This window comes from Phaethon aethereus (assembly GCF_964289735.1).
Source record: "Phaethon aethereus genome assembly, chromosome: 6".
Classification (NCBI taxonomy): Eukaryota; Metazoa; Chordata; class Aves; order Phaethontiformes; family Phaethontidae; genus Phaethon; species Phaethon aethereus.
The window spans coordinates 24,646,877-24,773,442 of NC_138580.1; the positions used below are offsets into that span (position 1 = coordinate 24,646,877).

Below are 126,566 nucleotides of genomic sequence, written 5' to 3' on the forward strand. Positions count from 1 at the left end.
CGATGGGTACACCACCGTATGAATACTAATCTACAAAATTAGTATTTTAATAGTTTGGACAATCCTATTTACATTACTGACACAGTTAGTAATAAGGCATGGAAAAAAAGAGGCAAAGAGAAAAAGCCTAGCATCCAAACTCCGGGTTTGAGAGCAGGAAACAGAAATTACAGGCAACATAGTGCTCAAAAACAAATCCTGGTTGGCTGCCAAGTGTATTTTTCGAAACAATGCCTAATTGCCTCAGGAAATACATTAACCAAAGGGTCCCAGAGGCCTAAGATCCATTTGCTCCCATCCGCCGAGGCAGAGTAGCGATAAAGACCTGAGTAATATGCACATCCTTGAGACAAAATACTCGCAGGAGAAATAGGAAAGGATACTTAACGAAAGCCTCTTGAACAAATTCCTTGAGCAGCTTATTGACACCACTCGTGGGAGAGATCAAAGCAGAAAAAATGGTACTCTGCCCATGAAACGAGCAATGGGCATTAGAGAAGGTCATGAATTGATATACAGAAGGTGGCATCAAGAAGAGTTTCTCTGCGGTGTGGCCCAGGTCATGTAGAGAGTGAATCAGGCCGGCATGGAGACACAGTAAGTCTATGCAGGGGCTCTGGAGAACAGTATGACCCAAAATGCCCGCAACCAGAGGCAGGGGAAGAGCGTGCCGAAGAACCGAAGAAGAGCTGGATCGCTTGATGCGTACGCAAGGCTTCCTCCTCTCGGCACATCAGCCCCCGGCGTCCCCGGGAGGCAGAGCCGGCCCAGCGCTCGCCAGCCCGCTGCTGCCGTGGGACACCCTGGGGAGGGTCGCTGGAGGTGCGACAAGAAGCCCGGCGCCCGGCTCCTCCTCACAGCCCGCTCTCCGGCACGCGGCCTCCGCCGGCGGCCTCCGCCCCTGCCCGCGCACGCGGGGGCCGGATGCGCCCTCCTGCCCTACGTGCTCCGCGCAGCCAAGGCCGCCGTCCACCGCGCGCCGCCCGGGCCTGCCCCGGCGTTACACAACGAGCTTTCTGGGGCTGGTGAGCGCTCGCTAGGCCGTCATTTTACCCGCCTAGGAAAGAAATCCCCGATTGCTGCATTCACTAAACGTCCGTGCAAGTTCCTTGACAGCTACCGACTCGTGCTTCTTGCCAGTGCCCCTCATTTCTTCCTTACAAGTTCGAGGAAGAGGTTTTTTGTGGTTTAATCCCTTCTTTTCCATCTTTTTGGCTGTGGCCAACTGCCTTTTGAGAAGATGTTGATCGGGCTCCATGGAGCGTCTGCCCAGCCCCACGTCGTGCTCCAGGCACGTACCCTGCGGCACTGGAGACAATACCGTCAACCCCTGAACGAGAGATAACCTCCATTTGTCAGGGAAATCGATTCCTTCGGAGAACAAATCAACTTAGTGATAACCTTTACTTCTTACAGACCCAGTTTTTTTTATTGTATTGTCATTTAACTAATACAAATACTAAAAATAGCAATTAAATGCAGAAACCTAAAAATTGGAATAAATGACACTTAGATAATGCGATTGCTTATATGCCCATGCGAAGTATCTTCCTGGTTGGTGAAAAGAAGTATCAAATTCACTGCAAAGACAACATTTGTTTCTGTACTACCTGCTCTACTGGCTACCGCTCAGGGAAGATCGGAGTTTCATTAGGATGGTAACAAAACCAAGATTAAAACAGAGGCTTTGCCTACACGCCTAATGTAAAACCACAGCTGAATTGACGGGATTAAAAAAAACCAAAACAAAACCCAAAAACCAGCCACTGGGTACAGATTCCGAGGGTTCAAAGTCAAGCAAGTGCTTCCCTGACTGCTGTGGTCCTGTCCCCAACGCAGCACACGACCTGTGCGCTTGAACCCGCGAGACGCGGGCTCTGGGGGGGCAGCTTTGGCCCGTACCGGGTGAGCAGGGTGGTTAGCGGACGCTGCCAGCCTTAATTATTTGAATATTGAGATTAGTTGGCACTAAACATACTCTGAAGTTTTATCGTCACTTGGCATGCGGTTTCCTTCGTATCTCATCAGAATTTGAGATTCGGGGAAAACAAAGCGTGCTTATTACAGCAGCCTGACCGCCAAGCTCCCGTGCCTCCCGAGCTTTCCGGGGAGGGGGTGCACAGGCGTTATGGAAAAGTTACGTTTCTCAAGCTGGGGTTTTTTGGGAGTCTGTTTGGGGGTGGTTGTTTGGGTGGTTTGGTTTTGGTAGTGTTTCGGGTTTTTTTTTTTGAGTCGGTGAGCAAACGGACTGCTCTTCTCTCGGCAGTGGGTCGCCATTTCTCCTTTCCTGCAGGAACTTCCATGATCACAAGTCACTTGTTAAACTTTGCCGGAAAAAAAGATTATCTCCAGCAGGAGACCAGCGCTTGGCAGCGGCTAACAAACCTTGCGTGCCCCACATGCGTTGGGGAGCTCGCTCATCCCCAGAGCGACTCGCGGCTCGTTATTTTGGGTGCCTTTTCTCTGCCTCCGATCCAGCTTTGCACCTCAGTGGCCACCGTTGCTTCTAAAGGCAGTCAACAGCGTCTGCAGAGTTGGGGGAGCAGACCTTGCGGCCAGCAGCACCCAACCGCTGCTGCACCGGGCCAGAGAAACCGGGCGCTTCACACAGGAAGGAAACGTCATTTTCCCAATTACTCCTCTTTGCTACACGCTTCCAGCTATACGTTTTAGAAGCGGGACATCAGCTACCTGCCTGAGGCGCGCCTGCTCAGCCGGAGCTGCCGAGGAACAGCCGTGCCCTCCGCCGGCCGTGCCCCGCGTCAGCTGCCGAGCGCTGCCGCCGGGCGCTTTGAGGGAAGGGCGCTTCCGCCACGGCCGGCCGCGGGCGTCCGGGACGAGCACGCAGTGAGTAACGCCACTGCTGCGGCGGGACGGGTGGGTCGAACGCGCCCGCGCGAAGCCTCGCCAGCCTTAATTTAGGAAGAAATCCCGTCTCCTGGTGGCGGAGCTGGCGACGCGGGCCAGCCAGAGCCGCCGAGCCCCTGCGAGGTGCCTTGGAAGGGAAGGCAGAAGCGATGGCTGGTCCGCAGTCTGGGATGCCCCGGGCCTTTAGGCACCCCAGGAGCGAGGAAGCGGATCGCATGCTGCCGGGGCAGCGGGGGGAGCGCAGCGTGGAACGTTCCGGAGAAACGAGGTACCGCTGAAATGCGCGGCGGCTGGAGAGCACGAGGCAGCCGCGGCTGCTGGGGAGCTGTGGTCTCGGGGGGGGGCAAGGCTGAGGTCCGAGATATACAGTTTTCCAGCTCTATCAGTCCACGGGGATACATGAATTGATAAGGTACGCTCATTATTACATGAGTTACGGCAGCAGGCAGCTTTTAGTACTACAGAGATTGAAAAATAAATAAAATCATACTTTAGATTCCGCCCTCTCCAGCGTCCCCAGGTGCTTACCAGCACGCACCCCCAACTTCACCTTTTCCTTCCTGGAGTCCTTCACTCCCCACTTCCAGAGGGCCTGAAGGAACGCGGCCCACTCGTCCCTCTCCTCTCCTGGCTGGGGACGCACGGGGAGGGCTGGGATAGAGGGAGGCACCTCACAGCTCACAGGAAGGGAGCACAGCTGGCTGCAATTGCAATTCCTCCTCCTCCGGATGGTGTTGGCTGCCCGAGGGGAGGGAACGGGTGACACCTCCAAGCTGCCCAAGCAGCCTCACCTGGCTGCTCCCCTTCGGGGCTGCCCTTCGGGGAGGTGCCCCACCACAGCATCTCCCTAATCCCAGCACCTGGTTGTCTGTCTTCCCTGCCGGTCCCAGACTCACTCGCTCCTTCCTCCCTTCTTTCATTGCCAGCCCTTCAAACTGGGCCTTTGGCCAGCCCTTGCCTCCCCAAGGGCAGCCACGCCACTTTTCCAGGACCTGCTGTTTCATTCTCCCATCTCTTTTCTACCCCGGTTTGCCCCAGTTCTTCCACTCTGTCTCGTGCCACACGGTTCTGCTTTCCTTGGTAGTATTTCCACTGTTCACCAAAAAAACTAGGCTCCAAAACATTTCTTGTAAGTTTTGAATTGAATCAGTGTGCCATTTGCCATTGATCTTCTCCCATGTTAGTATTTTCCCATGCACAAGGCAGCGAAGAAGAGGAGCCAGGTGGGTGACACGGAGACACTCGTCGGTCACAGGCAATGCCGCTGCCTTGTCTGCCACTCCTGGCTGCAGCAGCGCCGCCAGAAACCCCAGCTGGAGAGTCCTTTTAGAGTTAGGAGGATTACAGCACAGAAAATTCTAATAATGCCACACCCAACTGGCTGGCAAAACTATTTTTTGGGGGGCCAGAAATCGTAGAAATGGAGAAATTAACACTTGTAAGGACCGCGTACCACCCCAGCGTGAAAGTCCACGTGCCTCGGCCCAGGAATAGCTACCCACCGGGGCAGACGTTTTGGCCACGCTGGGCCGCGCTCCTGGGGACGGACCGTCCACGGATGGAGCGTCTCCCGGAGCGTCTCGACGGAGGGGCGGCTGCAAGGCCGATGACAAGTGACGTGTTTATGCATTGCTTGATCAGAGGGAACAGCGAAATCATTTACAAGTTTGGGTCATTTTCCTTTCACGTGGAAGCGACATGTTGGCAGGGCAGGCCAAAGCGCTTGCAATCGGCGCTGGACAATTTTAGCACCAAGCAAACGTTCTGTGACCTACCTTGCGTTCGAATTTCAGTGGTGCATCCGTCTACTCCAGGCAGCTCCAACTGTCGAACGGTAAACTGCAACTCCAGTTCATACGTAGCTAATTACAACTATATATATACACGAAATACGTGTAGTAGATGGCTGGGCAATACTGTTTTGGTTTAAGAGTTCTGAAGCATTCTTGAGAAGCATCTTGGACAATGAAGAAAGAAATTTTCAAACTGAAGAGGAATTTGTGGGAACCTCAGCGAAGTGTCGGGCTCCAAAGTATTTGGATCCGAATGGTCTTGTCAAAACCGGTGAAACTCTGACTCGCTGCTTTTAAATCAGAGGTCGTTCAGGGTTAAAGTGCCAACATATAAAAATGAAACTAACAGTATTTTTGAAATACGTGCGTTAAGTAAAAATAAATAGCTTAATGCTGAGTTCTAAAAGCAAAATTTAATAAATTAATATATGCATGCCAGATAAAAATACAAAATTACAATTGAAATAGCAATAATAATAAAGGAACACTGCTCAGCATTGCAGATTTCACTGCAACCACCATAAACATCATGGAGAATTACTTAAAGTAACATTTAAAGTACACATTTTGTTTCTGTTAAAAACAAATTCCTATATGATGAAAAAACTGAAAGAAACCCAAGAAGAAATCAGCCCCAAAAGTGGCAGAGAATGACATGAAATGTCAATAAACTGCCAGAGGCTCCATTTCACCTATGTTGGCCTTCTTTTTAGTATCAGAAACCAATTACATAGAACATAAAAGCAAATTCACAACAGGTTTACACGGAGAAACATGCTGAATTACAATCACAAACTATCCAGAACAAAGATGCTGCACCAGTTCAGTTGTTTTCTTCATGGAATGAGTCTCACCAGAGCAGGGAGAACAGGGAGCAAATCATGCAATAGCTTTAGGCTTTTTGTTTTTTTATTTTAACATGATAAACACCCAGGATTACTAGTACTGGAAAGTATGTGTTAACCTTTTTCAACATCAGCTGAATGGCACTACAGAAATGACAAAGAGTTCCTTCATTTTTATCCTGAACACATCGAAAGCTCTAGCAAATACGGAATTCAGCGACAAGAGCCATTAAATTACTTTAAAATATTCCTTCATCCATAGAACACTGTTGCTTCCTTTTTTATTACAAAACCCCCAAAATATTCAAAATAAAATGTCTTCATTTTTTATAAGCATCTCCACCACAAGTCTCTGATAACGGATGTCATTCAATGCAGCCATCGCATCCAGTTCCGGCGCTCTCATAAGAGTTGGTCCAAAAACTATGCCCAGATTCTCCGCACTCATCAGATTCTCCTTTTCATGGAGCGTTACTCTGCAAAAGAAGGACAGTGTTTTTCACATTCCTGCGGCGCCAAACCATGCCCGCGTACGCTTGAAAACCAGGGAAACTGGACAGCGATGTCTGCCTCTTGCGCGTTCAAAAACAGATCTCGTTCAGGCGCAGGAGGGGTTGATGCTCTGCGGGGAGGGAGGGGGCCGAGGGGCGAGTTCAGAGGAACCGGGAGCAGTTTTGCTTTCGGTCTTTATGGCGGCACCGCTTGGAGGCCGCTCCTCTGGGAGCGGGCTGCGCCTGCTGCTACGTTAGCAGTTTTACGGTCACGACAGATGTGCCCGCTGGGATTCTGCCCGGGCCCCTCCGGTGCCGCGGCTCCACGCGGCCACACCGCTCCCCTCTCACGCGCACGTCGGGTGCGAGTTCCCGGCCCTTAGGCACTGCAGGCTAACCGCGCCAAGCTGGATGCCTGGCTCCTCTTCGGGACAAATTACGCCCTGCGGCGAGCACTAAAAAAACCCCCAATTGTCGCTGTGGGGCAGCCAGGGTCTCGCCGTAACTTCACGCGCACGGCGGTCAGCGCCGGCCGTGGAACCTGTGCCCGCTTCCACCCTTCCCTCTCCTGGGGTACCTGCAGCAGCTGCCGAACCGCCGAGCCCCCCGCCCGGGGAAGCCCCCCGCCAGCGAGCTCCCGCCTGCAGGAGAGGCTACGGTGAGACGTTCTGCTCACCCAAAGGAGTCCGACCCGTGCCGAGCCGCGGGCGGAGGCCGGGCTGCGGGGCAGGTTTGCAGCTCGCCTCCAGAAACGCCATTTGCCCCAGAACTACACCCACAGGGGCGGCCATCCTTGGCCGGGGCTACTGCAGAAACACGTCGGCTCAGCAAACGCCAGAAGTGCCACCGCTGCCCAGCCACGATGGTCTCCAGGGTCACGGGATGGCATTTCTTGGCGTGGGCTCAGAGGCAGCCTGTGCTCTGCTCAGCTGCCTCAGCAGGGAGAACGTAGGGTCCTGCCCGGGGCGGGAGGAGGACAGCCTGCCCGGGGCATCCTGACACCAAGCGCGCCCGGCGCTGCCGCACGCCGCAGCGAACGCAATAGCCACGAGCGTGTCTCGAAGCCTGCGCTCTGCCTTGACTCATCCTGGTGAATTGCCTCGCTCAAGGAAACAAGTCTAGATTACGCAAATGTTTTAGTACGCATCATGGTTTAAAGAATCCAGAAGGACTCTCAGAAACAACTAAGAATCCAAGGACAGCAACTGAAAAGAGTCTGGCTAAATTATTTCTCTTTTCACCACTGTGGTATCTTGCATTACATGAACAAATCCTTTGGTATACAAAAAAAATAATTTCAAGGGTTTTCTTTCTTTTTTTCCCTTCTGCCTTAATTTTTATTTTAAAACAGGTGAGACTGATGTTTCCAAGCTGCTGTACTTTCAGTCTCTATTCCAGATGAAGGAGCTGTGTCTGGCTACCTGAATTCAGCAGCAAGACGACAGCCTGTCGAGCACCACAGCTCTTTTCAAAAAATGCATTAAAAGGAACTTTAAAAACAAGTGAATTTTGTCACCCTTCTACCTTATCATTCACTATACCAGAAATACGATGTGCAAAAGCAACTTGCTAACTAGAGCAGCAACAGCTACTCTTGAACAGCGTAAGGAAAAATTAACTTCACACTTCAAAAGCAGCAAAGTGGTGTTTTTTTTTTGTTCCTGAGTCTCTTCATCTCTGTGTCTGTTCTAAAACATCCATTAGAAATGTCACGGAAATAAATGGACAAATCAGGCAGAAACCCTGTAGCTGAATTTTGCCTGTGGCACTCAGCAGAGTCAACATATTCCTACTTGTAGAAAAACTACAAAAGGAAAAAAATCAAGAGAGAGCTTAAAAGAAAGTGGAAAGGGAATGGTTCTTATATATTGACAGTAAGTTCATGTTACTTGAGAAACTAAAACGGATATCCTAACATGCCACATTGATTTTTTTTCCCCTGCTTTCCTGAAAGAAATAGAACCTGTGCTGTTGTACTGGATAGTCATCCATCAGTCTCTCTCCAACGATTTTTCAGCCTACTGACCAATTTCAATCACATCCCAGGGAGAAGGAGAAACCTCGGACAGAATTTATGCTCCTACGGTTTTGAGAAGGTGGCAGGTGGAACGAGGGGCTCCACGCTGGGGAGGAACGGCTGGCGGACCTCACCAGATGTGTGGCTGGGGGCCAATTAACACTGTGCCTGACGGGCGTCAGCTCAAGCCTAGTGTGTGCTGTTCTTTTTTAGGGCATCAGGGATGACCAGGGTCGACAAGACGTAGCAGAACAAGACACCAGTCTATGGCCATTAAGCTGTATTAGTTCCTTGCCCAGGGAGTGACTTATTACTCCCGGAGGTACTAAGGGCTTTTTTTTTTTTTTTTACCGTAAATGTTCACTGTAACCTTAGATATAGAGAAAATTTGCTAGGCAGGTGACTTCTGTGCTTCAGAACTGTGGGTTTTTTTTACTTACTTCCTTTAAGTACTTTGCAAGTGCTTTAAGTGTAATAAAAACAGTGTTTGGGTATTCACTGCTGTGCAGGCTACCGTTCCCCACTGCAGTCCGTCTCCAGGATTTGGTGGGCCTTGCTCAGATTTTTCTGGAGGTCCTAACATGGATTTTCCTAAACATGAATGTGGCTTAGAGTTCTTCCCAGCTAGTCCACCTACCTCTTCAGATGTGCCATGAGATACCGTAATGTTTCACAGTGTGCAGGCGGCAGCAGTTTCAGCGCCTCATGGAGAATTTCCAGCTGTTCATCCGGATCGGTGGTTTCTGAAACACAGATGTTCAACTGTCACCACATGTACAGTCAGAATTCACACGCAGAAAGACAACAACGGTGGCCTGCAGAGGAGACGGGGACTCACAGTTCTGCTGGATGTACTTATTTCCAGAACCGATCCAAACCTCATAGTGGAGGATCTGCCTGTCCAGAGGTGCTCAGAGCACAGCCAGAATGTGAATGGTTTTGGACAACGACGCAAACTGTACTCCAGCAAAAGATTCCCTGCAGCCTACTAAAAAAAAAACCCCTCCCCTGGCAATCCTTGCTGATCGGACTAGTCTTGCACAAATAATCTACAGGTGCAGGCCTGGGACAGCAGAAGGCACTGGGAACGTTGCCATCAGCGTCTTCAGCTGCGTCCATGCTACTGGGAAAGAGCCTTCTCCAGAGGAGGGGCAAGGCCAGCATCCGGCCTCCGTCTTCTACCCACGGCTCCCTCGCGTTTCCAGGTGTGGCTGGCGTGACCGCTACCTTGCAGAGATGCTTCAGGCAGCCAGGATGCTTGGCAGAGAGACGTTCTGGCTGGGTCTACTGTCGTGCTTGCAGACTCACTGTCTGCAAGGCCAGCCTTGAAGGTAGCCTTAGAATGAGTGCTTGTCAGCTTGTAAAAACACTCAAAATGGACAGCTCTAGAAACAAATGACTTCTTATCTTATTTCTAAACATTTTCATAAATCACCTTCTTTCTGGCAACACAAAACCGACCGCCTTTAAATGTCACTGTCAAGTACCGGGGATTCACGCAAAACGTACGAAGCGATGTAATCCATAATGTGTGACGAAAAGGAAGCATTCCTGGTGACAAAGGCCAAGAAAAATGTAACCATGACCGCGTAGCACCACGCGGTCACATTGTAATGCGCGCTGCATGTTCACTCCTGCAGTCTTTACTAAATAGGGCATGCAGGGTAAGGGCTGACGGGAGAGCTATTAGATGAATAGGCAAGTACTGCACAGAAAGGAGAAGAAAAGGCTGAGAATGGAAACCAGGAGGAAAATGCGTTCTACTTACTTGCAGACTCTATAAACTTTGGGTAGGCATCGTACGTGATGAGTGGAATTGGCAAATCCCTGAAGTACAGTTTAAGTGCACCAGTGATAATATTGATATCTTCATACATATTCACAGAAATATCAGCTTTTTCCCCATCTGTGTGGAGAAGGCACTGACATTAAAGCCTCAGAAATGTAAACAGATGCATAACAGCATTCAAAAGAAAAATACTTATTTGCTTAAGCAAACAATATTGAAAGGGACACAACTACAGATTTTGGCTTTTATAAGCAAAACAGAGTTACAGGGCTGTGAAGTTCATTGTTTCAGGATGAAAACCTCAAGCCTTTTTACAGAGAAACCTATGCTTTTTTCATTTCAAAGGATTACCAAAAATGCAGGTTTTTTTTTTAAATTTTAAAAACCTGTTTGCCTGATCTCGCAGTATCTACGTTGTAGAAACGTGTGGAAGTTTAGCTATTTCTGAACACACTGCATTGCCAAACACCACATTTGTCAGCACTGAATGAGAAATTAGGGGAGTCTGGGAAAAAAAGAAAGGAAACCAAGTTAGTCCGCAGCGTCCACATTTTATAGGAAAAACATGTGTTCACCATTCAGCTACAGCGTACCAGCTACTCCCGACCGCAGCGGACACAGCTCCAGACCTTGGCTTCCCCAGTGCATCCCCGCCCTGCTAACACCGCAGAGGCAGATGTTGTCTGAGCAGGTCCAGTCCTCCGGAGGAACCGGAGAGAGCGTTTCCAGCATGGATTTTGGCCTTGGCTTCTACTGGGACAGGGGGACTGCCTTTAGTTTTCCCACTGCCTCTTCTCAGAGAGAAGAGTTTGTTCTCGTTGACCTTCTTTTAGACTGTAATGATTCAAACTTTCTTTGCACTACTGTACTCATCTTATTATTTTGGAGCTTTCATCCAGAAAGATGGATTTAAGTTGCACAGTCCTCTTAAGGCACTTTACCACTGGCCCTCTATCCCTCCCCCACCCCCCTGAGCACAGTTTTACTTGCAAACTAGGGCAGTAGTTCAGAAAGCTCCGTCCTTTCCTATGCGCATCGTTACCGAAGCACAGATGCTGATGGAGGGAGAAAAGTGGATTTTGGCAATAAAGGCCAAAGTGAAGCTGATAATGCTTTTCTGACGGGGAGACTCCCCTTCTGCTAGCACAGCCGCCGGACTCCTCCCGCCCACTGACGCAGTGGAGCGTGAGACAGACGGGGCCGCACAGAAAAATCGTGTCTATTTAATACGTCGGCACAAAGTTCCAGCATGCAGGGAAGACTGTACCTCTGTCAAATGCCATTTTGACGTCTTCGATAAGATCACTAAATCCTGAGACTCTGTACAGTCCTTCAGAATTGAGACCTGCAATGAGCATTTTAACAAGATTAAAATTAGTCTTAATTTTACAGCTTCCTGCCACCCAGGTCTTCCTTTGCCAGGTTCTTCATTTAAGGGAGAAAAAAGCAGACACGTTTTAGAAGTCTTTTCTGTCAGAATGAAATCTTATCCTGGGTTTTTAACCCTGAGCCTTGCATTGGCTGCCCTATCAGCGCTAAATTATGTTTATGCAACGATTTCAGAGATGAAGAAACATATTAAAACAATTACAACCCATTTAAAAATAGCTGATATTAGCATGCTTGATGTTCAGTCATTATTTCAGAATGAAAACAAATACTCTAATTCTAGAAAAGGATCCTCACCGTGGGCTAGGGGATCTAGTAAAAGGAAACTCACCAGTAGTAACTGCCTTTGTTTTAGCACAGTCACTTAATTTTTAAAATAAAAACATTATTGGAAAGATAGGTGCCAATATGTAACTATAAAGCAGTAATTGTCCATTAAGCAATTTCTAGCAGAATCCATAAAAATTATAAATGAAGTAGAAAGCATGAAATAATGCAAAGTGTAATACTGGCTGTGCAGGGTAATTGGCAGTCATAAATGTCTTGTGCAAATCGGTTTTGAGCAGTCATACATTCAGGAGAAACCCAGATGACCCAGATCAATCCAAGCGGATTATCAGTAAAGCAACAAAAGCCCATTAACTATGCCTTACCTCTAGATTCAATTTCCCTAATGCACATATCTACTACCATTGGTCTCTTAGTGAAGTGTGCTTTTACTAGCGTTGTAAGGTCACAGCTGTACACTTTTTTGACGTGCTTCAGGTCTGGCTTGCAGTCATTTGGGACCATCTTGGAACACTGCTTGTGCACATTTAAACCACAATCTGAGAGAAAAATGAAGACAATTAGGCTGGTGTTTGGTGAAAACAAGTCCTGAGGTCAGCACTGCGGAGGACGTACGGCTCCTGCAGGATCTGACCTGATCTCGCAACTACTACTTCTGCTGAGACCTCTTTACCAACAAATGCATGAGGTAGGGACAGACCTGAGCTACACAGATTTTCGACCCAAGACATTTCTTCTACCCCTAGAAGACCTAACACAAAGCGACGATCTCTCCGTATGATTTTGTTGAATCGGGATCTAAGGGCCAGTTATGTTCCCCACCGCTATTACTTACGTTGCTGTCGTGATCTAAACTTTCTTCCCAAGTTGCTGCAGGTTTCCTAACACTCACAGTTTTAATGTCGTGCTGGACTGTGGCAGTTCGACACCTCCTCGAGCAGCCTGGGCGAGACGAAGGTAAGGCTGAGTCTCGGAAGGCTACAACCCCTCTGCAGCGCGCGCTGGCAAGGCAGCGCCAAGATCCGAACCGCTTCAGGGACCCCTGTGCTCTTGCCGGGCGCGGCACCCCACGCATCGCGTTGCTAAGACAGGGCCCGCTCCCCAGCTCGGGGGGGAGCCGAAACGCAGACGCAGGGCTCACCACGCGGGTCGCGGTGCCTTGCTACCCAGCAGTTTGCAAAGGACTTTGCTAAGTCACGGCGGCTGCAATTCTGATGCCCTTTCACAAGGTGGTTCTGAAACAAAGTGTCGGCAGGCACCGAAACGGTTCTGTTTACTTTAAAAAATGACTTAGGGAAGATTCATTGTGTTTTTTAAAAAAACATAAACAAACAACTCCACAGTTTTATTGTAAACACACTGAGAATGAGATTTAGTTTGAGTGAAACTTAATTGAAATCAGGTTACAGAAAAATGTTTGTTCTGCCCAAAACCACTCAAAAATATAACACCCAGGGTTTGGGGAAAAAAAACCCAACTTGGAACAGACCACCAGTTATGCAGCGAAGATGGGAAGAGCAATACAGTCCCCTTTAAGCTACGCACGGACTGCAATCAACGCCGTCAGGCAGCCTCCCATGCCGGCTGGGGCGCGGGACAGCCCCCCGCGACTCCATTTTCAGCGCCGCCCCTCCTGGTTTGCAACGGAGACTCACAGGCGTTTGCAAGGAAACGGCGACCAGCGAGGCCGGCGGCGCTTTGCAGTCAGGGCGTTTGCCACGCTCCGACGCGCACTTGGTATACGCCGAGACTCCCGGTCTGCGAGTTTTTCCTCTACCTCGCGGCATCGCCGTAAGGAGTCCCTGGATTTCTGCAGAATTAAGGGAGGCAGGAGCTTGAGGGATCAACACCTTGATGGAAACCTGTACTTTCCTCTCCCACTGCAGCACTGAGAATCTGTCTGTATAGATTCCCTTTGCATTACATGCCTGCTGATTTTGTCGATACTTGTATTTTCATTAATGATCCATAGATTATTTGACTTTTCTCTTTCCAGAGCAGTAAACCCCAGAATTCATCGCTAAGTTAAATTTCCACCAAGTCAGCTGCAGCCTGCTGCTAAAAGCACTCTGTTTACTTAACAGGCTTGTAAAGCACCCTGCTTTGTCACTTAGGGATCCTCTGTAAAACGTCCAAACTCCGGTTGCAATTAAAGTTCAGCATGTCACCTTCAATCGGTCAAGACTCACACAGATCCCAATCCAGATGAAATGGCTGATTAAAATTCTCTTGAGCTATTTCTACGCAGGAGCGACTTCCCTCCCTCGTGAGGAGCGGTTAACGCGCAAGACAGGGAGGTGCGAACGCCGAACTTCCCACCTGGTCGTGATTTTGCATTGCAAACTTTAAATATCTATCACCAGTGCTACATTTTGGCTGAACTTTGAGAAATCAGGTCCCTCTGTGCTTTAAATAAGGAACCCAAATTCATTGGGAACAGGTGACCTGAATCCCTTCGTGTCGCAGTGCTTCAGCTGTAACATGGGAAGGAGAAGCTGTTCTTGCCTCCTCTGGGGCTTGTAGAAACAAATTTATTAAACGGTTGTGGAAATACAGAGGAGAAATTACTCATCTTTGGCATAAGGTTTGAGTACTGTACCATTAATAAGACTGATGGCTACACTTCTAACAAGACGACGACAAAATACTGAATAGGTGCCGTTAAGCAAGTGCCATCCCGTTCTGCTTTCAGAATAAGGATGAAGTTGTGGAGTAAAAACAATAAGTAGCCAAATAATTAGAGGCAACATCTTAATGCACACACAGAAGGGAAGCGAATTAAGACCACATAGGAAATCTTAATTCTTGAGTTCCTTTATTTCAAAAACCTAACTTTGCAATAATAGTATTTACAAATGCAAATATAATTATTATACGTAGAATTCCTACAACTGCTGCAAGAAGCACCTATTCCAACGTGTGTGAAATGGTCTAGTACGTCTGTCAAAAATGACATCTACAAGACTGGAATGGCAGCATCTCGCTCACGAGGACTCACGTGCGATTTTGAGAGTGAGAATTAGCTTCTTCACACAGACAGCAATATAGCTTAGAGCTATGTTTCCGGGAAAGAAAAACATGCTTCCAAGTATCTTGTACTTGACTTAAAACAATTATCGCATTCACTGAGATCATCCTAATTATATTTATATACAAGAAAATTTCATTTCATCAAAATATCTAACTTACAAAGATCTTTTCAATGTGAAAACCTTGCTTCTGAAAATAATTGCGTTATTGCTAATCCCACAGATTCAAATGGGCTTTGGATCTGACCTCATTAATACCAGAATAATAATTACAAACGCAAAAGCCAATTTTCCTCCTCTCTCATTTGTTCTTCCTTTGCATTTGATCAAGAATTTATGCACCAGCTTGCTGCTTAAGGGCTTACAAACGCCCCTGAGAAACATCTGAAACCTAGAAATATTTCAGATACTTACTGCTTAGAAAACGCATGAGCACTAGGCTGAGTATTATTGGGCTGCGTGGTGTCCTCCTAACAGTCAAGGCACCTTTACCCAGGTGGGCCCCTCTCCCCAGCTGACAACACTTCGTGAAAGGCAGCACAGCCGTGTCTCAGTCGCTAGTCTCTGGTTCAGTTGATAACCAGAGCCCCACATGGATGAAGGATGACTTGCTAGTCAAGATGATCTGTCTTGCTAACTCCAACAAGGTAAAAGGCACATGGGCAGGAGGTCAGCTCTCCTCTCCACTGAGCACTGGGGACGTGCCAACCTTCTACTCCGTACTCAGCTTACTTGTTAGTACTAAAGGACAGGAATTACACTGCAAATTGCATATTATTAAATAAAAATGCCCTCTGGTCTCATTGCAGATGCTTCATGAAAGCTTTGAAACCCATTATCTTAGAATCAACTAGGAAGGAACAAGACAGTAGAGTCCTGAATCTCTCCGCGTGCTGCCACATGATGAAGCTTTAGGCCTGCTTGCCTTGTTCACACATGAGCTTCATGATTTGGCTGGGTTCATTAAGACCAAGAGGATTTCGTATTCAGGGTCTATTTACTTTTGGTTATATCAAAACAAATCCAGAATACCTAAGTTGGCGCTAGCCAACTTTACTCCAGATCTAAAGTAACCAGGAGCTTTATCCATTTCTTACAGTTCATCAGAGTTTATCTGCTGGCTGGCTATACAAATTTGTGAGGAGCTCAGGAAAAATCCCCCTAAAGCATCTTATCTGTTGATAAATCCTGTAATAATACAGGACAGATTTAAAAGACGCAGTCATGAACCCTTGCAGGTCAATAGGAAAACTTCTGCTGACTTCAGTTAATGAGAATTTCACCTTATAGAGAAAAGATTTCTCAGGACTAGAACTGTGAATCACGCACACTATTCCTTTTTACAGTGTTATCAAACTGTGGCCACCTTTCAAATATACCAAATGCGACCAAACAAAAATGCAGTCATAAATTCAAGAGTTTATAGGGAGTTTGGAAATTTAGGAAAAAGAACCAAAAAAGAGTAATTTTAGATGACAGGTTTAAAAGTCTGCGATAAGCTGCCCTGACCTCAGTAGCATACTGATCTAGGAGTTCAGGTGGGCTGTGACATTACTTCTGTGAGAGGTATTAAATTTAAAACCAACCTGACAACACTCTCCTATGATGCCTAGAAAAAGGTTTAGGTAATGTTTTAGAAACAGCTAACGTTAGTCCACTGGCCTGAAAGAACAAATACCATGTTCATATTAATGCGTGAGCAGAGCCGAAGGATACATGGACCTTAATACCACCCCATGAGCACACATTATAAATATTTGCAGAGACTAAAATATACTTAGCTGTCACTTTCTGTTTTACTGCTGATTTGACTTTAGTCAGTTTTAGATCTCCATCAGTTTATGATTTGCTGGCTAATGTGGCTGCTGGTCACGCCGCACTGGAATGACACTGTATGCTACGCACATCACGGTAATTGTATTTTTTAATTATCCCAAAGAAAACTTAGGCATTTTGTCACTCCGAGGAGCAGCTTTAAGAGATGAAAGGTAGATTTACGTCATCTGCAAAAAGTTCTCCTCAGAGGTTCACGGTGAGCGTGGGAGGCGCAGAGCTGGGGCGCTGGCACCGCGCATTGCCTCGGGCAGGTCCACTGCGGCGCTCGCCACGCAGGGCAGCACCAGCGCCTTCGGTAAGCCGACGCGCGAGGATGACGGGTTCTACGCAAGCACAAAGCGCTGGCATCGTTGCTTCTGCAAGGGTGGAAAGGCTATAAAGGCATCTGCTCCCATAAATCAGTCATGAGCTGGTAGCTGTCCTTTCATAATTTAGCGCTCTTTCCTGTAGCCGAGGAAGCAATGTTTTGTCCCCTCGCTGCAGTGTGTGCGAAGGAGCACGGGAACGCAGCAAGCCCGCTGGCCCCGCACGCTGTGCTTCCAGGCACAGGGCAGGGGGGTGCTATGAAGGTCTGTGCTCTTCCTCCTCCTCGGCAGAGCCGTTCCAGCCTGGCTGGCAACACCGGAGCTGCTACGCTGCCTTACATACGTGCCATGTGTTAATGTGCAATGCACATCTGGAAGCAACCGTGGTCCCGCCACAGTCTTAAGCCACTTCATTAAGCAGTGCCGGGGCAAAAATTGCTTCCAAACATATGTGTATGTTCCCCCAAACCCTCTACCATCCATACTGCTGTATCATGCACTATCGAGTACATTGTTCTTTAGGAACAGAGGGCAGCTAGTTACTTGGCAACAAAATTACCTAATACTGCAGAAAAACCAGGGCTTATGAAATAAAAAGAAAAAAAGCCCAAACAAGCCAACCTCCCCTTAGCCCAAATCCGAATACATACGTCTGTGCCTCCAAAAGGCAGACACGTTTGGTGATGATGGTTTGATTTTTATGAAGTCTTGAAAGATCAGTCAGTTCGTTCAAAAACTTCCCTGGCTTCCTGCCGTGACACCTGCCCACCTCCTCGGCAGCTCCCCTGGTGGGCCGCTGGCTTGCTCAAGGCTTCCAGGTCTGTGTGGGCTTGGAGATAAAGCCGCTTTCAGGACTCACAGTTTCAAGAATATGTAGCTCCAGAATAGCTTCCCCATGGGAACGGCTCTGAAGCAAGGCTCTGCTGCCTGATTAGCATTTCAAAATGTGGGAGCTCATTCCTTGCAGGACCACCACCAGATCCCGAGCTGGTGGAACAGCCTGTTGGGCAGCACGCATCTCCTCCAACACCATCACCGCTGCCTGAGGTGGCAGCCCTGACCTCTGTGGCTTTGCTCTGCTCTTGTTCCCTTTTTGGGCTGACTGTCCGTGCCCTACTCGGTCAGGGAAACTGGCAGCATCCGGGTGCGCATCTCAGAAGCAGCTTGGACGTGTTTTTAAGGTACAAGTACGAGCCGAGTGAGAGCTTATCACGACCAAGGCATGCAAAATACCTTAAAAGTGGGCAACACAGTGAGCACACCTCAGGCTGAGCACACACGGCTGAGTTACCGTCACGAGAGCATCAGCCGTCCTCCCAGGCACGAGCAGTGTGAGCTCTGTGTCTACACAACTGAAGCCGGAGGATGGGCAGGCTCCTTTGTGGTCTCCTTCACCCTCTCACGCCAGCGGAGCAACACAGGGCTGTCCAACACAAGGGATTTCATAGCAAGGCAAAGCAAAATGGCAAAGGAAATGGGGCAGCTGTATGTTTTTCAGTTGCTGGAGAAGGAAATGGATTAAATGGGGAAATTAAACGCTTCAGCAGTAATTCACAAAACAATCCTGCTTCGAGACTGTGCTTCAACTTTTCTGAAAATGGACTCCTGGGGCTTGCTGCGGTCAGGGCTGGCAGCAATATTGCTTGGGCTCGGCCAGTGGCAGCTGGTTGCCCCCACACTGATAGTTTGGCTGCAAGTTTATTTCTATCAGTTCTTCAGAGAAAAGTTACGTACTCCAAGGAAAGGAAAAGATAGGCAACTACTACACGGGTGGCAGGCTGAGAAAATCTATCCAGGCAGCAGAAATGACGCTTCACGTACAGCCTCAGAGGGTGGTGCTGCCTGGTGTTAAAAGGAGCAGCCCAAAGCACTATCAAAAGCATCCAAATACAGTTAAAAAAAAAAAAAAAAAATCTTTATTGTAAGATAAGCTAATTAATGCTCTTAAACCAGCCCGTTCCAAAAAATATTCTGATTAAATCACTTGTTCATTAAGAACAACAAGCAAAATGATACAGAAGAAGGAGCAGATTATACAGTAATTTAAACAGTTCTGATGGGCTGGGAAAGAGGACAGGACACACGTGCAGCAGCTTGACAAGTCTACTAGTCTGCTTGGGTAGTACACCAACACCTTCATTAATGCCATGAACTAATCTCTGAGAGCACACACAATTCTCTGTTAATGCCACTGGGTGTTACGTGTTTGTATCATTCATAAAATGAACGCCCTGGTGCACATCTACAAATTTTCTTTGGATATTGTTATAGTTTCTCTCCCGACCACATTCTGGGCAATGAGACAAACCCTGTGAGCACAGGGGAGCCTTACATAGGAGGAATGTAATTAAGAACACTTTTTTTTCTTTTTTTTTTAAGTTCATGTACTGGATTTTGAGCTGGGGTAAACTCTTACGTCCTCATTAGCTTCTGCTGAGCTTCAATGTTTACACAAGCTGGTGGCATTATAATTTCAAACACTTCTTCAGTCATTTCTACTTAAGGCAAAAGCCTGCATGAAAGCACTGTGGAGATGGAGCATGCCATCAGAAAAGGCAGATTCCTTGCATACAGATGAGTCTTCATCTCACAAAAATTCTAAGGGCCTGTGGCTACGATGCAAAAATTGGAAGCACGACCCGCTGAAGCAGTAGGGCAGATGCCTACCATAAGAATTCACTCTAAGGAAGCAAATGTGTCTTTGAAGAAGTTGATGAAATAGAGATCAAATCTGAGAGAATAACATTTAAGGAAAAAGAAATTATTTCTGTTCGGCTGGATATACCTCCATCAGAAATCAGACTGAGTCCACCAATTCATTTCCTACAGGATCCAAATCCTGGCCATCATCCTGAGTCTTAATTTTGGAAGACGACAGTCTTTCCATGTTTGGTGCCTTGCATTAATCCCAAAACCTTTGTAGTCAAGATGACACCCAACATCTTACTTCAACCAATAACCACCCACGGTGCCTACATTTACCTCTTGTCTTTATGGAAGGAAGAGATGTAGTCCTCCTCCTTTGTCTGCCATAAAACCCGAACAAGGAGAAGCTAGGGAGAACCCATCTTCCAGGGGTTAATCATACAAGACTGTATCTGACAAGATACTGAATGCACTCAAGGCTGTACTTTGGTGGACAGGGACACATTCAGCCACGCCGGACTGCAACAAAGCATGAGTTAATGCAGTTCAAGTTGCTAAGGCATCCTTGCTGGTTGCTATGGCACGTGTACCATTATGAATGTTTGGTTCTGGTTTATTATTTTTCGAAGTATTGGCTTCGTTTGTGTAACAAACTAATCTATCAACCATTAGAAATAAGCTCCCCTTTTTCCTCTGGCTCCTTCCTCCTCTCTTCTGAAATGGGTGACATTTATCTTCGTTACCCAGCCTTGGGCTGTCCCACACTCCTCTTCTTGCATGTTTTTGTGCTTCTGCAGAGAAGAGGATTTAAAATGGCTGACAGTAGCCCAGGCAGTAACCCATTTGTATTTGTTAAACTTATCACTTCTGTACAGCAAATAGAGTCCTCCTGAGATGTGCAACTGGTTGCTACAAAAAGTATAAAATTACACATGATCAGTGCAGTTTTGCTCCCAGGTGTTTTCAATGAAGTGATTATGCAGACCACCAGGCAGATTTGGTGCATTTCCCTGGAGTGGCATTGAACCCCATTTGAATGCAAGTGGGCTGCCTCCTGCTAAAAGCTGTATTTTTTCTGAAGTATGAACCCACTCTGAAAAGCAACGGCCTCATGTGGCTCGTTGTGTGCTGTGCCTCATTGTTTCCATATTAAAATAGGCCAGAAGCAAAATGATTACTTTAAAAAAAACCAAAAACCAACCACAACCAACCCTAAGACCCATCTAAACTCAGCCAAACTCAAGCCTGAGCTCTTCCACACTCGTATGTTAACACTGGTTACACAGGTCCTCGCGATATACGTGCGCACCTCCAACTCTTCTCCGAAACACCCAGCCCTGTACAGCTCCCGGCTCCGATGGCTTGTACAGCCTCACACTGCTGAGGGTGAGGCACGGACAAGGCGGACCAGGGAACTGCTGAACCTGTCCTGTTGTCTCCACCTCGGTGGGGCTCTGCCTGGAGTCCCTTCTCCTCCTCCCAGATGCCGATTATCTATGAAATTGGTGAGAATAAAGTCATCTGGGAAGCCCCTAGTTTTCTGTCAGCCGTTGCTGAGGTCGGCCGGTGGCTAAAAGCTAGCCTCGCGGCACGGGGAGGACGAGCTTCGCCACCACGCAGCTCCTCGCCTGCTCCTCCGTCCAGCCCCGCTGACGACGTGGCACGTCCGCAGCTCGCCTGGTTGTGCCCAATGACCTTGAGCACGGCCCAAAAAACCTCAGCCTCCCCTTGCCCCAGTGCCTCGCTGACGCTTCAGCAAGCGAGCGTGGTCGTCCAATATGGGATTTTAAAATATAAATAAGATCACAGAAATTGCTGGAAGCTACCAACAGCAATATGAAACCTTACACAAGACAGAAAGCCCTAATTATAGTTTCTGAACCTATGAAGTCATCTAATACACATATGTTCCTCTACACTGCAAGGAGGAAAAAGGAGACATGCAGTACTTATTACCATCCTCATAAGGAGGAAAGAAAACCAGACTTTGGAAGCTTTTGGAAATTTATAATTTAGAAAAATCTGCATAAAACCAGAAAATCAGCTCTACTTTAGTTTTTTTAAAAAAAAAAAGTTTAGGTTTAATTATAAAAGCAGTATTATTTGCTCATTCCACAGTGCCATGCAGCATTGCAAGCCTTCATACTGTTAGTTTTTATTGATCTTCTGGATCAAAGTCACTTAACATAAATCTGAAAAAAACTTGGTATTTCACCTCAATGCTAAAACTGACGGATTTACTTCAGGCGAGGAAGGAAGATGGCACGCTCACTGGCTCATGTATCATCAAAAAATGACTACTTTAATCAGACTACGATTCAAGAACAAAATTAGGCTTCCCCTTCTAGCACTGTACACCCTGTGCAAAATCAACAGCAGTAAAAAGTACCATCAATCTTCATTCATAACTGAAGGATGTGGCTGCAACCCTAAATACATAGTAGGGGGGAAACTACTGAGAAAGGAAATGCCATTTTTACATAATCATTTCTTAAAACAGAGCTGCATTCTCTAATACACCCTGGAGAGTGCAGTCTATCGATAACAACAGAATATTGCATTCAATAATTGTGAGGGAAGGATTTTAAAATATTTCAATCCTATCTGGCTATGCATTTTTAAAAATTTTACAGTATTTTGCAGTTCTGTGATAAAAAGCCCTCTTATTTGCTCGAGACAAGACTTCAGAAAGCTTTAGACAGAGCAGATTTTCTTAAATTATCTTGAAAATTCAGTTTCCAGGGCAACATATGCAGGTCTTCGTACATCAACATTTCTTTGCATCTTTTTTATAAATGTGGTTGCTTGCTAGAATGTCCTAAAGTACTTCTTAAATACAGTAAACTATTTTGATCACTTTGATCCTTTTTTTTTTCCTTTGAAAAAAGCTGACTGTCCTTGCTTTTCAGAAGAATCACATCAATAAAACCGTCAAATTGTTTTACTTCAGAGAGGCTTTATCCCAGAAACGCCTGCAGTGACTCCCATGCGCGTAATACGTTTCTACCAGCACCTCAGTACGCATCCCTTATTCACCACGCCTTTCCTTACCTTCTTTTCAGTTTGCAAGCAGGAGACACGACGTAGGATCTACGCTGGGCGTCTGCTGGCTTACACACCGAATTAACCCGAACGCCCGTTTCGCAGCAGCAGCGTGGAATTTGCTGATGCCCACCTTGCACGTCGAGATGCTCAGCGAGTCTCATACAAGCGGTATAACAGAAATAAAGCTAACAACACATCTACCTATTTCTTCCTCCCTTCTGAAGGGGTGGGGGGATAAATCCCTTAGTGACGATTATCATTTCCCCTCCATGTGTGCTTGAGACACGCTCCGCATCACTGCCGCGACGCTACCGAAACAGATACCCGAAACCAGCCACAGCAGGATGGGTACGTTTCCTTCTTTGATTTTAACAGGGGTCAGATCAGGCCCGTGCCACACGGCGCGACGGTGGAGCGGGCAGCACGTTGAACAGCTACAACATTAGGACTGTCGTAGGAAAAGAAGAGTGAATGACTGTTACCTGCACATTTTACTCCCTGAGCAATGAGGCCCCACATAAAGTTGGCGCAGTATTCACACCAGTGCGGACCCCTGAACGTGTGCACCTGGAAGACAGCAGCAGAAAGGAAAATTACAGAATGTGACCCAAGTATTTCACAGACATCAATATCAATGTGTCTAAGCAAGGCAGAATTCCTCTTCTTCAAGGGCACCGCGTGCAGTCGCTGGAAGCTTCCCTTTACCACCGCAGGAAAGGAAGAAAGAAACGTAACAAAGATTTAACTGCCAAGGCTCTCGCAGAGCTATGGGAAACAGGGGCTCTCCATCCCGAGCCACCCGCAGCAGCAGCACCGGCTCTGCGGGGGTCCGCTCCCAGGCCATGTGGGGTGGAGGAGCAACGGCGGGTCGCAGCCCTTCTCCCACCGCCCGGCATCCCTCCAGCTGGATTTTAGCCACGGGGCAAGGCTTTTGCAGCAACCATGCAAGAGTTCAGCACTCAATTCCAGCCGTCTTCTGCTCTGCCCTCCCCTTATCGTGTGAAGTGCGCAGGGGGCTGCAAGGTTTCGCCTGGGGCAGAGGGAGTCCGGCCAGGCAAAAATACCAGTGCTACACAGAAATACTGCAAACACACTTCGGGACTTTCCAGTTTAAAATAACTCTAAAAGGAAATTAATTCTCTTCAGACCAATGCTACATATTGAAAACCCAAATGCAATCTAGTAAATGGAAAAAAAGAACCCACTGAACCAGGAAAAAATTCAAAGCTAAAGAAGAAAAAAAAAAACAATGCTGCTTTCAATCCCGGCTCACATGCGTGTTACCAGTCCTGCAGCCACTGTTAGCTGCTTCCGATTTTATTCCGATAAAGTTCCTGCTGTAGGAAACCACAGGATTCTTTACAGAGAAAATCGTTACTTCCTTCACCAGAGTAGGCGGCTTCTAGCCTCTATTCGGAATAGACAGGCTGACCAAAAAAGAAATAAATTCGTAACCGATGATCATAAAGAAATGAAATTTGAAGTGAAATGTAGTGAAAATGCTTTAGGCTTAAGTCACTTGGTTCTCCGGAGTTACTGAGCAAGCATCGGAGCAGGCGGTCACCTCAGGCACTGCGCTGCCCGGTGGGAGCCGCGTGGAGCAGGGGAGAGGAGAAGCTGGTGGAAACGCGCGTGCCTGACGTCCGCGCCGAGCGCTGGCTGCAAACAGCAAAAGGCCAAGCGGCCCGGCCGCGGTGGCGAGCATCCCCCGTGCCACCGACTTAAGCAGCGGCTGGGTCCCGGGTGACACGAACCTCTGGGCAAGCGACAGCCCAAAGCAGCGCCCAGCAATTCAGACCAGGTTTCAGTTTTGGCTACAGGAAGGCCTGCAGCCTGCCGGGCGCTCGCTGCCCGCAAAGCGGCGGCGAGGCAGAGCGCTGCGTTCGTCTGGAGAGCGACTCCTGCCTTCACCAAGGGATTCACGTGCGCGTCTGCGCCCGGGTAGGCTTGTCGTCGCCTCGAGCCCTACGCTGCTGAGCGCCTCCGGAGGAAGCGCCGCGGGGCGAAGCGTCGCGCTCTCCCGGCGCCGGCTGCCCGCCTCCCGCCGCCGCACCAGCTGCCCTCCGCGCCCACGCGCCTCTGGGAGGTGCGATGTGCTCCACGAGCCCCCTTCTCCCTCCAGCTCCAGCTGACGTCTACAAAGCAAGCGATGACGAGCCTGTCGGCAGCTGTAATCTCCATTTTCTTTTTAACTCCGACCACAAAGAGGTTTTTCACACCTTCCTCTCCATTACCCACCTGCACTACCCGCAGTCTCTTGGCTTCCTTCCTCAGCCTTGCGGCTTTTTTCCCAGGTCTTTGGCAGAGTTCCCTTCCCAGAACAAGCGCGTTCTAATATCCTCAAGCGAAACACCAAGCTTTAATGCCTGCAGGACTAACAGAACTCTTTTTTTCAGCGGGGGGGAAAGCTACCTTTCAGTCACCATCTTTTTTTTTGGGTCAAAGGAACATTCCCCCCCAAAACCACTTATTTAAAATATTTCTCAAAATTCCTGTTGAGGAAAATTAAAACGAAAATGACAGTTCAAAAGTTTAAGCAAAATTTTTTTTTTCAGAATCCTTTTCAGTTTTATAAAAGAATTTTTATTTTTTTTTTAGTATTTCTGATTGTAAAGGAAGGGGAATTTTGTCTTGTTCCTTGAAATGCCGACATTTTAACTTCTTTCTTTAGGCCAGAACAAGAACAAATTCTGACACATTAATATTTCTTGCTAAATACAAAGAATGATACTACCCTGTGTGCCCCTGCTTGCCGACTTCAATTCATCAAATTCACTGAACGTGCCATTTGCTGAAGCATTTCTAATGCTTTTCCTGGGTGCTGGGGTCCTATCCCGGCCTCTCCAGGGCCGTCTCCAGCGCCGATACCCGCCAAACCTCGGGTGCCCAGTCTCTAACTGGCTGTTGTTTTAGCAGTGAATACCCGTCCTTCTTGGCATCTTGCTCCCCACCGTGGTCTGCACGTTTCCACCTCCTGGTCCTTCCTAGGAATTCTTCTGCAGGGTTTACCACACCCCAAATCTGCCACTCCAAACTTTTTCCTCCCTTAATTTTTATCATTATGAGCTTTTTTATGAGCTCAGCTTCACTATGTGTCTAATAACTATTATCCACCTAGATACAAAAAAATTACCTTTCTACTAGAGCCAGTTCCCCTGACATTCTTCTGGCTCTCAGCTCACCCCTCAAGGAAGTTTACGTGACTCATCAACTTAAAAATGACTAGGACAAACACACGCTTCCCTACCGACACTGCATGCATCGGTCACCCTTCACAAGACCAAGAATTTGATTCTGATTTTTATATTTAATTCCCCATTCTAAAAATCTGCCAAGCAACTTGCTGGTTTTCAAAACTAAAACATGCTTTCCAGAATAATTTCTGAAAACACTATGACTTTGCCCTTCAAGATCACCATCTCAGCACCACTAGCATTGTTCTCTTGTCCCATGCATCCAGGCTTCATCCAAATACTGAAACGCCTTTCCGTATCATCAGTTAAGAGATCAGCTTCTCTGTTAGACGGTTTATCTAGAGCCTGCTCAGCTTTACACTGCCGCATCCCAATTACTCTTTCTTACCCATTATTCTGATTGCAAACTCAAAACAAGTCAAAAGGCGAGGGTAGGTTTTTCCATGTTCCATAATGCTCTACCTTGCTTCGTCCTTTATCTGACACGCAAGAGGGAGGTTCTCTGGCAGTATTAATTAGGGGGCCCAAAGGCCATAATGTCCTTCCGTCCCTGGTGTATACAACCCCACGGGATCAGCTCTGAAGCCTCTTTCAGAGTTTCTAAGCGGTGCTGTCCTTTTCCAGAGCTCAGTGGCGCCGGAGTGTTAACCTTCCCACTACCACAGAGCTGAACTGGACGTCTAACCCTGCACTGGTCTGAACACGCTCCCGTCTCTGGAAATGAAATCAGACACAGTAAGCGATGCCAGAAAAGAGCGAAAAATTGGTCTTCTGAGGTCAGAACAGGCTCTAATCTTGCTTCATCAGGCTCTAATCTTGCCTCACCCTGCGAAGTGGGACCTGGCAGCACGCTAAGAAGAAACACGTTTGCATCCCTTTGGTAGTTCAAGCGCCAGCACCTGCAAACAATACTGCATTTATTACATGACACTGTTTAATATAGCATTCTGATTTTTATATTTAATTCCCCATTCTAAAAATCTGCCAAGCAACTTGCTTGTTTTCAAAACTAAAACATGCTTTCCAGAAAAATTTCTGAAAACACACCCAGCAGAATCCCAGAGATCCTGACTTAAATTACAAGGGGTTTCTTTCCCCTTATAAAAAGAGCATCTGCCATATGCAGATTTTACCGCCTTATAAAACGTGAGAGCACAGGATTGCCAACTGTGGCTTTATATCTCCCAACCCTTCCATTCTCACTCCCACCCCAAAAAACTTTTTCTCTCTTTCCATGAGGCTTCAACTGCGAGTAATTTTTTTAGGAATGTGGAAAATGGGTGAGCAGGAGCAAAATAACCATTTTTAATCTTAATTTGTAAAATTCCAGGGGAAATATTAAATAAAAAAAACCCAGAATAATTTTAAAGGAAAATATACCTGCTTCAAAAACTAGATAAAATCCTATTACTAAACTGTTCTGCATGTCTGAGGTAAGAGTAGAGCCTCACACTGGGCTTACACCTAGGCATTTCTATTTTGAACTCTCCCGCAACATCAGCAAGGTATAATAAACATTTAACTACTGTGATCTTACGTAGGAGGACAAGTTTTTTCTCTTTAGGTTTGAAAGACATTTCTTGTACACAGGAATAAATAGCTTACTCCTGCAATTAGTAGCTATATGTGTTACAGAATTTCGTTTACTTTTGTTCTGTATTTAATTAAAAGGTTTCTTAGAAAAAGAGACAAACTTTTAGAAGAACCAAATAAAAAACGACCCAGTGCCTCTGAGAACAGACTATACCACAACTGCGAACTCCTCAAGCAGATCTCTCCCTGTTATTTCTCGGGCTCCGTAAAGGCCACTGTTGAAGGTAGCTACCCATGTATCTGATAACTCCACTTACTTTTTACGCGTTTGGTTTTCACGAGGCAGTTGTTCAGCTAGCCTTGGTTGCTAGCCGAAAACCGAGAATGAACCAGCAGATCATTAGCATTCGTAACTGGGAGACTTACATTCTATCACTCGTCAAGGCAGGGAGGAAGAGAATGAGGAAACACCAGCAAAGTGCTGTGCAAACGTCACGTGAAAGAACACAGTGGATCAGCAGAGCTTTAGCAAAGCCGCTGCTGGGAAGAAAACGGGGCTGGATCTGACAAGGTCTGGTTATGCAAAACCAGCACTGAACACAGAAACCAAAACCCTTTGTGACAGTATACAAAAAAGCCTTCCTTGTTGAGGGGCTGCTGCCATGGTCTCCCTGAACGCCTGCTCCATCAGGACCCCTGCTCCATCCAGAGCACCTCTTCCACGGCCCTCCATGCTGAACGGCTGGTGAGAATGACAGGTTTTGGAAAATCCAGGCATTACCATCTGTGTTGGGATGAAATGCAGCAACTGGAGAAAGGATGGGAAAAAAAATTGCTGATCTACCCTCTCGAGCTGCCAGAGTCCTGCACTCTGGGCAGAAGTCTTGTTGGTACTCGGAGAGGAGACCAAGCCCACCGGCGACTGAATAAACGGCACACATCCAGCATCGGTACTGCATGGTGCTCCAAAGGTACAGTTCTGCCGGCTACACTCTTTCAAACAAATTCCCAAGGATGATGAGACACTGCTGATGAAGGTTGGCAGCTCAGCGGTCCTAGCCGATTTGCAATTCCATCAACTGAATTCTGCCTGTTGGGACTCTACCAAGCTTTTAATTGGATATGGGAGACATCGTAAGTCTCAATTAAAACGATGAACTCAGCCTGTATTATGAACGTCTGTCTTCTCTGTCACAGTTGATTCTATCAGGCACTGCGCCTACCCATGCTGGCACCCAGCAGGCATGTCCTTTTCATCCACCCCTGGTCCAGGCAGAGATTGCCTGGATGTGAAGGGTACAGAAGAGGTATTGGTGAGAATGCCAATCGACTCGGCTATCAGTTTGGGCACCGCTTCAATGTAATCATTGCATACATTATGATGATTAGCTACTGCCTCTAAAACAAGGGTGTCAAGCACTCCTAATATCCCAGCACACGAGGAGGCAAATATTGCTGCTGCTGAGCAGTCTGAGAGATGGAACGACTGCCATGACAACCCACACAGCAGAGACTTATCTGTAAGGCAATCGCTTTCATGCGAAAGCATAACAGAAATTGAAGTAACCGAGACCATTGGAACATCCCTTCTCCAAAATGAGACCTGACTTTGCCCAGACCAGCTGGGGCGTTGACCGCGGGGAGCCAAGCCTGGGGCCGCCCCACCGACAGTGTCCAGCAGCTCTTGTTCCGAGTGGGGAGTATAAACAGCATCGCTATCGCCAGTGGATACACACGTCGAGCAGGCAAACCTTCCTCCAGGCCCTCACCCACTTGGAGCTAGGAACGCTGCCACGTCTCGTTCACTTTCTGGTTTGCACTGATCCTGTCAGCAGCGATGGGAATAACTGGAAATTGCGGTTAGGTTGTGCTCCACGAAAGCCAAAGCAAAAAAATGGAGAATAGCACGTTGTCGGCTTTTTCTGCTTGCAAATCCAATGAAAATGGCCACCTTTCTTTCAGGATGGAATAGCAGATTTTCTTCAAATTGATATCTAGTGACTGGAAGATAGTCCATTTTATTCCAGGCCCAAGTTACTTAATACTTGTGTCCATGCAAAAAATTTTTGAACTAGAGGTGAAAGTTAAATAAAATCCTCAGAATTAAAATTATATACATACCATATATGCTATATGTAATGATGTAAACATAATCTATGTAATTATATAAATAGACTATAAAACCCTAAGAGATTCCTAAAGGAACACTTTTGCAATGATGCTAAGGCTAATTTGGTGGAGAAGCTGTTGACGATGAGAGAGCACGCCATGTGCTACGTGCTCCTTGAGGCAAGCTCCCAGCCTCCCCCAGCAGAGCGCTTCCCAGCTTCACCACAGACATGAACTGGTCTGTTCTTGGGGCTGAGCACATGGAAGACCCACAGAAGCCATGTCTGGGGACTTATAAAACTACTGGTGTGGTGGGAAGGAATTACAGCTTAAATAAATTGAGGATTTGGAAAAAAGCTTTTTTTTTTTTTTTAATTATTTTATAAACAGATGCAAAGCTTGAATTCGGAAACTAGCATTATGAAACCAGAAAGGGTTAAATAACACTGTACTGTTTGGAATCTGCTTTGGAAAAGCCCTGGCTTTTCCAAAAAAGTAAAAACGTCAAAGTAACATTAAATAATACCTTAGCAGACTAAAATCCATCAATGCCTAAAAGCCTTTCTGGCTTGAACAGTCTTACAACACACTATGAGTTTTAGAAGCAAAAACATAGAGTTGATGAGATCTTCTCAGATGTTTTGTGGAAGTTCATCTCCAGGTTTGTTCTCCAGATATTTTCCCTGCCTTTGAACACTTTTTTCCCCTCAAGTACTAGGAGCCTAGAGGAAACATCAAATTTCCTGAGGTTTTTTTATCTGTAAGAACGCATGCAGAGACTCTGCCTGGGGACTGTGCTAAAGGCACCCAGCTCTCTTTCTGAATATTCATTTGAGTGCAGCGACTCACTTAAATATGTTTTGAAAATATGTTCAGTGCCCGATCTGTACCTAATTAAAGAAAAAAAAATCAGCATCCTCTTTTCAGCAGAGCTAGACCAATTTACCCCAAATCGGCACCTGCCCCAGTTTTCAGAAGATCAGAAATAGAACCGAGTTCACGTTAGAAGTCACAGAAAAATGGCTCTGCTTACTATATTAAGAGTTTGTTACAGTTTCTCATCTTTTTGAAGCATTTCTTCTGCGCTTTCCATCTCTGCGTTCCCAGCATTCAGGACGGCTTTGCTGAGCAACTCTTGATAGAATAGTAAGATTTGGCATGGAAGTGATTTGCTATGACTTCTTACACTAGCAAAGCACCTCACACAGATGTGATTACAGCAGTAAAATCTGGGCCAGGGCCAGGGTAGCTTATTTGCTTCAAAGTAGCAGTACAAATTTCACCATCAGAGTAACTCTTGTTAAAATCAGCAGTCTCTCCAATACAGTGGTGCTTGAGCCTGTCTATGCTGGCAGTGCCTTTTCAGTAGTGACTGGTCCTCACCTGAGCCTTCACTTTTTCTGCACATTTAAGGCTATATTCCAGCCCCAGTTATTTCTGGAAAGCGTGTTGTCTCTGCTGTGGTGCTCCCTGTTTGTCCTTTCAAATGGGTCATCCTCAAAGAGGAGGCAGATGAGGAATCTCAACAAGCAAGACTCAGCAGCAGCTCTGCTGACTTGGCTTAAGCAAGCGTGGAAAAACACCTCTCCTCTCTGGAGCAAGTGTTGGCTTGAAAGGGAATTATGTTCTGAATGTTCACCGGTTCACCAAGCAGCCTTGCAACTGTTATTTATTACAATTAATTGATTGTGCATTAGTAAGATAATGATTAAGAAACAGCATGACAGTACCAAATACTGCACAGAAAGATAGCAAAAAAAAAAAAAAAAAAGCCTTCTGGAGACATGTCTATTTTGTGAAGAGCAAGAGAGGAATGAGACAATATCCCAGGGAAAATGATGCATAGGAACACAGATTTCAGTCCAGCTCTGACAGGCACGGACACCTTCTTGCTTCAGTGAAGCATCACAGCACTAATCTAGGCAGAAGAGCGATTTTATGCCTTGGACTACTGGCAGTCACGAAACACCTGCAGAGTGCTCCACCGGCTCAAGCCATCAGGAGCCGGAGGCGTCTGAAGGAATACCTACAACCAGCCAAGGGAGCTAAAAATTCCCCAGGGCCCGTGAGTCACAAAAGCTGGAGCGGAGCGAAGACCTTTAAGGTGTTTTGTCCAGGCTTCTTTTAAATTGCCAAGTGATGGGGAGGTTACTGCATTGACTAACGAGTTTCACTACCCAGGAGATTTCTTGCTGTTAATCTCAACTCTTCCCTTTCCTCTTCCTTTGCAGCTGCCATGCCCTAACTCCCAGCTAATGCTCCTCTTCCATGATTGCCCTCCTTGCCATTAACATTTTTCAAGGACGGTTTTCCTGTTTTCTCCAACGCCATGCAAACAGCAGGCAAAGGAGCAAGGTCAGTGCCAAAGTCCAAAGCATGGCCCCAGGTGGAGAGGAGGTGCAGGTGTTCCTTGTCGGGTAGGCATGGACTCAGGCCAGAAGGTACGTCATTAGGTGTATATTTTTATTTAAGGGCAAAAAACTATGGGATGTAGAGGGGAGATGGAGAGATGAGGAGATGCAGAGAAGGAAAGTCCAGAGGATGGAGCAAGAGGAATCCTGTGCGTTCAGTACCCTAATAAAAAATGCCTCACTGGAGAGCGAAGATGGGGTAACCTTAAATCCGACTCAGATTCCCCTGCTGTGCAAGTCCTTTGGCCTAAAGCCCACCTCACACATCCCAACCCAGAGGTGCCCCTCGGTCCTTCTCTGAATAAACAACCTGGAACGTTTCAATCCACATGGCACCTTGTCACAGGCCCCTTTTCCCCTCAAATTTGAGGTTCCTGCTGTTGCCTGAAGCTCCTCCTTCACCTGCCTGCCCAGGAGGTGCTCAGCTGCTTCCTCCCCTTAAAATTATTGAATGGATCAGATATCAGCTAGGTAAGAAATTGTATTTTAATTTCCAAGCTATCACAGTTGCTGTGTTTGGGAACGAGATAAGCAAAGATGAGATTTATAAGGGACAGAAAAAAGCATTTTTATTGGTAGGGTCTGTAGAATAAATTGTAGAATATCAGCTGTAGAATAAACTTATGGGAATGATTAGGTATATATCTACTCTGTCCACTTCTATGAAATGTTAGAGAACTGTCCCCTATGATAAAGCTTCTTTTTGTAAGAAAGTAACAGCACTGACTTCAGCTATGCTCCTTGTCAGCTTCAAAGAGCCCACAGCGCGCTCAGAGCTTCCAAACAGAAGATGCTATTGTTCACCTACATTTGGTGGAAGAACAAACTTGATATCCATCACACACGTGTCCATATAGATGTAAGTGTACCAGAGAGCGTGGGGAGATTTCTTCCCCATAATGGGTAAGAAATTGAAAGAGAGAAAAAGCCTTTCTGTGAAAGAAGGTGGGGCTGAAATTTTGAGGATGCTGAGGCGACTGTCCCGATTTGCTTTGATGATTCATTTTACAAGAGATCTCATTCAGCATGATGGATTTCAGAAAAGCAGAGTATAAGGAGAGAAAGCAAAAGGAATCAAATATGCAAACAGAGAGACCCAATCAAGTCACACTCACAGTCCTAGCTCACCTTCAAATCCCATTATTCAATTAGAGCTAAATAAAATGCTGTGTCAAACAATGTAGATCTCTTTTAGCTGACATATTCAAATTAATAGAAAATGAATGTTCTATGCAAGATTTACAGAGAACACAGAAATATTAATTGAAAACTTTTTATAAATTAGAAAAAGCCCAAATACGCTTAAAAAAAGATTTTTAATACCTAGCTCTCATCCTGAGGAACAGGCATTAAAAACTCAGTCAGATCTGACATTTATAAATCATCACCCCTTTCTTTACTTACAGAGATTAATTTAAGAGAATTCAGCCACCCTGTATTTGCATTTGAGATGTGCTCACGAGGGACCAGTCAGGAAAATATTATGGAGCTGGAAATCATCACCGGCCAGCTCTGCCCGCAGAGCGCCCTGTCTCACTTCAGGCAGGAGACAACTCACATCCCAGCAGATTTAAATAAGATGAAAATCTTTCAAAAACCCAGCCATGTCAGCCCTCCTAGCAGAACCGTCTTTACATTCTTCTTTCAAACAACCCTCAGGGCAAAAAAAGGAGATGAACAGATTTATTCAGGAGACCTTCTCGATGATTCAAGAGTTAAAAGCAGCTTTTGTCTTCACCCCTTCCCTAGGCACCTGCACTCCTGTGAGGACCATCACTACGTTGCTTCCCTGCCACTGTGTTCCTCTACCTGAGCTTTGCAACAGAGTCTAAGGGTCCGAGCTCAGCCTGCGTCCCCACCTACCCACCCCACAGGGACAGGAGGTGCAGGGGCGACGGGAGAACGGAGGTCTCCTAACCTGAGGCCAAGCCTCTCGGGCGTTCGCTAACCCCAGCTCGCCTCCGAGCGGCTGCTGCTGTCGTCTTCCCTTCTCCAAGACAACAGCGCTAGTTGTTGTGCGGCAATGACTCCCCACTTCTCCTCCCTCTGCCGGGACGTCACAGCATTTCCAGTATAAAAGGATTTCTGAGACCCCTTCATTTCCGTGACTAGGGACGTGCCTGATCAAAGAAGCAGCGGGGAAAGGTTTAGGGGTCCCTGTCTGTTCCCTCCCACCCGTATAACGAAGGGAAAATTAGCCACAGAGGTACAGAGTACATCCTCCTTTTTGCTGGTGGAGCCTCTGGGGACAGCAGTCACTATCGGTTAGTTGAACTATATAAAATTATTTAAGTTCTGGGTTGTTTTTTCTTGTTTTGTTTCAAAAGTCTAGCTTCAAGACTCCGAGACTGACATTTCCTTCCTTCCCACATGGGCGGCACGTTTGCTGCTTGGCAGGCAACCTAGGAGACGTCTGTAGACATTTTAAATGATGATGTCTACACACGTGAGAAGACAAATTTGACAGATGCACGGAATGATAAAGGAGGGAAGCGCATGAGCTAATGATGGCCGTTCATTTCAGATCCATAACGCAGTAATTATGAAGGGCTTATGGTTATTTTTTAAAAATGGGAGAGCGGCCACATTTAGAGCTCGTGAACGCCAGCAAAATTCCTTCTGTGGGTAGGCTGGTGGCTGCACACCCCGTAAGGGGCAAGGGGTTTGTTCCCGTCTACTTTTTCATAGCAAAAATGATCTGTGTAAGGTGGCTCCATTTCACCGACTTAAGAGCTACTTCTCAAGGTACGTTTTTCTGGCAACTGTATGTATAAAGGAACTACAGTACAACTATTATAAAGAAAACAATCTGTGTGGAAAGCTTGTGCTGTAGCTATGACCTTGGATCAGACACACGGTTTGTTTTTTAAGAAACTGGAAAACTCACAGCTTCCAAACTTTGCAGAAATAGTTTCTGGAAGAAAAACAAATAAACAAGCCCAAATTAATGAAAATCAGGTTACCGGATTATTTTCAAAACAGATGTGTTTCAGGCTGTTAAAGGAAAGCAACTAAGGAATACAGATGTGCACAACATGAATTATCCCATGTGCGCTATAGCACATGGAAATTTGCTATCTGCTGGCATCTGCAAGAATTCTCTTCAAACTCTAAGGAACAAATGAAAAGTTGCAAGACATTTCAGATCTCTAGAACACTTCAGGAGCCTGTGAAAAAATGCTCTGCATTTAACTGACAACCAGCAGGACTATTTTATGCCAAGCATTCATATTAAACACTTTTTCATATAACGTTTTATACATGGTTTTCAAATTCACGCTTTATTGAAAAACTCAAGTCAAACAAAACATCCTGATCATATAAAGTTTCCCATTTTAGTGATTACCTGAAGTTGAAAGCCAGAAGGTGGTTGAAATAAAATCAGATGGATGATAGATACGTCTATGCATGCATGTGTACATTCACACATGCACATGCATGTGATGGAACTCAAAACTGAAAATAAAAGACCATTAACAGATGCTTATATCATCAAATGCCTTGATTATATTAATGATTTCCCCTTCTCCTAAAATAAATAAAAGCAAATGCTTTTCGCGGGGGCGAAAACCACACATTAAAGATAAAATCTGGGTTTCAGGTACTATATATGAAGTTTGTATCCTCACCTGCAGGAATGTAGTTTAACAGCAGTTCACTTAGTCTTACAAATAAAGACTGCCTCTTATGCAATTCATTTGACCACCGAAAGGTTAAATTACTAAATCCTTACTGGACACTTATTACAGATACAGACACAAAACATGCATATGTTGCATTGACACGTGTCTCTCTTACCAAAGAGCATCGTTTATTTAAAATCATTAAAACAATAATCAGAAGCTATATTGAAGACTAAGTAAATTTTATTAAAACACAAGGTAGTTGCTAATGCCAGCAGCTCCAGTAGCCCCATAGTATAAGCCATGCTGCTCTCCACACACTCAATTCATTAACACAGGAGAAAAGCCAGAAACTAAGGGAAATGCAGACCATCTGCTCAATCCAGATGCAGTAGAACATGCTTCTTACCTCCAAAGCCATTTACCAGCGACAAACTGAGGTAAGATCAGTTTAATCCTCTAATCACAGATCGAAAAGATTTTTTGGCATCATATCATCATAAGTAAAACTGAACTACATTCATTTGCACCCAAAGAAAACTTTGCCAGTTTTTCTCACCTTTAGCATCTCTCTCGGTATATAAAAAAATTCTTAATAACACAGATGATAACCTAGATACGGCAAATATTATTGAAACAAATACATGCACACAAGCAGTCAACAAGCAAGTCCTCATTCTTCTGCTGATACTCTCTAAAGATGTCTAATTGATTTAACCATCAATGAGATTTAATTGAAGCATTTAAGTTCTCAAGAAAGTCGCAGTCAGCATATATATTATTTCCTTTTAATACCGGACCCATTTTAAAACAAAAACTAGAGCTGCTGTGCCTTAAGAAGAAATAAGTGGCGTAATCTCTTACCTTGAAGTTATGAATCTTCTCGTATTTTGGAATATGTTCATTTTCTTTCAGCGTTGCTCTTCTGACAAGCGACGTCAACTGCGAATAAGCAAAGAGTTTAAGAGGTTGCCAGATTGTCACGGATGACTTCTGAGTACCCAGTTTCATCCCCAGGGCTGCTATCAGTAACTCCTGCTGACGGCTCTCCTGCTTCGAGCCGGGCACCGCGGACCTGCTCGCTCTGTGCCCTGACCAGGGCTCTCTGGACGGCATGGCGGAGCTGGCGGGAAGGAGGAACAGTCCCCCCGGCACCGGTCTGCGCCCTGTGTGTATCAGACCCGATTTGAAAAGCCGAAAAGGGCCATCTCGGGAACCTAAAGCCGCTCGGGAAGGCGGCGAGGCCACGGCAGGGCGCTTCTTCGCGGCGCGGCTAACGCAGCGAGGCGGGAGGGCTCCACGCCGCGCCGGGCGCGGGGGCTCGGGCCTGCCGGTGGGCGGCCGGCGGGCCGGGCAGGTGCGGCAGGGGCGGCCGGCGGCGGGGGGGCGCAGCCCGCAGCCGCTGCCTCCATCAGCGCCCGGCGGCGGGGCCGCTCGCCTCGGCCCCCTCCTCCCGCCCCGCTGCCCGTTCCGGGGGGCGACGCGGCACCGCGCCGGGCGGAGCGGCCCCGGCCCCGCCCCCGCGGCGGCCGCAGCCAATGGGGGCCCGGCCGGCTGCAGGAGAGGCAGCGGCGGGAAGGCTGTCAGCGAGGGATGAGTCACGCACCGCCGCAAAACGGCACCTCCTCGCCCTTCGGGGGTGCGGGGGGCGTCAGGGCCCCCTCATGATGCGCGAGCCGCAGCCCCGCGGGACATGACAGGAAGCGGCTCTCCCCGCCCCGGCCCCGTCGGACACGGGCTGACACCGGGAGGGAAGGCTGCGGGCCCCTAGCCGTGGTGCTCGCCACTCTTCCTTTGAACTTACATTTTTCAGTGCCTCGGCTCGTCAAACTCACGTCATCTAGCAGCCTCTTCTAGTAGTGATGTGAACACAAATGCCACCGAAAGCTCCTCACACCACCCCTTCCACCAAACACCTAGGCCCCGAACTGCTGCGGTGCCTCTCCTCGGGGCTTTCTGAACCTCAACGGAAGGTGAATGAGCGACACGCAGCCTCAGGTGGACCGAAACCTGCCGTTTGGGCTGACGCGACCGGCGATGAAACACGCGCAGGACAACCTGGTCCTCGCCGCCCCTCACATAAGCCAAAGGAAACAGTACTTCACACCAGCGTCATTAAAGCGTTGCCACGGGACGCAGCAGAGTCAAGCGTACGCGGCTCGCCCAGGACCCAGGCAAACACGCCGCATCCGCTCGCCGGGGCAGCCCAGCTTGGGGAGGCCCTCTTGGGCCGCACGCCGGCAGCCACGAGGCGACACCACCACGGCCACTTGATGGCCCTTTTTCTTCTAGTGCTCTCCAAGCGTTTGTGAACCGTCTTTGTCAGAGACTGCAAAACCAGACCTTTGGTCTGGCTTACTGTGGCAGCGATTTACACCATGGGGCTGACCCCCATCCCGGCATTCAGGGCCCAAGAGGGCCCTTCCCTGCACACAGCCTGCCAGTGCAGCTGGCCGGGGCGCAGCCCTCCCTCGCCCTGCCACCAGCTGCGGCACCACAACCGCTCTCCCTTCTGCAGCAAAGGTATTTTTATCTCTCATGACTCAGTAACAGCCAAAGGCAAGCACAGTTTGTCGCAGGCTCCTGGGCGGAACTGGTGTATGTTTTGCAGCAGGATCACAGTGTGACCGTTTAGCTCAATCCTGCCAATACAGCCGAGAGCCGTGCTCGCCGTGAACCCCTCCTCTCTTCCCTTGCATGGCCACCAGTACCTTCTCTACAGGTTTTTAAAAAATCTGCTGGGTTTCAGCATAGGGTCAGGTTGCAGAGACTAAGGATCGACATACGTGCTTCACCAACCACTAATCTGCAATGCGAGTTAGCAGCTAATAATCGAAACGCTGGCTATAGATTATACAGGATGAAGCGCTGTCGGGCATTAGTGGCTCATACAGGGGCAGTTTAGGAGTATCTGGCTCAGTTCCCAGTTTCAGTGCAAACAGGAGGCAGGTTGATCCATCCTGTTGAGAAATACTATTCCAAGGGCTACCTGAATCTGCCTGCCTTGCTTTTAACTGTTCATCTCTGCTGCAGGTGAACAAATGCCCCTCTGGCATTTTTCTGTGCATCCTTCTAAGTGTAACACTCCACGGCAACAGGAGATCAAGAAAAATGAGGTGAGGAATTAAGAGATGGCAAAAACTGACCACCTCATCTATGCGAAGTGTGAGAATAGTAGGGACTCAGGGGAAGAGGAAGCAGACAGGCTTCCGAGCTCATTCTCTCCCTTCTTCATAGCTAAAGCTACTTCACAGTTTCATTCCCAAGAACTACATCAGGTAAAAGTCCTCATGGGGCAAGGTGGACATAAAACCTGCCCCAGAGGAGTCACCTTCTCCAAACAGCTTTGAGTGATAACAGGCTCAGGAAGCACATTGTGGAGTTGTAGAAATGTAATTTTGGTACATGCTTCCTTGGAACCCAAAATTGCTCCTATTTTTTAAATGGAAAAAATAAATGATAAACTCTTTGAAAATGGAATTTGTTGGAAACAAGAATCCAGTGATTTTCAAGAGTACATTTACTATCAGAATCAACCCTTACCATTTTGTATAATTCCACTTAAGAAGCAAGATAAAGCACTCTGAATTTTCCTTTCAATCGTTGGTAGAGAATGTGTTTGTTTTTTGACATACTTATTCCTTAATTGTCAGCTTCCTTTTTCCTAATTCTGAAGAAATGATTTATTTTCAATTGCACTTTAGAGTCACATTAGTAGAAACCGATCTCTGGATCCTGGAAAATTAAATCTTAAGAATGCCAATAAAAAAGGTAAGCAAAACTACCCAACAGGGAAAGGTCCTATCTCGTGGCTGTAATTATGAAAACACATTATAATCTGGAAAGTAGTTATAAGATTATGAATTTTAATTCTAACATTACTTTGTCTTACAGTAATCTAACTCAGAATGCTTATTGGTTTTACGTAAATCAGCTTCCCGTTGCTAAGTGCAACGCATTTTCTGCTGTTTACAAATATAGGCATACTGGCCTCAATTATACTTAACAGCCCTTCACATGTGCTATATGCACTATTATTGTGCACACCAGAAACCTAGATCAAAATAAAGTTAAAGCCATAAAGCTAGCAACTGAAGAATTATGAAAAATATATATTTGTTATCCATTTCTTACATGTATCTCCTCAACATAAAGTAGTGTTGTAATTAAAATCCATACAACTGCTTTCAGATGACATAATTCTACAATGCATATGCTCATTCTTCTGCCATTGCCTAACTTTGGAAGTTTGGCTTTGGCTTCTTAACACAGCCCACTTCCCTTTCTTTTGAAAACCAAAACGAAAAATGAAATCCCCGTTGTACACACCTTCCTGACCACAGCTTGGGTCATTGGGAGGGTCCAGATCTTTAGCTTACCAGTACACATGATAATAAAGAGAGAGCAAGCCGCTGTCCTCAGGTAGCTCTTGTCATTGCAGAGATGAGTCACCATCCCTGACAGCAAACAAATGAAGTCATGGGCTTGGGGGTTCAACTCAAATCCTGCAGGAAGCAGTTTGCTCCCGATGCGCTCTCCGGCTCCAGGTGCTCTATGCCATCTCTATTCCCAGGCTGCAAGCAGGGAATAGAGGTCCTGCAGGTCCTGCTTGTCTTACACCCTTGGCTGGCTCTTGATTCAATGCCTGCTCTCCACCAGCGGCTCCTGCACTCCCACCTGCCAGCAAAGCCTCCTCTCTGTAGCCCTTCCATTTTCCAACAGTTATCTTTATAACTTGCTCTGTCTGAAGTCTACCTTAACGAGGACAATTATTAGATACTGTCTGCTACATACTGGATGAAAAGAAGGTAAAAATCTGAGGAGGAAAGTCTTCTCCCTTCCACTCTTCTAAGTAAAGTCTTAATTTTATTTTTTTACTAATTGTTTGTGACAGACATTTGCAAACATTGCATAGTTAGGGAGTTATGCTGTGCAGATTCCAGGAGGAAGGGAACTGCAGGGCTGTCTGTCTTAAATTTAATTTAAGGACATGATTTCACAGGATTGAGGTGAACTGAAAATGGAATGAGGGGAAGGAATAGCTGAGCAACATCTCAGCAGAGCTCACAACCAGAGCAGCCCCTCAGTGACTTAAATGAGCACTAAAAAAGCAAACCCAGCAACACGAAAACCTTTAAACCAGGACATCTGTTTAGAGGTTCTACATTGTACACATGGACTAAAAGGAAAAAAAAACCCAAAAGAAACCCCAAAAGAAAAGAAAAAAAAAGACTGTAACCTGCTATTTCAAATGTTCTCATTTGTTCTAAAACCGCAACCATAAGAGTGGTTCAGCCTAGGTCCTACCGGGACTCCGCTTTCCTTACTTCCCCCTGGAGTAGTCCTTCAGGCTGCGGGAGAAGCAGCTGTTTTCTTGAGCACTATTTGCTCTCGGTGTGGATGTGTATTTTCTGGTACTAAAGTCACAATCAGTCTTATTATGAAGACTCCATAGAATTGATTTTAAAGTCATCCATGGCTTGCAGTAAATTCCAATTAGTCACTCTCTGAAAGACACATTATGTAAGTCTAATCCAGTCACACAATTCAGTCAACACCAGACAAATTATCTTTCTAAAAAGGCAAATCGATGCATTTCCCATTTGTTGAGTAATAAATCAAGATCACTTCAGAAAAAAACCCCAACAAAACAGAAAATTCAAGAATCGGGCTAAGCTCACAAGTCCTAAGGTGCCCAGATTAGACTTGATCAGACCTCCCGAAGCCTACGTGCATTTCCAATACAATGTAGTGCTTAGTTTCATGACCACCTGGCTCCTCTCTCAAACACAGTATCGTGTGTTCATCAGTCTCGGGAATGCACTGCAGGCTTTTCATTCTCATATGGTATTTTCATATTGTTATGACTAAATACGCCTTTATGGTTTCAGACTTCATATATAATATGATCCCTTCCCTCTAAGGAATGTATTTTAATAATAATAACAACCAGCAGTTATACGGTATGCATTTTTTTTTAAATCAGAGATGATGCCCTATTGTACGTATCTCAAGAAACAAGACTGCTCTGCAGTTAGCCACTGCACATTTTGTCGTGTTCTGTCTCACTGTATAGCTAACTTAGCCAAACATATATGCTCAGAAAATCCTTCCTTGCCTGAACACTTTTATGAGCGTATTTTATGGGCTCAGTACATGATTTTCAAAAGCTAATCACTCAGATTGTGAAACTGAGCCCAATTTCCTCAATGCAGTTCTTGGTGGAAGCTTCTTCCATGCTAAATACAATTTTCCCAGTCATATCTTTCACAGAATTGTTCCAAGGGGGGAAGGGGAGCCCAAAATTTTACTTTTTATTTAAAATTGGCAATAAGCTGTTTTCATTGCATTTTCTTCACTTGTAGACATGCTAATGCCAGGCGTAGCCTCCGCCCCCAGACAGATGGTGTGAGCGGAGGGTAGGAATGCTATTCAAAGAAAAAGTTCAACCTGAGAGCTGACAATTCAGGAGCTGAATGGGAAGGACCATCATGCAGTCTCAGCCACCAGTGCAAGACTTCTCTTGCTGCCATTCCAGCACAGCCACATTACCTAGCGCATGGACTGCATCAGGCTCATACAACGCTTAAAGTAAACTGGGATCCTCAGGCAACACACAACCCCCTTTGAGTCCACCGTTACCCACAGGGCAGTTGGGGTTTGAGACATAGCTGAATGATGAAAACTGACTGCTGAGAAAAGTTCTATTTTTTCTAACGAAATTTTCCAAATGGACTAGCTTTTAATTAAATCAGACCTTCCCCCCACAGTGAAATACTTCTTGCAAAATCTAAAGAAATTGCTATTTATATTTTTTATTTTTTATTTCTGATAGAAGTGTATGTGATTTTCGCAGCAGGTAATGAATATTTTTATATCTAGAATTTTAAAAAAAAGTTTTAGAATTCAGCCAAAGTGTTGGCTTGATTTAAAGTATGATTGTTAAACTGAAAAAAAAAAAACAACCTAAACCAAAGTTTCAATTATGGAAAAAGTGTTGCCCGATATTGCTGCTAGAAATTACTGCGTAAAAAGTGAGTTCATTTGGTACTATATTGTACAATGCAATTAGAGTGTATTAGCATTATTTGGGAAGATTTTATGCTCGCACCGATGTGCTTACCAGAAATACCCTGAAGTGCCCTTGTTTTTGTAACAAGGGAGCATACTCATAAACAAGCAGAGAGATGGTAGGGGAAGCCAAACAGAAAAGTTGTTTTTCTGTGGCTTTAGTCCTACAACCTAACCAGTCACTGCCGCTGATTCGGATCTAGGTCAGTTGGCTTATTTTGCTCCTAGTGGCATGACGGGTTGTAGATTTGCTCCTGGCAGTTACCAATACGGGCCTTTGGGAAGTGACAAGTCGAAACGGCACGCTGGCAAAAAGGACCCACTGTGAGTATTTCTCCCTTTGAATAACTGACAAGGCAAAAACAATTAACGTTTGCTGTTCTGGATAGTGGCACAAAAGTACGGCACTTTTCAGTGGCAAACACCACATTTCTTTTCTTAGGGAGGGGGCTATTTTGGTATGTAACCATGGATCTAGCCATGGCAAAAATAATATAAAAATCTCAAAGTAACTCCAGTAACAAGTTCTCCTTTCGGTTTGGTTCTGGAGGGCTTTGCTAACATCAAGCGACTTCGCTGTTAGCAAGGTCAGCAGCTGGCCCCTGTGCTCGCTGAAGTACGGGGAGCGATTCTGGGGATTTCCTTTACACTCCGTAGGTATAAATATCACTACCGGGGTGTATGTGGGTACGTGAGAATGTGCCCAGGCAGGGACGTGGATGTTGCAGTCAATAATGGTGCTAAGCTGGGTTTTACAAGCAATAGCTATGACTTAATTTATGCTGTATAAATAATAACACACTTCCTCACAGGATTGTGTTCCGGGCAGTCCTGCACCCCTCCCGGAGCTCCTACCTTGTCCTGGTTTGGTCCTGAGCTGGCTGAAGCCACAGGGCTCTTCCCTGCAGACACAGATGCAGGACCTCCCCACAGCCCCCAGCTGCCTCTGTTAAAATACCCAACTGTTCCAGCCCTTCCCTTAAAGATAGAGACCACCAGCCTGCTCGCAAGGGGCAAGGTAAGACTGCATGACAAAAGCAGAGCTGTGTGACACGAGGCAGGACATGCCGATCCAGCACCATGATAAAAGCTACCCAGAAAGCTAAGAAACAAGCTCTTTTCACTCCTAACTCTTGACTGTGCTGAGGAAAACGGATCCCCACGACCATGAGTTCACGCTGAGGTACTGGCCTCAGCAATTCTCTCCTTGCTTTGCAGCAGCTCGTTACCACAACCCCTTTCTTCCCTCGGGAAAACAAGCTGCCTTAAAAGCTGGCCAACCCCAGCCAAACTTGGTTAAGTACGGAAGGGGACCAGGAGCTGGTAGAGCACGGAAGATATCACCTCCCTGCCTCAGGGGGATGACAGCATCACTCTTCCCAGGGAGAGCATGCAAGACAGTTCACAAGCAAGGACAGAAACATCACAAAACACCACAATTTGTCCCCAGTAAATCCTTCAGGCAGCCTGTCCTTTACACCTTTGTTTTCAGTCCTTTCCATCTACCCTTCCATCCTTAATAGCTTTGTTTTTTGTCCATCCTATCTTCCTCTCCTCCTGCCAGGAGTCTGGGCCATGGAGGTGTTAAGCTAAACAGCGAGTTAAGGCAGCCGTCTGTGCCAGGTACTCGTCTCCTGGGGAAAGGCAGGAGCAGAGAGACTGGGAGGACTAGTCACATAGTTTAAGTTGACCGTTACACCGTTACGCATTGCTAAATCGGGGCTAGAGAGGTTTGTCTTGCAGCTACAAGTCCTACGGGAAGAGGAGTCAATGGAGGAAGGAGGTCTGCCTAAGGGAGCACCCCTCACACTGGCCAGCAACAGGCAGAGCCTGCTCTTCAGCACCTTCTCCATCTCGCTCCCATTTAGCCAGCATTTTCTATTTCCGCTAACAGCATCGTGTTTTCTTCCCCTCCCTGCTCTGTGGTGTGTCTCCTCGCTGGCCTGCAGGGAGCTGTGCCGCTGTGACCGAGGCACAACTGACGTCCGTCGCGGCGAGGGGTCACTCCAGCAAAAGCCTCTTGACTTGCGACGCGTCAAGGCAGACTGTATTCCAAAAAGAGCTTCAAAGTGATTTATAAATGCCACAAGACAATGTGCTCTGTAGGAGTGATAACAGTCAAAACGTAGTGCAAATTGGCAGCTGCGTGAATGCTACTCTTTTGGCAAATGCTCTTAGTTACTAATATACTACATTTAAGTATCATAAGAGTAAACAGGCTGTTAGACTAATCTGAATCCACAAGGGACTGGTGATAGTTTATTTCTCATCTGACCTACACCATTATAAGGATTTCCTCAAAAAAGCCGGGGGGGAGCGGGAAGAGAAGGCACATCATAAAGCTTATCTATACCCTCTGAATAGGAACCTTAGCTGTCCCCTAGCAAGGAAATGTTGATGGTGGCCAAACTTTATGAAATAAATAATTTACAACATTTCCTTTATGATAGCCATTTAAAAATAATATTGATAAAAGGAGTTTTTACAATAAACCTCTATATCCTTTGTAACTGAAAAGGTATATACTCAGGGATAATGACAACCATGTAATCCAACAGGTCTTTCTACTATGATATTTATTAGTTGTGGGGTTTTTTTTTTTCCCCTCCATTTATTCCTCATGGAGTAGGAGCTTTGGCTACTGGTATAGCAGTGGCAAGCAGTATGGAAATTTCTTTTTGTCTCATTAATATTTTTTTATCTGATGTATAATATTCATTTCATATTAGTCTTGTCTGGCAGCCTCTAATATTAGACTTTTTGTTCTACACAGCAATTCCATTTAGAATAATTCAATATATGTTATAATTGAAAACTGCAGCTCATTAATTTCTAACCACTCTTTGTATTTCAGACTACACCTGCTCCTTTGGCACATCCTCTGTTTTGAATCCATCCACTTCTTCCTCAATAAGCTATGTTGCTATGATACACGTGCTGTCACAGTTTCTTTCTTCAACATACTTTCAGTCTATAATCGTACTTATTTTGCATACATAAGACTAAGAGTGCAAAGTCTCCTAATCCTTTCTTAATTATCACTTGATTCAACCCCACGAATCAAGATAAAAAAAATTTTTACCCTGAATGAATACTAGAGTTGTGACATGGACACGCAACATTCTTGCAAAATTTATACCCATGAAAACCTGCTTATGGACCACGTCACTGCAGAAAAATTACAAAATGGGGTAACCCCCAGTGTCCATGAGCACTCCTTGCAGACCCCGATTACCAATTTTCTAGGGTGCATGTGTGTCCATGGGCATAGCTCCACCAGTACGGTGCGTCAAGGTCTACATTCATTTTACACACTGTAATTGGGCAGGTGCAGAAAACGAGGTAGGCTGATCATCCTTCAAATGAGTCTCTCATGTACGCTCCCACTACCCTTGCATAAATCTCTATTTAAAATCAGGACTGATATGAAACCTGCAATGAATGAAAACAGAGTGGAATTGGCAGTGGAATTATACTCCGCTCCCAAAGTCAAATTACCAGTTATTATCAAATTATCAGTTTATTGCCACCCATAAAATCTTCTAATCCCTGATCACATTCTCAGTAAAGACTCGCTTTACATTCTGTTGACCAGCGTTCCAATTTTCTCATTTATCCTTTTCCACATATGGTTCATCTTTCCTATTTATTCCCTCTTAGTTTCCCAATTAACATTTTAAAATGCCTCCGTCATGAAAATTTTCATGTAAGGGCAGGAAACATCCCATTTCCCTAGAGGAAGCTGTAACTGTTAAAAATTCTTAGAGGCACGCAAGAAACCATAGTCTCAAATGGTCAAATCCAGCATCTTTGAAACACATTTCAATAATGTCTTGATTTGAAAACGGAATCGTTTTGAATGATTCAAAATGGGGCTGGCAGTGCAACTACCCTTCACAAGTTTGGGCCATGCAGATTATTTACCTTTTGGGGGAGAAGCAGGCATTGGCATGTGGACAGGTTACACAACTTGTGTCACAGGAGGGACTTGGGGGGGAGGGTATTTTTGCAGTTTGTTTGTTTGTTTTGGGGGTTTTGTTTGTTTGCTTTTCCCCAGCAAGTCTGTGTTTTCTTGCAACATAATGTTTAGTTGATGTCTGTTTTCAGTTGAAAATAGATCCCAATCAGTAAATCAAAATCTGATGTTGGGGATTTCAGAGGCGCATGATCTTTGGACAGACGCTCTTATTTTGAGTACAGGGCACATCAAAGCTAAAAGATGAAGTTTAGGGTATAGTTCCATTTCTTAAATTCATTGTGAATGAACAGAATGTTTTTCCAGCACAACTGTTACTTAGTCTTAGTCTTAGTCATGTTCTTCATCTCATCTTACAGGGCAATTTTTCATTTATACTGCCACCGTCAACTAGCACTTTAAGTGACACCGTTCATAAGATTTCTAACACTGAGGTTGTTTGAATTTTCAACAATAAAAATAGCCCAAGAGAATTAACCCACGAGGCCCATAAACAAAATTATCCAGCAAGCTCTCAGCATTATCAACTTGCTGAGCAGTGAGTCTGCCTTACGAACGCCAGTGCGTGACAAAGGTGATTGGCAGCTTCCAAGCATCAGGCTGCAGCGCTGCGACAAATGCTAGCAAGGATTTGGAGGCTGGAGTGAATAAGAAGCTGTCACTTAAGAGACTGAGCACTTCAAATGCTGTGAAAGATAACTACATATGATACTTCTTGCAATTTTTGTGCATTTGTATTAAACACATCGTTACTCTAATCATGAGCCAATTCGCAGAAATGCCTGAATGCAAACGTAATTCACTATCGTATTAACTTCGGTAAATGCTTAAAGATTTTTCCAGCAATGTAAAATCATCAGAAATCTTCAACCAATGAACTCTTTGATACATGATATAAAGCACAGAGCTTTTAAAATATTTCACCATTACATGCAAAATGGTAAGTGGGAATACAGCCTTTCATATTTTCACATATTCCTCGACACTTCTCTCAGGAAGGGGAAAAGCTGCTTGCCTCTAAGTGCTACTAATCTAATTCACAAATTGGAAACCATAAAATAATTTACTAAATCACATACACATATGATTAAGGTTTAATAGAGGGCATTATACTTTGTGATATTAGCTCTAACGTTCCTTAGGCAAACTATTTCTGCTTTAGCTCTAACCAAATGCAATAATAATCCCTGCTAAAAAGCAATATAGTCTAAGGGCACTATAATATGAACTTCACTATTAGAAACACATAATCCTGTAGTCATCTTGGAAGTTGTACAGATGTGAGGAATGTCAATAGTAAAATGATGAGGATTAGAGCAACAACTGTTCATCAACCGAGAATCAGATTTTTCAGCGTGATGACTCTTACCTTGCTTAAACATTAGGACTGTAGGAACAGTGAATGCCAGAAGCAACACTGTTTATAACTGCTGATGCCATGCAGAAAAAAGGTTAAATACGGAAAAGTTTAATGTTCTAAAAGTTAATGATCAAAGGAAGACTTTGCAAAACTGTCAAGAGTTGCTGTCTTCGCTGATGACGAGTGTGACAGGTTTGAAGTAATAAGAGCAAGCAGTTTATTGAGCTTAGTAACAAAACTGCTCTCCTTACTTTGTTCAAATTCAGAAAAGAAAAACATTCATGTAGAGACTAAAACTAAGCATAAGAAGTTTTACCTGAAATTATCTTCTTTCTTGTGAAAGATTCAAAGGAAAGAAACAAGGGCTAGAACAGATCAGCTTCTGCAGCATTAACCACAGGATAAATGGTTGTTCTTTTCTTCTTCCACAGTCTAATACTTCATTTAGGCACCTCTAACTACTTCTCTTTCTGCTACCGCTTTTAAAATAAGCATTTTGCTCTTCATGGGTCTTAAGGGTTTGGTAACCCTTATGAATGGGCAATTACTAGTGGAGCAGATGTGCCTGCCTACCAGGGGATTCTCCAACTGAACAGGGACCGACACACCAGACCACCGCAGCTCCACGTCCTTCCCATCTTTGCACAGAAGCCGAAGGACGTGTATTTGTACTTGTGAGCAGGTAAACAGCGACCAACGTAAAATGCTTTCCCCCCTCCCATCTAAATAAAAACAACCCCCCCTTACTGCAAACAGTAAGGAGAGAAAGAAGCTTATCTGAATAAAGACAGAGGTAAGTGGAGAAAATCCCTGGCAGTCAGACTCTTGGCATAGATTTACGCAGGCTACACAGAGTTGCAGACGGTATAAAACACACAAGACATGTCAGATATTAGTTCACAGCCAAAGGTGCTACCAAACCCACCTCCTGCAGCCCCGGCTTTTCCCTGGGCCTCTCACGTTCAACTGGTGACCAGACCTGACCCTGCCTAGTTTATGAGATTAGACACAATCGTAGCCCAAGGTGATTATCACCAGCTATACAGTGTCACGTTATAAAGTCTAAGTGAGGTAAGAAACTTGTAAATAACAAAATTATCCTTTTATAGGGCTCTTAATTCAACAGTCCAGTCTGTTTCCTGTAGAAGTGATTAGTAATAGAAAATAATTAGGAGATGCCAGATGGGAGGAGGAGTTTAAAAAAAAAAAGACCCAAAACTCACACAGCAAAGGAGAGAGAACAACAAACGAGAGAGCTGCCAGCTAGCAACCCACCGCAGTCCCTCACCATCCGAGAGGCTCTTTGCATAGGCAATAAATGGCAACCACATGCCTGCTTTAGAGACTGCTCTGAAAGAGACCCACCTTCTCCTTTCTGTGGCCACTGCATGGATTATTCAGTTATGAGAAGGTGTAAAAAGTCAAGGGGAACCACAGTTTAAAAAAAAAAAAAAAAAGGGATAGTATGTTTTCCTTATACATGGCTATGAGGCTTCCCCACTATACATCTAGGCAGCCTTTTTGGAAACCTCAAGTATAAGCCCCATAGGGACAGTAAGCAGCAGACTCCTACAGCATGTTGGGACTGAACCCATATGACAGCTCTCCAGTGCTCATCAGGAGTTGAGCTGGACCTATGTATATTTCTGTGTCTCATCTACTAAGGTCCACCAGGATGGGAAAAATCTCTCTCCCCCTGAAGAATGCTATCCTCTTTGGCTCTTCAAGATCTAAGGGAGATTCCTTACCTATTCTATTCCCCTCTGCGATCCTCCTTGCGCTAGCCTATCCCAGTTAAAAGGGAAGGAAACTTCTGCCAGTACACATTAAGAGAAGCAAAGGCTATACAGTACTTTTTGAAGGACATTAAAAATGTAACCAGATGCAAACCACCAAGCATTAGAAACCCTGGACAGAACTGATGATGAGGGCTTCACACTGACTCACCTCACAACACTGAGAAACACAGGAGAAGAATAATAGCTTATTCATTGCTAATGGTTTCATTTTATCAGTAACAGCACAACCAATATTCTTCGAGTTTACAGCCTTTTTAACAGTTATGTACACTAGTCATTTTACAAAGGCTTGATCAGGCACAGGGCATGCACTGAGGTTAGTTACTCCCCATGCTTTTGCTGAGGGTCTAGTCTGTGAGTCTGAGAGATCAGACCCCCCCGATTTCACATGGCAGCTGCCTGTCGCAAGATAAGCAGACACTGGACTTTCTGAAGACTCTATCTTTGTGTACACATCTCACATGCCAGACCATAAGAGAGCCACACGTACGTGGAAAAGCAGAAAGTAATGTGAAAAGTCATCTCAGGGAGCAGTCAAATACTTGCACCCATGACAAAAGGCTGCAGCAGGATGCTGACCCTCAACTGTGGTTACCTACAAAATGGAGGAAACTTCTCTACAGGAGTAGCATCATGACAGGAGGCATGCTGTGCGTCTGAAATGCAACCTGACCTAAGCCACTCCTCGCTGTCTGAAGTTTGTGCAGCCTTATTTGTTTTTAACCTTGTAATACTAGAACAGCAACACGCCACCAGGCTACCAACACAAGCACGCAACTTTCACGTCACATTAATCCCACACATTATTGCGTGAGCGTTAAATTAATGTGCTCTGGAAGCACAGGCACACACACAGAGAGAGACAGGTGAGGTCCTGCGGGGCTCACTGCAATCAGCTGGGATGCCATTTGTAACCTGCGGGAACTAATAGAGCACAGCTGAGCACCGACCAGAGCGGGCAAGGAGGAGAGAAGAAAGAAAGAATTTGGCCTGGGAAAAACAGGAGAGTTATGGGACCACATTTAGCACTGGAGCTGAGCCACAAGTCCAGTGAGAAAGCCTAAAAAAAGAAGTCTGGCTCGCTAATTTATCCTTTATAAGCACGAGACACTGACAAGAGAAAAACTAGATACTCTGTGACCTGGGGATTAAATTAGCAAAGTTAATTTGGAAGCTCTGAATCTTGAAACGAGATCAGTTTATATAATCAAATTTTTAATGTATCAGTTTTACCACCACACTGAACGTAACTAAGGGCTCAGGTTGCTCTCAGGGATTACAAGTAGAAAAAGCACCCTGTGGTTTGGAGAAAAGAATTTTCTTTGTGCTGATGTCTGCACACTGGACAGCACGTGCAATAAGCTCTCCTTTCTCGGGTCTTAAAAAACATATAGTTAAGTTAAAAACATATATGCTTATAAAACGGCATCAAAACCATTTGCAGTCTTAGTTTGAACTGTATGTGCCATATATAATGACATATATGGCACTAGATCCCTGCTGCCATAAATGCTAATGCATAGAAAGGGAAGATGAAGACTGAGGCAGAGTACGATGTTGCTGATCCACTGGAGCAGCTGCCTAAAAAGTAGCTTGTCTTTCATCTTACTAGGAACTTTCTTGGCATTGACAAAATTGTCTGTGCTTTGAAGTCTCTGCTGAAAGATGGGCTAAACCCAGAAGAAATAAATAGAAGTTTTTGCCTTCTACAGAGTTATGTTTTATTTATAAATTACATTAAACTTACAGAGTGATTGTCATGGACACCCGCGCAGGGACTGGAAAGGAACATTTGTGAGAAAAGAGTTGACAATCTCCTCAAGTTAACCCATGGGATTCTTCAGTGCTCAGACTCCTGTGTCTTTAAATATACTTTAAAGTAAACATTTATTAGTTGTACTTTTAAAAACATTATTGCTTTGTAGCTACCCTTGTTATAGCTAAGGCTTGTCTAGAGTTCTATACACACACCTTTTCTAAAAAAATGAAGTTAATTTGAGTCAATGGAAACACACAACTTCCAGCATCATGATTTCTTCACTCTCAAAGCACACTTTCCTCCCTGATTATTAAGACCACGTCTTCTTTTTAGTTCCTATCGGTCCCAGCACTGACATTACTGGGCAACACACTGTATTGTTCAAAGCTGTCTTCCTCCATCACAGATCTTGCTAAGGGGGCTTATGCTTCTACGACAGACTACTGTAACTTCCTCACCTACACTTTCTGATGTCCTTTCACTAAAGATAAAACAAGCTTTGGTGAAGGAAGGTTTAAAGCAGATCTTACTAACAGATTTGACTGAGAGCAAAAGTAAAAAAGTAGTAGTGTCATTAATGAAAATATCAGTGTCAGTTCCAGGTCAGAAAGTGAGACTGGTTTCTGCAAACACCCGTTAAGTACAACCCTTGATTTTGTATGTGGAGGCTTTTATGAATCCATTAGAAGTGACCACAGAGATTGCAATTAACTTTGTGATCTGGATTATCTTTGCTGGCAGGCTTAAAAGCATGTTTGCTACTAGAATGACATAGATTTACATTTCCAGATCTCCTTGCACAGGGTTGCAGACAATCAGCCTTCATCACTATGGAGAAAAAATAATATCACCACTAAGACCATTAAAAATAGAACAAAAGAGTGCTTTTGTTGGGTGACTGCTGCCACAAACCTTCTCTCAATTCTTTCAGTCTGTAGGGATTGAACTGAATGTTCTACAGTCTAGAAATGGGTCTTTAATTGATTTGCAGCCACTGAAGTTCCTTCAAGAAATAGCACTTATCACCAAAGTAAACATGAATAAATGTGATTCAGATGCAATCCTAACATTAACCTCAGCATTTAATTGTGAAAGATGGGATAACTCATAACTGATTATTTAATTTTCTCATAACAAATATTAAATCTTGGGATAAATCACTCGTACAGCTTCTTACATTAATATCTCAAAAGCATGTCAAAATGAAAAAAAAAAAAATCATGTTTTGCAGGGCTGTCAAGAAGGACTGATATATGTATCTAGGTATTCATTAATTCCTGAGCGCTACCGTTTTTATAAGGTATTTAACTGATTCAAGTAATCTGCTCCAAGGCCATAATTACCTTTGAGAGTGGAGAATGTTCAGAGATCCATCAGTATTCAAGGCATGTGAGGAATAGTGAATCTTGTGATACTGGGTATTATTTCCACTTTCACAGTAGGCCATACAGACCGAATCCACATGGGAAGCCCTCTTTCAAATGAATCTTAGCCCTCCCTTAACACACAGACCACGATGGCTGCACAATTGAGTTCTGAACAATCTGCAGGCTGTTTAGGGAACCACCATTACCTTTTTAGCACCGCAGCTAAAATATCTATTCAGGGCACTCGAGCATGACAGCACTCTCCTATTTTCAGTCTCTCCTCCTCCCGTCATCTCTGACTATTTGTTAATTCTTTCACAGGTTATGAAAATCATAAATCATTAACCAGGAATTTTAGTTATAATTTTTAATATTTACTTGTATATGGTAAGCAGTAAAATTCCTTCTTATAACCAGTGAAGCACACGCTATGCAGTGGATTATGTTCTTATGCTTTTCCTAATAAAAACCGCATCTTAAATCACAACACAACATAGTATCTTGCAGGACTCGGGGGTATTGTGATTTGTGTCTTACAACCCTCATCTAACAATTGGTACTATAAATTAATTGCTGAAAAGAGTGGCGAGCAAATAAAGTATTATTAGTGCCTGCTGGAAGGCATTTAACACAAATCTGTGGCGTTCCCTGCTACTGCCCCACACCAAATTCAAGGCTACGTGAAGTGCTTTTTAATATTCCATTCTCAAATTTGGGATGTGTTCTCTGGCTGCCCAAGTTCCTCCACTTGATTTTATGGCAGAGAGCAAAACTACACTCCCACAGCTGTTCCCTAAGCAGAGCCTATGTATCCCTCCTTTCCTTCTTCTGAAGGGTTTCTCTTTCATACACCACCCACACAGGACTGGGCAACAGTCGGAGGCACGAAGTTCAGATTCAGATCTTAACAGCCTCAGAGTCTGTAAATCTGGGAACACATCTTGGCTCAGGATGATCACTGTTCAAGACCCAGACTTCTTCCTCTCTTTACAGAGGAGGAAGCATACACTGTAGGGAGAAGCTGTGTGGCTACAGTATAAAACTGATAAAGACACATTGCCAAATACTGTACCCTGCAGAAATTTTAATCCTCACCATGGGGCTAACGGGTTAAAGTTGTAGCACACAGATTTTGCTGTTTGGATCATAAGACATCATTTTTTTATGTTGGATTTTGGACTATTTTCTTTGTGTTCTTTGTTAGAATTGTCAGTATCGATTCAGTGATATTCTTTTTATGTTGGACAACAGGAATCACTCTGCCACCCTTCCCACCAAAGAGAAAGAAAAACTACTGGACCTATTTATAAATATGTCCTACAAGAAAGCTTCCTTATATCATGATTAAGGGATTCATAATAAGGTAAATGCTATTATTATTAACTAAAGTTTTCAAGTAAGTATCAATAAGAAACAGGAACCTGCACAAAAAGGAGCAATTTAGTAGAGGATATGTATATTTTTCTTATTTCATTATTATTATTTTACCAAGGAAAGCTTATAAACTAGCAGAAAGATTGAGTCCTCTGTTTAAGGGGAGATGTAATCTCTCTTGTGCTCCTTGCTGCTAGCACGTTAAATTTTTGTAGTAGGTAGGCTTTTAAAAAAGCCAGAGAAGTATTTCCTGTCATCCAATACTCATGCTTTAAATGCCAATTATTTGTCAAACAAGTGTCTCTCTCATGTTTTCAATTTTTTTTAATAAAATTAACCACCAGATGTGATTCAGTCACCTGCCTGTACAGTCCTCCAGCCGGTCAGTTACATTCAGCCCACTCAATCTGAAACAGTTCTCCCAGGCTGTCAAGGTGACAGCTTTAGTGGGCGCGCAAGTAGCCAAGTCCTCCAGACAGCGATGGGAGACACTTGGGAAAGCTCTCCGAGGTCTCCTCGCCCCACCACGCCTACACTGCACATAGCCACCACCCCCCATGAGACATTTGGCAAAGCCACCACCATGTCTCCTCCCCTTCCCATGCTCCCCACATCCTGTGACTTACAGAGGAGGGAGAAAGGATTGGGCAAGCCTTAGCTGGACGCTGGGGCTTGTTCCAAATGCTGAGGTTGCTACGGGGATTGGGTGTTGGTCATGGGGCTGAACGCCTTATTCCCCTTGGAGATTTGCTGTGTGAAGTGACACTCGGGACTCTCTGTGTCATCTTCCGGCAAAGGCCCCGAGAGGTGTAAAAGCAGCAAAGACATCACCTCTGTAAACAGGATCACACCGTGTCCTCCCCACGTAGTCACAGGTAGTAACTGCAGCTGGATAATGACTTGAAAAGTAAACTGAAACCTCCACATTTAGCTGTACTATGATGTCTGTGTGCCTCATTGTGTCCACAACAATATGGTTCCAAGACAAATAAAGAGAAAAGGCACAAAAGCCAGGCTTCAGGCCAGTAAACACCACTGCTGTTGAACTATCATAGAATAGTTTGGGTTGGAAGGGACCTTTAAAGGTCATCTAGTCCAACTCCCCCTGCAGTGAGGAGGAACATCTTCAACTAGATCAGGTTGCTCAGAGCCCCATTCCACCTGATCTAGAATGTTTCCAGGGATGGGGGATCTACCACCTCTCTGGGCAACCTGTGTCAGGGTTTCACCACCCTCATTGTGAAAAATTTCTTCCTTATACCTAGTCTAAATCTGTCCTCTTTTAGTTTAAAACCATTACCCCTTGTCCTATCGCTGCAGGCCCTGCTGAAGAGTTGCTAAACATACCTGCAACTATATTGCAGATGAAGCCACTTTAGTTGCTTACAACTTCCAGACAAACTGGGTGGGATGCTGCAATTACATGACTAACCTCTCTAAAGAAAATTTCGATCTGTGAGAAATGTGAAATAGTTCCTGAACTATTTAATGAAAAATGTTTCAAAACAATAGGCATACCTTCTTGATGAGCCTGACATAACACCATGTAATCGATGGAAAAAGCAGCATCCTTCAATAATAATAATTGAAATCCCTTTACTATGAAAACTTATTTTCATCAGCCTAAAAAATGTTGTGACAGAACAGAGTTCTGTTGTCACTTGAAAATTGCCAAATGCAGGAAGAGTTAATTTTACCAAAGAAACCCAAAGCAGTGACTTCCAAAATTCTTACAGAAGGTTGTTACCCAGGCTTTGCATTATAATGAACTGTCTATGATAACATGCAAAAAAATCCTTTTGAAACAGCACGCTGCAAGTCAGTGGCTGTCAGGAACTATAACTGATAACTCACCCCTCTACTACTGGTAGCTAACAGGCAAGAAATTGGATGTTTAACGTAGCCAGCTAGCATCAATATCCCCACCAGTATTTCTTTTGTCAAAAAGATCTGATAACAGTGAAGGTTCATACTTTAAGCTAAGTTGGGTGCTTCATCTCTGAGCAAATTCAGTGCAGGATGACAGACTGCTGGAGAAGGATTTGAAGGACCAAAGCTGTGAGCCTTCTCTCCCTGTGGCCTCTGTACGGAGCTTAGTTTCATTATAACAGTCATGTGTGCGTGTGCTGGAAATTGTCAGTGAGACCTTTCCTCCACCTCAAGAAAAACTAAAATCACAGACATATTTCTGACTGGAAAGACAAACAGATGATCCCAGCTAAGATTAGCATTTCTTCTAAGCACTGTAAGCATACTAGATATTCCTAATGCCATTCTGAAGTTTGTGAAGTAGGGGGGCATATCAGACTATTATACATACATTAACACCTACACATTAAAAAAGACTTTCATATGTCAGCTTTTCAATAAACAAAGTATTTAGTTTAACATGATGGAATTTACATTACGTTTTCCTTTTAAGTTTAGTCTCTGTCACACAAATGAAGTTTCAGGCAGCTGCTTTGTCTGCCTGATACATTCCCAACCTCCTTTAATATTTCTATTTTCACTGGTTCTAAGATTTCTTTTTTGTTCATTTTTCTTTTATAATCCAGGACACAGTTAGTTCTCAGCTGATATTGCAACTCTCTGAAGAGAGCAATCCTTCTTTGTAAGTCTGACTGAGGCCAAAAATAGCTCTGTCAGCTTCTGACAGGCTGAACTTAGCCAAGTGAAATGTTTTAACATTTTATCATCTTAATGAGCAGGCTTATTTATAATGTGGACAACTTTACTGTCATTGTATGCAGACTGCTGAATAGATTATGGAATGCATTTGTTTGGGGAATGCTGAATATATTCAGAAATATAATTTTTGAGCAAAGGGCAGTCGTCTTAGACACCATGAGCAATTTTGACATTAAATACTCTTAGTCCGTTTGAAATAAAGGAGTGGCTTAATGGTAACATCTATAATTGTGGAAATACCTGAAGAAAGGAACCTCACAATGATAAATAACTAACCTCCAAAACATAGACATTTGCAATATGCAAAAATTACCATTAAAAACCCCTATAACCAGTTTAAATATTACTATTAATGCAATACTAGAAATATATATGTAGACTAAATATCTACGGATACCTTTAGCTCTTTACAGTAGAGGGGCAGGGTTACAAGTACAAAATAAAAAGTCTAACAGAAAAAAAGTGTGGGTTAACAGTTGCTTACCCTCTTTTCTGCTACCTCATCCTCTCCTGTAGACTCTTTGCCATCATGTTCATCTCTCAGGGTTGGCATGTGTTTTTTGTGTGCTGGCTCTCTGTTTAAAGTTGTATATCCTATGTGTTCATAAATTGGATTTATTGTCATCTTGGCAATGTATTCAGCTGCTTTCGTTTCAATATAAAGAGTAATCAATCCATCTGTCACCAGGTCATGGATGGACTCAAAACGTTTCTCCCCAACAAAGTGCTTTCCATCGTAGTAGAGTCTGAAGTTTCTGGTTTGACTTCCAAATCTGCCTCAATGAAACGGGAAAGTTTTTTTTTTAAAGAACAGCAAGCAGAATAAAGAAGATTAAGCAAGCCTTTGCAAACCAAAAAACACTTTATCGCTTAAAGCTGTGTCTATGCTCTGTGTCTGGTCCAGGCGAGAATGAAGAACTCAACTACTACTTAGCACAGATAGGAAGGAGAGATCAACAACAACTGCAGATAGATAGCCAAAACAGTGACCGTCCCAGAAGGAGCTGTTTGTTCTCTTATTCTTTTAGCCTCTCCATTACCCCATGGAAAAACTGAAAATTACTTCACACTCTTTATGGCTTTTTTTAGTACTTTACTACTGCGTCGCCGTAGTCAATTTGCTTGGCTCCGATACGAAGAGTTCTCATAATAGAGTCCTCTATTACAGTTGATCAATACGGAGTTTTGATGCTGTCTCGGACCTCTGCGCCCCTGCTTGCTCGCAGGAAGAGGCCATTCAGGGTTCAGCTGAGCTTCAGTGCCAACAATTACACTGAAGCAGAACCGCTGCCAGAACTGGAGCAGCACAGGACAAAATGGCACAAGGGCAAGCATTCTTTATTCCTGGCTGAAGGCCAAGGACTAACTCTTCAAGCTTTGTACAAAAGTCCTTCTGTGTTATGCTTGTTAAGTCCTGAGCTTCAAGCAAATCTTTGTAATATACAGGATATATGATGTGTAAGCTATCTGACACAGGCAATTCTGCACTCGAGGTGGAACAGGATTCTGATACAGCCTCTTAGCAACCATAAGAATGCCAATTTTACCTGAATATTACCATGTTTTCAAAAACTGTACTTTGAATCTGCAACAATTTTCTGCCTGCAAGCAATTTAAACGTGTGAAAACACACCAGTGTTTGCACTTGGCAACAACCAGTGTGTTTCCTGTGGAGAAGATGGAGGCAAGAAGCTGCTTTCACAGCTTACTCGTGTTATTCCTTGGTCAGACAGCAGCAAGGGCGGCTGCTCAGGGTACCGGGCTCCCTTGTGAGGTCAGATCTGCCAAATAAATATTAAAAACTAAATTTGAAAGGATGGATTGCTTTCATTTTACAATCAAATGCTTCATAGGAGTTGTTAAGGAGCAAAGTAAACACCGGTGCTTTGCTGAAGTGGCTCCTTTTCAATGGGGCCTTGCCAAAGAGGGGAAAGCATAATTTTAGACCTTGCCTCAGGTGAAATATTGCACTCCTCCTGCAAATATGGGCAAAACCACTTGTTCTGATGTATTTTTTTTCCTTGTGTTCTGAATCAAAAGGCTAAACCTTCCCATCCCCCTGTCAATAATCTGACAGTGACTGTAAACTTCAGGGGCATCTATTTTTACAGAACACTCACACGTGAGAAGGCCCTCAGGAATCTCTGTCCTGCTCCGTAAGGAAAGAGGACATAATTTGTAGGAACCACGTGGGCATTTTACTGGAAATGAATTGGCACTTCTATGCACATTTTTATGCCACACAAACTAAAAGTTCACTGCATCAAACTGAAAAGCAAGAAATTACAAAGTGACAGCAGAAATACATTTTTACCCAAAGCTAATTTCATCACAAGATGCAATTCTGAGAGAATACAAGTAATTCAGAAAGATAATATCCTAAGTTACAGCAGAAGGGGTAGGAACATGTTCAGGCTCATTCTTCAAAGCATCTGTCTACCCAGCATAGAGCGCGGCAAACAAGCTTTGACGATGACGTGTACTCCTTGCAGACCCTCCACTGTCAGAGAAGTCAACACGAGCCAAGAGCGCTCAGCACTTTGCAGTGCCAAGGCGAGCAACCTTCACTGTCTTCTGCTTGGGTCACTGGGAATAATGCACATGGAGCACATACAAGCACCGTGACGTTAAAATTTGACAAGAGAACCCAGTAAGTTTGAAGGTGAAGAATAATGGGCCTTAAATGACAATATGCAATAGAATCACTTTTATTAAGAGATGGAGCAGGCGAACTGCTGCTCTAATCAGTAACATATGCCCTGACGGTACTTATAGCAGAGTTTTAAACCAGCTGAAGGTCACTTACTGCTCTTAGCTTTCTAGAAGAGAAAGTATTACACTAATCTTATCAAGAGAAGATAAGGCACAGAAAAGCTTGTCAGGGCCTATTACTAAAGTACACAGAGTGTCTTGATTTTAGTAACAACCTTCAGAGTCTAAAGCATTAATCCTCTTCCCATCAGGGTCAGTAGGTGCGTGGCTCCAGCCCAGCCACGTTTTGCTGAGCAGCCCCTACACTGTGCGTCTGTTCAGACTGCTACACATAAAGCATGTCTTCGAGAGATACTACAAGGAATAGGATTCCCAAAAGTACATAATCTTTACCCCATTGCTCCTGACCCACATTTCAGCACACGAGCATCTCATAGACAACATTCCACAGTTTTAATTCATTAACAGCACCCCATGCCTAAACTCATCTCTCTTGTAAACCTCACAGACAGACTGAAACTTCCTCCTGTATGGATCTGGGGAACTGCACATCAATTTCTTTTGGCATGTGTGGCCTTCCAAAGATACATTCAACTTTCTCGATTTAAAATACATTAGAATAATTTAACAATTACCACTTAAAGAAAGGTATTTAGAAAATCAAATTACTCTGCAGCAGTGTCATAACCACTTGGAAAAGGTGCTTGCACATCAGCTGCAAGTGGTGAACATTGAATGGTTTGCTTTTATCTCATTTCCCATTTGTTCCAAATCAAATTTTTTTCTCTCTATTAATTTGTTATTGGATATGTTGTGGGAAAATGTATTGTTTTTCAAATACAATTCTATTAGCAACAAGGAGGAAAAACACCCCAACAAATCCCCCCAAATCAATGAAACACCAACCTCTTACAGAGGTTGTATCATCAATAATGTGTCTCAGAGTCCTGTTTTATTTCTTTCAAACTCATTTAAATTTCTTTCTGACCACAAAATGATACTATTTTGACCAAATTACAATACTAATGCAAGCATACATGTCCAACTGCAAATGACCAATTAAAATGTAATCTTCAGTCTTACTTAAAACTACGGTTTAAATTTTTCCATTAGCAAGAATATTTCCTTACATTTACTTTCTATAATGTTACTGCAGCCTGGTTAATTATACATCACCGTGGCAACTAAGTAGAGCCAAGATTTGATATTTCAACTTCCTGATGGTCTCTTCATAAAGGCAAGCACTAGTACCAGCTGGTTTTTGTTTAAGAAATAGAAGCAGGACACAGATAATGTATGTTCTCCTTTGGTTTAAACAGGGGAACACTAGATGTTTTTCCAAGAAAAAGAAATTACCCCCTGACATGTCAAACAGTCTCAATTGTGTCCATTGTGCATTTGTTCGCAAGCAGCAGGACTACGGATAAAAGACTTTTTTTATTCCAAGTTGCCTGAAAAGCAATTTCTCTGTCTAGTCCCTTTGGTTGCCAGTGGGGCAGAGTGGATAACAACGTGGGAAAATGGATTAAATGGTAGAGCCAATGTGGCTAGTAATAAAGGACTGAGGAGCTGAATTAGGTATCATAGCATGAGAGACACATGCTTCAGACTCAGCCACCTACTCTGTATGCAGCATTCACTGATGAAACAAAAGCAAGAAGCGAAGGACCGAGAGCCCAGCCGCACTTGCTTACCATCTAAGAAGATGGATTTTACAGTCCACATACAGAACTGTACATTAGCTATTCACCTCTTTCACAGGCTATTTTATGATGAGAAGAGTATCTAGACAAAGGCATTATTTAAAATGTGTAGCTGCAACCAGACCACAAAGTTAACGCCCCTCGGGGCTACTCGTGTCCTCATTAGTTTCAAGCGTCTTCAAACACTGAGCTGGGACATCTTACATTCTGTACATGTGCCTGAAGGTCACTTGGACTTAATCTTCCCTTGGAGAAAAAGTGTCTTAACGTGCTTTGCAGTCAGAAGGTAGAAGTCTCACTTAAAATTAGGTGCCAGAATTTCACCTCTAACTTCTGAAAACTCTCAACCAACACCTGAAACTAGAGTCTTGACAACCATAAAGAGACACAGAAATATAAGCAATCTTGTGATTAGGAACGTCTCCTAATTGTGCCGTGTTCATGTGGCAAAAGAAAAAATTATTCCACAGATCCTCTTTTGGCCATTTCCTTGTCAAAGAAACACAAGTTTGGCATGCTGCCAAAACCTCTTCTACACGGTTATCCCTGAAGGTCTCCAACTCCTGAGGGAAGCTAATTTTTGGTTTGGGTTTTTTTTTTTTTTTAATTATTTACTGGCAACAACATTTCTGAGGATGGCCAGGGAATTGTGAAACTTGCCATCTTCCCAGAGTACCTGCCTAACAAATAGCATCACCTCCAAAACCTTAGCAGTAGTTTACAAGAACACAATACACCTAAATGAAATCAAATGCATTAGGGATTGAAAGTAAAAGGTGCGTTTTATACAAGTAGAGACAAAAAAAATCCTCATCATCTGATATGGCTGGGAAAGGTGGTAGAATATAGTCACTATAGACAGTTTTCCTGTGCCATTTGGAAGGGCAGCATTTGGCTGGCTGCCTGTTGCTTGATGAACATTAACTAGGTATAAAGTTATCCCTAAAACCTGGTCAGACGCATGCGCTGGATGAACGCATGATAGTTTAGTTTATCATAGAAAAAGTGTGGCATCCTTCAGAAAAGAAAATAAATGCAAAATTGGAACGTGTCTACCCCATGCCAATGCAGACACAACCTTCAACTCACTCTGTCTAACCAGGATCAAGTAAAAAAATTCAGAGCTGGTGCTGGATCATTGACAACAGCCTCCTAGCAGTCTCTCTCAATTAAGACTGAAGACTGTTTACCTGCATCACTGTCCAGCCTTTCTTGTCCAAGAGGGAAGGGAAACAATACTGTGCAAATAGCATGCTGCAGTGAGGACCAGAGCAATGGCGCTTTCCTGCTTCCCTGTGGATCATGAGCACTGTCAGGGAACAACATAAGTGAGGGAGAGACAACTGCTCTAGGGCATGGCAGCAGGTAGCAGCTGCTGAAAACGATGAAGGCTGAAAGTGTTATCAGCCCTTGGTACCTGTAATGGTGTGTTTCACAAATAAATCTAACAAAATAATAAGAAAACTCCTCTCTTGTATCAGTGTCTTATTTTACTTTTAACAGTTTTTATCAGCTGATTTTCACCATCTCAAACTCTGAACAAATGTCAGCTGACCAAGGACCATGTATGCTATTAATATGCAGTAAGACCACTTAACACTTAAGATCACTTTTCATGTTCTTGATCAGGCTTTTATGATTAAGACACATTTGAAGACTATATACACAGGAGAAAGCAGTAAAAGCCTGGTATCTTTTCTTTAAAAGAGAGCAGTATTTGGAAACCTATGTCAACATGCCTGGAATAAACACCTTCTGGAGATGTTACTAGCAGGAGTGTTAGTAACTGTCACAGTTTCATATTAAGCAAATAGTTATGTTTCTCTACCAAAAATTTTTAAGAGATGCTCTCCAAGAGTTAATTTTACAGTGTGACTTCATGCTACTGAGAGCTTTTGTATTACTTTAAAGCAGAACTGTGTTTTAATTCTTCTATGCTAAAGTATCAACTCTCACCAACGTCTGCTCAGCAAACTTCAAAATGTGTGCGCAAATTTTACTCTGCCTATGTATAACATTTTAATTTTAGGTCATATATGACATTGGTTTTCTGGTACATCTGGAAGTAGAACAACATCACATCTGTAACGGAAATTCCACTGCAATCATGCGTAGTATGGAGAGAGAACTGCCACAGCATAATGCTCAGACATGTTAATTTTTGTTTCACTTACAGCAGCTTTTCCTACAAGGGTTTAAGTTACTCATGACTGTCACATTTCTTTTTTGCTTCTGCAGGTTCTCTCACATTAAAAGCAACTTGCTCTTCATTTATCTTACTAAGACAATATGCATATTTTAATTCAGTATATCAAGGAAATCTGAGTGGAAGACCCCAAAGAAATGTCCTTATCAAAAACAGCTTTATAAGTGCAAATAGGGTCTTTGGAGAGCAGAGTGGAGAAATATTGTTTTTGTGTTGTTCTTGCTGTTTTCGTTTTTAATGTACACTCTGCAGGTTGTTGTTCAAGGTTTCAAAGTTTATATTTTAAAAAAAAAAGTATTTTTAAAATTTCCCTTAGATTAAAAATAACTACAGTAAGATTTCTGTTCCAGAGAGATTTTGTCAAATCTGATTTGCTTTAAGCCACTGTTAATCCCAACCTTACAATGCAGGTTTACTTAACTTACTTAAAGGAGTAGCTTTATACAATTTGCTACTTAAGTTGTTTTCTCAATGTATTGTACCTCTGATCTTCTAGTAATTACTCACCACTTTTTTGCAAACAGTGAGATGCACCAGTATACTCATCCTGCTCTCTAAAATGGTTTTTCCTCAAAGCTGCATTCCTTAACAAAAGCATAATAATGCAAAATGAAATGGTTCCTGTATATGGAATAGGCACTGTTAGAATTTTGGGGGCTCATCAATAAAGACTGATAGCTTTTCTATTATTATATTCTGTTTTTCTAGAGTACAATTTCTTCCTTCGTGCAAGTGCAGCAGTAGGTGGGGCAGATCTCAATTTATTACTGAAACTGTTACAGTTCATTTACTCATCTCAAATTATAAAAGAAATATAAAATCAGCTTGATTCTCTTCCTAGCACCTATCAAATCAGGAGGAACTATACTTAACTCAGCTGAGCAACATTAAGTATAAAAGAGGGAGAAGGAAGAGGAAAACTGACAAATATTTATTGCTGTCACTTGTTTTAGTGTTTGAATAATTCATAAGTGTTTTGATGAAAACAATTACGAGATTAAACAACAATATGAGGCTATTGTGTGTTATTTTGAAAACATATTTATAAAGCATCCATAGTATCTACAGCAGAAGGGCTTCTTTGCTTATTGATGAAGCACAGGAAAAAGGTTGTTTCTCTGAACACAAAAATGTATAAATACATATTTTAAAAGCATACAAAAGAAGAGGCCAACCAAAAGGACTAACTTGAAGATATATTTCTATCTAGCATTTTCTAAAAGCAATAGAGCAAAAAGGCATTCCAGGTGAACCTCCAGAAGACAGAAAAGATATGTATCCTTTTGGCAGGGGAGGGAACAGGGGAGAAGAGGAGAGTACAATGTCCATGTACTCACAATTTGATCACCAACTGATTGCATCATAATTTGACTTTTTATCACTTCAACTGCAGCAGGGCCTAGAAGCTTCAAACCAGGCAGAAATAGCCCAGTACAACACAGATGCCTGCTCAGGAGCTGTGACTGGGGGTACTCTGAGAGATGGGGTACAACTTTCAGTTTGTCTGGGCCATTCTGAAGAGATCCTAGACTTCCGTACTGAACCGGCATGTGAGACAATACGGGGAAAAAAATATCCTCTCTAATGGAGAAGTGAGGCATGCAAAACTTAAAAGCCTCGAGCCAAGTCGTATGTGAAGCCAAGAAGTGAGCCCAGACCTTCGAGCCCCACCGCAGTGCCTGACCACACCACCTCTACTGTGCACCAGGTTACAGCAGATCCTCGTGGCGCAGCAGGAGCGACAGTCGGAGGGGAAGGACACGTCACAAAATGAACAGGAGCTACGTGCACTGAGCACAGACAGCTCTTGGACAAGTTACCAAAAAGTTCACGACGCTACCAAAACAGAGAATATTCCTCTGAGAAGTGCTGAACTTCCATGAGCAGGAGAAAGACTGCGGCAAACTGAATTGCCAAAGATAAATTAGACACTCTAGCCAAAAGAAAACAGAGCTGACAACAACAACAGATGGGAAGAGGAGGGAAGGAGAACAGGAACACAGCAAGACGATGTGAACCATAAGGAAAAAAGCATTCTAGCCTGTGGGAGGGCCTAGGTAGCTAGTTAATTACTCATTAAGGTTAGTAGCTATTTATTATTATTCTAAATACTCAAGTGAAGCCACCTCAGTAATGCCCAGGTGCACTTACATAAGGCAGATGACACCCAGGACAGCTGTGCTGTTTACTGGTAGCTGAACCTTCCATGTTATTGACAAAGTAACAGAGTATATTATTTAGTATGAAATTTTATATAGGACAATAAACTTTTATATAGAGGTCCAATTGTTTTCCTTTAGAGCAGAAAAGCAAGCTCCAAAATTTATCAGCACACTTTCCCCTGGGGCTAGCACTAGCTGGTGTGATGTGCCCAGGCAACAGAATAACAGCTTTAGTTTCAGCAGAATTTAAGCCTTCGCAAAAGAAATACTTGAGTCTTCATAAGAAAAAAAAAAAAAAAAAAGCCCAGCATATTAACTGGTATACCTGTTGTGTCAGCCTGTTAAAATAGCTTTATGCATGAACTGTTTCTTTCATCTAAAAGAAGCCGCAGATACCCGAGTGGCCAAATTTTGAAACTCGCGTGAATTCTGTGCCTACGGAAGCGTGACGGGCTAAGCCTGGGGGAGAAGGAAGAGTCCCTCCCCGAGAGCTTCAGGCAGTCCGGAGGAAGGAGTGCTCTTTTGCCATTTGATCCAGAAAAATGAAAACTGACCAAAGTGGGTCAGGCTGAAATGTATTTATCCCACAGATAGGTTTCATCACATTTTGGAGCAATTCTATTTAACCCAGCTAAGCTTTAAAGTTGGGGTGTGTGTGTGCGTGTGTATATACATATATACATTTATAGTTCTCCAGGTTTTTCAGCTAGCAACCAAGGAATATTGTGTAAATATTTTAGATATTTTAGAAAGGTATCTAGAAACTGAATTCAGCCCTTGCTACTGCCAATCACTACATTTGCAAATCAGGTAAAAAAACCAGACAGATAGAAAAATATGCAAAGGCTAGTCTTTAAAACGGTCTTTATCATTTTTTTCCTACCAACTAACATGATGTCAGAATACCGTTACCCTGGTAAAGTGAAGGGATGCAGTCAGCTACTGTTTTGCTGGGCTCCTTCTGACTACTTATAGATCAGCTGTGGATTCAGGATAAACTTTGACCAAATTGTGATACATTCATAATTAAAAAAAAAAAGGTAATTTAGCTATTACCACATAAAAGTTGTTTCAAACAATTCTTCTTTCCCCAGTTCCTCTCCCAGGTCCCAGCCTGTACAACGAGGCTTTCCAGCAGAATGCAGATGCACAGTTTTAACCTCTGAATCCAAGAAGCCTTTTGCAGATGTTGAACTTTACACGCATAAGTAATCCCACGGCAAGCAAGGCATGTTCAGGAAGAGCACTACACGCGTGTCCCAAAAGAGCCTACTGAAAATGAACAGCATTTGGCTACCGAAGCAATCGTCCTCTGAAATTAAAAAGGTTTATTTTCAGCATTATGCTCTAACAGCCCCTCTGTCTCCTTTTTAAGTGCCAGTGGCTAGTTTCTTAACGCAATTTCATAATTTAGGGAGAGAGAACATGTGTATCAATTTCTTGCACAACACACGTAGTTGGTCTACTAAACGAAGGATTACTAATTTTTGACTTTTATTTTGCCTCAAGAATTCTCTCCAGATGCCACATAATCTTGCATGTGCCCTAACCCCCAAACATAAAGAAAACATGACTCATAATCATGGCTAACATTATTACCTTTTTTTTTTTTTTAATCATGCTGCAGAACCTTATTTCGATTCATTCTCAGTATCACAACAATAGAATTTGCAGGAAGGGAAACCATGGTAACCAACTAAACGTGCTACAGCAGATATCTGCTCAAAAGAACATGCAGTACCATCACACTTCAACGCCTACTGCCAGTACAATCGCTACCCATTTCCTCTTTATCCTCATCCTAATTATTAAACAAGCTCTCGACCACAAAAGGCTACATTGCGAGCCGTGTCTCATTGTTACTGTCATTTGCTATAGGTCCTAGCATTAAACACTGTACTGCTGTTTTGCCAAATTTCAAAGCAGATCTAATACCTCCAGGCGTTAATTTGACATTTTCAGTTCTTTTCATCTGTTTGGAACATCTAATTAACATTACAATGTATTTTACATATTTTTATTGTCACAGAGACTTGCTGATATGTATGGACACACATACATACCTACGATAATTTTCTCTTTTAGTGATTTTTTTAAAACCTCAGGGTTGCAACAAATTTTCAGTGGCATTCTCTGATTAATTAATTAGTAAACATTGGTGAATTCTGCTGTGTTCTTTTTTTTTTTTTTAAATAAGCTATGAGAAACCACATCCATTATTAAGTACAGGCATTAAATGTAATAGGGTACTGATTTGCTGCTCTCATTTGTGTTTATGCTTCATTCTCTTTTATCCAGTGTCTGAACTGATACAATTTCACAGCCTGCCTTAGGCTCTGAACATCAATTTTATTTGAAGGGCAGCTCTGAGTATTTAGCCAAACTCACACACTTAAATCAACATTTAAGTCATTTTCTTTTTCCCTGAGAACATACTTCTACCTCTGTTACAAATTCTGAGAAATTTGTTTTCCAAAAACAAAACCTCTTTGTTTCAAGTTGAGACTTTAAAAGGTAGTCCATCTTAAAAAAAAAAAAGTCATTAATTGTAGAACAATGGATGAAAATAGACAAAAATAGCTCATCAGAAGATGATCAAAATGCAGCTTCTTAAGTAAGTGGAAAGCAGATTTTACAGCAATGCACCGACAACTTAATAACTGAAAAGTTTTTTTGGGTAAGAATCACTTTCTGCCTTATATAAAGAAGAAGAAATATTCAAAATTTGCACTTTGGACTCAGTTAACTATTTGATAGCACTGCACTAAGAATATTTGACTGCCTCGGTTAAGCCTGCAAAAGCTATTATTTGTCCTGTCCTATATTTGGTCATTTAATCAGTGCTAGGCTATGTCTGTAGCTATTGCAGCTCAGGAACAAGATCTGTAGATTTACTAAAGTTAGTTCTATAAAAGATCAGAGCTCCACAGTGGTCAAAAATTCATTTATTAAGGTTTAGAGAAAAAAGAAAGAAAACTCCATGGCCCACTTCATCCTGAAGAGGATGTGCAGTCCTGGTCCCCTCATCTCCAAAAGATCATCGCAGAGTAAGAGAAAAGCACAGATAAAGGTGACAGAGATGATGAGGGGTATGGAACAGCTTCACCACAAAACCTGAATGTATAGCTTAGGACTCATTGACCTGGAAAGAGTACAATAAGGGGGATGAGAGTGACATGGAAAAGGTAAATGGAGATCAATTGTTCACTGTTTCTCAGAATACAAAGACTAGGGAGCATAAAATAAAATTGTGAGATGGAATCTTCAGAAAAGGGATGCTGCTTCCCATAAAACCTAGTTAAGGTATGGAACTCATGTTACAGTGGCAGACAGAAAAGTCTACACGGTTTCAAAATTGTGCTCAGAAAGACACTAGACAAAAATCAGAAATCCATCAAAAGCCTGAAAAAATAGCAAAGATAACAATTCTGTTCAGAAGTCCCTGAACTGCAAATTTTCAGAGGCTGGGAGAGCACACCAGAAAACTACTACTACATGTTCATCTTGTTCTTACACTTTTCTTTCAATGGCTGCTATTAATAACTACCAAAGAGTGGATACTGGACTGGACTACAAACTGGTCCTTTGATCTGACCCAGTGTGTTCATAGTCAAGAGAACTTGCTAATGCAGTAACAGAGATATATAACTGGGCAGAAACTCTTTGCAAACAATTACCCAGACCTCTTCCCAGATCTGCCCATTCTATGATGACTTAAGGCATCCCTTAGAATAAATTAAAAAGAAGTGAGATGCAGCAGAGCCACGTTAGGGTTAGAACGGTCCATTAAAGAACCTTCATGCACCAACCGCATTGGCATTCTGTGCATTTTGGCTGTAGCTGAAGGCTGTAGCTTAGTGCGATTGTCCAATCTGTTACAGATTTCACAAAAACATGTTTTTGTAACTGTGAATTCTGTCTGCCTGCAAAGGAGTCATGATTTGTGGTGTTAACAGTTTATCTGTTATCTTCTAGAAAGATTAAGTTGTTTAACAAGCAAAAATCTTCAGTGCAGAACAAAGACAGTCTGAGTGTCTCTGGAAGATGCCCACTGTAAGAACACTCTAGAAGGCAATGAGCAATGGGGATAGAGCCAGAACAAGAGAGAATGTGGTTGTTTTTCTCCTATAATATAACCCTCTGTGAGGTGATTTTCTTCAATAATTCCAGAAGAAGATAAATACTTACTTTACAAAGTTGAGCTAGGGTTCATTAATCTCTATCAGATTTGCAGCACAGAGGATGATGTATTCACAAATACAGTGTTTTGGCAGTCATAATAAGGACTCCGAGTTCTTTGTCCCTCACTTAGCTTGCTTTGTAGCCAAAGGGTTTTTTTAAGTGTTTTCTCTAACTTCCAATTTAACTATGTTAGAAACTTTACCGACACAGCAGATACCTGATGTTAAAGTTGATTAAATAAGCTGTAATATAAAATAAATAAATCAAACAACAAACACCAGGATATGTTCCTTTTTGAATTGCGAGGATGCAGTGCCTTCGCTTAATTTAGTAACATCAAGCCAAAATATCAGACAAAACAGAACCACAATTGGAACTAAATTGAAAACAATTTCACCAATGGCTGGTATGAACATCGAGATTTTAGACATCAGCTATAATAGCTGGTGGAATCAAATGTAGCATTCAAATTGTTCCATGAGTGACTTGAGGAGCTGGCTAGTTTGGGTCCTCAAGACAAGCACAAAAAACTTGGTTTTTTCCATTACAGAAATGCAGACTGGAAATATTTCATTACAGAGACATCATACCTTGCCACAGAAAGGGTTATGATCCTGTTTCACTAAACTGCTCTTCACGACTGGATGCACTGGGTTTTTCAGGATTCCCAGGCACGCCGACATGAACGCAGGAAGAAGACATCTGCCAGACCTGGGTGTGCTGGGAGTGCTGAGCTGTCTGTATGACTGAACTGCCTGCCCCCCCAGCAGAAGAACCAGTAACTATAAGTCAGGAGACAACGCTGTCTCAGCCTGAACAGTAGCTGATCCTACCCAATGTTTTGACAAAATATTTAGGTCTTGATGAACTGGGATGTTTATGATGCAATCACACTTCATAGCTAGTTTCCAATTTATCCTAATCACAATCAACAGACTGTCAAAGAGACAAGTCAGGCAACAACCACACACAGTGAGAGACAGACTGAGTCAATATGCAGGAATACAGAGGGAACCAAGTATTTATGTGAGGAGTCAAATGGGTACCCTCAAGCATCTAAATTTTACTCAACACTTTCCTTTCGTTTTCCAAAGCATGTCTGAAAAACAATCAGAAAACACAGATATTCCATTTTATGTTTTGTCATTATGTTATTTGTTGCAGGATTAGAGCAATTCTTCAGCATTGCTGGGTTAACTTTATAAAATGCTGTGAAATCTGTTCTGTGTCTATTTCTTTACATAAAACTAACAGCTGACCAAGTTTTCTTTCCTCCCACACCTTCTAAAGGGCAAAACAAAGGTAAAGAAGGAAAAGCAAAAATCATACAGAAGTGATCTTAAAATTAACGTTGATGCTTGATTAATTAATGCTTGAATGACAGAGTGGCATTTAATCTTAGTATGAAAAAAATCAAATTGATTCACACAGCTAGAAAAGAAAGGGTGAAATCAGAGACCCTGAAGTCAATCAAAGTCTTCCATCGAACTTGGAAAGGTTTTGCCCATACATACCACCCTACTGACAAGCTTCATTTCCAGCCATGGAGATGACATTCTGCAATTCCTACTGGGATTGTCAAAGATGCAGACAGAGCTACCTTTGCCGTCTGGCAGTGTAGTGACGCAAACAAAAATGATGGTCTCAAAAATGCTATAAATTACAGGTAAAATCACATAAACTTATCATGGTAATCACAGCAAACTTCTCACAGTCAGGATGAGCAGAGAGACCGCAGAAATTACCTAGTCTTTAAGAGATGCTGTAATGTCAGAAACAGAGTCAGTGGGAATATTGGCTAATAGGCATGTTCTGTGTGTATCATTCCAGGGAGAGGAAAAATGGAAACTGAGCAAAACTCTGCCTCCAGTCAATGGAAACACAGAGTCCTGCTACACTTCCTAGTAGTGCGAAAAAGAAATCCTAGCGGTAAAATTCCCACGTGTGGAAGACACAGCACTGCAGTTCACAGAGAACTTTCAGCTAAGGTACGACAGCAAAGACCCTCATTCATACACTTTAAAGGCCAAGAGCAAGACAACAGAGCATTACTTGCTATGGGATGGAAAGCGGCAACCTAGACCACCACCCTTAGTATACAAGTCATCCAGCTAGCGCTTAAACATAATGAAATGGCTGCACCATGCTGCAGTTTCAGATTCTGAGGCATTTTGCCAAATGCTGAATTTCCTCAAAATACATCAATGATAACAGCTTTGCTATCATTTGAAACTGTTTCCCAAATTGATCACCAACAGCTATCTATTCTCTTTTCTATTGCGTATAAAACCAGATTTTATTTCTTTCAAAGAGGTTTTGTAGTTTGAAAGAAGTACCGTCAAACCTAGAAAAGACCCATCTTTTGACTTGATGGACTGGAGGAGCATTTGTAAAACAAGCTGCATCAATACATCCTGCAAGATGCTCAGCAGCTTCAACATTCACAGCCTAAAAAGCCCTGTGCCTTCTGCACCATCAGGAGCAAGGGGCAGGAGTTCTTTGTCTTCGAGCCAGGTATTAAGACAACTGTTTTCCTTTTAGCTTTAAATGAATATTGCAAGAGCAGAAGTAGATGAAATGGTGTATTAGACCCTAATAAGCAACATCAATTTATTTACACTATTCATGCAACCAGTGTAAATGTCAATAATGTTTCTATCTGGAATCTTATTACTACAGAAACAAATATCTCAGTAAAACACACCTTCCTCCTACCCCAAAGAAAACTAATTAATCACAAGCTATTATATCATAATATTCTTATTTTAATTGTAATCTTATTTCATCCATATAAAACATTCAGTAACTGCATCTTCTCCTTCAATGTTTTTCTGTCCCACTTAGATTTAAAACATTGCTAATTGTCATTATCTCCCATCTGAGTACTTAGGTGTACAGCCCAGGCCAAAATAACATCCATTACTTTGAAAGTAATTAAACTGTTTAAAACTTACAACTATTTAAGTTAATTTTTATTTCAGTTTTTTATTTAGATCTGATCCATTTGCCAGAATTTTGCAGAGCGAGGAAACAGATCTGCAAACATTGTTAGCTAACAGGTGTTCAGACACAAAAACCTCCCGATTCACTCGCCATCCCACAGAGGGACTGGAGAGAATTAATTGCTCTTCAGCAGCAGTTAGCTAGGTAGTAAGTAACCCACACAGGAGACTAGTCATGTGAACTCATAAGATGCCTTTTATTTCTTGACTGCCTGCTCTCCCAATGTCTACAGGGGGTTACATCTGTAACATAGAGGGAAAAGAGCAAAATGAAGCACCACCAGCAAAAAAACAATTGCAGTTATCCTGGTGGTGGAAACAATAAGGAATGTTAGCACTTCAGAAAGGGTTAGAGAAGTTTAAAGATACTAAATCTGTAACAAGCGTAAAAAAGTAGCAGTTCATTAAATGCTCATCATGATTTTTTAAAAAATTAAAACAATCACAAGGAAGTTTTAGCGCTAAGGTCAACAACACAGTGCAATCTTTTGAATATTTATAGATTTGAAAATGAAATATTAATTACCAACCTTAAGGCCAAAGTGTAGGTTCCAGGTTGCCTTTGGCTTTCACGAATGAGATAGCTTCCCTCTGCAACACTTAATAATTGGTCAGCTTCCTCCCTCGAGATCATCCCGTGGAATCTAAGGAACAAAGACTTTTTGAAACACGTGCCTTTCCACTTTTAAATCACCTTTTCCTCTTCTTTTAGAAAATAACCAACGATGGTAATTAGAAAGAAACAAACATAAAAATGACTGACTTGCAGGAATCTACACCTTCAATTAATCTCTCTGCCTGCCTGCATTTGAAGTCACATTAAATGCTTTAGAAAGGCTTCTCTGAAACAGTATCTGTGACACAACTATATTGCTTTTTAAACGTGCATCTATCAATTTAATATATACAAATAAATCCATTTTCTCCTGCTGGTTTCACATGTTTTGTACCAGTGGCATGCAATCCAATATCTTGCAGCATTTAGGGATATTATAGCAATTTTCTAAAATCTGGGGGATTGGATATAATCTTGGTAATTACTGGTGTAATAAAGCTAGCAATACTACACTCTTTTACCAAAATAAACACAAATAAGATCTGCTTTGTTTCCCCACACTAAATATAATCATCTTTGCCTTAGCAGTCTGAAATAGAAGACACATATATACTGTACACTTATATTGCATTTGTGATGCAAGTTTTTTTTTTCCTGCACACAAACATCTTTTGCAAAAGCTAACTGGAGGTGGGGGTAGAAGGAGACAGCCCTTTGGAAGTACAGAAACATGTTTTTCTCACTTAAGGTAGCACTCAATTATATCCATAACCATCAGAAAATGTAGCTGTAATTTTAGGCAGACAAAAGTGATGGTACTGTAATAATAATTTGATGGTGAGCAAGACACACTGCTGTAAAACACAGAGAAGAAACAAAGGGCCCAGAGCAAACGCTTGCAACCTTTTCTGCAACTATTATCAACCAACATGGCCAGCTAAACCACTTTCAGAGACGTATGTTACTTACTCTCTTCCATAATATTTGGGTCTGTTCTCTACCTAGAAGAAAGGACAGAAACTGTAATATTTCGTAACAAGTGAACCCATACAGCAAGCATATTGTGCATTATATAGTATTAAAAATAGAAAGGGATATAATGTGAAAGTACAGACAAAAATCATCTACCATCCCAGGATTTTCCCTGTGGGTGTAATATGGGGAAACCAAAGGCAGACCTTTGGGAAATATTCCACTTCTGAATGGCTTAAAGGAGTGAGAAAGAATGAGCCGCTTGCATCACGTCATCCTTGGGGCTCTGCTAATACAAACCGATGGCATTAAGTATTGCTTGTATGAACGGCCAAAAAGGGTAAAAAAAAATTCCTTTCATGAGTGTAGGTGTACTATATTGTTAAGTGCACTAATACAGTGAAACATATATAAAACTCTTAAATTTACAAGTTATCGTCCGTTACAAAGCTGCTGGTGCCACTGCCACCAGAAATTAAGCCACTACCATATCCCCTCCATTAGCAAGTGCCTAAATCCTGCACCCCTTGGCTTCATTAAACTGTGATCTCTAGTACCACCTAAAAGACCTCAACAACAGGTATGCATCTGTTCTGCAGCATAACACAAGCCCATCCATGCTCCAGAGATGATACAGTGTAAATGGACACAACACAATTTGCCTGCTAAGTATTTCAGACGAAGTAACTCGTCTGCAATTGTCCGGGAAGTTTATAGCCGAGGGAGGAACTGCAGACCTCTCAGAAATCAGCTCAATAATCTAAACTTCCAGATTCCTCCCTCCTTGCTAAATTTACAGGAGGAAACTCTTTAGGGAACAAAATCCGACAATTATACAACCTGAACTACAAGAGTATAAAATGATCCAGCTATAATAAACCAGAAAATACTCACAGAAACTGCCACTTCAGTTTCTTTTTTCCATCTTTTCAGAAAAAAGCTTATTAAAATTACCACTCCTCTCCAGTTATCTCAGTGGAGTGTAAATAAAGATTTCACAGAATCACAGAATCACAGAATCACTAGGTTGGAAAGGACCTTTAAGATCATCAAGTCCAACCATTAATCCAGCACCACCATGTCCCCTAAACCATGTCCTGAAGTGCCACATCCACACGTTTTTTGAACACTTCCAGAGATGGCGACTCCACCACCTCCCTGGGCAGCCTGTTCCAATGCCTGACCACCCTCTCAGTGAAGAAATTTTTCCTAATATCCAATCTAAACCTCCCCTGGCACAACTTGAGGCCATTTCCTCTTGTCCTATCACTAGTTACTTGGGAGAAGAGACCAACACCCTCATCGCCACAAACCCCTTTCAGGTAGTTGTAGAGAGCGATAAGGTCTCCCCTCAGCCTCCTCTTCTCCAGACTAAACAACCCCAGTTCCCTCAGCTGCTCCTCATAAGACTTGTGCTCCAGACCCCTCACCAGCTTCGTTGCCCTTCTTTGGACACGCTCCAGCACCTCAATGTCCTTCTTGTAGTGAGGGGCCCAAAACTGAACACAGTATTCAAGGTGCGGCCTCACCAGTGCCGAGTACAGGAGCACAATCACTTCCCTACTCCTGCTGGCCACACTATTCCTGATACAGGCCAGGACGCTGTTGGCCTTCTTGGCCACCTGGGCACACTGCCGGCTCATATTCAGCCGGCTGTCAACCAGCACCCCCAGGTCCCTTTCCGCCGGGCTGCTCTCCAGCCACTCCTCCCCAAGCCTGTAGCATTGCATGGGGTTGTTGTGGCCAAAGTGCAGGACCCTGCACTTGGCCTTATTAAACCTCATACAGTTGGCCTCTGCCCATCGATCCAGCCTGTCCAGATCCCTCTGCAGAGCCCTCCTACCCTCCAGCAGATCAACACTCCCACTCAACTTGGTGTCATCTGCAAACTTACTGAGGGAGCACTCAATTCCCTCATCCAGATCATCAATAAAGATATTGAATAAGACCGGCCCCAGAACCGAGCCCTGGGGAACACCGCTTGTGACCGGCCGCCAGCCGGATTTAACGCCGTTCACCACAACTCTCTGGGCTCGGCCATCCAGCCAGTTCCTCACCCAGCGAAGAGTAAACCCGTCTAAGCCACGAGCCGCCAGTTTCTCCAGGAGAATGCTGTGGGAGACGCTGTCAAAGGCTTTACTAAAGTCCAGGTAGACAACATCCACAGTCTTTCCCTCATCCACTAGGTGGGTCACCTGGTCATAGAAGGAGATCAGGTTCGTCAAGCAGGACCTGCCTTTCATGAACCCATGCTGGCTGGGCCTGATCCTTTGGTTGTCCTGCAGATGCCCTGTGAGCACTCTCAAGACCAACCGCTCCATAATCTTCCCCGGTACAGAGGTCAGGCTGACAGGCCTGTAGTTCCCAGGATCCTCCTTCCAGCCTTTCTTGTAGACGGGCGTCACATTGGCAAGCCTCCAGTCTTCTGGGACCTCTCCTGTTAACCAGGACTGCTGATAGATGATGGAGAGCGGCTTGGCAAGCTCCTCCGCCAGCTCTCTCAGTACTCTCGCGTGGATCTCATCAGGCCCCATAGACTTGTGGGTGTCCAGGTGGCTTAGCATGTCCTTGACTGCTTCCTCCTGGATTATGAGGAGTACATTGTGCTCTCCATCCCCGTCTTCCAGCTCAGGGGGCTGAATATCCTGTGGATACCTGGAGTGGCTATTAAAGACTGAGGCAAAGAAGGCATTAAGTACCTCAGCCTTGTCCTTTCAGATGTCCAAACAACAAAAAATACATCCTGGTGTACAGTCTAATAACAACCCTCTCACATTCCCAGCAAAGAGAAAGCTATTGTGTTGGTTCATCACTTATTGAAAAATCATTCCATCACTAGAATGATTTATAGTATTCTAAAAGATTTCCTTTTCCTACAGAACAGCAAACAAGAGTTGACCAGCGTGATAACTGTTTTCAGATGGCCTGAAGAGACTGGGTCATTTAAAAAAAGAAAACAAGTCTTACGTATTTTTTGCTAAATGTAGGCTTTCTTCAACAGAAAGATAGCAGCATGAATGGAGAAAAAGTGAAAACATTTTATTGTTGTTATTATAGAAACTCGCAACAATTCCTAACTAAAACCCTCAAGACAAGACACTAGTCTCAGGCAGCTGTAAAAAAAAGAATCCTGTCATGAATAAGATTTTGTTGTCTGTCTATTGAGATTTTATGTCTATCTCAGTGAATTTATACAACAGTCCTGGAAAAATTTAGTAGGCAAAAGCATTCCATATTATACTCTGTGTGCAAACATTTGAAAATGTGCACTGGCAGATGACTGGAGCAAAGCATCAGAAAAAAGCTCTGCTCAACTTCCAGGCACTTGCAGCTGGGTTTGCAGTTCATCTTGGTGGATGATGAGTTAAAGAGGAAAATAACCACTTCTGTTAATACCGGGTCTCTACTGATCAGTTTTACCAACTCGAAAAAACTTCAGTGTGAACACTGATGTGTAACACCATTTGCTTGTATAAGACTCAATGCAACTGGAACCCCAATTCACTGACTTTTATTACCTGTTTTTTTGTGGTTTTGTTTTTTTTTTTTTTTCATAACTTTTAAAATTTATTCTAATATTAGGGTTTTTTTACACCTAGATTGAATGCATACATTTAGACTCTAAGGCAACTCCATCAGAACTCAGCAGGGGCCTTCTAATTCGCTCAGAATTAGGTGGGCTACACACACACTTAGTGCAGCCCATGTGAACTTACTAAAACACAGATTTCCTGTAAGCCAAATTTACCATGTAAGGCAGTAAACACTGTTGTCCAGCTTTCTCTAACACTTCCTGCAAGTATTGTGACACCAACTTTGCTCATAGCAACTTAGGCATAAAAGGTGGCGTAACATTTGTTCTTGCTTTAGGTATCCTTAGTCGCACCAGGACTAGAAGCGACACACAGCTCTCTTGGTCTTTTGTGTCTGCCTGGACTTCACAAAGTTCCTGCCAGACTGTATTTCTACAAATTAAAACTGCAGGCACCCGCATATCCTCCAGTTGCACGTGAGCACTGAAAGCCAAACCAGTTCCGTTCGGAAGCTTCATTAGCCTAACTTTCACGCTCACTCAGCCCTAAGTTAAGGAGACAAAACCAAACCATCCATCTGGACTGGAACTAAAACCCACCTAAGAAAGGAAATACATTTTTGAATAAAATCAAAGCAGTAGCAAGAAAACGATCACTTTAACTGAAGCTGTTAGCTGAAAATACAGTGTAATTACCCTCTGCAGAGTTTCTTTCCGATTTGGCAGTATTTTTTGACCAAAATATAATTGAGCATGAGTAAAGGCAGCCATAGCTACTACATTTTCTCTGTATCCAGCAAAGATCAGCTGAATGCTAAGTCTTTTGACTTCTCAGGACTTTTTATTTATGGGAAAAATCTTCTATTGCTGTCTGTTTAGCCTATGTTTGGCACAGTTTTAAAAACTGCTTCTTAGCTTAGGAGAAAAAAGTAACTGCGAGAGATTTGTTTTCAATGTGCCTGTTTGTATAGCACTGACGCAGAGGCCACAGGAAAAATTCAGGTGTCACTATGCTACCCGCAAGAAACACAAAGGTCAATGAGAGATCCACCATAGTTTCATTTCTGATCTTTTCAAACTGAGGTGTGAAGCCAATGAAACCAAGTTTACGAACAGATAAATGGGACAGACTTGGCAACTGCCTTACAGCAGCCATTCCTTTGGAAAAGAGCTTGGTTACCATGAAAGCTCGGAAGTCATTCTGGTTGTGTATCATACAGTTAAAGCCATCTTTAAGAACGGCTCTAACAAGGACGCGCATTATATATGCTCATCTATGCTATGTTTCTTGACTACTCACAGAGACCATTTTCGCAGGACTACACAGAGATGCTGTTTTACAGGCTTGTTAACTACTAGCACTGAATTAGGATGAAGCCTCATAACAGGACCGAAAAGACCAGTGATTTCAATTATCTTCATCATTTGTCTCTCTGATTTTTTTTTTATACATAGTTATTTAAAATTTATCATGGAGTGCCTTTATATAGCAGTTAAGGATGCCCTAAGTATGCCTGCACATGCACGTGTGTGTATATAAAAGATTATATGCACAACAAATACAAACTCCATGGAGGTAATACGACATTAATCGGACAAACATTACAATTTGGATGTAAGCCTTATGCAGGAGTCAAATATCCTTAGAATGTTACGGAATCATCAAATTTACAAATTAACCACATACAGTGCTAAAAGCCTTGGTTCTGCTGCACCTTCACAATAAAAAATCCCGAATGAATACAATGCTCTTTTTACATCAGTATAACTTCACTGATCTATGTGTTGCTCTGATATGAAACTGGTGTAACAGAGCAGAAACTCAAATTCTCTGCATTTGAGAAGCTTTTCATGTTAAGTAGGTCATTCTGTTGAATACACCTCTCTGTCAGCACTTGTACAACACGTGCCTTTGCACCTTAAATAAAAGGTTGTTTTTTTTTTTACAGTGTGATTTCCAATTATTCTTTAACAAGTGCTTTTTTCCCCTCATCATCACTCTTGCTTATGTCAACAAGTGGAATACAATAAGGCAAGAGGAGCAATTTATGTGCTAACACCTTACCAATTACATGTTGTTCCCCCCCACTGACCTCTTTGATGTTCTCTGGACCAAAATTCACTTCCTAATATTTATGAATTTGTTTATACAGCTGAATAATTCAACCACTTAGGAGAAGATTCTGCTCCCCACTGACTCACACATGGCTGCTAATAGAAACCCAGCTGAGAAAGAGCATATCACAAAGCTCAACACTAGCAGGAGAGGCTGAGACCAGAGAGAAAGGTTAAACATGTTACTGCTCACTGAATGTATTTTCACTTCAAATCTGGCTCAGATACATAAATTGTTCAATACTTATAATGAAAAACACTTATCTGAATCATAACAAATTAAGGAAAATACACACTGCTAATGTATTCTTTCAATTTTACCTTTATTAGGAAAAACAAGCGTCAAAGAGCTTTTTTTTGTTGTAAATGGTTAATTTAATGAGAAAATGTGTATTTAATATGTTCTGTTCTGCAGCTAAATAGCTGCAACTGACTGATTCTTTCATAGCTCTATTTTATTTAGCTCAATTCTCACTAGTTTCTAAAAAACACAGACTTTACTTCTCAGTTTCTACAAGAATGCTCATGGTGCAGGCACAGGTTTATTCTGCAGTTCAGGGGATAGGATGAAACTATTTTAAAACACAGAATGCATCTCTTTTCTTGTTCCCTTTGGCACAGGGAAAGTTTTACACTTACTTAAAGTTTGCCGTATGTTATTAACTTGTTTTGGAATAAATTCATAGAAATATGATACTAGAGACACTGATGTGTTGCATTTCTTTCTTCAGTGAGGACAGGACTTAGCAGAGTGTTTTGATTGCTTGTGGTACTTTCAGCAATCCCCCGTTGACTCTAACAGACTACCTGTTCACAGAATTAGAGCAGGAGGACCTCTCTCTGTACTGTAGGGATGCAGTATGCTTATATACCCTTCCCAAAGTTTGGACGATTAGTTCATGCAGGACACCATTCACCCACAGCAAGTTCTCCTCCCTAAAACAGTCCAACTTTTCAATTTGCCATCTGTATAATAGCTAATAAAATTTTATAATTAAGAGTATTAAAATTCAGTGATAACGAGGATGAGAAAATTATAGTGGTCAGTGTGATTTTTATTTGAAGATGCTTTACACAGTCACATTTACATTTGGCTGGCAATAGTAGGTCTCTTGTTTAATTCCAAAAAGAAGGCAATCTGGATCTGATCAGTAGTTGAAGGATTTCCAGCACTCCAGAGGCAGGACACATTTTTAAATTTCAGATACTGTACACACATTTATATGTCGGCTTATTTGACTGGATAGACTAATAGAATTCTAAGAAATACTATGAAGGAGAACCTAGTATAAAATTTGCTTGTGACTTACCATCTAGGACAAAAAGACCCCAAAGCACTGCTCTGCAGTCAAACTAGCATGGGATATAATGCCAGCAGATCTTATTGAATATGCTGGACCCCTTTATCAGTTTACAGCTTCTCCCTGACTACAGGGTACGTACGCATTGTGCAGTCGACATACAAAACAATTACAATCATTATGGTACCCGCTGTAAGATTTCCTTAATGTGGTGGTACTTTCCCACTCCTTATTTTTATTATGGGGTTGTTTTTTTTTCATTTGTTTGGTTTTTTAAAGAAACCAAAAGGTATATAGAAAAATGAAGGCTCTAGTTCTGTAAGAATTAAAACTTTCACAAGTAAGGCTTTCAAAGCATCTAACTGAAGAGACTGAAGAATTGTTGCTCATCACCATAAGAGCCAGGCAACTTTATAGGCATACATTGTAAGAAAGTGTGTCATTACAGGAGTAAACCATAGCAGGGCTCCGAGATAAGACTCAGCAATTAAAAGATTGTACAAGCACAGTGTCAGCACCTCAATGAACAGTGTCAAAAGGCTCCCAAAAATCCCTCATACATTTTACAATATGCATATATACGTACACCTACAAACATACTTAGAACTTCTTCCACCAATGGAATACTTCTGAGGGGAGGAAGGAAAAAGCAACTATTCAACAGCACCTAACAACAATAAACACAATCCATTGGAGGCAAGGAGTAAAATACTTTATCCTAGCCAGGTGACCACTCTGTACAATCACAAACCTGTATTATAAGACTAAGCTCTTACAAGACTTCAGATATTTTGTATATTAGTGTAATGAAAAACCCTATTATAGAGGACAGAAAATAGAAACGAATCTTCCTAAAAATGTTGCAATGGGAATAAAAAACTGGAAAACCTCCCATTTTTTCACAGCTCAGATCTTATCTTCTATAGATCTCTCCATCAAATCGTCATCCCACCTTATCTGATGTACATAAGCTATTGGCACAACAGCCTTAAGAAGAATACCCCTGCTTGGGCCCTCACTACCAGTGGAAACACTGGTTAAGACAAAACTTTTTGCTACAAGGCTTCTTGTAAAATTCATGTATTATTCTTTCCTACAGCTATAGCTATGTCTTGCTCAAGTGCAATCAGCTGTAGCCATACCTTCTATAAAAATACAAATCTATCAAATTAACAAAGGAAAACAAGAGTGCTTCCACTAAATGCAATACTTCACTTCTGTTAAATCTCTACTTTTTATCTTAAAAATTGACAGACTACTTCACAGAATCACAATTGGGCATTTAAAAAGACGACAGAGAAACGCCTGTTTAATTCTGTAAAGTAATCCTCCTTGTGATCTAGACTGTAAGCTATTAATGTTCCTGACAGTGCTCTGTCCCTCTGCATTTAATACTACGTCAAAGTGACTAACATATTTCAAAGATTAATTTCCTTTCTCTTGGCACATGATAAAAATGCTTAAGTTTTATCGCAGCAAAGTAATAACTTTCAGTGGTTATTCAGTAAGAGCTGTGTTTTGCAATGCTGCTTAACAAGTCGAGCCTAACATTTCAGCATTTTTGAAATTGAAATTAATGTTTCACAGGTTCCTAACTGAAGCTGCAAGAGAGATGCAGTTATGAGTAAAATCTTGCTGGCACGCATGTTTGGTATCAGTTAAACCCTCCAGCACCACAGCTCTGGAGAGGTGCTGCTCTGCTGAACGGCAGCTCAGGGTACGCTAGCAGTTGGGGGTCTGCCTCAATAACTCACCCGATGACCAGCTGCTTCTGTATCACTGTATATCAACAGGATCCTGTTGTTACTGTTCAGATCCTTAAAATCTGTGGCTCAGCACAGCTTAGCTCCTAGCATTAATGAGTCTTAAGTACTAGGACTCAAATAACAGCACCAGGGGAGGTTTCAGTCTTCCCCGTTGATTTATGGCATGCATCTAGCAGCGATGTGTGTAAACCAGGTGCATAGTTCCCCTGTACAGCTCTGCTCTTGCTTCCGTGAATTTCTGACCCAAAAAGTAGGAGAAAAGGCATGTTTCCATGTATCTAAGAATCAAAAACCAGTAAATGATTCTCAGCTATACACATCATACTCAAAATGCTTTTTGATTCAATTTTTTGATCCAGTGGATTTCCGGGTACCAGTGCCCCCAAGGCTACTTACTCTAATAACAGCACCAAGTGTCCCAAGGAACCGCGGTTTGGGTTGGACACCATTAAGTATAGGACTCGGAATTACTGGACTCTGGAAAACTGAACCTTTGTAATACCCACCTCACGAGTGCAGGTTATCCTTCTAGGATGGGGAGCTTCCTGTTGCAACTGATACACTGGGAGAAGGCAGAAGTTAAATTCTGATTAATACAGAATCATTGTAGAAGTCAGGCATTTTAAAATTAAATATTGCTGTTTAAATAAAGAAGACTTTCTGCAAGACTTAATGCAAGGATACATATACCAAGGTCTCAAAAATTACTTACAAGTGGTCAGAAAAAAGAATGTTGCTAGCTGAAACAGGATTATTGATTATCTTTACAATTAATTGATCGAGTACTAGGGTGTAACTAGGTGAGACCACTCAAGTTTCCATCAAACAGAGCAGAAAAGGAATCATGATAAATGCAAATTAAATTTTATTAGATGTCAAATCAGGCTGCTCTCAGACTTTCTTCAGTAAGCAGATGGAGTCCCATCCTACCACGCTGGGCACAGACTCAGTCACCTGAAATATGTCAAGACTTTACAAGAATCATTTGCAATTTTGCAGAATCAAACCCTCTGCTTTTGCCACTGCTCAATGATGACCTTTCTGAACAAAGAGAAAAATGGCCTTCGCAGATCTAAAGGTATCAGGAGTTGAGTAGCAGAGTCAAACAGTTAAGGTCCAAATTATGACATAAACTTACTAGTATCTTCCCTCCCCCTTTTTTTCTTAAGTAATCCTCATCAAGACAGAATAAATCTTAGGAGCCAGTTTTAAATTTAATGGTACTAATGTGCAGACTTTCTAATATAATATCAAAGGAGTTACTTTCAATTTCTATCCCCAAAAGAGTTTGGTTTGTCAAGTCACCTTCAAAATGAGGCTGTCAACACTAAGTTAGCATTCGAATAGTCCTCTAGAACTGATAAAAACGGACATTTGGAATTGTAATCTTTTAAAATTAAATTATGCTTCAAGCATCAGTACTAACATCAAGGTCTAATAACATGTGCTGTCACCTTTTTCAGGTAATAACAGCATACATTGATTTAACCAATAAGATTTGACTTCATTACACTTCTCATTTGATCATGAGTCTTTTCCACTGATGAATGCTGCATTTATGTGCCAAGTTACATGGGAATGGAGAAAATGGCAAGATGCCCGATGATATGGCAAATCGTAACATAAACTGGAAAAATTCACTCCCTTTGTTACAAACAAAAACCCTAATGTTTTTTCCCCGACGTTACTAAAAACAATTCTTACCATTCTGTATTGGTGTTACAAAAACGATTTTTGCAAGTGATGAAGAACAGCACACTTGTATATAAAACAGTCATTTTCATTTCAAGCATAGCATGACCATTTATTTTGCCAGCACACACATTTCCCAGCTTCTATTGTAAAAGTCATATTTGATGGCACTGGGCCTTGTCTATGTCTAATTCTGAGAATTGTAGAGTCAAGCTCAGAGGAAAAAAAAATAAAAATCACAGAGCAAATATGGATTTCCCTGAATCTCACAGAGAAGCAGTGGAGACTCACAATCAGCATGCTCCGCAGAAACTGGCTAAAAACTGAGAACTGTTTCCCACCTTACTTCAAGATGGGCTGAAAAGATTTTCTGGAAGGAAATTCCTCTTCTCCAAAGGCAGTACCTTTCTCCTCTTCCAGTTAGAAGCACAGCAGGTAGACTAGTTAAGTTACAAAACAGGATGCCTATTCCTCCTCCTCTAATCGATGTATGCAATTCAAACTGTTCAACACCAGTTTCCTTGCTGTAATTATTGCCGGGGAAGTCAAACAAGACATTCCTCTTCATCCATCATGAGTCAGAAATACAACCAAACCCCATGACTCTGCACTTAATTCTGAACCATGGGAAGGGTTCGCCATGGCAAACGATGACGGTGTAGTGGGTGCACATACATTTGCACGCACCGAAGCCTTCAGCTCCTGGCAAGCTGCCAGCAAAGATCTGTTATGAGAGAGGCTGGACCCCTCTGTTACAGATTATGGCACGGAATAAACCGAACAAAGAGGCGGTGTTCCTGGAGTTCACAGAAGGTACAGAGCTGTGATTCACTCTTAATGATCACAACTGGGAGCAAAATGCACAGATCTCAGTACAAATACTGCGATCATGACTAATGTTTAATACCAAGGAGTGAAGTGTCTCAGTTTCATCTTCTAGCGCTTCGCTGCAAGAAAAAGCCTTGTTCAAATAATTGTGTGCAAATTCTTTAATATTAAGCATCTGACTTGACATATGACAAGCTACTGGCATAATAAATGATTCAGAAAGCATGGGCAGGTTTGCCACCAGATTCACAAACAGACCAAGGTCCCAGCCGCCTCAATTACATAACAGCAATTGCATACGTTGGCAATTATTAAAAACCGTTCAAAGTCATCCATCTAAAGAAAACACTGAAGATGAACAAATTAAGAGTCTTCAGCCTTTTTTTAAGACTTGTTGCCTTTCTATTTTCTTCAATTAATGTAATTGTATTTTAAGAGACCCTGACATTCCTAGACTGTTAAGGCACATCCAGTTTTGCCAAATCATGTAAGCTTTACTACACATTTCACAATATCTGACTATTTACTTACAGGCTAAGCTCTTCGAAATTTCTTATGACTATATGTAAATGAGACATGCTCTCATTTACAGAAGTCATCTAATGCTCATATCGCATAGAAGATCTTGACTGTGTCACTCACAATCACTTTATCAACTCAAATATTGGAAACCAAACCCAAATAACAAGGCTGACTTAGGAGTTTTAAGGCCTAACTGTGATTTTTGAATGTGTCAGGTTGGCAATGCCAGGGGCAGAACAGAAACAACTGACCTCTGTGAGCCATTAACAGAAGACTGGTCTAGGTGACAGAAAAGCTGTTTTTCTAGTGCTCATTTAATTCTACTATATATACTTTAGCTGACAAAAATACTTTAATCTGCTCTCTTACACTTACTCTCTTTCTAACGCTGGTTTTCACCAAGCCTTTAAGACCAACCTAAAATCTCCGATTGTAAAGAATCTCCCAGTGCAGGATGGAAAACCTTTTGAAATAACTATATTTTATCGGGTGCTAAATCTCCCTAAACTTTAGCCACGTTTTCATCATGTGAAATGTTGCTTGAGCAAATCCCTTTAGCCAGCCTGAAGACGCCATGCCTTGGGAATATACACAAAAGAAAATGCAAATGTAGGTTTGACATCCCTAAATTGTTAAGTGTGTTAAACATACAAACATTCTGTTTTCAAAATCTGCCTTTAACAGAAGAGTCTTCTTTCTTGCTGTGGTTCCCCAAGTCTCAAAATGTCTCACATCTTAGCTCTTCTATCTACAAAGAACTAGAATTTAGAGGTGAGACACTGTGGGAAGCTACGATACTTTGCTACGGTGCCATTTGTCTCGTGTTCTCTTCAATCTCCCTGAACTTCCATCAGCACTTTCAAACAACAGGCTACCCCTTTAAATTTTTAAATAAAAAAAATTTCCATGTAAGCTTGGTTGTTGATTGTGCTCTTTTATTTTTTTTAATTACGAATGAAAACCAGCAAGTTATGAAATTCCCATGGGACTGGTGCTCTGATCTCAGGGCAACGCACCTGGACTACTGCCTTGCACACTTGACTAAGGCAGCCTGCAAGGCCAGGTTCCTCTGAGCTAGGGCACGTACCCCGAAGAGCTGCAGAGCTCGGGCGGGCAGACTGGTAGGACACCAGGTCCTTCTAGTCAGGGCTTCAAAAGGCTTGTGATTTGTCACACAAGGCCAAACAAATGCTCTTGTTTTACTACATCAGCAAGTTCTGGGGGAAAACTATTTATTTTGAGTTTTTCTAACCAGCTCAGGTCTCAGCTCTAGTGATGCAAGGTACTAAAGCACAGGAGCCCTAAAAGTATGCAAGTGATACTAACTTTAAGGGACGAGTTGACTTTATACAAGCCCCCGTCTAGGCAGCCAAACCAATATAAGCCATTTCCATACGGGAGTGGGACCTCTCAGGTTAGTAAGGTGCAGAGAATCTACCCCTCCAAATAATCTGTGTTCACTTGTCCTTGAAGATAAACAACTGCACCTATCTCTAAACAGCAATGAACCCTTTTACTTTTGATGCTTCTTAAACTCACATTCTAATGAAAAGAAAAACAAGTCTTTTAAAGCACCCAACTGAAACTTTTTCAGGTATTACTTGGAAAAAAGCAAAACCAAAAACTGTTGAGATACTTACAGTAAGATTTCCAAACAGGCGGTCTGTATTCATCAGTATCTGAAAGAAAAACAAATTTTAATGTTGTGTTGGAAACATGTTCACACAGAAATAACCCTCCAGAAGCACTTGCAGATTTATTAAGATAAATATTGCATCTAGATTTTAAAATTATTTTTTTACTATCACAGTATAGAACAACCTGTTAAGAGTTCCCCCTTTTTACTGAAACTGAAAAAGTATTTTCTTTAGCCAGATAGAATAAAAGCATAGAAATATATTTACAAAATGGCAAATGTGCAGATCAGAAGCCAAAATACTGTGGCGGGGGGAAGGGAAATGCATATTATTTTGCTATGTACACATCTGTAAATTCCCTTCTAAATTACACTAGATTTTTAAATCTCAATCTATATGCTGATAAATCGGTTTTCATCCGATTTATTCCTGCCATTAGCTTTTTCCTCTTGTGGGCAGCAATTAACAACTCCTAAAATAAAATCAGAGTACTTAAGTACTATGAAATGTTTTGCAAAAAGGGAGAGGTTTTTTTCATACCGACTACAAGCTCTACTTAGAAGCAGTCAGTATGTATTAAAAGTACCAGCATATTTCTAATCCCAAATTTTAATTCTCAAATGAAAAAAAAAATTAAAAAAAAAATCCCAGTGTATTCTAAATTCTGTCCCCCTTGTGACTTGCTGACAACTGATCTGACATTTTGAGCTCAAGGCTCCGTTGCAAATTTCGTCTCTGATCCACTGTTTTGTCACGCTGACCAGCTTCAGCTCTGATGCTACAAGGCACTGAGGCTTTCTGCAAGATGCTGTGCTTATCTGCCGTGGGGCTGGTGGAAGTTAATCAGTACTTGTCATACCACAGGGTCACAAGCAGAAACAACCACGCAGCCAGACTTGCTCTTTGAAGCCTCTTCTCACGGCAGCATTAATTTCTGAGCTCTGTTTGCAATGGTCTGCTCACTGGAACTACTTGCTGCATGCAACAAAACCCTGATTTTTAGTTTCTGTTATGAGGTTATGTAAAGATCACGCAATCTGGGAACCTGTTGCTTGAATTTTGGCCTGAGCAGCATCTCTACTTGAGAGCCCTTAAGGCCTCCAAAACGGAGCCTGAAGCTGGAAAAGGATTTTGTTTTGCCTCCGCTTAGGATAAGCAATCTGCCTTCTTCAGATACGTGCTTTAGTCCATCTCTGCCACCTACAGTCATGTCAAAATACCTCTAAATTACAGCTTAGTGGAACGAGACATTTTCCAGTTTCATTGGCACAGACCTGCCCAGACCCTCCCAGCACGCTCTCTTTGCTCCATCTTTTACCCTGTATTTTAGCCCTATGGATGAAGAGGGTACAGTCCTTATGGGCTGCCTCGGTGGTAGCGTGGTTTATAAATACAATTCATTATGACTTTATTATTAAGGCAGCACTTGGTCAAACTGCCATCCCCCAGAATATGATGGGTTTTGATCTTTGGAAGGTCCTGCAGATGCGCTACCACATCCTGGGCATCGGCCAGAGCACCTTGAACCTGCTCAGAGACCTTCAGTGGCCCATGCTACACTATGGCCGTGAAGGGAAATCAGCAGCAACAGATGCAGCCATGGTTATTCATTCCTACTTTGATACCCTTAATTAAGGCAGTGTAAGTCGATTCGTTCCAGAAGCACTGTAATGTGATCCTCAGCACTGCGATGTCACATGGAAAAAGGGCAAAACTTGTAAGTAAAAATAATGAGTTTAGTCCCAGAAGATGATTCTTACTCCACTAGCCGAATTTTCTTTTGCTGTAGTCTGGTTTTATGGCAATATACGCACCAGTTGGATTTACAAATAAATAATTTAAGTAAAGGAAAACACACCCTGTATTTGTAAAATATGAGCTGACTGTTATGAAAATACAAATATCTTGGCAGTCTAATCTATACTTGGTTGCACTCAAACCATATAGTTGTTACAGCTAAGGGCAGCATGATTATAAAACTGAAAAGCAACAATATTTGTGCCAAACAAAAAACCCCAAGCCTTGTTAAAGTCAGGCAAGAACAGCAGTAACTTTCATACGGCAAACATTTAACATTCTGAAATTGGAAGGAATGATTTATGTTATGCAGCTGTGCACAAGGATTTTGTTAGAAAAATCTGTCGGGGAGCTTTATTGCCTTTACAGTGTGAGAATACCCTCCGGCCAGCCCGCATGAGGTAATGAAAAAACAAAAGGTCATTTCTATTGTGATTAAAAAAAAAAGTTATCTGACATAAAATACTGTAGCAGCAAGTATAGTGCAGTAACAACGGTGAAGCAGAGGGTCTGTAGTGTTTGCTTCTGTGCAAGAATGTTCCTATTGCTAAAACCACTCCATTACACAAAGATAAAATAGCATAAACATCAGACCAGTCTGTTAGTTACCTGTTTTTAAAGATTAATCGATATGGTCCCATTTAACACATCATCAGTATTTTGAAATGCATTATTAAGTAAAGGGCTTGATTTTCAGATAGCGCAGGCTTCCAGACACAGCATCTCAATTAGGCATCCAAAGTACCCGAAGAGCACTTTAAGACATGATAAAAAAATCTACAGAAAATGCTGAACCCAAAATACATTTTCTCACTAACATTGCACCGCTAATTAACACAATAAAGTACGCTGTCAGTTCTCAGATTTTCTACAGCTCCCACCAGCGCAGTAGCTCAGCTCTGCTAAATGTTTCCATGATAAAATAAAATAATTTTCTACAAGCTGTGCATCCTGTTTTATCTTAACTGTATTTTCTGCCTTAAGTGAGATGCAATTCAGCTTAAAGCTGCTCTTCTCCAAAGGTCTGGAGCACTACAGAAAACATAAATGCATAAACTGATCCTACCAGCATTGGTGAGCCTTTTGCCAGCACGAGGGCTCTCTCATCAGCAAGTACATTTTAGATCGGGCACACTGTTCATGTATATAAATTACAATTTCAAACTGGCAGATGCTGGTGCTACATAGTCTTCCTAACCTTTAAAAGTGAAAATGTTTGATAATATCCCACTATCCAAAGCAATTAGTTTTGTTAATTCTTCAGAATTTTACTCTGATTAGAATGGTAAATGTGTAGGATTTTATTTTTACATAATATAATGAGACTTCTTCCAATTCTCTACCTTGAGTCCATACTGATATCTAATAATTTCCCAGCCTGGAATAGATTAGAAAAGAAACAGCTGTATGCCCAAACCTGTACTTTTAAGCTCCTAAATAGACCTGTCACAGTATAAATATGTACGCATGTGTAAAGAAAAGCGCAAGAATATCTTAAACTGACAGATCACTTGAAATCCCACTGAGACCCGAAGTTGCAGACCCAAAAACTCAGCAAGGTAAAGGTGGGGAGGGGGGAACAGTGCTCCAGGACACATGAAAAGACTTCTACAGTCCTTGAGCTTGTAGAATCAGTTTTTGCTCTTGAACCAGTAACAAAATCAAACTGATCTTCAAAGCCAGCATCTTATCACAGATCCAAAACAGCTGGTGCCTCTAGTTCAGGCATGGACCTACGTTTCTTGAGTATCCTACATGACAGGTTATCTGCCTCTCAGCTTCTCCAAGGGCAAGGGTTTGCCAGCCCATCTCTCTCTCTCAAATGGACAAGGACAGACGTGATCCCTATTTCTTAAACAATTCTCAGCACTTTCTTGTGGGCATCTTTCCTCCCAAACACACTCTCCTCCTCTCTTTTCCAGGACTTTCCCTTCCCGAGCTTTAAACAATCTTCACCTTCACACAAAACCTCTCCCCTCGTCACTGAGCAAAGCTTTGGTTCGCATTGCTGTCCTGCTAGGACTCATCTACCCAGCCCACTCTATCTCCTCAGTACCTCATTCTCAAGCCACCTCATCTATACTCAAGACTTCCTTGAAATTTGCCTAAAAGCAGAGACACCAGAGGCAGAAAAGCCAAGAACAGCACAACAGGCAGCTTCTGGCAACAGCCCCTTTACAGGCAGAAAAGCCACAGTGGGGCAGGAGCGTTGCTTTCTGGGCCTGGCATGCCCTCCGTTAAGCACACCAATTAATGAAACAAAAAGGAAACTAGGCATCTTGGCCATGAACCATCTGCAATTAAGAAGTGAAAAAGCACAGCGTGATCATCAGAAATACAAGCTTGCACAGAAAAGGGTTTCTGCCAATAGAAAAATCATACAGCCATTTAGGAGAAGTTCATATAGAGACACAAACTTTATTGAGAGCATCTCAGATTTTTACATATACACAAATATGATTCATTCTGATGTTACAACACAGCATTTCCCTCCGTTATTTTCCTTCTTTCTTACCCATTTCCATTTTATCCCTTATATAAATCTGGACAACTGTAGTACTTAGAGTGTACACTTTAACTGCAGATATGAAAACTGTTACTATTGCCTCAAACTGTTTAGACTGCTTGTCTCTGTATTCCTTTTATAGAAAGAATAAAAATGTTTACCTCTTCTTACACTCTCCCCACGGAAGACCAGCCAGCGCTAGGGTAGAGCAGCAGCAGCCTAACTACACACGATAAAAGCAATTTAGGACTTACTGTGAGGTTTCCTGTAGAGAATTCAGTTTTATTTTTCTTTTACTGTATGTCACTCCCTGCAGCATGGTGATCTGTAACATCATGCTGGAGATCAGTATAACACTGTCTGGGAGGAAATAGTCAGCTATCTTGCTGACACAGCAACTCTTGCCCCAAACTTCGATTTTATTTGGCAATATCCCTGTTGAACACAGGTGAGGCCTCAGGTGGTGAACCCTGTGGAAGAGGGTTAGACATGCCGACCAAACATCAACATGATCAGGAGAAGAAAATCTAGTTTCATGTTTTCTGATCTGATCTAGGACTAAAGAATGGTCTAAGTCATAAATACCAAAAGATGCAAGAAAGTATGAAAGATTCTTCTGTAAGCTACCAGTACGTGTTAGTATGTGTTTTAAGATGCTAATCTTGCATTCTTTGGCAGCAGCATGTGTCAAAATTTAACTCCTGGAGAGATGCATGATGAGAAGACGTGGCCATTTTGCTGACCCATATGAACAGACTCCTTTTTGTGCCCGAAAAAGAAGTTCTAGAAAATGCCTCCTCAGCCTCAAAATCTTCCTTATTAGCACCTTCTCTGTGCCCAAAGGATGCACATAAGAATCACTCAACATACAGAAATAAAGTCATAATTTATTTGCTGGTGAGACTCTCAAGCCACAAAACAGTGCGGTTGAATAGAAAATGCCATTTCGTCTCTGGTTTTCACAGTCCAAGTGCCAACAGCATTTCTGAAACTAAGCTCAAGCCATCACACAACATTTTAAGCAGCAGCCAAGCAGGCCCTAGCAGTTCGGGCTTTTATGCACTCCAACCGAAATAAAACTCAAAGAGCATTAAGGTAATTAAAGGATGAATACAGCCACCGCCCTAGGCAGCGGCAGTAAAGCAGATGGGCTGCAACACGATGGTTTCCGGGTAAACACGAGAAGGGGATCGCTGGCTCTGGCAGCGCGGCAGGAGGAGGGGAAGGCGATGGCGGGTGGCTCCCGGAGAGGAGGCAGCAGGGCGGAGGGTGCAGAGAACAGCCAAAATATGCCTATGGTGTGTGGGCACACGCCAAAGGTCCTTTGTCACTCTTAGACGAGACCTTGGGATCCACAGTTTTTTTCCCCCCACTAAGCCTCTCTCCAACCCTCTGCTATCAGCAGCTGGTAGGTTAAACCACAGTCCGTAATGGGGTGGCAGGCAGAGGCAGAGTCTTGATGCAAAGACCAAGACGCGCCGTGGGTGGCTACCTGCCCGTCACGGCTCTCCAGAAACCAAGCCACCCCTGTCCTGGCAAGCAGGCACCACGCACGCTGCCACCGAAGGCTGCAGAGAAGTTCATTTCAGCCGGTGCTCAGTGAACAAGACAGAAAGCTGTGGTCGACCTTTCTTGCCTTGCATGAAATGTTTTCTTAGGAACAAACACTTCTTCAGCATTCGGTTCCTCCACATGAATATAAAAAGGGAAATGGTCTTCACCTTTTCATAGCACAGGGGTAACAAACTATTTCTGACCAAAATACCTCACGCTGGCTCACACCATGCTTTTTAAGAGATCTCAGGTAACTTTTTGGTATATTCCCTTTCACTTAAATTAAAAATATTGCTATTTTACAAAAGATACTGGGGGTTAAAAGTGACTGAAAAAATAACATTAATCCAAAAGTAATGTTGCTCTATTAGTCCCTAGAAACAGAGACGTTAATGACAAGAACCTGATGGCATACACGGCCTGGGGTCATGTGAAAAACACATGGGGTTTCACAACTAGGGCGTCACAGAATTTCCTTTGTTTATGGGAAGATCCTCGCAGGGCTGCGAGCACCACGTTTTCTTCCCGATTCCCAGGTATACAATACACCTCAGCCACAATGACTGTTACTGAGTCTTTGATGCTACTTTAATGTTATCCTTGGCACACAATTTCCTTTAAATTAAGAAAAAGAAAAAAGCTTTTAAAACTTCTAGACGTGTCAAGGCTCTTTCTCAGGCAAGCAGACACCATTACTATAAGGAGCTTCAGTGCAAAAGCTTCCAGATGAACCACCATCTATTTTCTCCACCTCCTCCAGGCAGAGAAAAGATGCCAGACAGGTGTCCACTTTACCACGCAGGCAGACGCGACAGCTCGGCACGCGTCCCGGCTGCGTGCGGACAGCTAACCCTCCCAGCGGAGGACCCCCTGCCCCGAGCCCCCTGTGCTGCTGACACAGCCCACTCCGGTGGGCAGCCAGAATGGGGCAGCTCTTAGGTGTTAAATTAAAAGCCCCGTCCGATCGCAGAGACAAATGGCCTCCAGGCGGAACGAGGAGCTCTCGCCAGCCTACGCACTTCACCTCCTGCCAGAGGACAGCACGGGGCGGGCAGCGGTTACAGGCAGCCAGCTCAGCCACGCTCAGCTGCTTCCAGGCCAGCCCTGGAGAAGCAGGCCCGCAAGTGAAGTCGCTCCACCACTAAAGCCACCCATCTACAGGCATGTGCCCAAGCCCGTGAGCAGAAGACGCGGCGGTCACCAGCGACAACTCTCCTTATACAAAGTTTTACCCTGTTGCCTTGACCTTTGGTGCAGGCTGCAACACTCCTTTATGCCCACAAAAACCCACGCACCTAGGCAGCTTCGGACTTTTAAAATTAAACTGCGTTTGAGGAATTTAAGCAAGAAAATGAAAACAGCTGACTGTATCTTCTTCACATTTTCCAAAGGCATTCCTATCTGGGAGGGGAATAAGAGTACAATACAATCTAAGAGAAAGACAGAAACCAGTGAAAATAGGCACGGGTAAGAAAAGCATCCCTTTGGCTGCAGGATGGCACTACATCACACACACCATGCCCCAGGGATTTTTTAATGTGACAAAACTTATTCTTCTCTGCTCTTTTGTCCTCACGTGGTCTTGCTTATACCACTCCAAACAAGTACATTTAGATTTCTAATTATTACTGGAGTAAACATAATTAAGAGGAAGCTAGTGTGAACAATGCCCCAGAAGGCTGCAAGGCTACTGCCATTTCTCTGATGTGACTCAAGTGGGAGACAAGAAAGCACACTCAGCAAAAGTGAAGGGGCTTAAAGAAGGGCATGCTCCGAATAATTGCATCAGTCTTGAGGGGGAGAGAGAAAAAAGATCACGCTACCATCCTGGCTTCTACAAACATGTAATCTGGCAACAATAAATTCTGTGGGAATGCTTCTAACAGGGCTGAATGAGAGACCCACTGAAAACGCCTGGAGTTCAATGCCTTTTATTAGCAGGTCTACTATTACTGCCTCTTTATGAATGACGGGAAAATTTTACAGAGTAATATTTTGCCTATCACAGGTACTGCTGCTGTTAAATAAACTCATCTTCTAAGTGATTAGACCAGGTTGCAAACAATCTGTTTCTAAATTTTCATTTAACCAAAGAAAGGAAAGCAAGTACTCATTTTTTCCCCCTCTCTACCAGATAAATAGTGGCATCTGACTACACAAATGATGACAAATAAAAATTCTAAAAATCCTTTATACCAAAAAAATTAAAATTACTTTTTAATTTTAAGCTGGAATTTTCACAGGTGCAATGATAACAAGGAAAACACAGCTGTTGTCCTCTTTCTCTTGACTGTAGTTTAATGGAAGGGTGGGGAATACCCCTTCCATGGAAGCACAGTTAGCATAATGTTTAAGAAAAGTTTCAAAACCTCTAAAACAATTTCTTAGTGTTGCTCTAAGTATAAAAATTTAGACCTCAGAGAGGTAAAAAGATGACAAGTGCCACCTTGTGGGCATTTAACAAAGACAGAATTTAATGTTGCTTTCTGTTTCCAGCGGGGTATCTCAGCCTCCAGCCAAGACTGCAGCCAATTTTCAGCATTTCTGGGAACACCATCTTCGCTTCCTGAGAAAAGACAGACAGGATGGGACCCGCTACCTGACACGGCTCTGTGGGTTAGCTGTAGCTACTACAACAGAGCCAGGCCGCCAGCTGTCTGTAACCCTCTGATTTATCTCGCTATAGGAGTTACGATAGCTCTACAGACTCGTAGGTATCCTGAAATGTCTGGTTCACACAGTGAACAACTTCAAACTGAAAATGTTGTCAAAATCAAATATGCCTCTTAAATTTATCTCTTTCAAAGAAAAACAGCCTGCCAATTTTATTTTTTTCTTAAAACCCATTGTGGGAAAACTGACTGGCTGGCTGCAGTCCCAAAGTGCTGGATCAACGAGTTAGGCAGTTTCCCGTCCTCCCTAAGGGTTATTTGAAAGGTCTTCTGCAAACTGATTTTGCAAGTTCAAAATTGACAGAAATATGCCTTTATTGGATGAATCACATCTTTTAGATTTGACAGATAATTTGCCCAAGTATCTTCTTCATCAGTACTGTAAAGTCTTGGAGCAATTCAGAGTAAAATCGGCTAACTCGGGCTTGAACACTGTAATCAAACTTCCCTGGTTTAAATCCAGTCTGGTTTTCACTGGAGACCCTGTTTTGATCACTGTCAGTGAAGTCTGCTTGGAAGCCAGGAGAAATACCTGTGGAGGCTATTATTCTTTACACTGCTCTCATTCCAACCATGGCAAGGGATAATGTAGGAGAAAACATTTACCCTTTGACATTTCCTTTCCTATTCTTTGTTTCCACAAATCCTGCTTTGTCTCCTATTTTAAAAGTCTGCCTGCACAGAGACCGAGCTCATTTCCCACCACTTGTTTTACTTCTTCCAAACATTAATAATACCAACAAGGGCACATCAGTTTTACCATAATTTCAAACCAGTGACAACTGTTACAGCCACAGTCTCAAGGCATTCACAAAAATAAGTTTTTGTCTTGATTTCTCTAACATACACAACTGGGAATATAGATTGGAGCTTGAGCTCTGAGCAGTCTCCCTAATAATGAAAAAGACTACTATGATATGGTATAAAAGTGTCTTCTAGCCATAAATCCCTTCCCCTGAATTAAGAAGTCAAGGTTGAACAGAAGAGACTCTAAATAAAGGATGACCTTTCAGGCACTTTTGAAATACAGCCCCTCCATCCACTGCATAATGCCCTAATTTGCTGAATGGGGAGGCATGTTTTATCACCATTCACTTGGTTGCTTTGAAATTTTTTTTCCACACACAATACTGAGTTAATGAACATACATTCACCTTCCTGCTCTAAAATCCACTTATAAATAGAGCGTTGTGGTTTTACCAAAAGCTAATCAAAACAAAAGAGCACAGCATTGACCCTGCCTCTCCATCCATTGGTAAAAATCTCCTGAGAACTTGTCCTCCTTTGCATTTTAGACCAAGATAGCTGCTGTGCATTCATTAGCCTCCTGGGGGAAAACAAAGCAAAACAAAACACCCATTAGGAGCCCAAGCAAAAACCAGAGTCACCCGGAGAAAATTAAGAGCAGGTCTGATTTCTGACTGTTATAACTGGCCTCAAGACAGACTCTCACGTGTTCCAAAGCAAGTCTCTCTCTCTGTGTCAGATGGTCTATTAGATGCTATTGCCTCTCCTTCCCCAAACCTGACCCATTTAAATTCTTAAACCATGAGAGTTATAACAAACCTACTACAATTCTTATTACAAACAGATTTTTCATTTTGTAAAACAGTCATCAATAAGACACGCCATTGCTCATGCAAAAATATGGCTTGTATTTATGTCCTTATTGCCAGAACAGATGCAATACATCAACACTCATGGTTGGAAGGAGGAGGATGGACTACCAAGTCGAGTACCCTTGCCTGGAACCATGATCAGTTTTTATAGAGTCATGAAGGAAATTCCTAAAAAAAACATTATTGGCAGGGTCAGAGAAAGGGAAATGGACACAATGTGGTGGAATGCCTTTTCTTGAATTGGAATTAAGTTTTTACTCAAAAAGTCATTCTCTGGTTGCTGAGAGTTTTTCCCCAATCTGAAAGCTGCAAGTGTCATTCCCTACCTCTTCCTGTTCTCACATAAAACATCCAAGAGGCCTCCACTGGCACAAAGTACGATGTTCCAGGTAGAAAAGCTGAAAATTTCACATTCCTTTTTGGCAATTCCATGGCTCACTATAATAACTGCAGTTAAAGAACTATGGCAAAAGATACTTACTCACCAGCCTCTCCCTGTTTATAGCATTAAATCAATCTTTTTCATAACTCTTTTCCTCTTTGGCAGGTTCATCTGCTGCCCTAGGCAGGAATCAGAGAAAGGAGAAAGAGCAGGTGTGAGGTCCAGTTTGTGGAGAAGCTGTGCTCTGCGTCCACTCCTACACCATCCAGCATGTTGTGGGGCTGGAGCAACAGCCAAACAATCATCTCGAAGGTGGCTTAGTAGCTCTGCAAGCACCGAGAGGTTTTCTGCGTGATCCTCCCCATTCATCCTGTTCCCTCTGCGTTTGGGAGGATGAAAGCAGAGCAGGAGAGCTGGGAAGAGGCTGCTGTAAGGCGAGCTGAACACAAAGGTTTGTCACTGCCCAGTGGGAACGGGAGAGCTGGCCGGAAAGCTCTCTATGATCAATGCTTGGAGATAAACTCCAAGTCCTTTTCTGGGTAACTCCATACGTTTTCTCTCCCTTCAGGAAATTCAGATGGTTGTCTTGTCTCTGTTTTGAAGTTCTTTCTCCTTTTTTTCACTAACTGGAAGACAGACAAATTGGTCTGCAAATAATGGAAGCTTGGGTTTACCACCTCTCACTTTATCATGGCACCATGTTAAACAAGAGGTTTTCAACAATTATTAGCTGCATTTCTGGGATATTGATGCACCCTTACTGGAATTGAGATCCCACGGGAATGTCCACAAGTGAAAAGCAGACTCTGCCCTACAGAATGAGACGTCTAAACAGAAAATAGAAACAATTGCTGGTGAAAGAAGCAGAGGCCCACGCAGATGAGATCATCCTACAGATCAAAGATCAGTATCTGTATTCCCAAGTCTTGCCAACACAATAATGCCCCAGCCAGCATTGCCTCTCTGAGTAACAGCTCTTTTGGTGTCTTTAGCACCACTTTGGCTTTATATGAAGAAAGCTATTGTGGCAATGGGCAGCACAGGAAAACACATACAGACACACACACACAGAGCTACAGAATGTGACAGATCAAAACCCCAGTTTATAGTTTTAAAATGGTCCTGGCCTACCTACGTGGCTAGATGGGAACTGCCAGGAGGCAGAATGCTGCAAGCAATTGTCAGAGATTGTGATACACAGGACTTGTGTACAGAAATAAGGGCAAATGCTAATACAGCTCTGAGACACGGCAAGCCCTGCCTGTGTCTTCCACAGCTGCTCTTGCTCAGCAATGGGAGAAGGAAGATGCTTTCCAAAAAAGGCATAGTTTTTACATTTAAGAGTCATGACTAACAGCAGGGCTACACCATCAATAGAGCATTTAAGAAGCAGAAAAAAGCTCTTCCTGCTTCTCACAGACCTTTCCACCAAGTGGAAAAAAATGCCAACAAGCTTAGCAGCTGAGGTAGCCAGTGTGAGCTCTCCCTCAGACAGAGCAGCCTGCAACTCTCTTCTCAGAGGTTGCTTGGAGGCATCTCCCTGAGTTACCGTCCCAGGAGTGCAGCACAGTCTGTCCCACCTCGGGGCTCGCCATGCTTCGGGGCGGCAGTGACACTGGGGCTGCGTTTCACCACCTGCAAATTCTGAGCCTGCAGAAGAGAAGTCAGGACAAAACAATCCTCTTTCTTTGGTCTGATGCAGTTGGAGGTGCATCGGGGTGGAAGGTATCTTCTTATCCAGCACAGTTTCAATAAAAATTAAGGAATAAGAGATGCTCCACCAAGATACCGATGAGCTTGCTGCTCTGCCTCCGCAGAGGGGCAGGCAAGGGTCCTGGGAGGGGGCCGCGACCACAGCTTGCTTTGACACTACGTGGAAGTGTGCAGATGCGCCGTGCAGCCAGGAGCTCCCTGGGAACCACAATAAAGCAACAGCACAGCTATACACACAGAGCTCACGACTGGAAACGCCCTGATAAGTTTCTCTTTGGTTTTTTTTGGTTGGCAATTTTCCTTTACACACTTGCAAATATTTACCTTGTTATACTACAAATGTTATTTCTCAGTAAAGGAGTACTTTACCATGAAAATTTTGACACGGAAATAATATGCAATACAAAGTTTCTGAATGTTTTCTCACTATTTTACATTGAAATACTTCTCTGCTTCTGTTAAACCAGTGAAGACTTTTTCAACACTGTCAAGTCCCATTTATAAATATACCCTTTGAAAAACCTGAAAAGGAAACCAGTAAAATTAACTGCTGTTGTCAAAATCATGCTTCCTTTATTGGGAGGATATACCCATGCGTGCATGTTCAGCCAGTAAGGCAAAGGTGAGGAAGAGCTGCGTCCTGTATGGGTTTTTTTTGTTTTAATGAAAAATGATCCAAGATTGTACTGAAGCATTGTGTCCAGATTCATATGGAAACCATAAGTGCAGATGAAAAAGTATGGAAGACTGGCCCTACCAAATCATTATCAGCAACTTTTATAGTCTGCTCTGGATTGTACACATACCAGATACTAATTCAGCATCGAGGAGACTGACTTGTACCCTGCCAATGCGAGAGCAAGGAATGGTTAGGTACTGCACTAAAATACTGGGTTTGTTTTTCAGAACTGTACTGTTACTCCATTTTTCACAGCCCCCTATTTACTCTGCCTAAGGAATAATGCCTTACTTCCTTCTCCGTTGCTGCAGCAGTACTCAAAGACTTTGCTACCTGATACTCTATTGTACTTGCTATAAAATTTAAAAGGTTGCAGTTGTGGCTCTGCTGGCCACTGTAGCACACCACCATGCAGCAGGCAACAAAACAATTCCAGTATTTTGGAAACAGCGTTTTACCTTTACTTCTGGAGTGGGAATTTCCCACAAGCAAGCTGTCCCAGGACATCAGTTTCTGATCAGGGTCAGAGACCATGTTTTTATTCCAGCTTCTTAAATGGCAAGGCACCCTGTAAGTAGCTGCTCTTGCAACAAGGAAAGCAGGAAGGAGATAGAGATGGGGAGCAGGCGTGCAGCAGAGGGGAAACCACCACCTCCCATGAGCACCAGGAACATCCATCCCCAACCACCTGATATTATTCAACAGAGCCAGATCCCACCACCTGCACCAAGGATGGATGTGACAGTGGGCTGCCTCACAGAGATGATCGAGACCAAAAGTAAGGTTACCTGCTCACTGTGCGCAGCAAGGTCTAGCTTGCAACTTTGACAGTGGTCCACAACCAGAGGATGCAGTTTTCCTAATGCATTCTCCCAGGGGACTAAGATTTGGTCATGTGAAAAACCAGACCACATTATCACACCCTATCAGCGTTAAGCAAAATTTTAACCAAGAGCTAACCAGCCCTGACAGTCTCTCCACGTGATAACACGGAACTGCTAACAAAAGTCACAAAAATAAATCTGGGGATGAATGTATGAAAATGTATCATGGAAATCAGACTCCCACAGGAATAAATAGGATTTTACGAGTGTATTTTACAGTAACTATGAAATCAATTCAGAAATTTCACTTTCTTCATTCAGAGGATGAACAAATATTTTGAGTGCTGGAAATGTCAGGCATCAGTCGGCTCTTTCACATTCAGAGAGGCTGCTGCAGACACAGCGAATACTCCTGGCTTCCCAGCTGGGTGTGATCAATCCTCCTCCTCCATACAACTGGGATGGGGGGGATCGACCCTCCACTCCACCATACAACTAAACCCTCAGGAACAGTGTGGAGAGCTGCAGGAACTCTTCCAAGTGTCTTCTTGCGTCTGGCCAGCGAGGGTGCTTGAGGCCCAGATGCCATGCAATTACAAAGTCCTAGCAGTATTGTTGAATGCTTTAAAAGGCCAAATATTTCAGTGACTTATAAATGACAATTTTCCTTGTCTCAAGACAGACGCAAAAAAGCAAAATGTAGAGGGTTTTTAATTTTCTGCCATCATTTACGAAGATGTACAAGGCAGATACAATCCACCACACTGAAATGACAATGAAGCCAGTTCATGATTTTACGAGGGACCCGGAAGCATCTCACATTCTGTTAATAACTACAAAACTGCCGTCAGGTCTTGGGTCTGTTTTGTTTTATCTCAAGGCATGTTTCTGCAGAACCGTACAATCTCTGTCCACGAGGTGGAGCAGCTAAATAGCCTGAGATGAAAGTGCTAAACCCCAAGTACAGAAAAAGGAAAAAGAATCGTCTAACAACGCACAGTTGACTGTTAGACTGTGTAGAGCAGTTACCAATGCCTGCACCCCTGGAGGATCCTGATCAATGTGTTTTTATTTCACACAAATAACATCGTCTTCCAAAAGGCTTGTATTAGGTTTATGCTTTGAGTTTACTGATTAATGTAGTATTTAAGTCATAGCTATGGCACTGCCATTTTTGGTAAACACATTCTTTTCTTGACACTGAGACATGCTTTATATCACACGGAAATATTTTAGTACATCTAAAAAAAACAGTTAAGAACTCTTGGAGAGAGTAGTAAGAGAATAAAGTCCCTAAACCAAACAAGGCAGAAAGGATCAGCTGAGTCCAAACCAAATAGAAGAAAACCCAGATTTACACCTGAAACATCAGTCCTTGGCTGACATGCAGTGTGCATTAGCAAAGCTCGGGAACTCTTCCTGCGTCCTCAGATCCAGAGTGTGTTTCACTTCAACACCGCTGGATGAGATTACGTGCTATGCAGACTGCCTCCACTTCCTAACGCGTCACTTGATGCCAAGGAGGAAAGGGATGCGTTTGTTCAATGCTGTGCCTTGAGCTGATGACATGGCAATAGAATCTCTTTGGAGAAAATTCCAAAACCTCATCTTAATGCATTACTTGCGCATACAACTGGACCTGACCTTTCCAGCTTCAGCAACAGTCCTCAAACCTCTGATTTCTTACGATTCTTATACAATATTCACAATAAATAGAAAGCACAATTTTATACCAGCCACTGAATGAAGCACATTTCTAAGCACTAAACTCAGAAGCCATGACTGAAATTTTTTCATCCTCATTTATAACTGTTAGCATCAATTCTCTAATATTTTGATCAATTGATACCAATTTAGTGGTTAATAGATCCATCTTCTTTTCCTAGTTCCTACGCAGGTTTCCCTTTCGATTTTTTCTTGAGATTGCACTGCCAGCAAAACCTTTTCAAGGTTGCTCTCCTTATTTGCTTCATTAGGTTCTATAAATTAGGTAAGGTTAGCATAGCACCGAGGAGAAAATAATCTTCTCTTTCTCAGCACTTGGACACTTTCCCTCCCAGATACATGAATGCGAGTCAGAAGATTGAGTTTCTCTCTAACATGGTTTCAATTTTTAACAAATCACTATAACTTTTAAATCTTGTTAAAAAACCTCTAAACATTGTACTAATGTCCCTAGATGGTTTTGTCTAGTTAAACTATTTGAAGTTCCTATTGTGACTAGATGTTGAATTGCTTAAATCTCCTTTAAAATTAGCCTGTGTCAGTCGGTACTGAATGAAGCCCAAGTATTTTAAGCAAGGGATAAACACTTCAAGAGCATCTTCTGTAACCGAGTTAAAAAGATCACTTTGAATTCACTGCTCACTGCACTATGAAAAAGATCTAGCACAGGCAGTGCAACATGGGGTATGTATTCACTTTGAAAACTGTTTCAAGAGCATAACATGAACAATGAAGTTCTTTACACTTTTTTTTTTTGGCCTAGAAGCACCAGTGATGGCTACAATTCCTATAGCAATCCACATTTATGTTACCTGTAGTGACCAAAACCCTGCTATAAATGGCTCAATTCCATGAACAAACTTCCATCATCTACTTCAATTAAAGAACAGATTCAAAGAACACTTTTTCTGGCACAAACTGACTCTTTAGTTTAAAGGGGCTCTGCCAGTAAACTTTCACCATCGCAGCTAGCCACAAGTTTTAAGCGTAGCTCAGGGCCATGTACAAAAATTCAGAGGAGAAAAACTTCAATTGTAGGCGATTTGTTTACCTCCTGTTCTTAGAAGGCTCTGCATATGAGACAAGAAAGAAGCAGATTCATTTTTGAGTATTTCCTATCGTGCAGAGAATCCGCAGGCATTACCTGTTGTAAGCCATTTTCTAGAGGAACATTTACTTTCTATGTTCCTGTGACTAAGCTAACCAAGCACCGTAAAATTTAGAAGCCTTCCCTAAGCAAGCAAAACATTTATTTACGGAACAATGAATTGATTTAATTTCTCTACAATCTCTTTAAGATTGTCACATTAGAAAATGTGCTTGTACCAACATAAGCATACCCTACTTTTTGAAGCAGCTGCAAGACAGTAAGTATGGTTTGCATGGAGAACAGTAATCACAGATGCATAGAACTTAAAATAGTAATCTGTTAATTAGCATTTCAAGTATGGAAGAACCTATTTCAAAAGGTTTGCCTCATACCCATAGTAGTAGGTAGATTAATAGAAAATTACTTCTGTGCATTACGACACCAGAGCTCACAGCTGTGGAAATGAATTCTGGTAAGTGGGCAAATTAATATTTGCGTGCTCTTTCAACAATGTATGGAGACCTGAAATGGAGGTATAATTGGTTTCTTTGTCCCTACCCTTCCTGATTGTAGCAATGCATTGCTTGTCCCTTTTCATCTGATATTTTCCCTATAAATTTCTCTAAAAACTCCCCTTGTTCATCATCTCCTTAAATAACCGTATCTGTCATGCTAACTACAGCTCCATCTCCAAGCCCATTCATCTGCAGCCACTCATCAGAGTGCAAGCACTTCAAAGATTAAAAGAGAATTGCTTCACTTTTCATTTCTTAACCACCAATATTCAGGAGGGTGAGTTTTCATCCATTGGCAGGCTCTGAGCGAGATGGCAGGAGCATGAATAACTAATGACAAATACGTCCATGAAGATTTCTCCTGGCTGCTGTTTTGAAATGTCTTCCTTTGTTCACACAAGAGAGTTGATGAGCAAACAAATGAACAGAAAGGGAATTCGTAAGACAGGAGGACAACTCATAAGCACTAAAATATGGCTTAAAAATATTTTTCTTTCAAAAACACAATGCTGACTTTCCTTAAACACTTCTCAGGACATCCAGAGACACAAGCATGCAGCAGTAGCAATGAGATAACTTAACACTTCCCCTCCTTTCACTTCACATTGTTTGTTACCTTTCCCATATTTGAGTCATCCAAGTGGAATGACGGCACACACCTCAGCTGTGTCACTGCTGAGGGTATTGGCAGATGGGGTCTAGGAAGTCTAGCCCTAGGAATGTAACTGATTGCTCTTCCTATCTTATGAAGCTGCTACTCCTTGCAGGGATTCATCAGAGCAGAACCAGTGGTATCCTTTAGCTGCTTCCCTGCTAAACCAGGCAAGTGGATTCAGCCCAGCTCCATGCAGGCTGAGCACAAAGCCACTGGACTTCGTGCTGAAACAGCAGAGGAGGACACTGGCTTATACACCATCACAGCTGCTGCAGCAGGCAGCAAGAAATGGTTAAAGAGAAAAAAAAAAAAAGAGGTTACACCTGTAATGACCACAGTCTTCTGTGAGGGAACATGAATCTGCTGTAGGATGAAAACCAGCACTAGAATTGGACATCTACTCAAGTTCCAGATGTTTATACAGACCGCCTGTGAAAGTCTGCACTGTTTTGTGGACAAAGACGTTTTTAAAATCCCAACCAACTCTTTGGGGGGGGTGTGTGGGGGGTGTGCCAACCACCAAGGTTGGCAAACCTTGAATAACTCTTGGATAGCAAATTCATTGCATCTATTACTTGCAACAAACAACTGGATCAGGCAGCTTTTTTTCACTTCTCAGATATACTGTCTTCCAGTCTTCTGCTGATGTGGTCCTAGTACAGGATCTGCTTTCCTCTGTTAGATCAAACCTGCAGTCTAAGTGCTTGCCCACTAGAACACAAACTCAAGGTACTGGTGAAACCCTAGTAGTATCACAGAAAGCCATATCAGATATGGGTGGCCACCTGTGGTCACAACAGGCCGTTTCTGCCACTGTAACTTTGTGCAACTATGAACCCTGCTGGGATGACACTCTTGCCTGAAGTAGCCAAAGTGGTTGATAGGTAACAGAGGTATGTTTTCAGCCAACAACTTCCATGCTCTCTCATCTCCGATTGCTTCCAACAGGGGCTTGCTCTTCCTCTCCATCTTTGTGGAGCAGCTGACCTCTCCCTCGTAACCCACACCACACACTGACTCATGAGCTACCACTGCGCTGTGGGAACATGGGCAGCTCACTACCACCTTCCATAAAAACAACAGTGAGCACAGGATGACTTGGAAGGTCATGACTGGGAGAACTTGACAAGATGAAGAAAAGAATTTCAAAATAATTAAGACTGAGGAAGCAAAGAGTCTTAAATTTTCCTCCTCTGTGCTTTAATGTTGCATCATAATCTGGACAATAAGCTTTAACTGAAACGGAGTAAGAAGTTGGGAGACACATACAGCCCAAGGGTAACAGTCTTTTTCTGTAGTAGAAAAATGCTGCTGATACACCAGAAGCTCTTTTCTCCAACAACTTTCCAAAGAGTCTCAAGGTGCCACCTCAAAGGTGCAAACTGCAGTTACTGCTCCAGCAGCTACATGGTGCTGCTCTGAGGAGACCACCAAAGGGCAATCTACAACAGGAACGGGAAACTTCCAACCACTCTGCCAAGTAGAAAAAAATAAGGCATACTTGACCTTTCAACTGCCTGATAACCGCGTGTCCGTAATACAGAATCCACAACAATGTCACCCTAATCTCTAGTCCTGTCCCCTTTTAGTACAGTCTTTGGACTATGCACCAAAATACCCATAAAACAGTATCAAGAGCATGGAGAAAACATGTTATGACATTCCCCATCCCTCTCCTCTCCCTTGCTATGCTCTCACACACACACACACATTAATTGAAAGGGACCCGGCAAACTTGGTGGGTTTTTCCCCCCAAGCTGACATGGCAATTTATCTCAAGTGTTACACACTTTGTGGCACGTCCTACTAGAAGCAGCCTAGAACGAGTGAAATTTAGTTCAGTGCCATATACCATTATGGATTAGGGAAAAAAAAAGCCACATTGAGCCTAGAATTATGTGAATGAACCAAAGCAAACACCTCCCTCAGGACCTGTTTGCTCAGGACAGTTTTACTGGTATAAGATAAGTGTAAATTTAAAATAGTACAATTATAGCTGCTTAATCCCTCAAAACAGCTACATTAATTCAGGCACATTTATTCTGCCTTTGCCCAGATTTGCTGATGTTAGTTTGGGAGGAGCTTACATTGAAACAAATTAAAAAACACTCTTTTGTATGTCATATTTTTAATGAGTTACTATGGGTCAGCTGTGGTGCAGCAACTGAAAGTGCAACTATCCACAGGCAGCCAAAATTCAAGATAAAGGCTGAACGCTGTTCTTGAGGTTCAAATCAAGCGTGTTGTACTCCATCTTTGTTACATGTTAAGAGACAAAGTGTGGCAAGCCACCTCAGCTCAGAGGACACGCAGCAGCACACTAAGCTGTGCTAACTCAAGCGTAGGTTAATCACAACCTCATCTGCAAACATATTGCGCATTTACTGCACTTACCCAACTCCCACTCACGCTCTTGCATTCATAGTTTAAGGCGTACGCTAAAGTTTTTACATTTATGAAGGGCATCACATTAATTTGTTGACACACATTATGTTGCATTGTTTACTGTCACTTCGTGTTATGTTAAGAGGGTAAAATCTTGAGGTTTTACCCTTGGCAAGATATGATTTAAAACCTACACTCAGCAGGGTACCCCACTCAATCTTCTCTTTGCTCATTATCTTTTACATCTATCAATGTCATTTTCTCTAACAACAGACATGATAGCACACAAAAACATTTAATTCAATTTACTTTGTAATGCAAATTTATATTAATAGAAAAAAGTCATTAAGTAGATAAAATACATGTGAATTAAAAAAGAATCATGTAAGCTTTAAAAAAAAACCAAGCACCTGACTTGGGAATGTCACTTTATTTAAAAGCCAAAATTAAAACATTCTGAAGTGTCACAGGCAAAGATTGTAATGACACATTAACTATTCACCATGGGAAAGTGTGTATTTTCAATAGCCCAAAAATTTGACTTTTTGTTAGGGACAAGTCCCATGCTTACCTCAAGCGCCTGTGTAACAACCTACTCCTTAACAAGCTGAAGTTACGACGATACAATGCAACACGCACAGTAGCCTATTTTACAAAAGCCAGTCTGCCATTTGAGCAGTCTCTTATGTTCACTTGTGCTCCTAAGTTAAAGAGCTTGATGCTCACCCTGGATCGGGCAACGTGCAGGGCCCCCGCACCTTTGCTGACCCCTCCAGAAGTCCAGGAGCTCACATGAACTAAGTAACAAGATCAGGCCTACAATGACAGAGACTGTTTGCTCCACGGTGAACTATGATTTACTATCTTTTGCATCCTGAAAATCTCAAGCAGGAAATACAAACTTAAGCGACAGCACTGTAGCTAGATCCAATACCACGTAGATTTATCTACAGAGAACTATTTTGCAACACACGCTAAACTAGTTTTTAGATGGGGCTTAGTATGCAGCAATAATATAACAGGTGTTAAATCTTATGAAAACCAATGAGACAGTTTTTATTCTTTTAGGGAACTGTCCCAGCCCAAGAACCACGAGATGAATGAAAGCAAATAATTTGCTTACACAGGAAGTAAAATCCACAGTCTAAACACTACAAATAGACTTCATATCATCACTTAAACCTGTTCACTAGAAATCACGTCTGGTATACAACCTTCTTACAAGAAAGAGTATCCCGATTATCCTGTTAATTCTCTACTGGTGTTAGTCAAGCTAATTTCTGCTTTCCTTTGCATTATTGCCTTTACCTAATGTTGCCAGAAGCAGCTTGTAGCTTTTCTTTTTTTCCCCGCTGTAAAATTAAGCATATTAAGCATAAGCAGGCTTAATAACCTTACTTAAGGGAATCCACATGTTCAACAGTTAAAACTACAGTTTTCTCATGCTGGTTCCCACTACACCGTCGCGGGCTATGAAGCCAACCAAAGGCAACACTGGCAGCCCCCTGAAACCGAATTCATTCCTTTCATACATCTGTGCTATTACACACAATTACAGACCGTTACAGGCAATTACGCCCCACACCCCGGACGCTCCCAGGAGAGCGGGGGGTCCCTCGCTAGCCTGCCCATGGCTCCGCCGCGCTCCTCCTCAGGCGAGCGGGGGGCTTGCTGAGGCACCGCAACTTTTATTTGTCTGTCACGCCCCGCAGCCGGCTCGCAGCCCGAGCCCACGCCGCGGCCGGTGCCGCGGGCTGCCCTTGGGGCGCGCTATTCTCCCCCCGCCACCCCCGGGCGCGGGTCGGTGCGGCGGGCCCCGGCCTGCGGCAGCCCTCCGGGCCGGCGCCCACGCCCAGGCGCTGCCGTGCGGCAGACAATGGGGGCCGGCAGCCCCGCGCCCGCCGGGCTGAGGCGGCGGCTACTCACCGAACAAGGTCAGAGCCATCGCGGCGGCGGGGCGGGCCCGGGGGGCGGCGGGGGCTGGCCGGGCGGCGCGGGGCTGGCATTGGCGCGGCAGCTCTCGCATCAGCGGCGGGGCGCGCCTGCAACACAAGTTGGGCGCGGGGCTGTCAGGGCGCCTCGCGGCACCGGCGGCCGCTGCCACTTGCTGCCGTGGGGCGGGGCGGCCGCAGCCCGCGGCGGAGGGGAGGGGAGGGAAGGGCAGGGCCCGGGGAGGTGGGGGGAACGGCCGGGGACGCGCGGCAGCGGCGGGGAGCTCCCCGTTCCCGCCCCTCCCGCCCCCCGCCCGCGCTCACGCTGCGGCCCGCCGCCTCGGGGAGCCATCTTGCGCCGCCACACGACCCGCCTTCCTCCCGCCGCAGCCGGCGGGACGGTTCCCATGGCAACGCGGCCGGCCCGCCGCCCGCCGGGGCACAAAGGGAAGCGTCGCCTCCTCGGGCGGGGTGGCCGGCCGGGCTCCCCCAGCCGCGGGAGGGGGTGGCGGCCCCGGCCCCCATCCCCTCACACGTACGCGGCACCGGCAGCGCCCTCCCGCCCCTCGGGCACCCGCGGGGGTCGTCCCGGACGACTTCTCTCCCCTGAGGAGATTCTCCGCGGGAGCCAGCCCCGGCGGCAGCGGGCTGCCCCCCGAGGCGCGGCCCAGCGGGGTCGGCCTGTGCCTCTTCAGCCGTCGCAGGGCTGCGCCTACCCGGTACCGGCGAAGAACCAACGGTCTTGGGAGAAACGTGACTTCTTTTAAAGCGAGATGAAAATTTCCGCTTAAATGCCAGCAAGCACGAAGAGAGCAAAACTGTGGAATTCCTCTCAAAATGTTTTGGTGTGAGAAATTTCAGCCAGCCCAGCTGCCGTCACCGTTCGCTGTCCAGGACTGTAAATTTCAGAGCTGAAAGCATTTAATTGAAAAGACAGCATCATGCCCAGTGTAACTCATTTATACGGTTTACATTTTTAACCTGAAAACTGGTATTTAAAGCAGAGGTTAGTTAGTACTCAGCAGGTCTTCCCCAGCCTAGGTAGGATAATGAGCCCTGCCTCATTTAGAGATACAGTAGTTTCTCACCTGCATGTATTACTTTGCCTCTCAGGTGTGAGCTGTGTGAGCTGCGAATTCAAACCCAGCCTGAGCACAACTGACACAAATTGCTGGCTCAAATTTAATCCTTTACCGCTGTGCAAATCCACAACCTTCAGCCGAGGCTTCTGAGACATCAGCCAGGGCAAGCGGATTGAGAGGCTGTTTCAATGAGCATCGCACATCGTGTCCCACCTTCGCTTGGGGCACTGCGGTGGCTACCACAGCGGGGGTGCCGTGGGAGACATGCCTTCAAGACAAGGTTTCTGCTGTAGGACAGTCTGAAAGAGCAAGAGCGTGTATGTAGGCTGCATCTACAGCCACTGCAATTAATGGTTCCAGTTGTGTGAATACAGGTCAGGGTAAGCAAGAACATAAAATACATTTTCTTTCAACGAGGTGGCTAAAACATAAAGGTCTGTCTGAAAAATGGGTGGTTTATGTATTTAGCTGCACATAGGTTTTCATACTCTGGAGACATACTTTGTGTTTTTATAGAGAACAAAAGGGAAAGATTGTGTGGGAAAGTTTTCAATGTCTTTAAATCTTGTTGAACACAAGAAGAAAAACACGTTTTTTTATGTCTGTCAAAGATTTCAAAATATATGTTTTTATGTTAATATATTTTGCTTATTGTGCAAAGTTAAAAAAAAATAAACATTTTATCCCAGAGTGATCATTTGCTCCATTTTGTTCCTTCCCAAATGAATTCTAGCACAATTGACCTGATTTCACAAAACATTTTCATTTTGCGTGTATAAAGTGCAAAAGTTTATTGAGCAGCTGGACTACTGAGAAATAATATTTTAATTGCAGGGTAAAAGGAGGTTAGAAATAGTTTGAAAAAAGGCAACACAAAAAAATCTTTGCCATTTTGCCTACATGCCATAACCTTTGTGTGCGCAGAGTGTTTTGCTTCGCGTTTTGGGAGTAAGTTGGATCTTCGTACAGATTTTTTTTTTTCCTCTTACATTTCCTGGATTTAAATCCCAAGCTTTCACTCTAACTTCCTTCAATTAAATAGCCAGCTTTTACTCCTCCACCACTCCAAAATCTTTACAGCTATCTACTGGACTGCATGTTTACATTAGAAATGTTTTCTTGTCCAGAGGGAGTAACGCTATTTTTCATAATAAGCATTATCAATACTAGAGTTGTTAAGATCAGTCTGGGTAATTTGATTAGTCATTTCAATTGTCTAATAACGCCTTTGCTGTTAATGCAGTTATGGCTAAAACCTAGGGAAGTATGTTGGTCATTTCACAGTTAGTTATTGGAGTCATGTTTTACTGTTCCAGGAAGAGTTCTGCAGCTGACCTGAGTTTTCAAAACAAATTGAGCTCAATCATTATTTCTGATTAGGTTATTTGTTTGCTTTAGGAGGATGCCTTGGTCCAGGCTCCAGCAGCCTGCAGAGAACAGGAGCAGCTTTGGGAAGGACTTCATCGCAGGCTCATACCTTGGGCTCCTGAGCTGCCCTGGCAGGTGATGGCAGAAGAAAGGCGCTGGGGGTGGCAAGGAGAGTGGCTGTACATGGTATGTACCTTCTTACCCAATGGCTGCTCTGGCTTTTCAAAAGGCTGATAGCCTGGACACAGCGGGAAGAAATCAAAGGTGCAAATGAGAAAAAAAATGAGCCCAAAGTTCACTAGGCAAAGATCCCTTCCCCCACACCCTGCTTTTTGAATGGACCTGAAATCCTCATGGCAATTTCTGTTTAACAACATCATTATCTTAAAATTACATAATGCCTTATCAGGCCAGCACATCTTAGTGCACCAGCAATAACAATGATTTAACTACAACTCTGGGAATTGCATTAGGAGAGAGCTGGAGCTTACTGAGCACTAACCCCCCGTTGCCTTGCGAGGGGAGGAAACGCGGATGCTCCAGGGCAGCTGGCATAAAGTCCCGGCTGGACCCTGTGCGTCCAGAGGGGCTGGTCCTTCTGAGAGACCCCATCTCATAGGTTTGCTCTTTTGCAGGGGGGAAGCACAAAAGAGGACCCCATTTTGCAAGGCTGAAGTAGTTTGCCATTGATTTAAATGGCAGCAAGGATGAGCTTGGTGTCTCGTTCCCCTGCCTCTTTAGCCCTTGAAAAGCCTTCTTTTTCAAAATTGGTTTGTTAGCATCGCTTTCTCTAGAAAAGGCATTATTATACTTGCTACCTGGCAGGTGTACTTTAAGAATAAAGTCTCCAGAAGATAGATATAAAAATATGTATATATCTCTGTGTGTGTAAGTAACATGCTATTTTCTGGCCTGCTTATTGTCCTTCAGTTATTTTCTTGCCTCATCTCTCAAACTTCAAGGCTCTTTAAATACTGCAGCCAGTTACTACTAATTCACTCTTCATGTAAAATTTCATTACTGAGATTGGGGGCTGGCTTCCAGTGTTTAGGGTTTTTTTATTTTGCCCCCTCGCTCTGGGTGCGGCAGCAGTGGCCCATTTTCCACAGCGGCCTTTCTTTGATCCATCGCCTTGTCTGAGAGGTTGGTACAAAATTGCTTCTAATTACCTGATATTTATTCTTCAAACCTTAACTAATTCACTAATCATATAGTGATAAATGAGATTTTAAAATTAATCACTCACATTTTAAAAGATTTATACACAACTGTAACGAAAGGTTCCCAGCTAGTAAATATAATGTTGTGTGAAGAAAAAAACACCATAAATTAAAGCTGTCCTGTATTAATGGGAAACAGTAAAAGTGAAGACACGGTGAGATGCTAACAGATGAATAGGGGTTTGCATCTTATCACAGTTAGTGTCTTCCTGCAACAGACCCCCTTGACAGCAGGAAAACAGCACCATAGAAGCCTTGTCATGTGCAGAATTTAATTTAGCTTCTAATGTGTAATTGGTGGGAGTTTGTGGGGCAGGTGGGGGGCAACCAAGGGCTGCATGACTGAGCAGATTCAGAGTTCACACTATTGGCAACGGAACATTTACTCCTTGGAAAACAGCAAGGCAGATTTCTACCACTTGTTCAGTAAGATAAATTTGATTGTTCTATCTAATTTAAAAGTCATCAATAAAAAGTTTGAAGACTGACTACCAAGCTTGCTAGTTAAAATTAATGTTTACATAGATGACAGCTATTTGAACATAACATCAAGCCTATCACCAAACCCAGAGTTGTCATTGCACATTACCAGCATTTTGGATACCCTTTGTCCTTTTGATGAGAGAACTGGCATGTGGGCTTATCTTTTGGACACTGCCATTAACAATGAACAACAACAATGTCATTTAAACACAGCGTTACCCAACACTGTTTAGGCATAGAGGTAGACCAAATCCCTGCATCAGGTATGGCAGCTATGAGCAATCTTTGTAAACCAGACGTAACCAGTGTTTTACTGGGATCTATGCTAGTCTGTAGATTTTGGTGGTAATTAACTTTTTTCTCTACAAGGTACAGGCTAGCAAAATAACAGTTACTATGAGAATCTTGCCTGTTGAATTTGATGATCGTTGCCAAAGAATGTGAGATACATGTAACATATCCACCATGCCTTCTGTTTTAAATGACAACTACCACATTCTGAACTCACATTTGTCATCTTATCCTGATTATAGGAATTGCACTGTATCCCATAACAACTTAGAGCAGTTTAATACACAGTAGGTGATGTACATCAATGGAATGAAAAATGGGCTTAACATGCCTGCTTTTGGCTCTCTGGGTCATGAAAAATTGTTTAACAGACATAGGTGACAACAACAACCTTTCAAGCTAGATTTTTTCTGGTTACACTAGAAGTGAATGCCACAAGACACGAAGGGAAGCAGCACAGGAGCACCATCTTTAAACTAAAGCTGTTTGCTTAACATCCAAACAATTTGCTGTGTTTAGACTGGTGTTAGGAGACTTTATACCTTTTTTGAATGAAACTGCATCGAAGGAAATAAGTTCCCTTTTGCTTTCTAAAATGATGAAGGACTTTTACATTATGACTCCCACTTAATTGGATTTCCAAGATGCACATAAATGTGATGAGAATTACATCATGAACAGGTACTATGGATAGGATATAGTAGATGCTATCTATGTATCTTGGCAAAATCATATGATTTTAATTTTTGATGTAATTGCCATTAAAAAGAAAACCTGCACCCAAGTTACTCTTCATAGCCAGCTTTTACCATGCAACAGATAAAACCAGCAGCACTTTCCCCATCCACCTTGCCCACCTCAGTCACATCTCTGCTCTAACACTGCTGGTGTAAGTAGGCTGGACAACAGAAGAACCTGGGCTAGGTGCATCTGAAGTACACCTTCCTTTGCACTGAATTAAGTGACCGCCCCTCAGGTTCTCTGACAGGTATCCTGCCCTGTCTTTCATGTCAAGAACTACCTCATTCCTATTTTCTTCCAAGCTTTCGCCTTTACCTCATTATTTATTTAATAAATATTGACAAACGCCTCTAAAACTTTCAAACACAAATTTACCACTATTTCCAGCACTACAGCTGTGTCAAGGAAGGACTCTTCTTCCTGTCTCCTGCACGTCTAAGGACGGAGGCTGGAAAAGGATTAGAAAGTGAAGTGTGCTGTGTGGCAGGGGAAAATCTGGAGCTACCCAAATTTCTTTTATAATCACTATCACGTAGATTGCCAGCTTTGATCAAAACTAAGTGAGCCTTACCTTCCGTTAGGGTGTGAGCTTCCTGAGGGTATGAGCACACAAACAAGGTGCTGGTCACCCTAATGCTCACTGTGGATTGTGGTCACTCAGCGTGCTGGGGTTTATGCTGACACTCGCAGCTTTCCTCTCGCAGCAGGTTCCAGGTGATGTTTAGAGCAAGCAGTATCAAAATAGGCGAGGGACTAAACTATTCACAACCACAAAAGGGTGTTTTTATTTGCAGCTGGTCTGAATATACTTTAACACCAGACTTTTTATGAGCTTTCTCATCACTTGTGTGCACACTTACTAGCATATCCCATCCGTGCAGACTTCTGATGCAAGATCCGTTATTAATAAAATTATTAAAATATTAGGAAATGTCAAAATTGCTTGCACTTTTGCTCCGATGTAAGAGCCACATAGTTTAAATTACATTTTTAAGAGTCCTGCGTATAAAACACAATATGTTTTTGATTTCTTGTTTTATTAAGTGAAACGAACAGGCTAATTAAAGAAATTCCAGGAAGTTTCTGCCTTCTGCCTCCTAGGGACAAGCCTCAAGTGTCAAAGGAGATAATACTGGTGGCTATAAAACACCCAAGTGTGTTTATACTGGCTGTAAAATGCAGCTTATAGCTTCTATTTAACTTTCATAATATTTCCTTTTTATACCATGCTTAGAAATACATATTAAGGCATTAGTTGAAGTAGTGCTTGTGAATATTTGAAAAAAAATTGGAAATTGCAAGTAAAAAAACAGAAGGCAAGCCATTGGAAAGATAGTCTTAGGAATAAACTGTTATGAGTATAATTTGAGCTATAAACATTAAAAACTAAGAACAAGCTAGCCATCAAAAAAAAAAAAATCTGCAAGATACTTCTAGCGCTGACTTTCAAATTGGCTTTAACCTCGAGCGGATGATCTCCTACTTGAAGCCATAAGGTATGCCACAGAATTGGTGGTCGTTCCTCATGCAGTCAGTTGAGACTTCTAGAGCCACTGGATGGCTTTGAAGAATTGCTAAAGAAATCAAACTTTTTCATTAAGCAACCCAAACCTGCAATTCTGAAGTGCTATACAGAACCTGCACGCTCTTAGTGCAATTATTTTTTCTACTACCAGAGCCCTCAAAGTGATTTCTACATTCTTAGAGAAGCCAGTCTACTGAAGCCATTCAAAAAGAATGTTTTTAATGAGGATATTAGTTATCCCATGCAACTTGCTTCTCAGACAGAGTTGCATCTTCTAGGATACTTAGGGTTCTTGGAAAGAATGTCCAAGTTTTAGAGCACACAAAACATTTAACAGTATTTTAAAGCTCAGTAATGTGCTTGATATGAACAAAGTTATGTGGGCCCTGGTAAGGCAAACTGCATTAAATGTGAAGTTGAATTTCATGTGATAGTTTAGAAAATGGGCTATGTGAATAGGAAGAGAACTTTGGAATTGTTTTGAGAATTTCCCACTCTATAAACATAAGCAATCTGGTTATCAAGGGCCTTTGTAGGATGAACTTTAATGACCTGAAGATGCTTCTAAGTCCAAGTCTCAAAGTGCTGAGATAGCAGCAGCACTGCATAACTAATTTTCAGTTCAACAAATCTCTGAGAGGTGTGTTTTCTTCCATCAGGAAGACTTCTGGAGGAGACTGTGAAACCTTCCAAACCAAGCAAGCAAGCACATGCAACTAGTGGTACCTTTCCACCTCACTGCGCCTACCACAGTTAACTCTGCAAGGCAAGTAATGGTAGCAGGGTGCAAAAAGCAGCGTAGAATAATGTCAGAAATGTCTTTCAAGAAGCATTATCTCTTCAGGATCGCAGAGAGATGACGTTAACCAAAGCAACTTCAAAGAGCTGAAGGAGATTAAAGTTTTTCCTCTTAATGATTCTGAAGTGTTATTGAAGAGATCAATAGCTTTTCCTGTTAAACAAGCTGTTCAAATCAAGTATTCCAGGAGAGGAGATAAACCAATCCTGAAAGTAATAGTGGGGTTTAATTAGGATTTGAGATTTTCACTATTCATTAATTGATCTGCCAGTCTCACAATAGTTTTAGTGAACTGTAAATTTACAACAATAAGATTCTGTGTAAAAGAACAAAATTGTCTGAGCCCTTCTGAGCCCTTTTATCTGTGCCAAAAAGCATAATTTATGTGGTCTCCACAGAGAGAAATTTCTCTTTGCTGTACCTTTTTCCTGTATCTTTTTTATTTCTGGGGGAGGAGAAGAAGGGAGAAGGGAGAAAAAAGTATTATTTCCCCTTTCTTTAATAATGAAATAACTACATCCCATGGTTGTGCACATTTTCCTTATTGTTAACCAAGACTCATGGAAAGCACCTCAACAAAGTAAAACTGAAGTAGCAGATATCCAGGTCCTAAACTGGCAATGCCAGAGACAATTCCTAAGACTTGGCAACTTTTCAGTTGTGCATGCAGCAGTTTTACTTTAAACAAAATCAGAGATCATGCAACTGACTGACTTGCACGTCACCGCACCAACCTCAGATCTGGAAATTCAACCTCACATATTCAGTTGTAAACTCATGCAATCCCCAATCAAACACACAGATATATAGGAAACTAATCCCTGGTTTAGTCCTTCCAAGTTCCTAGTGGTTTTCTATGCACGATAGAGACATCATGCCAGTGGTTTCAGCCTGTGCAAATACAATGACTTCAAAATTCAGTGTTTATCTGCAGCAACAAGTCACTGGTAAGGACAGCAGTTTTCAAAGACCTTTTTTTTTTTTTTCCTTAAGCCCCTGTGAGTCAAAGAAATATGTGTTGAAAAGATGCAACCAAGCAAAGCTCTTGGGCAAACACTGTACAGTAGTGCATGAGCAGGGTGACCCAGGCCCTCACCATTTCAGTGTGGGTCGCAGCAAAGCTTCAATTGCCAGTTTGCTGCTTGTTCTTAGAAAACGGCATCTTTGGACCACCAAGGGAAAACTGCTCACCCTTCTCCTCCCAGATGGACATATTTTTAAGAAGAATGTGTCTTAAACTGTTTTAAGGGAACATGGGACAAAGAAATCCAATTACTTTATTCTCTGAGAGTGTCAAAATCAAAAGCATTAATCCAGATTATCATGTTAGAGAACATTAAAATTAATTTCCTCTTTATAGCATATAATCATTACCCATGTAAAGACAAAAAACCATTAAAAGTAACATTGCCTATGCTCTATCCAGTTCTTTGAAGGAATGAAAAACAGTCTGTAGGCACTATATACTGATTCTCTTACATTTATATTCAGCTTGATAGCTTCAGAAAACATACATGAAAAGTTCAGATGGATCATTACCCATCAGATGGTTTTCATTATTCTTTCCCCTTTATTTCAAGGTTTGATTGCATGGCCATTTGCTCTTCAGATTTCTTTTCTTTCCTGTGTGCACAACAGACCACCTTCCTTCTGCCTGTGAAGAATCATATCCTCTCCAAAGCATCCTGCTGCTCTGAAAACTTGAGAGTGAAGGGCAGCTGCAGCTGCACCACCTGCAAGACCACAGCTGTTACTCAGAGAAAGCCACTGTTCTAGCTTTAAAAAATTGTCCCTGATCTAGGGATCTTCTGCACCAGCCTGCAGAATACCTCCCGGAGACCCTTGGTCTGATTACAGCCCTGCCGACTGCTGCTGCGAGCATCTTGCAATGGAACAGGGCAACACGGACCAGTAGGTGGAGAAATTCAGATAGTGCATGGAAAAAGCAGAGCCATAAACAACCACGATGAAACCCTTACCACAATGGAGTGCAAAACCATAGCAAGACGAAACACTGCAGAGCTCTCTTCAGTCAGCTCTGTTTATGCAGCAGGAATTTATGCCCCCCTCCATCAGTGGGCTCAAATGGCATGCAGGGTGTGACTGTTGTCTCCTATCCTCAGTTTACATTGATGAATGCATTTAAATAGTTTCAGTAGGTTTTTTTAATTATTTGGTTTTGCAGTACAAGCAAAGCCTATAATTCAACTCTAGAAGCTAGTTTATGGCAGTGACTTTTTCAAGAGTCTCTCCTCGAGGTCAAATTTTCATTTTGAGTTTTTGTAAAAGCTTGTAATCTTCTCTAAGGCATTGAGCAGGCAAATTGTGCTGCGAAGAGGCTTGTACCATTCCTGGTCATTCGTTAGAAGAGCAGAGGCAATGGTTTCCCTTTTCCTCCTTGGAGAATGACGAGCTAGAGGGAAAAGCCTCCTACAGATGAACAGTCAGTGAGACAGTCAGAGGTGGCTTTCGGCTTCTCTTCATGCAGCACTGGCCAAATTAATGTTTTTGTATTTTATTATCAAGCAACAGTAAGGTGCAGCCTGCCAACTCCGTTTGAAAGTTTATTCAACCCTTAGCAGGGGACAACGCTGCTACCTGCCCAGGGCTGGCGGCAGAGGAAGGGAGTGCGTGCTCAGGCGGTCGGGCCGTGGGCAGCGCGGCATCCCAGCCACTTCGGGCACAGACCTGGGGAAGCGGTGCCTTTCCCCAACCTTTCCATCTTCCTCTCTCAAGAGCTTAATGTGCTGTAAAGTGTCGAATATCAGGGGAAAAAAAAAATCCCCCCCAACTTTATGGCAATATGAAGAACGTATTTGCTCAAAATATTTAGCAGTTACCACTAGATGGCATTTTGTTCCTGAGAAATTAGAAACTCCCGGGTTTCGAATGACTTGCTACAGACAGCAGGAAACAGGAGGAAATGGAATTACTTACCTCATTCGCTTAATAATTTATTATCTATTGTCTTGTATAAGCAAGACATCACCAACATAAGACACTTTTCCTTGCAAATTTATAAATCCCCCTTATTTAACTATAGCTTGTGACTCTTCAGCCCTCTGCTCGGTAGGTAGGGGTTTGAGTTGCAGTCAGCACTTACAAAATCTTTTCCACGTTTTTAAATGAAAGACAAATGTAGGCCCGTTCACAGACTTTGAGCATGCCATGGAAACCTGCCAGAAATGCCTCGCTCCAGTAACTGTACAGTGTTTCCTGTGTTATTTTTGGATAAACCCTTAATACAGATTGCAGTACAAAAAATTATTCCTGTTCAGGAATAGAGCAGTTGCAATTTGATAATTATGAAAAAATAATTTCATAATATTCACTTGTGAATATTATACTTTGCACCAGTTCGTTTTAATTTCAGCTCGTACCAGCTGTGCTGTACAAGATGACATTTCCATTCTTAATCTTTGCAAGGTGCAAGGTATCGTATCCAGAGGCGCAATGAAGTTCTACTGGGCACGTCCTGGGGCGACAGGTAGGTAGCTTGTTTAATGTCTATAAGCCTCCCAGTATCAGACTAAAACCAAGCAAAAGGATTTCCCTTACTCCTTACTTTCCCTTACTGAGCAGTCAACTATTAACTTTTTCCTTAAAAGAGATTAGAGTACCGTTAACTCTTACTTAGAGGAAGTCAAACCACCTTCAATAAATGTTCTTAACTGAATTTTGCATGTATGCAAGTATGCCTAATATTTTGAGGATTTTTTTTCATCAGATCATCATAAGTACTGCTGCTCTGGGCATATAGCAGCCTGTTTAACAGTTCATCACAGCAAAATTCAGCAATCAGAATACTGACATAACTTCATTTCCTACTGAAATTCTGAAAGAAAAAAAAAATAAATCAAAAAACCCCAGAAGAGAACCCCATAGATATTCCAAGGATGATCTTTGAAAAATAATGAAGCTTTTTGTGTAGCGTAAAACTATATACCAACATGCTTCAGAAATACTTCACTTTTGAGCATTTTTTAATATATACTCGATGTATCTAAAGTATAGGTCTCACACCAAGGTCTCTTACTATTAACAGGTCTTCAGCTCCCCTGGCACCAGCAGTGGCAATTGCTGCTACCTGCAGACAAGGGGCTGAAGGGCTGTTAGTAGATTAGAGAAATTACCAAAATCTTTCAGGGTAGAGGCTTATGGCAGCATTCAAATAACCCACAGCCACTAATATCATAGATTTCTATGCACTTGAAGAGTAAAATTGAGAAAATGTTCAGGAAAAAAACTTCTCTGCTTGGACTAAGCTACTGTAAGGCTCTAGGTATGGCAGTGACTTCTGAGGAGTAACTTGGGCCTCAGAAAGAAATGCAATATTGAGTTAGAAGGGAAAAAAGAGAGAGAATCCCTGGATCATGACGCACAGAAAGTCTGTGCATCACTCAAATTTTCTTTGACTTAATTATGTTTACTGACAGAAGCATTGCTGGTGGTTAGCAGCTGGCTAAGTCAGATCCTGCTCTCATAATTGCTTGGGAAAACCTCATAGAAGGAATCGTACTTCACTAGGGTGAAATTAATCTTCACCTCTTCATAAAACAGGAACAATTTCGAAGAAACTTGTGATTATAGGAAACTTGCTTTGGTTTAAGTCAAATATTTCTTAAAACGCTGTACTGCAAAACTTTATGTGGCTTTGTATTGGTTTAGTAAGTATACATGCACTTTTTTTTTTTTAATTTAGCTAATACTGTTCTCCAGCAATGTGAGCTAGACTGAAATCAATCAACGTGTCAAAACAAAACCTTACACTCTCTAAAGGTTTGTGTTTGTAACAATCTAACTCTGCCAAGGTGGTGACATTTTCTGAGGCGGACGAGACCGCCAGGATTTTATGCACCCTAACGAACATGTCTGGGCGCCTGGCTTATTATAAAGGGCAGTTATGGGGGGGGGGGGCTTATCTGATAGGTGAAAACAACAACAACAACAAAATCTAAACTAGATTTATAAGAGCAGAGAAAGATTATGCCCTTCTTTCCCAAAACAAAGCGACTTTGCCAGACCTTTGGAACAAGGAAAAGGCCATAGTTTATAACAAACTGGTACGTAACGATTTAAAGAGGCCGTAGAAGGGAGGCATCCAAGTTAGTATAACGTGTTGCCACCCCAAGGAAGCCAGTGCTTCCAGGGTAGGCAGAAATGATAAACACGACTACGCTGACAACTCAGAAACGGGATTCCAGTCGTGTGGTGACTGGAAACAGAGCTCAAAGACCTATGGCCAGCAAGCTGCTTCTTACACAGCATTCAGGAGAGTGCTGCGTAATTTACAGAAGAAAAAAGTTATGTCCTGTTAGAACCAGAGCTCCAAAAAGTTTGGGTAATCTGTTACAGACAGCTTAAAGACATTCACACATAGGTGAAAGCCATAAATTGTAAACTTACTAGCTGGAGAGTCATTAAATATTCAGCAAAATGATCAAGTGTTCAGAATGTTCCTCTCATCCAGTGAAAGGTACAGCATCTCTTCGACATTTGCAAGGATTATCTATTTTTTCAGAAAAAAGTCATTAGCCCTTTAAAGCAATTCTGCTGAAAGGGAGGGCAGGAAAGAAGTAAATGGAAATGTTAGCCTTTTACTTGTTTTGAGATCGTAAGCATGCTGACTATAAAGTTTGTTGGCACTTTATAGACAACTGGAACGACTGTACTATATGTTCTATCACCTTCAAGAGTATCTTTCTCAACACGCAGTCATGAATAACAGGATGTTTATACTACTTACCTCAAGTGAGATCAAAACATTTCTAATGTCACTGTAAACATTTTGAAGACATCAATTCTTACAGAATGCTCCTTCATGCCAGAGAAAAGGGCTGGCACAATTAAGACGTGAAACACAGCACCTTCTTGTTCAGAGGGAATAGTGGGCAACTGGTGTGGACTTTTTTTTTCCTCTCCATTTAATTTTCTCAATTTATTCAGAAAGGCAATTTATTTTGTTTGCTGCTAAAGCAGAGGGCTCGTTCTCTCCTTTCCTCCCTTTTCCCCCTGATTAGGATCCTAGATGCAGGACATGGATGTAATTTCCAATTTTATTTTTAAATGTAAATAAATTAGTAGTCTTTTTGAAATAATTTTGTTTCTAAAATGCATCAGGCCAGTGAGGAAAGTATTTTTGCCTGCTTTAATCGTCTAGAACAAGTGATTCAGCTAAAGGGAGGGAAAAGCTATTTATGTACCACGCCAATACTAGCTTGCGGCGAAACAAGAGCAGGGACTTTTTAGGCAGTAGAGGGGGAAAAAGAAAAAAGACCTTAACTTTTGTCTTACAGGTAGCTAAACACACTCATCAGACTTGCATTCATTGCACTCAGTCCACCTGGGGACAGAGGGTAGTAAGTGGAGTCGGAGTAGCTCGTGTTCATACTTCGGTGCATTAAGCTAGCCCTAGGTGAGAGTTGGGCGAGGAGGTGCTGGTTACCTGCAGCTCTGCAGGCACCTGTGACCGCGCTCGTTCCCGCGGCTCTCCCTGAGCTCCTTTAGGCTCCTTAACCGTGAGCTAGAGCGTCGCCAGGCCCCGCTGTCCAAAGTGGTTACAAAGACTGCCTGCTCCCTCCTGCCTCTGCTACTGGTATTAAAAACAAGCAAACAAGAGTTTTGAGTTTGTTCCCAGAAGCACGAAACCTTTTCCTTGCTTCAAGCTGTTTTGCACCTTTGATGCTCATAACAATTTCCAGTCAATTTATGCAGCTCAAGCTACTGTTTCTTTAGCTAGGGATTAAAAATAACAAATGTACTTGCATGCTCTCTCCACAACACTTTTCAGGCTAAGTATTCATTTGGTTATAGGTAATTTATTTAAAAATTTAAGAACTTTCTCTCCCCTCCTTCCACTTCCCCAAAAATGGATAGGAAAAAAGTGCTCAGAATGAGATACATCATCCTCATAAAAATGGGAATAGAAGCAGGATAGAGACTTTGAGCAAGGCTTGAAGTAAAATAATTACACAAATTGGATCAAGCTTAAGTGTCTTGTTATTCCATTGACAGCCAAGTAATTAGGTGATAACTAACTTCACACCTAGGAAGTTAGAAAATGTTTTTGAAGATAGCTGCACTTTGCAGAACTACAAAGCCATCAGCATGCAACCTGCGCTCATTAGTTGTGCAGAGCATCAGTAATAAAATTTTTTGCGACACTGAAAGTTCCAGACTGGAGATTGAGGACAGACGTCCCTCCAGACATAAATATGCATTTTGTAATGTATCCTGTTCTAGGAAGATGCCAGTGTCAAGATTTCATAAGCTTCTCATATCTATTTTAGCTGAAGAAGACAAGATACACAGTGTGCAGAAATTCCTTTCCTGACTACTAACTTCTTGAACTGAAAGTTTGCTGTTGTCATGGTTTAACCCCAGCCAACAACTGAGCCCCACATGGCCACAGTGGGATGGGGGAGAGAAGCAGCAGGGTGAAAGTTGGGTTTCATCTTGGGTTGATGGTTGGACTTGATGATCTTAAAGGTCTTTTCCAACCTTAATGATTCTGTGAAGTGAGAAAACTCATGGGCTGAGATGAAGAGAGGTTAACACGTAAAGCAAAAGCCACGCACACAAGCAGAGCAGAACAAGGAATACATCCACCACTCCCACAGGCAGGCAGGGGTTCAGCCACCTCCAGGGAAGCAGGGCTCCATCACGTGTAACGGTTACTTGGGAAGACAAACACCATCACTCCGAACGTCCTCCGCTTCCTTCTTCCCCCCCACTTTCTACGCTGAGCATGGTGTCATAGGGTATGGAGTATCCCTTGGGTCAGCCTGGCTCAGCTGTCCCGGCCGTGCCCCCTCCCACCTTCTTGTGCAACTCCCAGCCTCCTCGCTGGTGGGTTGGGGTGAGAAGCAGGAAAAGCCTTGACTCTGTGTCAGCGCTGCTCAGCAGTAGCAGAAACATCCCTGTGTTATCAACACTGTTCCCAGCACAAATCCAAAACACAGCCCCATACCAGCTACTGTGAAGAAAGTTAACTCTATCCCAGCCAAAACCAGCACAGCTATAGAGTTAACACAACCAAGGAGGAAGCAATACACAAAAAGAAAATTCCACACTAAATATAGAAGCACTTTCAGGGGCTCATCACAGAAAGAAAAATATTTTGAAGGGGAAGAAAGTGAGGAACAAGAAAGGTCATGATCTTAAATTCCATGAAGAAAAAAAGAAAGAAGGAAAAAAAAAAGTCATGTTCAGAAAAACACTAAAATTAAAAGGACAGGAGACTTACTAGTAAAGAATACAAAACTTTGAAAATCCAAATTATTTTGTGATGCTCTCGGACCTGCCCTACAGTGTTATACAAGACACAGGTTAAATACATCACCCGCATTACCATTGACACGATGGTTAAAAATAAATGTAACGGAAAAGACTACTGTAAGCCAATCTTACACTCGCTGTTCTGCAATGTAAATGAGTGTTCAAATTATTTCTCTACCGAGGGAAGCAACAGGCAGCATATAAATGCAAACAACCTTCATTAGACACATTGTCATGAGTATATTAATCATGTCAAGAAGCATTGCTGAAGTTTCCTTCAGTGCAATTTAACATACCTTACTTTATTAGGATGCACTTAATTTCACTATGTTTTCTCCTCATTATCATTTATGATGACCAATTAAAGTGTTTGTGTCTGTCTCTAAGCAAATTACTTCTGTAATTCTGGTAGCTGAAATTACCACTCATCCAACACTTTTGTCATCTCATTCCATCTTTCTTTGCCCAGCCTCTGTTAGCATTTTAAAGAGAAAAAGCTTACTTGGATTGATAGTCAGGTATAAAACTGGGTCTTTTTACAGTGTAGACAATAAAAAGTGGGTTGGTTCCCCCCGCAGCTGCCCTGTTATACAGCCTTTGTGGTTTTCTCCTTGGAGTGACAAGCATAACTCACATAGTCAAAAAAAGAACACAAGGAAGCAACAGAGGCCTTGGGCATTATTCTCATCCTGGGCTCAAAGTTGTGTGCAGTTTAAATTTAATTCCCTTTGGTCAACACATGCAGTAACTGGATGCAGACAGCAACTTTACCTTTTCTTTTTTCCCCTCCAAAGCCTTTGTATCAGAGTTCTCTCAAGAACTTTTCAAATGATGACTTAGCAGGATGTGCCACACCACATATCATGTTTCCAACATTCATAGATAACCCCAAACCATTTTTAATATTCTAAAAATCAAATGTGAGAGGCATGATCTTTCCTCAACCTTTCACAACAGAACCGTGAGCAGTTCATCTAACTGTAGCCCTTATTTCTTAGCTTCATGTATATTAAGATTAAGATACCTGGAAGTTAGCTGGAAATTCTGATTACATACAACGCTTCTGCTGCAGAACTCAGGACAACCAGAAGTGTCTGAGCAACATCTGAGATCACCAAGCTATGTCTATGAACTCCCTTATCTGCGGATTACCTTGGGCTCCCAGAACTAACGATAGAAGGCCGATTCCTCAGCAGCTGCTGCAACTCAACTGCAGAGCAACGGAATTTGGCTTATTTTC

At 42.9% G+C, this 126,566-nt stretch overlaps 1 protein-coding gene across 1 annotated transcript; it reads right to left on the reverse strand.

The window, feature by feature from the left end:
• Positions 1–5,579: 5,579 nt before the first annotated feature.
• CHN1 (chimerin 1) lies at positions 5,580–109,993 on the reverse strand. Its single transcript, XM_082001419.1, has 13 exons — positions 109,536–109,993; positions 87,497–87,535; positions 83,321–83,376; positions 74,098–74,129; positions 73,103–73,216; positions 57,090–57,378; positions 36,076–36,153; positions 22,824–22,908; positions 11,846–12,019; positions 11,071–11,148; positions 9,783–9,920; positions 8,652–8,757; positions 5,580–5,982 (listed from the first exon to the last, which is right to left on the reverse strand). Exons 1-13 carry the CDS (start codon positions 109,633–109,635, stop codon positions 5,811–5,813), a joined length of 1,461 nt encoding a protein of 486 aa, XP_081857545.1. The 5' UTR covers positions 109,636–109,993; the 3' UTR covers positions 5,580–5,810.
• Positions 109,994–126,566: the final 16,573 nt, after the last annotated feature.

What these genes read in the sequence shown, in the direction of transcription:
- CHN1 (XM_082001419.1), bottom strand. Translation starts at nt 109,635, where the DNA reads ATGCGAGAGCTGCCGCGCCAATGCCAGCCCCGCGCCGCCCGGCCAGCC. An exon ending in GATGGCTCTGACCTTGTTCG is followed by an intron (nt 87,536 to 109,535) that starts GTGAGTAGCCGC and finishes TTTTTCTTTCAG; the next exon opens with ATACTGATGAATACAGACCG. An exon ending in ATGAGGTAGCAGAAAAGAGG is followed by an intron (nt 36,154 to 57,089) that starts GTAAGCAACTGT and finishes GCTTATTCGCAG; the next exon opens with TTGACGTCGCTTGTCAGAAG.